Here is a 144,179-nt window from a genome sequence, read left to right as displayed (position 1 = left end):
TGTTAAGGAAAGTTTAGTAAGCAGCGGTAAGGAAAGTTTTGTAAACAGTGGTAAGGAAACTTTAGTAAACAGCAGTAAGGAAACTTTAGTAAGCAGTGGTAAGGAAATTTAGGTAAGTGGACAGTTTAGAACCTCTTTAGTTAAACTGTAAGAGTCTGTGGCTACCTCTAAATTCTGTGTTATTATCTAAACAATACTGAGAACATATCACTGCCTAAAGACTTTTTTATTATTTGGAATTTTAACTTACAAAAATTATTCCACTCTGTCAGAGGCACATGCCAATCTTAAATGTTCCCTGTTAATTAATTTTCTCTTAAGTTTTTTGTTGTGTTTAGTTCTGTTTGATACTTGAAAATGAGAGATCAGAGTGATGCTATCTTGTAAAGGGCAAAGGAAAATGCAGTTTCCAAATGGATGGCATTCAGATTTCAGTAGACAAGTCAAATAGATAGGGTGGGTGTATGAAGGTCAGACAGGAGAGGCAGAGCAGAGAGAGCAGAGGCAAATGTCCAAAGTGATCTAAATATAGACCAGGCAGCTTTACATTTTAAAAATGGGACTTGGATAGATAGTCCGGACAGGTAACCACAGAGACTTGAGACAGGACTACTATAGACTGAGACCATTAAGTCAGTAGCAAAATACTTGCAAAAGACAGGAGTACAGTTGGGAACCAATGCAGAACAGCCATTTCACAGTGACCACTGAACCTGTGCTTCAGTTATTTAAAAGTATCTGTAAGGAGGGAGCTACAGTGCCTGGCAGACATATGGCCTGTGGAAATGGCTAAAGGATGTAGGTAGACAAATCACCAAACCCAGCAAGGAATTATAATTAAATCACCAGAAGGTGGTTGAAAAAGTAAACTTATTCTGCTAGAGAGCGCAACACCTTGGTGGAAGGTTGGTGTATCTAAGCTCAGTTTCTTTTTGGAGAGGTTTGAAGTGATTGTCTCTCTTCATGAAGGAGAAAATCAGAAAGGTTCCCGGGAAAAAAGGGATGAAACATTAACGTTCTTAGGTATAGAGATGAAGGTAAGGTTCCCGGGGAAAAAAGGGACGAAGCATTAAGGTTCTCAGGAATAGAGATGAAGGAATTTCAGCAAGAATTTAAGAAAGCATAGGCCTGATAGGTTCCCCGGAGAAAAGGGGACAGAGCACTAAGGATATAGATATAGAGATGGATGAAATTTAAATGATATTGGTTCAACTGTGACTAAAATGAAAGTAAAAATGTTAGCCATCTGGAACTTGGTCAGGGCATGCTTGAGGGATGCCAGTGGAAAGTACAATGTTGAAATAGAGGAAGGAGCAGCGGCGCTTGAGGAGGCGAAGGAGATTGCTTCTCAGGCTAGCCGACAAAAACCCAAACAGCTTAGACAACAAACCAAAGATAAGAAAGAGAAGAAGGAACCTAGCTCTGAAGGGTCTACTAGTGACAGCGACGGGACTGATAGTGACAGTGACGCCTGTAGTCAGATGTCCCACTTGAGGTTGAGATGAAGTAGGCCACCCGAACCATCAGCCCCTCTGTTGCCTTCTCCTTTCCCTTATAAAGATGAGGGAGACAAAAGGGGAAAGTGTAGTCTTCAAGCATATGTCTGGAAAAATGTGCCCACCGTTGTGGGGGCCTTCCCAGTATTTCAGGACCAACAGGGGCAACAGTATCATGAACCCCTGGAGTGGAAGGTTGTACAAAGATTGAAGGAGTCAGTTTCGACTTATGGGGTCCAGGCTGCCTTTATAAAATCTCAAACACGCATTTAAACTATGATAAACGCAGTAAGAGTTAAGGTTAGGTACCTTTTGAGCAATTTCCTCAAAGATAAAACATTGCAACCTGCAGGAAAGCTCCTGAAGACTCAGTAGTAGAAACTTGAGCCATTAAAGGAGAATGCTTTAAATGAAAGAAAAAGAGAAAAGGTGGTTTATATAGTGGATGGGAGGACTAGCCAATAGTTTTAGAAGGAAAACAACACTATGAAAGGGACCATTATTTTGTGTAATATAAAAACACTTAAAGTTCTTAGGTATACATATGTATGCTCTATGTAAATATGTTACAAATTTATGTCTATAAAATCTGTATTTCAGTAAGCATTGAAAAGATATGGAAAAGACATTTAGGGAACAGGCAGGGAACAGAAGGTCGTGTGGTATGGGGGTATAGAACAGAATATAGCCAAGTTTGAATAAAATGTTTTTCTTTATGTTCTTCTGTGTTTTGAAAGTAATAAGGTGTTCACAGAAATAAGATCATGGTTTCCTCCCCCAGAGGGGTGTCTGCCATTTCCCCTAGAGATAGAATTGCTCAAATTTTGCTTTTGCCTAGTCACCATGCTAGCTTCCCTTCAAGGGGACTGAAAAAAATGAAATTGGGGCTTTGGCTCCACTGGAATACAAATTTGAAAACTGGTATCCTTATGGTTAACCAAAGAGTGGATTGGTTGCGGGAACAGATGAATATTTTGGAGCAGTTAGTATTTGCTTCATGCATTACTCATATGGCAGGAATGTGTGTAACCTCTGTTCAGTATCAGAATTTTTCCAGAGCTGCAGATCTGTCGTGTGCAATTTATCTGATGTGGCTAGGAAATTGGAACCATGATCTCGACACAAAGATGAAGGAATTGCGAGCATTGATTGTTGCCGTGAACAACACCCATGTGGAGATTACAACTGCAAAGCAATGGCTGGAGATCATCCAAGGAACTGTGGAATTCTTAAAAAAATGGGGAGGGATGGACTTTTGAGTGCTCCTGCTGACTGTTGTGTGTAGAGGAATGCTTTGGTGGATGGCATGTATGTGAAGGCAGCACAGGGCTGATAAATGAGCCTTAGTGCAGGCTATGGCAGCCTTGGAAGCAAGAACATCCCCCCCCCCATGTTGGCTCAGCATGCTGGATCAGTAATCAATGACAGGTAAGACCCTCGCGTGCACAAACCGACCTAAGACAGGATGGCAAAGTGAGTTTGTCACTCCCATGATGGGTAAGGATGTGGCAGGGATGGGGGCAACCTAAGACAGATGTTGATCCCAGAGCTACTAATAAAACAAAAGGAGGGAGATGCAGAAAGCGTGTGCGGCCCTATGGGCCTACATGGTTCCCTGGCCCATTGCCAGACTCCGTGAAACTCACATGTTTACTGCCTTGACCCAGCATGCGCAGTGAGGCTGCATGCGTGGGCTACCTGTCAGGCTGGACTGTTTCTCATGATCCAGACCTGTCAGCCTATTGGTAACCCCCTGAGCTCGTGCCTGGAGCGTTTGTGAATTCCGATTGGATGAGGTGGGGTGGAGCTAGATGAGGTAAGTCGGAGTGATTATAGGTGGTTTGTTGTTGTTGCCCTTGCCTAAGTGGAGAGAGATTGTAAGAAAAGCTGCAAGAAGCAGTAAAAGAAGAAGGTGTTGCGTGAACCCGACTTGGTGTCTGTGTCATTCTTTTCTCCACGGGAAGAAAGGACTGTGGACAATTATACATACAGACATAGCTATTAAATAAATGATAATGAAGGTACAAAGGAGATTGATACATAGAAATGTTCTAGTGAGTGACACATGGATTTCATAGAAGGGGAAAAGAGATTAGCTATGCTGAATGGATTAGGGGGTGGGTTGGAAGAGGACATAAGGTTGAAAGAGGGGATGTGGCGAAATAAGGCATATGAGAGATGTTATGAAAACCTATGGCAGTGGAAATTTCTAACATATATGAAAGTGATCCTACTGAAATTTTCTAATAACTGAGGGTACAGACTGACCACCTCTTTTCAACTAAGGGGTCTTCAAGTAGAGGGACTGTAGTGCATTCAACTGAGTTTTTGGCCAAAGATGTCCCATGGAAATGCCTACCAAACCCAGGCTGGGGCTGGAGAGATGGCTTAATGGTTAAGAGCACTGGCTGCTTGCTCTTCCAGAGGTCCTGAGTTCAATTACCTGCAACCACCTGGTGCCTCACAACCATATGTAATGGGATCTGATGTTCTCTTCTGGTGTGTATGAAGACAGCTACAGAGTACACATATAAATTAAATTAATAAATCTTTTTTTTTAAAAAAAAACTAGGCTGATGTTAAGACAATGGTTTGATCTCCACAAACTGACAGTAGGATACCCTTACCTAGGACAACGCCCATACACTCCTTCAGCATGGAGAAGTTGACCTGATACCTACATCAAGCCTACACTCCTATATCTAGTGTCTTTGGTCGGGAAAAGTAGTCTGCAGGCTACCAAAAGAGACACATAAACACCAAGCCAGCAACAAATCTTTTGTCCTACAATCTGCCCCGCACACAAGTTATGTTAATGCAAAGGTGGCATGGAACTTGTGGGAGTATCCCACCAATGTCTAATTTGTCATATACAGAACACATACACAGCACTGTCAGGTGACCAAGAACCAGAAATTAGTCAACATACCTACAGTAAGACCAAATACTACCTCTCTAAAATAAATAAATAAGTAAACAAACAAACAAACAAAAAATAAAACATTGATAAAATGACTTCTATTGGTATTTTGTCATATTCATAGTTCAGTGTGTTATTTGCTGTTGTGTTAATCATCAGAGAAGATTCCTCCTTTGGCAGACAGAAACAGATTCAGAGACTCACAGCCTGGCATCATGTGGAAAGAGATTCCACAGAACACACAGCTCTAAATGGGATGTCTCCATCAAATCTCATCTCTCATAGCTCAGGGAAATTTCAAGAAGTGGCGTCAAGAAAGAGTGTAAGAGCCATGGGGATGAAGGACACCAGGAGAACTGGACTCACTAAATCAACAGAGCAAAGTACATACGCCCCCCAAATTATATGCCCCAATACAAGGGAATGCCAGGGCCATTATGCAGGAGTGGATAGGTTGGGGAGCAGGGCAGAGGGAGGGTATAAGGGACTTTCAGGATAGCATTTGAATTGTAAGTGAAAAAAATATCTAATACAAAATTGTTTGAAAAATGAATCCTGAGAGAAGGCTTAGCAATCAGTGACCCATTCATTCTCACACTTAGGTGTTAGATAAAAATACTAAGCTGAAAGCTTTTATATATGCAGGTAATCTGATGCAAACTCTTGTAGGCCCATGCTTGATGTTTCAGTCTCTGTGTATTCATATTCACTTTTCTCAGTTGATTTAGTGCGTCTAGTTCTCCTGGTGTCCTTCATTCCCATGGCTCTTACACTCTTTCTGGACTCCTCTTCTTCAGAGTTCCCTGAGCTCTGAGAGGTAAGATTTGCTAGAGACATCCCATTTAGAGCTGTGTGTTCTGAGGACTCTCTTTCCACATGATGCCAGGCTGTGAGTCTCTGAATCTGTTTCTGTCTGCCGTAGGAGGAACCTTCTCTGATGATAACTGAATAGGACACTGATCTATGAATATAGCAAAATACCATTACAAATCATTCTGTCAATGATTTTATTTTATTTCTTAGACAGGTAATATTTGGTCTTACGATAGGTATGTTGACTATCTAACTCCTGGTACTTGGTCTCCTGACAGTGCTGTGTATGGGCTCTGTCTATAACAAATCAGAAATCGGTTGGCTTTTCCCACAAGTTCCATGCCACCATTGCATTAACATATCTTGTGTGCAGGGAGGAATTTAGGCCAAAAGTTTTGTGGCTGAGTTTTTGTTTATGTGTCTCTTTTGGAAGCCTGAAGAGTACTTTTCTATACCAAAGACACTAGCTATAGGAGTGAAGGTTCCATGTAGGTATTAGCTCAACTTCTCCATATTGAGGGGGGTTTATGGGTGTTGTCCTAGGTAAGGGTATACCACTGTCAGTTTGTGGAGAGCAAACAACTAACGTTAGCCCGGGTGGTTTTTAAATAAAGATTTATTAATGTAATTTATATGTGTACACTGTAGCTGTCTTCAGACACACCAGAAGAGAGCATCAGATCCCATTACAGATGCTTCTGAGCCACCATATGGTTGCTGGGAATAGAACTTATATCCTCTGGAAGAGCAAGCAGCCTAGGTTTGGTAGGCATTTCCATGGGACATCTTTGGCCAACAACTCAGTTGAATGCACTACAGTCCCTGTACTTGAAGACCCCTTAGTTGAAAAGAGGTGGTCAGTTGGGACTCCATACCCTCCGTTTTTAGAAAATTTCAGTAGGATCACTTTCATATATGTTAGCAAATTTCCACTGCCATAGGTTTTCATAACATCTCTCATATCCCCCCCAATTCCAGCTCTTTCTCTTAATTCCATCTCTCAACCTTATGATTCCCTGCACTTCTGGTCCCTTTCCAACTCATCCCCCTAGTCCACTCAGAAGAGTCAATCTCTTTCCCCCTTTCATGAAATCCTTGTGTCCCTCACTAGAACATTTCTATGTATCAATCTCCTTTTAACTTATCATTAATGTAATGGCTAGTAACTATGTATAAGTGATGGTGATTGATAATAACGATGCCTGTGATGGTGATGATGCTGAAAAATGTGATACTGGTGGTGATGGCAATGGTGGTTATGGTAATGGTGATCAGGATGGCAATATGGGAATGGTGAGATGCTGCTGCTGGTGGTGATCATGATATCGATGCTGGTGGTTGTGATGAGAGTGATTATCTCAGGTTTTCTCTGTATAGCTTCGGCTGTCTTGGAACTCACTCTGTAGACCAGGCTGGCCTCAAGCTCAGAAATCTGCCTGTCCCTTCCTCCCAAGTGCTGGGATTAAAGGCGTGCACCACCACTGCCCGGGTTACATTTTGTTAAATAAAAACATTTTATTTTCATCATAATACCACTATAATACATTTACTTTGTTATGAGCAAGTTTGTGTGTGTGTGTGTTTGTGAGTGTGTGTAATTTATCTTTACACTCTAGTAAGAAAATAATGTTCCTTTGATTTGGAAACCATCTTCACATAAAGTCTTTTTTAAGTACAGTGTGGTGGTCCTTGGCTATCATTCTGGCTACTCTGAAAGCTAAGTAAAAACTCTCAAGTTCAAAGCCACATCACTCCAATCTCTGCCTCTGTGGTTATATGGCTGTCTTCCCTCTGCATGCATTTGCTGCTTCTTATAAGGACACAGTCTCTCCTAAAGTTTTTATTCTACTTGTGGCTTTCATTTGCAAAGGTTCTATTTCCAAATAGGTCATTCACATGCATCACGGACCAGGACTTTAAATAGCAGAATTACAGGTCAACCCATAGCAGGCAATGATACCTTTCCCTTCATTCCCCCTCTCTGACCAGATGCCCTTCATAGGCCCGTAACATGGCCCTTGTGTCTGTTGATTATCGAATTGCAGAGCTTCTCACAGAGCTCCATCAGCTGATCAAGCAAACCCAGGTTAGAGCAAAGTTTGTATAAGTGAATTCATACCATATTTATCTTTCTGGGTCTGGGTTAAAATTTCACTCAGGATGAAATTTTTTTCTATCTACAGCGATTCTCCTACAAGCATCATGATGCCTGTTCTTAAACAGCTGTGTAATGCTCCATTGTGCTAATGTGCCATAATTTTTATCCTTTCTTTTGTTGACACTTCTTGGTTGATAACAGATTCATTCATATTGTGAATGAATAGAGCAGCAAAAATCATGGTTGAGCACATGTCCTTGTGGTAGGATGAAGTGCCCTTCAGGTATATATCCAAGAGTGGTGAGATAGAACTATTGCCTACTTTTTGTTGAATCTCAATTCTTATTCCCAAGGTGACTGTACAAGTTCTTACTTTCACCAGCAATGGATGAGCAATTCCCTTATTGCACATCCTTGCCAGCATGAGCAGTCACATGTGTTGTTGATCTTGGACATTTTAATAGGTGTTAGAATCCCAATGTAGTTTTCATTTCCTTTTTCCTGATGTCCAAATACTGCCAAGGGTCATGAAGTAGGAATGACCAATGGCTTTAGAACTCAGGGAATGTGGTCACCCAACTGATTAACACAGTCACATGGGTGAGTCTTGGTGTGGCATGGCCCCAAGAACTTCATGCTGTTATGGAGTTCTGCTCTGCTTGCAGTCCTCACATCCCACTTAATCTAAGAAAGATGTAGCATTAAGAGGTCTAGACACATTTTCCTCTCTAACTTTTTTCTATACTACTTGGTGTTAATGGTTGGAAGGTATTGGATTGAAAAAAAGGGTTGGGCGGGTGGTAGATAATAGAACTCAAAAAAGTGTCCCAAAATAATGCTTAGAAGTAAGGGGATACACAGATTAACAGGCAGAGATCAGTGTTATAGGATACACTGAACTGATTAAACTGAACTTAGAAAATACACTCTTTTTTCTTTTCGGTGTGGGGGCATATTCAAGTACAGATTTGAGGAAGGCAGAGTACAATTGTAGGAGTTTGTTCTCTCCACTATGTAGGACTTGGGATAATCATTTCTAAGCGGTGAGTGCTTTAGCTGCTGAGCTGTCTTGCTGATTCTTATTATGGCCAGTGTTAGGATCAAGACTTGGTGCTGTGGGATTGTCAGTTGTATTGTAGGTACAGGTCTGTGAAAGGGTACATGAAGAGTCTGAGTATTAATTTTGTAAGTCAGTGTGAATCTATTCCTCAATATAGAACATACAAACTGTTGATGCCTATTCTATTATTTCAAGCTCTTTCAATATAGATGATATTAAGATTTCCTACTCCCCCACATTGGAAGTGAAGAGTTAAGTGTGTTGGATAAATTTCTCAGTGTGGGCCTCGAGTGATGGCACAGCAGGTTAAAACCCTGGCCACGTTTACATTGGATCAGAGCTCGATTCTGAGAAACTATAGTTGTAGGCTTACATCAGTTTGTAACTCCAGCTCTAGGGGTATGACACCTATTCTCCTTAAGAGGAAGGAATCCGCACAAATACATACACACCCAACACACATCTAAAGTTTTCTTTGTTCACAGGTGTAAGTACCACAAGTCAGATTATAAGTTTCATCACACTGACAGCTATAACCACTCCTGGTATTTATCTTGTGGTCTTCACTGCCTTGGTCATTCTCACGCAGCTGAAATGGTTAAATTCTTGAATTTAATCTTCTGAGAAAATAATTTTGTGACTGGCAAGCCACTGACAAACAGAGTGATAACACTGCCACCTCATTTTTCAATGTGTCTTGTCTCCTGTCTGATTGGCAGGTGTTTGTGATGATTGGAAAAACAATTTCACCATAGCCCAGAGTGAAGTCTTTACCAAGGTCTTTCAGGAGAAGATCTCCAGTGTGGATTCTGGATTCCTCCCTTGTCCTCTTAAGGCTTCTGAGCGTGATCTGTTTTCGCCTCTTTTCTTATTTACTCTTGATATGATCAGCAGATTGTACTGCTCTAGAGAGCACAAAGGTATGATGTTCAGTGCTTGACTCTCACCTGAGTAGGGCTCAAATAGCAAAGCATAGATCTCCTAACTAAAATGGAATGACATGCAATATATTTACTATTTATATAAATTTCATCCTTGAAAATACTTAGTCATAACAATGTATCCTCATTTGTTCAGATAGAGAAATATAGAGAGGGGTTCTGTCCTTATCTAAAATGTAAAGTATTAGCTAAGAAGAAGGGAGAGTGTCAGTTTGATCAAGACCATTTACACATTAAACTGTTTATTGAAAATTGATTGCATCAGTTTCAGTCCAGCCTGCAGCAGAATGCAGTTATATACAGGAGAACAGATGATGGTGCATAACTCACTTACCATGTCAGTCAGGTTCCAACCAGAAATCATTTCACATCAACAAATGAGTATAGCCTTATTCTTTTAAAATTATAGCAGTGAGCACCACATCTTGTTCATACAAAATGTTGGAAACATATTTATGGAATAAAGTACTTAATGGTGTTAGTAAAGCTGTCTCCTGTATTAGGCATTTTTCAGTGACTCTGGTTTTCAACATTTGAAGAGCACAGAACAGGGATCTTTAGGATCTCTGAAGATCAACAGTAAGGGAGAGATACTGGGGAAGACTGCAGTTAAAATCTCACTGACAAGCCTTATGAAGAGACGAGAATGCATATAAAAGGCATGAAAGATGACACAAATACAATTTAGAAGATAAAAGCTAACAAATGTGACCACCAGCATCAGGATAGTATGGGTTGCTCTGGTCTCAGCTTGGCCTCTGGGGTCCTGATTGGGAGTGAGGATGTGCTGCATTCGCTGGCGATGTCTATGAAGGAGAAGTATCATGGAGACACTGGTCCAGATCATGATGCTCATGAATGTGGCATCATGGGCAAACTGCAAGACAATACCTACAGTGAATCCAGAAGTGGAACAGAACAACTTGCTTTTAGAGTCAGTGTTATTGTCTGTTATCTGTGGACCAGTGAAATTAATTGGAATGTGGATGTTAGTTAAGACACTGAAAAACCAACAACTGTAACAAGAATAACTCGCCAAATTTTGGACACTTGCTCTGAGTACAAGTTTACCTTTACCTCTATTAACAGGAACAAGAGTGACAAACTGATGGACACTCAGGACACAGGTGGAACACAAGTTTGTGCTTCTTGCCACCATGTGACTGAAGGATTCTAATTTACATTTGAGTTCAGTTGGAGAAGTTTTAGGAGCAAAAGCCATCATGTTGTTTGGAAATATAGTGAGGAATAGAGTCAAGGCATTGGCCACAGCAATGTGGCTTAAAATCACCTGTCTGGGTCTCTGTTTAGAACCAGTCAAAACTGGAGAGAAATTATGGACAAACAGAAAGACATTGGCCACAGTTCCAACCCCAAACTGGCAAAGCAAGAGGATCTGAAGAACTACTTCCTCAGTGGTTTCCAGGGATTTACCATGATCAGACATGGAGAGGGCTTTACAGGACCCTGGAGTGATGATTAGGTAGGACACTACTCTCTTCAGGTCTCTGTTTTATTCTCCACACTTACCAATTGATTTGAGTCAATTTCTTCACTTGATAAGTGAGACACTATTCTATCATACTACAAGTAAATTGCCTGGAAATCAATGTATATATAATAACTCAAATAAAATTTTATCCTGATTTTATTACTCCAGCCTCGAGATAAATTTTGTATTGCAACTACATCTTTATTGGTCCTGTAGCTCAAGAACACAATAACACACATTTTAACACACAATGGTCTTTGCTTATGAATACTGACAGGAAAGAGTGTAGTTTGAACATGTGATTCCATCATCAGAATTCAATACAATTAGGAGGGAGGGGAGACTTCAATTGGGATGTAACTAAATCATTAAAATAAAACAATATATAAATGTAGCATAAAAATAATTAACTGAATTTCCTTATGTTATAGTAACATGTTAAAAATAATGTGTATCAGAATAACATGTAAGATGGCACATAATAATAAAATTGTGTAATTGAATTCAGGTGTAGAAAATTAAGTTGTTGGCTTTTGAGAAAAATTTATACTACACACACACACACACACACACACACACACACACACAAACCCACCACATATTTCTAATAAAGCCAGCTGTCTTCTGATCACACTGATGAACATAGACTTACATATGTGTCCTCCATGAAAAAAAAAATCCAACTTGCTAAGACATTTCATCTACTCATATTTTTCTTGATCTTAATTTTTGTCCTAAAATGTCAGGTGCCAGAGCCTTAGCTGTGTCACCTGCAGCTTCCCTCCAAAATTATTAACACAATCCTTATTACTAATAATTAATCCAAATTACACCCTTTGCAAGCTGATGCTTAGTCTGCATTTTACTGTTTATATATTTTCTGTAGGAACATGAGGGCCCCCATCCACCAGAGAAAATTCAACATCTCACATACATGTTCCACTGAATGCTGTTTTCTCCTGAGTACTAATCTAGGACAGAGACATTTCTTTGAGATAAAAGCAAAATATTAACCTATTTAAGTTTACTTGCTGACTCCCAATAGAAATAATGTTTCATGTTGACTTCAGAAGACAGTTTTCACTGAAGAAAGGAGAAGAGAATTTTAAGCAGAAGTCTATGGTTGGAAGAATCCCACCTTCTGAGCCTCAGTTAGGATGAAGATGCTCATCTGAAGGCCAGCTGCAGAGCACAGCTCCTAGTGCCTGGGTTGAGGAACTTCTCCGTGTCACTCTTAGTCTTAGAAAGAAAGCAATGAAATACAGAATGGTTTCTTATTCTCCATGCAATGCTGTGAAGGTAACCTAACAAAGCCCAAGTTTCCAGTCTCATAAAATAATAGGGCACCAGGACATGACATCCTTCAGAGAGTATATTATTGTGTCATCTGTGGCGTCCGCACATTTGTCTGCATGGTGTCTTTGGGATACCTCCCATGAAGGAAAAATCATTTATCCCCAGAGCAAACCTCCATTCCTTTCTGATGCTTACTGATGATGTTTAGGAGTTTGTTAGGTGTTAATGAGTACCTGGGCAGAAGTTAGGGAAGGGTTTTCATGTTTCCTTTGGGAGAATCTAAGTTCTGCATTGATCTCATAGTCAGATGTGAATTGGGGCGCTCCAGGTTAGAACAAGGGACTCATTATGTGAGTTTCTACAGAGTACTCTCCTCCCTACTATTTCACTTCTGCAAAATTATTCTGAGACCAAGTCCTTCTAGAAAACTGGCAATGTGTCAGTCAGAAACTGTAATTTCCCTGGAAGTGGCTTCATTCCAACTTTTCCCATGTTTGACCCAGGACACTTATAAATGGCAAATTTATTGAAGCTGGTCTTTCCCACCTGAATCCTGGAGTTATTCCAATATCCACTTGTTTTCAGGTCATCATGTCTTTTTTTCTGATATACTCATGAATTCTTATCACAGTTCTAATATACTTTGGTAGTACCTAGAGAATCTCATTTGTAATTAAGTAATCCTGGACATACAAGCAAAGATATGGATTGAGCAATCATTAAGAAATAGATAGCTCCAAGTCATTTATGCTCTAGGTATAATAAAAAACTAGGGACTTAGTTTTGATTTTCAATGACGAAAAGTAAGAATTCAGGTTATAAATCTAAGAATTGTATGTTCTAAACATTTATTGATACTTAAGCCTGCAGCAATATCATCTCTGGCACAATGAACTTATACTTTCCTGTGTGAGAATTAAGATATCACTGTACAATATTTTTACAAATGAAAATACCAGCATTTAGAATGGGATATATGTGGAAATAGGACCAAAAGAAAGTAACTTATCTTTAATTGCTCAGATACCTTATGTTTGTCTAGTACAAGCACATGTTCTTGATTTCATCTGTAAAATTTATATCGGCTAATTGACATTTACACATGGCTTATTAGCCTGATACATAACTATATTGGAATAACCTTCCAAGCCAAGAATTTGTTAGAGTCATAGCATGTTGAAAAAATGAGGAGGTAAAATACAGTCTTCTAAAGAATGAAAAGGTGATAATGGAAGATGAAGAGGTAGATTTGGGTGTGTAGGAGGAAAAGTAGATGAGGAAATATGGAGAGGAATAACTAACACTAAGTTTCTTTTGCAAATATGTACAGAAACATTGTACTGTGAGGCTTCCTGTAATATGTTCACACGCATATTTCAAAAGAGTTTTAAAAACCAGCACTATATTAGTTGGACAGTTTCTCACATAGATGTCTCATGTTGGATAATGTAAAGTTCTTTTCTTTTCTTTTTTTGTAATTTCTTTTTTTCAGGTATTAATAAATTCTTATTGGATATTTTCTTCATTTTCATTTCAAATGTTATGCCCCCGGAAACCCTCTATACCATCCCCTCTCCCCCTGCTTCTATGAGGGTGTTCCTCCACACACCCACCCACTACCACCTCTCTGTCCTCAGTTCCTTCCCCTACACTGGGGCATGTATTGAGCCTTCATGGGACCAAGAACCACTCCTCCCACTGATGCATGACAAGGCCACCCTCTGCAAGTTATGCAGCTGGAGCTTTGTGTACTCCTTAGTTGATGGCTTAGTCCCTGGGGGTTCTTGGGAGACTGGTTGATGGATATTGTTCTTCCTGTGGGGTTGAAATCCCCTTCACTTCCTTTGGTCCTTTCTCTAACTCCTCTATTGTGGACCCCATGCTCAGTTCAATGATTGGTTTGAGCATCTGTCCCTGTATTTGTAAGGCTCTGGCAGGGTCACTCAGGAGACAGCCATACCAGCCTCTTTTTGGATGCACTTCTTGGCATCCACAAAGGTATCTGGGTTTGGTAACTGTATATGGGATGAATCTTCAGTTGGAACAGTCTCTGGATGGCCTTTCCTTCAGTCTCTGCTCTACTCTTTATCTCCATTTTTGCTCCTGTGAGTATTTTGTTCTCCTTCTAAGAAGGACTGAAGCACCCACACTTTTGTCTCCCTTCTTCTTGAGCTTCCTATGGTTTGTGAATTCTATCTTGTTTATATATAGCTTTTGGGCTAATATCCACTAATCAGTGAGTGCATACCCTGCGTGCTATTTTGCCATTGGGTTACCTCACTCAGGATGATATTTTCTAGTTCTATACATTTGGCGAAGAAGTTCATGAATTCATCACTTTTATTTATTTATTTTATTAGATATTTTCTCTATTTACACTTCAAATGGTATCCCTTTTCCTAGTTTCTCCCCTGAAAATCCCCTATCCTCTACCCCCTCCTTGGGCTCACCAATCCACCCTCTTCTGATTCCTGGCCTAGGCATTTTCCTATACTGGGGCTTAAAACCTTCCCAGTCAAAGGGCCTCGCCTCCCATTGATGACCGACTAGGCCATCCACTGCTACTTATGCAGCTAGAGCCACGATTTCCATAATGTGTTTTCTTTGATTAGTGGTTTAGTCCCAGGTAGCTCTGGGGTTACTGGTTAGTTCATATTGTTGTTCCTCCTATGGGGCTGCAAACCCCTGCAGCTGAAAGGGTACTTTCTCTAGCTTCTTCAATGGGGGCTTTGTGCTGTATCTAATGGATGACTGTGATCATCCACTTCTCTATCAGTCAGGTACTGACAGAGCCTCTCAGTAGATAATTATACCAGAACAAGGCCACACCTAATCCAACAAGGCCACACCTCCAAATATGTGCAAGAATATACAAACCATCACAGTTGGCTTTCTCTTATTTATGTTGTTATTGAAGATTAGCCTTAGTCCCTGGAGATCTGATAGAATGCATGGGATAAGTTCAATATTTTTGTATCTGTTGAGGTCTGTTTTGTGACCAATTATATAGTCAGTTTTGGACAAGGTACCATGAGGTGCTGAGAAGAAGGTATATCCTTTTGTTTTAAAATAAAATGTTCTGTAGATATCTGTTAAATCCATTTGGTTCATAACTTCTGTTAGTTTCAATGTGTCTCCGTATTCTGCTGTTGATGCTTGCATCTATGGTTTCTGATTTCTTTCCTAGGATTTCTATCTCCAGAGTTGTCTTCTTTTGGGCTTTCTTCATTGTTTCTACTTCCATTTTTAGATCTTGGATGGTTTTGTTCAATTCTATCACCTGTTTGGTTGTGTTTTCCTATAATTCTTTAAGGGATTTTTGTGTTTCCTTTTTAAGGTCTTCTACCTGTTTTGCAGTGTTCTCTTTGATTTCTTTAAGTGAGCTATTAATGCCCTTCTTAAAATCCTCTACCAGCATCATGAGATGTGATTTTAGATCCTAATCTTGCTTTTCGGGTGTGTTGGGGTATCTAGGTGGTGTGCATACTGTGGTTCTGATGATGCCCAGTGTTCTTGGTTTCTGTTAGCAAGATTCTTTTGTTTGCCTTTTGCCATCTGGTAATCTCTGGTGTTAGATGTTCTAGCTGTCTCTGGCTGGAGCTTGTTCCTCCTGTGATTCTTTAGCCTCTGTTAGCACTCCTGGGAAACCAACTCTCTCCTGCATCCCAGTGGTCAGAATACTCTCTGCAGGTAAGCTCTCCTCTTGCAGGGAAGGTTCACAAAAGTCTGGAGCTCAGATCCACCTCCTGATTCCTGGGGTCAGAGCCCCCCCTCCTGAGGCAGACTCTCCTCTGGCAGGGAAGGTGTCCAGGGTTCTGGGTCTCAGCTCTGTCTCCTGACTGAGGATGAAGGCAGAAAGGACCCTGTCCAAGAAGTTCTATTACTTATGGTGCCAAAATGGTCTCCTGCATAAAATGGTCTCAGTGATCCCAAGATTCTGGGTGTGCTAGGGCCTCCCTTTGTCCTTTGATGCTGGTCCTGCTAGGTCAAGACCCTCTAGGATTTTTGGAACTGATGTTGCGTTTAACTCACCAGTGATCTCAAGGTCCTGGGTATGCTAGGGTGCCTGAAGCATGGAGAGTCTTCTGGGGACCTTGGGGCCTTCCACCGATATCACTCTGAAGATAGTGTGAGAATGGTATCGACCAGAACGAACCCAGCCACTGGTCGGGCATGTGTCCTTTGTCCCTGTTCCTGCTAGCACAAGACTCTTTGAGATTATCACTTTTATCTCTTGTATTTTGTTTGTTATGCTTGCATCAATGTCACCTGACATCTTTCCTAGGTGTTCTTTTTTTTTAATTTATTTTTTAATTAGGTATTTTGTTTTCTTTTTTATATAAATATTTTTATTAGGTATTTTCTTCATTTACATTTCCAATGCTATCCAAAAAGTCCCCCATACCCTACTCCGGACACTCCCCTACCCACTCACTCCCATTTCTTGGCCCTGGCATTCCCCTGTACTGAGGCATATAAAGTTCACACGACCAATGGGCCTCTCTTTCCACTGATGGTTTTGTATTTTCTTTGATTGTTGTGCCGATGTTCTCAATGGAAACAGGGACACAGTGAAACTAACAGAAGTGATGAAACAAATGGACTTAACAGATATCTACAGAACATTTTATCCTAAAACAAAAGGATATACCTTCTTCTCAGCACCTCACGGGACCTTCTCCAAAATTGACCATATGATTGGTCACAAAACAGGCCTCAACAGATACAAAAATATTGAAATTGTCCCATGCATCCTATCAGACCACCATGGACTAAGGCTGATCTTCAAATAACAACATAAATAATGGAAAGCCAACATTCACGTGGAAACTGAACAGCACATTTCTCAATGATACCTTGGTCAAGGAAGGAATAAAGAAAGAAATTAAAGACGTTTTAGAGTTTAATGAAAATGAAGCCACAACATACCCAAACTTATGGGACACAATGAAAGCATTTCTAAGAGGGAAACTCATAGCTCTGAGTGCCTCCAAAAAGAAACTAGAGAAAGCACACATTAGCAGCTTGACAACACACCTAAAAGCTCTAGAACAAAAGGAAGCAAATTCACCCAAGAGGAGTAGATGGCAGGAAATAATCAAACTTGGGGTGAAATCAACCAAGTGGAAACAAGAAGAACTATTCAAAGAATCAACCAAATGAGGAGTTGGTTTTTGAGAAAATCAACATGATAGATAAACCCTTAGCTAGACTCACTAGAGGGCACAGGGACAGCATCCTAATTAACAAAATCAGAAATGAAAAGGGAGACATAACAACAGATCCTGAAGATATCCAAAACACCATCAGATCCTTCTACAAAAGGCTCTACTCAACAAAACTGGACAATCTGGATGAAATGGACAAATTTCTAGACTGATACCAGGAACCAAAGTTAAATCAGGATTAGGTTAACGATCTAAATAGTCCCATATCCCCCAAAGAAATAGAAGCAGTCATTAATAGTCTCGCAACCAAAAAAAGCCCAGGACCAGATGGGTTTAGTGCAGAGTTCCTTCAGACCTTCAAAGATAATCTAATTCCAGTTCTGCACAAACTATTCCACAAAATAGATGTAGAAGGTACTCTACCCAACTCATTCTATGAAGCCACAATTACTCTGATACCTAAACCACAGAAAGATTCCACAAAGATAGAGAACTTCAAACCAATTTCCCTTATGAATATCGATACAAAAATACTCAATAAAATTCTCGCTAACTGAATCCAAGAACACATGAAAACAATCATCCATCCTGAGCAATTAGGCTTTATTCCAGGGATGCATGGATGGTTTAATATATGGAAATCCATCAACGTAATCCATTATATAAACAAACTCAAAGACAAAAACCACATGATCATCTTGTTAGACGCAGAGAAAGCATTCGATAAGATCCAACACACATTCATAATAAAAGTCTTGGCCAGATCAGGAATTCAAGGCCCATACCTAAACATGATAAAAACAATCTACAGCAAACCAGTAGCCAACGTCAAAGTAAATGGTGAGAAGCTGGAAGCAATCCCACTAAAATCAGGGACTAGACAAGGCTGCCCACTTTCTCCCTACCTATTCAACATTGTACCGGAAGTCGTAGCCAGAACAATTCGACAACAAAAGGACATCAAGGGGATACAAATTGGAAAAGAAGAAGTCAAAATATCACTTTTTGCAGATGATATGATAGTATAAATAAGGGACCCTAAAAATTTCACCAGAGAACTCCTAAACTTGATAAACAGCATCAATGAAGTACCTGGATATAATATTAATTCAAACAAGTCAATGGCCTTTCTCTACACAAAGAATAAACAGACTGAGAAAGAAATTAGGGAAACAACACCCTTCTCAATAGTCACAAATAATATAAAATACCTTGGCGTGACTCTAACTAAGGAAGTGAAAAATCTGTATGATAAGAACTTCAAGTGTCTGAAGAAAGAAATTAAGGAAGATCTCAGAAGATGGAAAGATCTCCCATGCTCATGGATTGGCAGGATCAACATTGTAAAAATAGCCATCTTGCCAAAAGTAATCTACAGATTCAATGCAATCCCCATCATAATTCCAACTCAATTCTTCAACGAATTAGAAAGAGCAATCTGCAATTTCATCTGGAATAACAAAAACCTAGGATAGCAAAAACTCTTCTAAAGGATAAAAGAACCTCTGGTGGAATCACCATGCCTGACCTAAAGCTTTACTACAGAGAAGTTGTGATAAAAACTGCATGGTGCTGGTATAGTGACAGAACTATGGTCACTTGATCTTTGAAAAGGGAGCTAAAACCACCTATTGGAAAAAAGACAGCATTTTCAACAAATGGTGCTGGCACAACTGGTGGTTATCATGTAGAAAAATGTGAATTGATCCATTCCTATCTCCTTGTACTAAGGTCAAATCTAAGTGGATCAAGGAACTCCACATAAAACCAGAGACACCTAAACTTATATAGGAGAAAGTGGGGAGAAGCCTCGAATATATTGGAACAGGGGGAAAATTCCTGAATAGAACAGCAATGGCTTGTGCTGTAAGATCGAGAATTGAAAAATAGGATGTCATGAAACTGCAAAGCTTCTGTAAAGTAAAAGACACCATCAATAATACAAAAAGGCCACCAAAAGGTTGGGAAAGGATCTTTACCTATCCTAAATCAGATAAGGGACTAATATCCAATATATATATGGAACTCAAGAAGGTGGACTCCAGAAAATCAAATAACCCCATTAAAAAATGGGGCTCAGAACTGAACAAAGAATTCTCACCTGAGGAATACCAAATGGCAGAGAAGCACCTGAAAAAAATGATCCTTAATCATCAGGGAAATGCAAATCAAAACAACCCTGAGATTCCATCTCACATCAGTCAGAATGACTAAGATCAAAAATTCAGGTGACAGCAGATGCTGGTGAGGATGCTGGTGAGGTGCTGGTGAGGAAAGAGGAACACTCCTCCATTATTGGTGGGATTGCAAGCTTGTATAAACACTCTGGAAATCAGTCTGGTGGTTCCTCAGAAAATTGGACATAGTACTACTGGAGGACCCTGCAATACCTCTCCTGTGCATATATACAGAAGATGTTTCAACTGGTAAGAAGGACACATGCATGCTCCACTATGTTCATAGCAGCCTTATTTATAATAGCCAGAAGCTGGAAAGAACCCAGATGCCCCTCAACAGAGGAATGGATACCAAAAAAAGTGGTACATTTACACAATGGAGTACTACTCAGCTATTAAAAAGAATGAATTCATGAAATTCGTAGGCAAATGTTTGGACCTGGAGGGCATCATCCTGAGTGAGGTAACACATTCAGAAAAGAACTCAAACGATATGTACTCACTGATAAGTGGATATTAGCCCAGAAACTTAGTATGCCGGAGATATAAAATACAATTTGCATAACACATGAAACTGAAGAAGAATGAAGATGAAAGTGTGGACACTTTGCTCCTTCTTAGAATTGGGAATAAAACACCCATAGAAGGAGTTACAGAGACAAAGTTTGGAGCTGAGACAAAAGGATGGACCATCTAGAGACTGCCATATCCAGGGATCTATCCCATAATCAGCCTCCAAATGATGTCACCATTGCATACACTAGCAAGAGTTTGCTGAAAGGACTCTGATATAGCTGTCTCTTGTGAGGCTATGCCTGGGCCTAGCAAACACATAAATGGATGCTCACAGCCAGATATTTGATGGATCACAGGCCCCCCAATGGAGGAGCTAGAGAAAGTATCCAAGGAGCTAAAGGCATCTGCAATTCTATAGGTGCAACAACATTATGAACTAACCAGTACCCCAGAACTCTTGACTCTAGCTGCATATGTATCAAAAGATGGCCTAATCGGCCATCACTGGTAAGAGAGGCCCATTGGACATGCAAACTTTATATGCCCCAGTACAGGGAAATGCCAGGGCCAAAAAGGGGGAGTGGGTGTGTAAGGGAGTGGGGCCGCAGAGGTTATGGGGGACTTTTGGAATAGCATTGGAAATGTAATTGAGGAAAATACCTAATAAAAATATTTTTAAAATACAAAAAAAAAAAAAAAGACATTGAAGAAGATCTCATAAGATGGTAAGATCTCCCATGGTCATGGATTGGCAGGATTAATATAGTAAAAATGGCTATCCTGCCGAAAGCAATCTACAGATTCAATGCAATCCCCATCAAAATTCCAACTCAATTCTTCACTGAGTTAGAAAGGGCAATTTGCAAATTCATCTGGAATAACAAAAAACCTAGGATAGCAAAAAATATTCTCAACAATAAAAGAATCTCTGGGGGAATCACCATGCCTGACCTCAAGCTGTACTACCAAGCAATTGTGTTGAAAACTGCATGGTACTGGTACAGCGACAGACAAGTAGATCAATGAAATAGAAGTGAAGATCCAGAAATGAATCTACACTCCTATGGTCACTTGATTTTTGACAAGGGAGCCAAAACCATCCAGTGGAAAAAAGACAGCATTTTCAACAAATGGTGCTGGCACAACTGTACGTTATCATATAGAAGAATGCAAATTGATCCATTCTTATCGCCTTGTATAAAGCTCAAGTCTAATTGGATCAAAGACCTCCACACAAAGCAGAGACACTGAAACTTATAGAAGAGGAAGTGGAGAAAAGCCTTGAAGGTATGGGTACATGGGAAAAATTCCTGAGCCGAACAGCAATGGCTTGTGCTGTAAGATCAACAATAGACAGATGGGACCTCATAAAATTGTAAAGCTTCTGAAAGGTAAAATATACTGTCAATAAGAGAAAAAGGCCACCAACAGATTGGGAAAGGATCTTTACCTATCCTAAATCAGATAGGTAAATCCTAATATCCCCTATGCAAAGATCTCAAGAAGCTGGACTCCAGAAATTCAAATAACCCTCACCAGTCAGAATAGGTAGGGTAAAAATTCAGATGACAGCAGATGCTGGCGAGGATGTGGAGAAAGAGGAACACTCCTCCATTGTTGGTGGGATTGCAAGCTTGTATAACCACTCTGGAAATCAGTCAGGCGGTTCCTCAGAAAATTGAACATAGTATTACAGCAAGATCCAGAAATACCTCTCCTTGGCATATACCCAGAAAATGTCCCAACTTGTAATAATGACACATGCTCCACTATGTTCATAGCAGCCTTATTTATAATAGCCAGAAGCTGGAAAGAACCCAGATGTCACTCAACTGAGGAATGGATACAGAAAATGTCATACATTTACACAATGGAGTACTACTCAGCAATTAAAAACAAGGAATTTATGAAATTCTTGGGCAAGTGGATGTACCTGGAAGATATCATCCTGAGTGAGGCAACCCAATCACAAAAGTAGTCACTTGCTATGCACTCACTGATAAGTGGATATTATCCCAGAAACTTAAAATTCCCAAGTTACAACTAGCAAAACACAAAAATATCAAGAAGAAGGAAGACCAATGTTTGGATACTTCATTCCTCCTTAGTAGAGGGAATAAAATACCCATGGAAAGAGTTACAGAGACAAAGTTTCGAGCTAAGCCAAAATGATGGTCCAGAGACCACCCCACCGGGGATTTATCCCACAGTCAGCCACCAAACGCAGACACTATTTCATATGCCAGCAAGGTTTTGCTGAAAGGACCCTGATATAGCTGTCTCTTGTGAGGCTATGCCACTGCCTGGCAAATACAGAAGTGGATGCTCACAGTCATTTATTGGATGGAACACAGGGCCCCCAATGGAGAAGCTAGAGAAAGTACCCAAGGAGCTGAAGGGGTCTACAACCCTATAGGTGGAACAATATTATGAACTAACCAGTACCCCCCAGAGTTTGTGTCTCTAGCTGCATATGTAGCAGAAGATGGCCTAGTCGGCCATCACTGGGAAGTGAGGCACCTTGGTCTTGCAAACTTTATATGCCCCAGTACAGGGGAATGCCAAGGCCAAGAAGTGGGAGTGGGTGAGTAGAGGAGCAGGGCGTGGGGGGGGGGCATAGGGGACTTTGTGGATAGCAATTGAAATGCAAATGAAGAAAATACCTAATAAAAATTGAAAAAAAAAAGAAAAAAATTATTGGCCGATCTTGTAGAGGACCCAAGTTCAATTATCAGCATCCACATGACAACTCATGACTATCTGCAACTTCTAGGCAATAAGAGCTGTTTACTTCCCTCCGTAGAAACCAGGCACATGTGGCAAATATATCACACACACACACACACACACACACACACACACACACACACACAGATAGAAGACTCACACACATAAAAATAAGTTTATACTTTTAAAATAAAATTTAATTTAATTTCACATTTTCATTAATTTTATGTGAATGATTGGTCACCCGCATGCATCTTTGTGATGCTAGAGGTCAGAAAATTTCGTGGAATCCCCTGGGACTGCAGTTCCAGCTACTGCTGGGAGCTGGGAACATAATCTGCAGCACAGTCAGGTCTCTTAAAGGCTGAGCCATCTCTGCAGCTCAGAAGAATAAATGTTAAGAAACGCTGCTTTCAGCCATATGGTGGTAGTGGTGCATGCCTTTAATCCCAGCACTCCAGGGCCTGAAGTAGGAAACCCTCCAAGGTTGACAGTGGCATGGTCTACAGAGTGAGTTCCAGGCTAGTCAGCCTACACAGAGAAACCCTGACTCAAAACAAAACAAAACAAAACAAAACAACAGAAGAAAAAAGAAAAAGAAAAAGAAGTAAATACCTCCTACATCCTGTAGGTCTAGATTAACAGCCCTATATAGGATTGTGAGGGATTTAATTTGAGGAGAGGGTGATACAGCTCAGGCTGTCCTGGAATTTAATATGTAGCTGAGGCTGGCTCCACGATCTCATAGTGAAGCTGATTCTCCTGCCTCAGCTTCCTAACTACTGGAATTTCAAGCAGCAATACTAAGATCTACCGTTTTTGTTACATTATTCAAAATTTGAATTCAGGGGGCCAGAAAGACACGGGGGCAGTGAAGAGCAACTGGCTGCTCTTCCAGGGGACTGGGATTCAAGACCTACTCCCTACATAGTGGCTCACAACTGTCTGTATCTCTATCCCCGGAGAAGTTAAGGCCATCTTCTGGTCTCCACTATGAATCACACACATGTAGTGCAGAGACATATGCACGTAAACACCCATACACATAAATATGTAAGTAGGTAAGTAAGTAAGTAAATAAATAAATAAATGAAATATTCAAAGAGCCTTAAAAAGGGAGATATAGAGGCTGGAAAGGTAGTTCAGTGGTTAAGAGCACTGGCTGCTCTTCCAGTGGTCCTCAGTTCAATTACCAGCAACCACATGGTGGTTCACAACCATGTGTAATGGGATCACATTTTCTCTTCTGCTGCTCCTGAAAAGAACCACAGTGTACTCACATATGTGCAATAATTTTTTCTTAAAGATTCAAACAAGATTCTCTATGCCTATTTTTGTTTAAGAAACTTTCCTTTTCCTGGTTTTCTTCCTCAGTATGTTAATGTGTGTGCTTATTCCTGTGTGACTGGGTGTGTTTGGAGGTTTTAGTGGGTGGAGGCCAGAGGACAATGTTAATTGTTATTCATTTCATGCATGGCTTCCTTTTAAAAAGTGTTTTGCTTTTTTTTTTTTTTTTTTTTTTGTTTTTTGAAAGTAGGTTTCCCTTTGTGTAGCCCTGGGTGTCCTGGAACTCACTCTGTAGACCTGACTGGCCACAAACTCAGAGGGTTACCTGCCTCTACATCCTGAGTGCTGAAATTAAAGGTGTCACTGCTGTCTGGCTAAGACAGGGTTTCCCTGTGGAGACCTGGATGTCATAGAACTAGCTTTGTAAACCAGGCTGGCCTGGAACTCAGAAATCGACCTGCTTCTGCCTCTGGAGTTCTAGGATTAAAAGCAAGCACCACACTGCCTAGCCACCTAGCATTATCTTTTCTTTTCCTTTTTATTAATTTTTAAATTTATTTCCATTTTAAACAATATTTCCTTTCTTAGATTCCCCTTTGCAAACCACCCTTTCCGTTCCCCACTTTTTGGCTGTATGAGAATGCTCCTCCAACCACTTACGCATTCCTGCCTCACCAATCTAGCATCCCCCTACATTGAGGCACCAAGCTTCTGTAGGACCATCTCCTACAATTGATGCCAGATAAGGCCATTCTCTGCTACATATGTAGCTGGAACCATGGATTCCTCCATGTGTACTCTTTTGTTGCACACCTAGCATTTTCAATGTGTGTTCTGGGGTTCAAACTCAGCAAGGCAAGCCTGTCACTGACTGTCCACCTCCATCTTCTTTTCTTTCCTGCATTACTTTTGTCTTGAGACAGGGTCTCATATAGAGCAGCTGACCTTGAGCTTGCTTTATCTGTTGAAGGTCCTTTTGGAAATAAGGTAACAAATTCAAGAGACTAGTGATAACTAAGTAGCTTTAAATATACAACTCTGCAGAAAGGGAACTTTGGCATACAGAAAAGGCATGAATGGCTAAGGGGCTGATTTGGTAACATTTGAGAGTGCTTTTTTAAAACGTAGAGAGAAAAAGTCCAGTTCTCTTCTCCTGTAGGCCTATAGAGCTTGCATCTTGATCCCTATCTCATTGGCCTAGGATAAAAGCCTCAGGCAGTAAAAAAAATTGGGACTGGAGAGTGGCCCCCTCCGATTGCTGGCTTCCCTATATGACCCAGATAAGGGACTAGGCCTAACACTTACAACTTTCTAATACAAAGAGGGGCTAGCCCCTAGCCTGCGTGCCTGTAATTTGGATGGACTCTAGCTGACCTCATGCAACAAAGCAATCCATGCCTTACACTCCTTATTCTCCTCCAAGAGCTCCAGAGTTCTGAGAAGTCTTGTTTGAGATTATGAAGTGGTTTCTGAGGTGCATGAGACAGGTTACAGGATAAGGTTGCTGTCCACAGTTCCCAGCACGTCAAGGTGTCTTTTTACTTAAGATGGGTCTTGTTCATGAGATTGTTGTGATTTTCAGCCTTTCTTTTTTTTTTTTTTTTCAACTTTTATTTTTTTTTTAATATTTTTATTACATATTTTCCTCAATTACATTTCCAATACTATCCCAAAAGTCCCCTATAGCGCCCCCCACTTCCCTACCCACCCATTCCCATTCTTTTGGCCCTGGCATTCCCCTATATTGGGGCATATAAAGTTTGCAAGTCCAATGGGCCTCTCTTTCCATTGATGGCCGACTAGGCCATCTTTCGATACATATGCAGCTAGAGACAAGAGCTCCAGGGTTCTGGTTAGTACATCATGTTGTTCCAACAATAGGGTTGCAGATCCCTTTAGCTCCTTGGGTACTTTCTCTAGCTTCTCCATTGGGAGCCCTGTGATACATCCAATAGCTGACTGTGAACATCCACTCCTGTGTTTGCTAGGCCCCGGCATCGTCTCACATGAGACAGCTATATTTGGGTCCTTTCAGCAAAATCTTGCTAGTGTATGCAATGGTGTCAGCGTTTAGAAGCTGATTATGGGATGGATCCCTGGATACGGCAGTCTCTAAATGGTCCATCCTTTCATCACAGCTACGAACTTTGTCTCTGTAACTCCTTCCCTGGGTGTTTTGTTCCCAATTCTAAGAAGGGGCACAGTGTCCACACTTTGGTCTTCATTCTTCTTGAGTTTCATGCGTTTAGCAAATGGTATCTTATATCTTGGGTATACTAAGTTTTGGGCTAATATCCACTTATCAGTGAATACATATTGTGTGAGTTCTTTTGTGATTGTGTTACTTCACTCAAGATGATGCCCTCCAGGTCCATCCATTTGCCTAGGAATTTCATAAATTCATTCTTTTTAATAGCTGAGTAGTACTCCATTGTGTAAATGTACCATAATTTCTGTATCCATTCCTCTGTTGAGGGACATCTGGGTTCTTTCCAGCTTCTGGCTATTATAAATAAGGCTGCTATGAACATAGTGGAGCATGTGTCCTTCTTACCGGTTGGGACATCTTCTGGATATATGCCCAGGAGAGGTATTGCTGGATCCTCCGGTAGTACTATGTCCAATTTTCTGAGGAACCGCCAGACTGATTTCCAGAGTGGTTGTACAAGCTTGCAATCCCACCAACAATGGAGGAGTGTTCCTCTTTCTCCACATCCTCGCCAGCATCTGCTGTCACCTGAATTTTTCATCTTAGCCATTCTGACTGGTGTGAGGTGGAATCTCAGGGTTGTTTTGATTTGCATTTCCCTGATGATTAAGGATGTTGAACATTTTTTCAGGTGTTTCTCTGCCATTCGGTATTCCTCCGGTGAGAATTCTTTGTTCAGTTCTGAGCCCCATTTTTTAATGGGGTTATTTGACTTTCTGGAGTCCACCTTCTTGAGTTCTTTATATATATTGGATATTAGTCCCTTATCTGATTTAGGATAGGTGAAGATCCTTTCCCAATCTGTTGGTGGTTTTTTTGTCTTATTGATGGTGTCTTTAGCCTTGCAGAAGCTTTGTAGTTTCATGAGGTCCCACTTGTCAATTCTCGATCTTACAGCACAAGCCATTACTGTTCTATTCAGGAATTTTTCCCCTGTGCCCATATCTTCAAGGCTTTTCCCCACTTTCTCCTCTATAAGTTTCAGTGTCTCTGGTTTTATGTGAAGTTCCTTGATCCACTTAGACTTGACCTTAGTACAAGGAGATAGGAATGGATCGATTCGCATTCTTCTACATGTTAACAACCAGTTGTGCCAGCACCATTTGTTGAAAATGCTGTCTTTCTTCCACTGGATGTTTTTAGCTCCCTTGTCGAAGATCAAGTGACCATAGGTGTGTGGGTTCATTTCTGGGTCTTCAATTCTATTCCATTGGTCTATTTGTCTGTCACTATACCAGTACCATGCAGTTTTTATCACAATTGCTCTGTAGTAGAGCTTTAGGTCCAGCATGGTGATTCCACCAGAGGTTCTTTTATCCTTGAGAAGAGTTTTTGCTATCCTAGGTTTTTTGTTATTCCAGATGAATTTGCAGATTGCACTTTCTAATTCGTTGAAGAATTGAGTTGGAATTTTGATGGGGATTGCATTGAATCTGTAGATTGCTTTTGGCAAGATAGCCATTTTTACAATGTTGATCCTGCCAATCCATGAGCATGGGAGATCTTTCCATCTTCTGAGATCTTCTATAATTTCTTTCTTCAGAGACTTGAAGTTTTTATTATACAGATCTTTCACTTCCTTAGTTAGAGTCACGCCAAGATATTTTATATTATTTGTGACTATTGAGAAGGGTGTTGTTTCCCTAATTTCTTTCTCAGCCTGTTTATTCTTTGTGTAGAGAAAGGCCATTGATTTGTTTGAGTTAATTTTATATCCAGCTAATTCACCGAAGCTGTTTATCAGGCTTAGGAGTTCTCTGGTGGAATTTTTAGGGTCACTTATATATACTATCATATCATCTGCAAAAAGTGATATTTTGACTTCATCTTTTCCAATTTGTATCCCTTTGATCTCCTTTTGTTGTCGAATTGCTCTGGCTAGGACTTCAAGTACAATGTTGAATAGGTATGGAGAAAGTGGACAGCCTTGTCTAGTCCCTGATTTTAGAGGGATTGCTTCAAGCTTCTCACCATTTACTTTGATGTTGGCTACTGGTTTGCTGTAGATTGCTTTTATCATGTTTAGGTATGGGCCTTGAATTCCTGATCTTTCCAAGACTTTTATCATGAATGGGTGTTGGATCTTGTCAAATGCTTTTTCCGCATCTAACGAGATGACCATGTGGTTTTTGTCTTTGAGTTTGTTTATATACTGGATTACGTTGATGGATTTCCGTATATTGAACCATCCCTGCATCCCTGGGATGAAACCTACTTGGTCAGGATGGATGATTGTTTTGATGTGTTCTTGGATTCGGTTAGCAAGAATTTTATTGAGATTTTTGCATCAATATTCATAAGGGATATTGGTCTGAAGTTTTCTATCTTTGTTGGGTCTTTTTGTGGTTTATGTATCAGAGTAATTGTGGCTTCATAGAATGAGTTGGGTAGAGTACCTTCTGTTTCTATTTTGTGGAATAGTTTGTGAAGAACTGGGATTAGATCTTCTTTGAAGGTCTGATAGAACTCTGCACTAAACCCATCTGGTCCTGGGCTTTTTTTAGTTGGGAGACTATTAATGACTGCTTCTATTTCTTTGGGGGATATAGGGCTGTTTAGATCATTAACCTGATCTTGATTCAACTTTGGTACCTGGTATCTGTCTAGAAACTTCTCCATTTCATCCAGGTTCTCCAGTTTTGTTGAGTATAGCCTTTGGTAGAAGGATCTGATGGTGTTTTGGATGTCTTCAGGATCTGTTGTTATGTCTCCTTTTTCATTTCTGATTTTGTTAATTAGGATGCTTTCCCTGTGCCCTCTAGTGAGTCTGGCTAAGGGTTTATCTATCTTGTTGATTTTCTCAAAGAACCAGCTCCTTGATTGGTTGATTCTTTGAATAGTTTTTCTTGTTTCCACTTGGTTGATTTCACCCCTGAGTTTGATTATTTCCTGCCGTCTACTCCTCTTGGGTGAATTTGCTTCCTTTTGTTCTAGAGCTTTTAGGTGTGTTGTCAAGCTGCTAATGTGTGCTCTCTCTAGTTTCCTTTTGGAGGCACTCAGAGCTATGAGTTTTCCTCTTAGAAATGCTTTCATTGCATCCCATAAGTTTGGGTATGTTGTGGCTTCATTTTCATTGAACTCTAAAAAGTCCTTAATTTCTTTCTTTATTCCTTCCTTGACCAAGGTATCATTGAGAAGAGTGTTGTTCAGTTTCCACGTGAAGGTTGGCTTTCTATTATTTATTTTGTTATTGAAGATCAGCCTTAGTCCATGGTGATCTGATAGGATGCATGGGACAATTTCAATATTTTTGTATCTGTTGAGGCCTGCTTTGTGACCAATTATGTGGTCAATTTTGGAGAAGGTACCATGAGGTGCCGAGAAGAAGGTATATCCTTTTGTTTTAGGATAGAATGTTCTGTAGATATCTGCCAGATCCATTTGATTCATAATTTCTCTTAGTTTCACTGTGTCCCTGTTTAGTTTCTGTTTCCATGATCTGTCCATTGGTGAAAGTGGTGTGTTGAAGTTTCCCACTATTATTGTATGAGGTGCAATGTGTGTTTTGAGATTTACTAAAGTTTCTTTAATGAATGTTGCTGCCTTTATTTGGAGCATAGATATTCAGGATTGATAGTTCCTCTTGGAGGATTTTACCTTTGATGAGTATGAAGTGTCCCTCCCTGTCTTTTTTAATGACTTTGGGTTGGAAGTCAATCTTATCAGATATTAGAATGGCTACTCCAGCTTGTTTCTTCATGCCATTTGCTTGGAAAATTGTTTTCCAGCCTTTCATTCTGAGGTAGTGTCTATCCTTTTCTCTGAGATAAGTTTCCTGTAAGCAGCAAAATATTGGGTCTTGTTTGTGTAGCCAGTTTGTTAGTCTATGTCTTTTTATCGGGGAGTTGAGTCCATTGATATTAAGAGATATTAAGGAAAAGTAATTGTTGTTTCCTGTTATTTTTGTTGTTAAAGTTGGCATTTTGTTCTTGTGGCTGTCTTCTTTTAGGTTTGTTGAGGGATTACCTTCTTGTTGTTTCTAGGGCGTGGTTCCTGTCCTTGTATTGGTTTTTTTCTGTTATTATCCTTTGAAGGGCTGGATTCGTGGAGAGATAATGTGTGAATTTGGTTTTGTCGTGGAATACTTTGGTTTCTCCATCTATGTTAATTGAGAGTTTGGCTGGGTATAGTAGCCTGGGCTGGAATTTGTGTTCTTTTAGTGTCTGTATAACATCCGTCCAGGATCTTCTGGCTTTCATAGTCTCTGGTGAAAAATCTGGTGTAATTCTGATAGGCTTGCCTTTATATGTTACTTGGCCTTTTTCTCTTACTGCTTTTAGTATTCTATCTTTATTTAGAGCATTTGTTGTTCTGATTATAATGTGTCGGGAGGTATTTCTTTTCTGGTCCAGTCTATTTGGAGTTCTGTAGGCTTCTTGTATGTTCATGGGCATCTCTTTCTTTAGATTTGGGAAGTTTTCTTCTATAATTTTGTTGAAGATGTTTGCTGGTCCTTTGAGTTGAAAATCTTCATTCTCATCCACTCCTATTATCCGTAGGTTTGGTCTTCTCATTGTGTCCTGTATTTCTTGGATGTTTTGAGTTAGGATCTTTTTGCATTTTACATTTTCCTTGATTGTTGTGCCGATGTTCTCTATGGAATCTTCTGCACCTGAATTTCTCTCTTCCATCTCTTGTATTCTGTTGCTGATGCTGGTATCTATGATTCCAGATTTCTTTCCTAGGGTTTCTATCTCCAGTGTTGCCTCATTTTGGGTTTTCTTTATTGTGTCTACTTCCCTTTTTAGGTCTAGTATGGTTTTGTTCATTTCCATCATCTGTTTGGATGTGTTTTCCTGTTTTTCTGTAAGGACTTCTACCTGTTTGATTATGTTATCGTGTTTTTCTTTAAGGATTTGTAACTCTTTAGCAGTGTTCTCCTGCAATTCTTTAAGGGATTTTTGTGCTTCCTCTTTATTGTCTTCTGCCTGTTTAGCAGTGTTCTCCTGCATTTCTTTAAGTGTGTTATTAAAGTCCTTCTTGAAGTCCTCTATCATCATCAGGAGATATGCTTTTAAATCCGTGTCTAGCTTTTCCGGTGTGTTGGGGTGCCCTGGACTGGGCGAAGTGGGGGTGCTGGGTTCTGATGATGGTGAGTGGTCTTGGTTTCTGTTAGTAAGATTATTACGTTTACCTTTCGCCATCTGGTAATCTCTGGGGTTAGTTGTTATCGTTGTCACTGTTTAAAGATTGGAGCAGAAGCTGTGTTCCACTCACCAGCAGTCTCTAAATCCTGCGGCGGGGGTCGTGGGTAGCTGACGGTACCCCGGTGCTGGTCCAGCCGGAAGAGGCCTGTGGTCCTACTCAGGCCGTTTTTCTGCTTCCCTAACTAATGCAGTCTCTGGTCCCGCGTGCAATTGGATTGGAGCAGAAGCTGTGTTCCACTCTCCAGAAGTCTTAAGATCCTGTGGTGGGTGTTGTGGGTAGCTGGTGAGTGTCAGCCGACCCTGCTCTCCAGCTGCCCCGGTGCTTTTCTGACCAGAAGAGGGTTGTGGCCCTATGTAGGCCGGATTTCTCTCTCCCCAACCAGAGCAGTCTCAGGTCCCGCGTGATTGGACTGGAGCAGAAGCTGTGTTCCACTCACCAGCAGTCCCAAAATCCTGCGGCGGGGGTCGTGGGTAGCTGGCGGGTGTCAGGCAACCCTGCGCTCCCGCTACCCCGGCGCTGATCCAGCCGGATGAGGCCTGTGGTCCTACTCAGGCCGGTTTCTGCTTCCCTAACTAATGCAGTCTCAGGTCCCGTGCAATTGGATTGGAGCAGAAGCTGTGCTCCACTCACCAGAAGTCTTAAGATCCTGTGATTTTCAGCCTTTCTTATGGCCTGTGTGTCCTCTTCATTTATTTGTTTTGTCTGCCCAGCATCTCCTGGAAGAGCTGCTGTGCCCTTCCAGAGAAGGCTTCTGTTAATCAGAGTGCAAGGGACCACAAGCTCTACACAGGCAAGGACTTAATCCAAGGCAGTCACTGGTCACTTCCTGGTATGTCCCCTATGGATGAAGACAAACCAACCCCAGAGGAGGAAGCGGATTCTGGAACAGGGTAGAGATTAGGAACATGCGTCCCAGAAAAGAACTGATCTTGTGCAAGCAGCCCAAGGGGAACCTGGAAGCTCTGGGGGACTGGGATGTCCTGCTGAGCCAAGCCTCCTTGGCTATTGGTCACCCTTTTCACCCAACCCAAGTGGATGCTGGCCTGAATTTCTCTCTCCCAGGCCAAGGGGAGAGGTGCTGCCCCATGCCAGTTATGTAGATTCTTTTGTGGTTAAGTTCCAGGCCTGGAGGAAGTAGGCTGGGCTGCCTTGTGTGTGTGCTGAGGGGTGCCACCTGGGGTTTGGGGAAAGCCCTGGCCCCACGCTGGCCTGGTTGTTGTCTCCAGGTTCATTGCTCCTAAGTGCAAGCAGTGGCTCAGCGCTGCAGTAAGTGAAGACAGAGATGGCCAAGCAACCGCCTGGCCTGTGAGTGGTGTTTACAGCCCCCTATCTGGACTCTGAGGCCATTGGGCAGCAGTTGCTGTGCTCTGGGCATGAGCTCCCTAAGACTGAGCTGCTGTAGAGCCTCCTGCTCATCAACAATGCAGGTGAGACTCCTGTCCAGACCAGGACTGTGAGCTCTAACTTCAATGCCCTTTGTGTAGGTAGAGGGTCAGTCCTGAAAATTCCAAAGTCCAAGAGGAGAGAGAATGGACCAGTGTTACTATAGGCTTAGCCTTACCTGGTTGTCTAAGGGGAGGAACTGTGGAAAGGGGAGGGAAGGAAAAGAGCACCCTTCTGCTGTGCCATTTTTTTTTCCATCATGTTTATTGTTTGTTTTGTTTTGTTTTTCAGGAACTAATAGGGATGTTTCCAAAGGCTTCCTGAATGTGAAGGACCTAGCTAAGGTGAACAACAACTTGACTCTGAACCTGACCTCTATATGCTGCTTGACTTGGGTACCCCGAATGCCTTTCCAGATAGCCCTGGCCTCAGTAAGACTGTGGTTACCAACTCATCTCTGTGTGCATGGCAGCCTTTCAAGGGCTGGAGGCTGTACTGACATGAATTTCTGCCTGAGACATGGTGTACCAGGTCCTGGCTATTGAGGAACCCAGTGACACGGTGCTGAGCTATTCCCAGTGTAGATGGCTCAGACTGACATTGCTATGACCTAGCTAGTACCTCTCTGGAAGCTGAGCAAGGAGGAAAGTTTGATCTGTTTTCATTAAGGAATCCAAAGACTATAGTGCCCCTGCCTCTGGTCAGGATTCCTCACTTTGCAAGAACATTACAGAATCCCAAGAAGTTGGAGCAGTCAGGGGCAGAGCCACTCAGCCTTGGAAGTTGCCTAATTAGCAGGTGGGATAAAACATTTATACAAATAAAAATGATAAAGAGTTAAATATTAAAAACAAAACTCCTTTTCTTTGTTAATGGTGGCAGCAGCACAGATTTCAGAGACAGTTCATGGTTATCTTCCTTATTTCCTTCCAATGGTGTCACCAGATACAAGGGGAAGTGCTGCAGATGAACCTCACTTGGGTCCTCGATCCAAGGGTGAACCTCTGAGTTCCAGTTATAGGTGGTCAAGGAGTTGGCATGGATGACAAACAAATACGAACACAAGGGAGTATGGTATCTGTAATTTGTCAAATTGAGTACCAGACTTAAATAGGGAAATTAGGTGACACATTGGCAAGGTACAATGAGGTTACCGGATGCTTAATGACTCTTATACAGAACAGAGGAATGCAAACATGAAGACTGGCAGGAACTGGGCAATAAAACAATTGAGACAAAGTCAGCTCTATCTAAGGTCAGCTATATTCTTAGAAGCCAGGTGTGAGGTCTTTACACTCCCGGGGCAAGGGCTTTCACACCCAAGTCATGGGTCTAATTAGGGAGTTCTACTCTAGCTAACCTTCTCATCAATAATGCAATACTCTAAAACCACAGCCCAATCTACTTCCTAAACCATTGTAAATTCCTGTATATGGGAACAGCTTGGCTTTTATTCTAAGTGATAGTATGGGGGGACTTTCTACTAATAAGTAATGTAGTATGCCATACATAACTATAATAAGAATTCTAAATTTACATTGCTAAGCTTGCCCTGAGATTTCTAACTCTATGTAGTAGATAGTAATGCCTGATTTCTTTCACTATCTCTCTTACAATACTAGAGGCAATTCTGAATGTCACTGAATAGGCAACATTTTTACTGAATTCCAAGCCCAGGGTCAGCTCAAGACTAGGGCATTGTTGAAAGCCAGGGAGCAAAGTTCGATTTTGCTTAGATATTGAGCAAGTCATTGCTTGGAGGCACCTATAATAAAACAATACTGAAAGAAAGCACACAGATCCATTCGGAGTTTGGAGCATTTGTTATATGGGATGCTATGGTTCCAGGAGACTAAGTTTCCGTGAAACTCTTTGCCTCAGGACTGCTTCCAGGTTTCTAAGCCTGTCAAGTGAGTCACTACTAGAGTGGATGTAGCAGGGAAGCTCCACCTCCATCTTGAGGCTGGCCACCAATAATGGGTTCTTCTCGAATGACAGCAACTTTCTGATGGACAGCCTCTTCTTGTTTGATGGCCTCTTCCTGGGTGAGGTTCTTTTCTTCCATGAGGGTCTCTTTCTCCAAGATATCCCCAGAGGAGGATCCTGGAACACCTACGCTCTTAGGTGGCTGCAGGGATCCACAAAGCTCCTCTTGGGGACTGCAGGAGGACATATTCCTGTCAGGCTTGTATGTGGTGACTCTCATGGTCCTGACAATGCTGGGGCTTGGGGTGCCTGGGAAAATCTGTGTGGAAGTAGGTGGTAAACATGCCTCACTGTCCCTGATCATGGGGTGCCTCATGATTTGGTGGATGGTGGGCCTCCTGCTGGGATCGATCATCAGCAGTTCAGTGATGACATTGAAAATATCAATGGAAACATGGGAAGGGATGCTGAAGTTTGCAGAGATGATCTCCCACTTCAAGTCCACAAAAGACCTGCCTTGGAAAGGCAAGTTCCCAGATGCCATGAGGAATAGGAGGACCCCTAAACTCCAGATATCTACCGGGAAGCCCTCATATTTCTCTGCTTGCAAGAGTTCCGGGGCACAGTAGGGCAGTGTGCCACAGAAACCTGCCAGCTTCTGTCCAGGAATCACTTCAACAGCAAAGCCAAAATCACACAGCTTGGCATTTCCCCTGCAGTCGATCAAAATGTTGCTGGCCTTTATGTCTCTATGGACAATGTGATGGTCATGGCAGTACTGCACCGCATGTACTATCTGGGCAAACATCCTTCGAGTCTCGCTCTCCTCTAAAGACCCCACTTTGCTGATGTGACCTAGTAGCTCTCCCCCTGAGGCATACTCCATCACCAGGTAGGTAGTCTCTCTTCTCTGGACCACGTGAAACAGCTTGATCATGTTAGGATGGCTAAGTGATTTCATAATCCTGGCTTCCCTGCAGATGGGTGAGGTGTACTCCTTGGTGTTTTGGAGAATTTTTACAGCCACAGAGGTACTTGTGGGGACATGGAAGGCCCGTTTCACCACTGAAAATTTTCCTTCACCCAGTGTGTACAGCATCTTGTAGTTAGTGTCGAAGTTCTCTTCAGTTGAGTAGCAGGCCTTCAGATCCTGCTCCATCATCAGGCCCTCTATGACTTGGCTAGAACCGAACTTGCAATGAGAAAGGAAAAAAAAAAAAAAAAAAAAAAAAGGAACAAAACAAAAACAAACCATTTAAAATCAGGCTGAAGAGAATTTTTACAGTTAAAACTTCTTACCTCCAAAAGACAAGAAAAAGGTCAGAAACATGTCAGACAACCTAATCAGGTACTTGGAATGCTTGGGAAGAGAAGAGCAAAGCACCTTCTAAAGCAGTAGACAAAAACTATGACATAGATCAGGTTGACAGCAACCAAGTGCAAACTGATAGAACAAAACAAAGGATCACAGACAGTAAGAGCTGCTCATTGGAAAGAACAACCATCCTTTCCCCTGGTCTCAGCACACACTGAGAGCCAGTGCACCAAGAAAATCAGGATCTGAGCATTGCCTTTGCTCCTTGCATGGAGTCATGATGTTTGAACTTCCAGGAAGATCAGAAGATAGTCAGCCAGGAGGAATCTTTCTGCTAGAGCACAGAGACACAGTGGTGCCCTTGCTTAAGAGACCATCTAATCCTGTCTGTCAGTCCTCTGAACAGGAGGACTTGATGTGATGTGGCCTCTACTTGGAAAGTAAGGGTGTGAACAAAACAGGGAAACACTGAGGGACTTGGATGGGGCAGGCATAAGAAAGTGTGATGGGGAGGAGAATGTGATCAATGTTCTTCATGTACATGTATGGAAATATCACTGAGAATGAGCATGTTGTGTAGTTAACATAAACTAATGTTCCAAAATAGTGAAAGGAATATAGCCATGTAAAATAGGACATTTTAAAACAAAGTCAAAAAAAACTAAAGAACAAAAAAGATATAATTTCTCCCAATCATACTTCGAATCAACAAAGGACTGGAAGAGAGAGTTAATACAAAAGCAGAAAACAGAAACTTCGGGATGATAAGATGACTCATCGGGTAAGAGGACTCTTCTGAAGGGCCTGAGTTCAAATCCTAGCAATCACATGGTGACTCACAACCCCCTGTAATGATATCTGATGCCCTCTTCTGGTGCATCTGAAGTCAGCTACACTGTACTTATGTATAATAATAAATAAATCCTTGGACCAGTATGAGCAGGGATGAGTGTGTGGGGCTGACCAGAGTGAGCAGAGGTCCTAAAAATTCAATTCCCAACAACCACATGAAGGCTCGCAACCATTTTTACAGCTACAGTGCACTCACAAACATAAAATAAATACATCTTTAAAAAACAAACAAACAAACAACCCAGTAACCTCTAAACTGAAACTGAATTTAAAAGAAAACTCACTATGTTCAGATTCAACAATATATGAAGATCCAAGTGCAGTGGCTCAACAGCCTAGAAATCCAAATGCTCTCCACCAACCAACAGCTACTTCAGTCACTGTAAGAACAGGAGGCAGCCTTAGCCAGAGCTTAAGTGGGCAGGTCAATGACCTCCCAGTGGCTCCTTTTGAGGTCAGTGGTAAAATGGACCAATGATGGTAGGGCACAGCTCACTGGTTTCTTTCACATTCTGTCCTCAGGACAGGAAAGGCTGGTAGTGGGGCAGTAGAAACCTGAAGAATGTTACACCTAGTTATCAGTCCCTAGATCTCTTATTGTGAGGAATTTGACCATGAAAGTTAGCCTGGCCCTCAGTTGGGCTAAGGCTAGAAGCCCAGAGACCTTGAAGGAATGGTAGGAACTTTGCCTGCAGCAGGCACCTGGCCCTTGTCACTAGATGCAGCCCCTTATATATTTGTGTCTATCAGTAAAGTAAGGGCAATGCCCAAAGTCCTTCCACATGTAGCCTGAACATCTCAGACCAAGACAATAGGAAAAGAGACATTGACCTGTGGTCACTTAGACTCAAGACAGATCTCCATTCTAATGAGGTACCTAGAGGCCTTGAGTTCTTAGCCAATAAGCTTTCCTTCTCAGACATTCCTCCCTGCAAATGGTATTTAATTTCAGGCCCGTCCTGAGAAGTGGGGTATGGTTTTACTCATTCAATTTCTGCCATGACAATAAATACCTTAAAACCATGGACTGCCTCTTTTCATTGGAATCCACTGTGGGGAGTCACAGAGATGGCCATTGCCTATAAAGCCACTGTCTAATTTCCTGTAGAAGATCTATTTGCATTCTCAACCACAACTGCCACCAAGCCAAATTGGACTCTCTCAAGCCAAGGACTCTCCTCAAGGGACCAGCCAGAGCTCTCCCTTTCCCACCCACAGCCCAGGGCTAGCTCCATCCCACAGGCCCAGATTCTGTTCTCAGATCTTCCACTACTTGCAGAGGTGCTGGAGTGTCCAAGAATTTGGGAACTCCATGGCCCTAGCCTCTTCCCAGGCCCAGGGACCTTCAAGCCAGCTGTGACTGCCCCGCACCTCAGACTGTAGTTTCCCACAGCCCAATACCCACCCAGCAATGGCATGGGACTAGCACAAACTCCCTTTGTCCTGCCTCCTCAAGCAGCCCAGCCCTGTGTTGGAGTGGCACAGGACTCACAACTCTACCCCCTATGACCAACTCTATCTGCCAGGCTATATTTTCCAGATTTTTGGCAACTGGACCACATGCTAGGGATCAATGTTCAAACTCCTGACACTTTCTTGGATAGTTGAAATCTGTATTGCTTGGGGATCTCTAGCATTCCAGAACAAATGGAATGTCTTTCTATATTGAAGTAATTCATTATGGTAACTTACAGTCTGTAGTCCAACTTCCCAACAATGGTCAGCTGTGAATGGGAAGTCCAAGAATCTAGTAGTTGCTCAGTCCCACGAGGCTAGTTGTTTCAGCTGGTTTTCTGTAGAAGTAGCTTCCAACAGGTATGCTGGCAAGGAAATGCAAGTGGTTAAAAAGAGTGACTCTTTCTTCTTCCAATGTCCTTAAGTAGGTCTCCCTCAGAAGGTGTGGCCAAGATTAAAGGTGTGTACTGACCTTGAACTCAGAGATCTCTTTGCTTTAGTCTCCTGGGGTTAAAGGTGTGTACTATCTTGCCTTAGGATCTTTTCATAGCCACTTTTCCTCAAGATCTCTATGCCAAGACTTAGGTCAGAAACTTGTGGTCTTCCAGCCTCAAGATCTGGATCACAGGTGAGCCCTCCAATTCTGGATTTTGGTTTATTCCAGATATAGTCAACTTGACAACTTGACAACCAGGAATAGCCATTACAATATCCAAACTCCAATAAAGACCCTTTCCACTTTCATAACACTAAGTGAAGTCATCTGAATCACAACAGGCTGCAGACTGCTATCCTTCTCTGAGTGTGCACACTGTATTAGTGTGCTTTATCTTGCTGGGATTCAAAATACCACAAAGAAATGCCACTTGGGGAAGAAAGGGTTGATTTGGCTTTCACTTCCCAATCATAGCCTACATGAGTGGAAGTCAGGGCAGGAACTCAGGATAGGACTCTTGAGGCCAGAGCTGAGGCAGATGCCATGGAGTAAAGCTGCTTACTTTGACTGAGCCTGCATATATATACATATATACAGCCATGACCTTGTACCCAGGGACAAAAAGTGGCTATGAAAAGATCCTAAGGCAAGATAGTACACACCTTTAATCCCAGGAGACTGAAGCAAAGAGATCTCTGAGTTCAAGGTCAGTACCTTGTGCTCCCCCATAGAATTACCTACAAGCCAATTAGGTTCCTTCTTCTTCCCCCCCATATTTCTCTAGCTGGTGTCAAGTTTCCCAAAACTAATTGGCACACACTAACATTCATATATTAGTGCATGGATAACATGGTTCTCTTTTTACTTGGACACAAACATTCTGTAATAAGTGTTGGCTTATAGAACCTGTCTAACTCATACTCAAAAACATCAGTTCTTTTATTTTTAGATTCAGAGTAATAAGAATAAAATGGTAGCTTGTGACGGAAACTGGGATGCTGTGACTCAATGCTCTGTTTCCCAGGACACTCCAGGGTGACTACCATCTATGGGGCTCAGAGGAAGAGACTTTGTCACATCTTCACCAAAAATCGTTTATCCAGTTTCTCACCACAGAGAAAGTTGGAGTCCAGAAGTGTTAAGCTAGGCCCTTCATGCTATGGAAACAAACAAACAAAGATATGTTCCTAAGGAATTCCCCTATCCCTAAGTCCAGATTGGTGGAATAACTTGGTATAGATGTTTGTGGATTTTAGCCATTAAAAACCCTGTAGGGCTGGGCATGGTGGTGCACACCTTTAATCCCAGCACTCGGGAGGCAGAGACAGGTGGATTTCTGAGTTCGAGGCCAGCCTGGTCTACAAAGTGAGTTCCAGGACAGCCAGAGCTATACAGAGAAACCCTGTCTCAAAAACACATTAAATAAAAAAAGTGTCATTGTGACAAAGGTAATAAAAAACAAAAAACAAAAACCAAAAACCTCCTGCATGGGATAACCCATTCAGATAAATGTTACATGTTCCAGTATATGTGGATATTACCTGTTGAATCAATGTTAAACTAGCTACAATCAATAGAACCACAGAAATTGGATACAGAGTAAGAGACAATGGGAGTACATGTAGATCTTGTTAGGAAAGAGAAATAGAATAGCTATCATTGAAGGGGGACTGGAATGGGAAGATCAAGTGGGGAAGTGGAGGGGAGAGACAGCTGACATAAGGGCCATGTGAGGGGTAGGATGGAGACCTGTACAATAGAAGCTTCCTAAAATATATACACATATAAGTGTGTTCTAAATGGAATTATCAAATAATGGGAGAGAGAGAGCCTCAATTGCCATCTCTTCTCACTAAATGAAGTTTCCAGTCCTGGGATTAGGTTATAGCTAATTGACTTGTTCAGAGCTGTCCTGTGAGTAGCCCCAAGTAACCCAGGCTATTTCCAGGACTATAGCTTGCAGACAGCTAAGACCATTTCTGAAAAGAACTAAGCAACTCAATGAACATGGAGAAGCTAAGCTGATATGCCTACATAGACCCTTTAGCCCTATGTTCTATTGCCTTTAGTACAGGAAGATCCCGTGCATGCTACCAAAAGAACAACATAAACACCAAGTCAGCCACAAACCCTCCAATCTACAATGATGCCTTGCCTGCAAAGATACACTAGTGAAATAGTGTCACAAAGTTTGTAGGAGTAACCAATCAGTATCTGATTTGACCTAAGGCTCACTCTGGAAGGAACTCATACCCAACTCCGATACCTGAGACGGGATAACCAAGGAACCTAGCATAAAACAAAATAATACTAGTCCAAAAGAAAGAAGTAGCAATAAAATTAATCCTAATGACATTTTGCTATACTCACAGATCAGGACTTTGCTCAACCAATACCAAAGAAAATTGCTCCTGCAGCAGATGCGAAAAATACAGAGATCTGAAGCCAGATGTAATGAAGAGTGAGAGAGCTTGAAACACTCAGCCTAAATCGATTGTCTTTGTTAAATCCCTCCCTGAGGGCTCAGGGAAGCCAGTGGAAATAAAGGTATAAAGAGTGTAATAGCCAGCAGGTATTGAAGGACACGAAGAAAACAAAGCCCTCTTAATCACCAGGAGCAAAGACCATATGAACTCACAGACACTGAAACAGCAAGCACGGGGCCCACGTGGGTTTGCACCAGGTCCTCTGCATATACATTATGACTTCCAATTTAGGTTTTTTATGGGATTCCTGAGTCTGTGAATGAGTGTGTCTCTTATTTTATGCCTTCTTTTGGGCACTTTTCCTTATTTATTTGTTTATTTATTTATTTTTGGTTTTTCGATTCAGGGTTTCTCTGTGTAGCCCTGGCTGTCCTGGAACTCACTTTGTAGACCAGGCTGGCCTCGAACTCAGAAATCCACCTGCCTCTGCCTCCTGAGTGCTGGGATTAAAGGCGTGCGCCACCACACCCGGCTTCCTTATCTTTGTTTATCTTGTCCAACTCCAATATGATAGGTTTTTATTTTAATCATATTACATTTCATGTTGTCATACCTTACTATTACCTCTTAGAAGTCTGTGGATTCGGGTGGAGGAGGAGGAAGGGAGAGAATGGGAGGATTAGAGGGAAGGAAGACCTTGATCAGGATGTTATGTGAAGAAACAAAACCAAAAATCTCTTCTGTTTTTGCAGAGGGCTAGGGTTCAGCTCTCAAAATCTATCTCAGGTCCCTCACAACTATCTGTAACAGCAGATCCAGAGGATTCAATTCTTCTAGCCTCTGCAGGCACCCACATGAGAGTGTTCAAACACACCCCATACATACATACATACATACATACATACATACATACATACACACACACACACACACACACACACACGCACAAAATATTTAAAACTCTGGGAGACTTCAGTGAAGAGACACATGAGTTGGTCCTCAAGAGTATTCTACAGTGAGCTATGAGTTGGGAATTGATGGATGTGGATCCCATCCATGTCTACATGATGCCCCATGTGTCAGGATGCTCTTGGGGCTCACTTCTGTGATTGTGCACCTAGACTTCTTGGAAACCACTGTGAACTCAACTTTGATGAATGTGCCAGTCAGCCACATCTCCAAGGGATCTGTGTGAGGATGGAGAAACAGCTACTACTGTGACTGCACGGGGAGTAGATTCACAGGGCCACATTGTGAGGCTTTGATACCTCATTGTTAGTCAAAGCCTTGTCACAATGATAGAACATATGAAGACACTGTTGACAGCTATATTTGTCATTGCGGGCCTGGATAAATAGGTACCCCGTGTGAGACTGACATAAATGAATGCAGAAGCAACCCCTGCAGTTTAGGGTGGGGCGGTGTGCTGAGCTGTCCTCAGAGGTTCAATGAGACACATTGTAGGCCTGCCTTCTTATCTTGGAGTCTCAGGTTGTTTGTATCTGTCAGCATGGATTCACAGTCACAACCCTAGAATAATTGTCCTCTGAGGGGCTCCACCCAGCAGCTGACTGAAACAGACGTAAAGACCCATAGCCAAACATGAGACCAAGCCCAGGAAGTCTTCCGGAAGAGTTGGGGGAAGGATTGGGGAACCTGGAGGGGACAGGGACTCCACAGAAGACCATCAGAGTCAACTATCCTATACCCTTGGGAGTTCTGAGAAATGAGCCATCAACCAAAGAGCATACAAGGGCTGGACCTAGGCCCCTACACATATGTAGCAGATGTGCAGCTTTGTCTTATGGGGGCTTAGTCTGACTCTGCTGCCTGCCGGTGGAACCTGTTACTCTAACTGGTCTGCTTTGTCTGGCCTCAGTGGGAGAGGATGTGCCTAGTGCTATAGTAACTTGAGGTGCCTGGGTGGGTTGGTACCCAGGAGGGACTTCCATTTTTTTCAGAGGTGAAAGAGAGGAGTATAGGGGACTGGGAGGAAAGGGGGGCAGTTGGAGGGGGGTTTCAATTGGGATAAAGTGAATAAATAAATAAATAAATAAATAGACAAAATTGAAAATCCAGGAGACATGTCTCCATAGTTAAGAGTGCTTGCTGTTCTAGGAGAGAAACAAGATTCGATTCCTAGCACTCATATGGCAGCTCACAACTATATGTCTCCCCAATCCCAGGGGATCAACCACTCTTTACTGATCTCTGCAGACTCTGAATTCATGTAGTACATAGACATATAGGCAGGCAAAACATCCAGTCACATAAAATTTTAAAAACTGAAAAAGTTTTTAAGAGACACTAAAAAAAAAAAAAAAAAAAATCAGGGGAGAAGCAATGAAGGAGAAGGTAAGGCAGTATGGGAGAAAATATGTTTAATGTAGTCTATACTTGCATACTCTAGTAGTCAGGGTTATCTAGAGTCACAGAATGTATGGAATGTCTCTCTATATTGAGGGAACTTATTGTAATGACTTACAATTTGTAGTCCAATTTTCCAACGATGGTCAGCTGTTAATTGGAAGTCCAAGAATCTAGTAGTTGCTCAGTCCCACGAGGCTAGTTGTTTCAGCTGGTTTTCAGTAGAAGTAGATTCCAACACATGGGTTGGCAAGTAAATGCAAGTGGTAACAAAGAGTGAATCTTCCTTCTTCCAATGTCCTTATATAGGTCTCCCTCAGGAGGCGTGGCCCAGATTAAAGGTGTGTACTTCCATGTCTGGATCTGGGACTTGTCCCAGGCTGACCTTGAACTCAGAGATCTCCTGGCTTTAGTCTCTTGGGATTAAAGGTGTGTACTATCTTGCCTTGGCCTAATCTTTTCATAGTCATTTTGCCTCAAGATCTCCATGCCAAGATCCAGGTCAGAAACTTGTGTCTTCTAGCCTCAAGATCTGGATCACAGGTGAGCCCTCCAATTCTGGATTTTGGTTCATTCCAGATATAGTCAACTTGACAACCAGGAATAGCCATTACACATACAAATGTCCCTTAGTAACACAGCCATGTACAATGGATGTACAAATGAAAATTATTTTAATAATCAAAAAATATAAGTGAGTAAAAAAACAAAGAGAAAGAAATATTAATAGTGAGTAAGTAAAATAAAAACTGAGGAGTTGGGGTGCAGCTTGGTAGAGTGCTTTCCCAGTATGCAAGAGGTCCTGAATTCAAGCTCCAAGTGTTGCATAAATCAGGAACAGTGGTGTACATCCTCTGCAATCCCAGGGATGGTGCTGTACACCTGCAAGCCCAGCACTTAATGAGAGGAAGGGGAATCAGGAGTTCAAAGTCATCTTCAGCTCTGCAGAAACCTCAAGACCAACCTGAGCCACATGAGAGACTTTCTTGAATCAATTTTTAAGTAAATAAAATTGGAAATGAACAAACATAAACCCAAAATATTTTAAAAGATCAACATAATACATCTAGCTAAACTGAAATGAAGGGAAAATATGGAAATATGGAAAGTAAAGAAAGGAAGACAGAGGTTACATGGACTCTGGGGCATTAGTAAAGGAGCATGGCTAGACATTGTATATACATCAAAAAATTAGGAGAAATGGGTTAGGAGTTAAGAGCACTGATATTCTTCCAGAAAACCTGGATTCAATTCCCAGCACCCCCAGAGCAGCTCACACCTGCCTGGAACTCCAGTTCTGGGTGACTGGATGCCCTCTCACAGACATACATATAAGCAAAATACCAATGCACACAAAATAAAACCAAGAAATCATCTTTAAACATCAAAGAATTAGAGTTAAAGAGTGGAGTTAAGTTTCTATTGAAGACCCAGGGTCATCCTACAGCCATGACCCCTTTAGCCAGAGTCATTTGATTTTAAGAATTCTGATTCCGGGGTTCAGAGAGGGGCTCCTACTTCTCAGATGAGGAGAGGGGAAAATGGGGAAAGAAGCTGTGTGAGGGTGGGTGAGGGTGGGGGACTGGGAGGAGGGAGGACTGATATTGGGATGTAAGTGAATACATTTTAGGAAAAGTATTCTGGTCTTATGTAAACATTATGTTTACAAGCTGATATTCTGGATTTTTCCCTTTCCCTTTGGACTCTATTAGCCTGTATATGAAAGTACTATCTTCATTTGTTTTTCTACTCAGGGTTCCTAGCTTGATAATCATTTGGATGAAATTCTCATAATATCAGAAAGTTTCCAGACTGTATTCATTTTTTAATTTTAATTTTGTGTTTGTACATGTATTTGTGTGTGTGTGTGTGTGTGTAGTGTGTTAAGTTCACAATTTTGTAATGGGTCACATTCACAGCTATCCCTAAATGCAAGTGGTCTTTAGGCCACAGGCTAGACACACCTCCATGGCCACAGTCACTCCTTACAGAGAACAGAATAAAAAAAGAACACTGTCACACCTGTGCATTTCTGAACTAGATTGGGCACCTCAGAAGTCTTTCTCATTGTAGGTTTTCACAACATCTCCTGATTGAAAAATGGTCTACACCGGCTGTAATATCAGAACTCCTGGAGCATCAGGCAAGAACCTCGCAGCAAGTGATCTATAGGGCACAAGGAATGTCCACAACCAATCTCAATTTCACATAGCTAGAGATGCCATAAACTGACATCAGCTATGTCATCACCCGATGAGGTTCTATGTAAATCTGAGATGTCACAAATCCTTGTGGAGGGCCACCAAGATGGTTCCTTTGGTGTTTGCCATCAAGCCTGATGACCTGAATTCAATTCCTGAGACCAACACATGGAAGAGAGCACTGACTCCTGAAAATTACTATCTCTTACACACTGAATAAAGAAATAAAAGAATAAAAGAAATAAAAGTTTTCTTAAAGTAAATAAATATTTGTGGAATGTGTGGGATCAGAGCAGCGGAGCAGGTGTAGTCATACTTCCTAGACCTGTGTTAACTTGTGGGTCTTGACCCCTTGGGGAGGTTGAATGACCTATCCACAGGGGTCAGATATCAAATATCCAGCCCATCAGATACTTACAGGATAATTAATGACAGTAGTAAAGTTGCAGTTATGAAGTAGGAATGAGAGAAAAGCACCGGGGTAGCTAGGGCGCAGAGTCAGATGACACTCGCCAGCTACCCTCAACACCCGCCACAGGATCTTATAACTTCTGGTGAGTGGAACACAGCTTCTGCTCCAATCCAATTGTGCCCGGGACCTGAGACTGCATTAGTTAGGGAAGCAGAAACCGGCCTGAGTAGGGCCACAGGCCTCATCCGGCCGGAACAGCACCCGTATAGCTAGAGCGCAGGGTCGGCTGACACCCGCCAGCTACCCACGACACCCGCCACAGGATTTGGAGAGGGCTGGTGAGTGGAACACAGCTTCTGCTCCAGTCCAATCACGCGGGACCTGAGACTGCTCTGGTTGGGGAGGCAGAAATCCGGCCTACGTAGGGCCACAAGCCTCTTCTGGTCAGAAAAGCACCGGGGTAGCTAGGGCGCAGAGTCAGCTGACACTCGCCAGCTACCCACAACACCCGCCACAGGATCTTAAGACTTCTGGTGAGTGGAACACAGCTTCTGCTCCAATCCAATTGCGCGTGGGACCTGAGACTGCATTAGTTAGGGAAGCAGAAACCGGCCTGAGTAGGGCCACAGGCCTCATCCGGCCAGAACAGCACCGGTATAGCTAGAGCGCAGGGTCGGCTGACACCCGCCAGCTAACCACGACCCCTGCCACAGGATTTTGATACTGCTGGTGAGTGGAACACAGCTTCTGCTCCAATCTTTAAACAGTGGCAACGACAACAACTAACCCCAGAGATACCAGATGGCGAAAGGTAAACGTAATAATCTTACTAACAAAAACCAAGACCACTCACCATCATGAGAACCCAGCACTCCCACTTCGCCCAGTCCAGGGCACCCCAACACACCGGAAAAGCTAGACACGGATCTAAAAGCATATCTCCTGATGATGATAGAGGACTTCAAGAAGGACTTTAATAACACACTTAAAGAAATACAAAGGAACACTGGTAAACAGGTAGAAGACAATAAAGAGGAAGCACAAAAATCCTTTAAAGAATTGCAGGAGAACACTGCTAAAGAGTTACAAATCCTTAAAGAAAAACAGGATAACCTAATCAAACAGGTAGAAGTCCTTAATGAAAAACAGGAAAACACATCCAAACAGATGATGGAAATGAACAAAACCATACTAGACCTAAAAAGGGAAGTAGACACAATAAAGAAAACCCAAAATGAGGCAACAGTGGAGATAGAAACCCTAGGAAAGAAATCTGGAACCATAGATACCAGCATCAGCAACAGAATACAAGAGATGGAAGAGAGAATCTCAGGTGCAGAAGATTCCATAGAGAACATCGGCACAACAATCAAGGAAAATGTAAAATGCAAAAAGATCCTAACTCAAAACATCCAAGAAATACAGGACACAATGAGAAGACCAAACCTACAGATAATAGGAGTGGATGAGAATGAAGATTTTCAACTCAAAGGACCAGCAAACATCTTCAACAAAATTATAGAAGAAAACTTCCCAAATCTAAAGAAAGAGATGCCCATGAACATACAAGAAGCCTACAGAACTCCAAATAGACTGGACCAGAAAAGAAATACCTCCCGACACATAATAATCAGAACAACAAATGCTCTAAATAAAGATAGAATACTAAAAGCAGTAAGAGAAAAAGGCCAAGTAACATATAAAGGCAAGCCTATCAGAATTACACCAGATTTTTCACCAGAGACTATGAAAGCCAGAAGATCCTGGACAGATGTTATACAGACACTAAAAGAACACAAATTCCAGCCCAGGCTACTATACCCAGCCAAACTCTCAATTAACATAGATGGAGAAACCAAAGTATTCCACGACAAAACCAAATTCACACATTATCTCTCCACGAATCCAGCCCTTCAAAGGATAATAACAGAAAAAAAACCAATACAAGGACAGGAACCACGCCCTAGAAACTACAAGAAGGTAATCCCTCAACAAACCTAAAAGAAGACAGCCACAAGAACAGAATGCCAACTTTAAAAACAAAAATAACAGGAAACAACAATTACTTTTCCTTAATATCTCTTAATATCAATGGACTCAACTCCCCGATAAAAAGACATAGACTAACAAACTGGCTACACAAACAAGACCCAACATTTTGCTGCTTACAGGAAACTCATCTCAGAGAAAAAGATAGACACTACCTCAGAATGAAAGGCTGGAAAACAATTTTCCAAGCAAATGGTATGAAGAAACAAGCTGGAGTAGCCATTCTAATATCTGATAAGATTGACTTCCAACCCAAAGTCATTAAAAAAGACAGGGAGGGACACTTCATACTCATCAAAGGTAATATCCTCCAAGAGGAACTATCAATACTGAATATCTATGCTCCAAATACAAAGGCAGCCACATTCATTAAAGAAACTTTAGTAAATCTCAAAGCACACATTGCACCTCATACAATGATAGTGGGAGACTTCAACACACCACTTTCACCAATGGACAGATCGTGGAAACAGAAACTAAACAGGGACACAGTGAAACTAACAGAAGTTATGAATCAAATGGATCTGGCAGATATCTACAGAACATTCTATCCTAAAACAAAAGGATATACCTTCTTCTCAGCACCTCATGGTACTTTCTCCAAAATTGACCACATAATTGGTCAAAAAACAGGCCTCAACAGATACAAAAATATTGAAATTGTCCCATGCATCCTATCAGATCACCATGGACTAAGGCTGATCTTCAATAACAAAATAAATAATAGAAAGCCAACCTTCACGTGGAAACTGAACAACACTCTTCTCAATGATACCTCGGTCAAGGAAGGAATAAAGAAAGAAATTAAGGACTTTTTAGAGTTCAATGAAAATGAAGCCACAACATACCCAAACTTATGGGACGCAATGAAAGCATTTCTAAGAGGAAAACTCATAGCTCTGAGTGCCTCCAAAAGGAAACTAGAGAGAGCACACATTAGCAGCTTGACAACATACCTAAAAGCACTAGAACAAAAGGAAGCAAATTCACCCAAGAGGAGTAGACAGCAGGAAATAATCAAACTCAGGGGCGAAATCAACCAAGTGGAAACAAGAAGAACTATTCAAAGAATCAACCAATCAAGGAGCTGGTTCTTTGAGAAAATCAACAAGATAGATAAACCCTTAGCCAGACTCACTAGAGGGCACAGGGAAAGCATCCTAATTAACAAAATCAGAAATGAAAAAGGAGACATAACAACAGATCCTGAAGACATCCAAAATACCATCAGATCCTTCTACCAAAGGCTATACTCAACAAAACTGGAGAACCTGGATGAAATGGAGAAGTTCCTAGACAGATACCAGGTACCAAAGTTGAATCAAGATCAGGTTAATGATCTAAACAGCCCTATATCCCCCAAAGAAATAGAAGCAGTCATTAATAGTCTCCCAACTAAAAAAAGCCCAGGACCAGATGGGTTTAGTGCAGAGTTCTATCAGACCTTCAAAGAAGATCTAATCCCAGTTCTTCACAAACTATTCCACAAAATAGAAACAGAAGGTACTCTACCCAACTCATTCTATGAAGCCACAATTACTCTGATACCTAAACCACAAAAAGACCCAACAAAGATAGAAAACTTCAGACCAATATCCCTTATGAATATTGATGCAAAAATCCTCAATAAAGTTCTTGCTAACCGAATCCAAGAACACATCAAAACAATCATCCATCCTGACCAAGTAGGTTTCATCCCAGGGATGCAGGGATGGTTCAATATACGGAAATCCATCAACGTAATCCAGTATATAAACAAACTCAAAGACAAAAAACACATGGTCATCTCGTTAGATGGGGAAAAAGCATTTGACAAGATCCAACACCCATTCATGATAAAAGTCTTGGAAAGATCAGGAATTCAAGGCCCATACCTAAACATGATAAAAGCAATCTACAGCAAACCAGTAGCCAACATCAAAGTAAATGGTCAGAAGCTTGAAGCAATCCCTCTAAAATCAGGGACTAGACAAGGCTGTCCACTTTCTCCATACCTATTCAACATTGTACTTGAAGTCCTAGCCAGAGCAATTCGACAACAAAAGGAGATCAAAGGGATACAAATTGGAAAAGATGAAGTCAAAATATCACTTTTTGCAGATGATATGATAGTATATCTAAGTGACCCTAAAAATTCCACCAGAGAACTCCTAAGCCTGATAAACAGCTTCGGTGAAGTAGCTGGATATAAAATTAACTCAAACAAATCAATGGCCTTTCTCTACACAAAGAATAAACAGGCTGAGAAAGAAATTAGGGAAACAACACCCTTCTCAATAGTCACAAATAATATAAAATATCTTGGCGTGACTCTAACTAAGGAAGTGAAAGATCTGTATAATAAAAACTTCAAGTCTCTGAAGAAAGAAATTATAGAAGATCTCAGAAGATGGAAAGATCTCCCATGCTCATGGATTGGCAGGATCAACATTGTAAAAATGGCTATCTTGCCAAAAGCAATCTACAGATTCAATGCAATCCCCATCAAAATTCCAACTCAATTCTTCAACGAATTAGAAAGTGCAATCTGCAAATTCATCTGGAATAACAAAAAACCTAGGATAGCAAAAACTCTTCTCAAGGATAAAAGAACCTCTGGTGGAATCACCATGCCGGACCTAAAGCTTTACTACAGAGCAATTGTGATAAAAACTGCATGGTACTGGTATAGTGACAGACAAATAGACCAATGGAATAGAATTGAAGACCCAGAAATGAACCCACACACCTACGGTCACTTGATCTTCGACAAGGGAGCTAAAAACATCCAGTGGAAGAAAGACAGCATTTTCAACAAATGGTGCTGGCACAACTGGTTGTTAACATGTAGAAGAATGCGAATCGATCCATTCCTATCTCCTTGTACTAAGGTCAAGTCTAAGTGGATCAAGGAACTTCACATAAAACCAGAGACACTGAAACTTATAGAGGAGAAAGTGGGGAAAAGCCTTGAAGATATGGGCACAGGGGAAAAATTCCTGAATAGAACAGTAATGGCTTGTGCTGTAAGATCGAGAATTGACAAGTGGGACCTCATGAAACTGCAAAGCTTCTGCAAGGCTAAAGACACCATCAATAAGACAAAAAAACCACCAACAGATTGGGAAAGGATCTTCACCTATCCTAAATCAGATAAGGGACTAATATCCAATATATATAAAGAACTCAAGAAGGTGGACTCCAGAAAGTCAAATAACCCCATTAAAAAATGGGGCTCAGAACTGAACAAAGAATTCTCACCTGAGGAATACCGAATGGCAGAGAAGCACCTGAAAAAATGTTCAACATCCTTAATCATCAGGGAAATGCAAATCAAAACAACCCTGAGATTCTACCTCACACCAGTCAGAATGGCTAAGATCAAGAATTCAGGTGACAGCAGATGCTGGCGAGGATGTGGAGAAATAGGAACACTCCTCCATTGTTGGTGGGATTGCAAGCTTGTACAACCACTCTGGAAATCAGTCTGGCGGTTCCTCAGAAAATTGGACATAGTACTACCGGAGGATCCAGCAATACCTCTCCTGGGCATATATCCAGAAGATGTCCCAACCGGTAAAAAGGACACATGCTCCACTATGTTCATAGCAGCCCTATTTATAATAGCCAGAAGCTGGAAAGAACCCAGATGTCCCTCAACAGAGAAATGGATACAGAAATTATGGTACATTTACACAATGGAGTACTACTCAGCTATTAAAAAGAATGAATTTATGAAATTCATAGCCAAATGGATGGACCTGGAGGGCATCATCTTGAGTGAAGTAACACAATCACAAAAGAACTCACACAATATGTATTCATTGATAAGTGGATATTAGCCCAAAACTTAGGATACCCAAGATATAAGATACAATTTGCTAAACGCATGAAACTCAAGAAGATTGAAGACCAAAGTGTGGACACTGTGCCCCTTCTTAGAATTGGGAACAAAACACCCAGGGAAGGAGTTACAGAGACAAAGTTCGTAGCTGTGATGAAAGGATGGACCATTTAGAGACTGCAGTATCCAGGGATCCATCCCATAAGCAGCTTCTAAACGCTGACACCATTGCATACACTAGCAAGATTTTGCTGAAAGGACCCAAATATAGCTGTCTCTTGTGAGACGATGCCGGGGCCTAGCAAACACAGGAGTGGATGTTCACAGTCAGCTATTGGATGTATCACAGGGCTCCCAATGGAGAAGCTAGAGAAAGTACCCAAGGAGCTAAAGGGATCTGCAACCCTATTGTTGGAACAACATGATGTACTAACCAGAACCCCGGAGCTCTTGTCTCTAGCTGCATATGTATCGAAAGATGGTCTAGTCGGCCATCAATGGAAAGAGAGGCCCATTGGACTTGCAAACTTTATATGCCCCAATATAGGGGAATGCCAGGGCCAAAAGAATGGGAATGGGTGGGTAGGGAAGTGGGGGGCGCTATGGGGGACTTTTGGGATAACATTGGAAATGTAATTGAGGAAAATATGTAATAAAAATATTAAAAATTAAAAAAAAAGAAGTAAAAAAAATGAAGTAGGAATGAAAATCATGTTATGGTTGGGGGTCACCATGAGAGGACAGCAGCATCACTAAGGTTGAGAACACTAATCTAGATTCTTAACCAAGGTTTCAGCATTCTAGAATCACCTGGCATCTGTAACCATCACTGAGGACCTGTTCCCACCTGCAGCTGTCCACTGACATCAGCCAAGGGTTCGGAGTACCCTCGGTGACTGCGACTCCTGATGGTCTGCTCAGTAGACTCAAAGGAGAAAAACAGAAAAGATGTAACATCTCTCTGTACTCCCAGGTTTTTGTACTCCTAAGTCTTTGTAAACTAGAAAATGACTCAATAAAGAGAGGTCCAAAAGCAAAGCACCAAAAACCTCATGCTGAAGAAGAGATCATTTAAAATGATACCTTTTCTGTTTTGTGTACGCGTGTGCATGCGTGCATGTGTGTGTGTGTGCATCCCCATGTCTATGTGTGGCAGTCAGAGGACAGCTTAGGAGAATCAGTGAGTCCCCAGAGTCAGACTCAGGCTCTCAGACTTTGCAGCAATGTTTTCTTTGGGGGACAACAATGACATCACTGGACCAGACTGGACAGGGCACAGGGTGGAGTTCTAGCTTCATGATGGAGCAGTTGAGTGAGATGCTCAAGGACCATGCTAATAGTGTTCCACACCCAGCCAGCTATGCTTTAAAAATTTTTATAAAGTTGATATAAAAACCTGACCATCTTCCCATAATATGTATAAATATTAAATATCTATCCATCTATATTTACATTGATCTTCCATGAACATCTTGAAGCTGCCCAATGGATGGGTAAGACTCAGATAAGACAGACCCCTGTATAGTTTTCCCATATTTCTACAGTAGTTTAATCTGTTCATTAGGTATAACAGATTATTATTAATAGTAACTTATAATAAATTAGAGCAACATTAACTACACAAGTAAAGGTCAATTAATACTACTGAGTTATTTTTTTAAAGATTTATTTATTTATTTTATGTATATGGGTGCACTGTAGCTGTACAGATGGTTGTGAGCCTTCATGTGGTTGTTGGGAATTGAATTTTTAAGACCTCTGCTCACTCCAATCAGCCCCACTCGCTCTGGTCAACTCTGCTCTCTCAGGCACACTGTAGCTGTTTTCAGACTCGCCAGAAGAGGGAGTCAGTTCTCATTATGGATGGTTGTGAGCCACCATGTGGTTGCTGGGACTTGAACTCAGGACCTTTGGAAGAGCAGTCAGTGCTCTTGCCCACTGAGTCATCTCGCCAGCCCCACTATTGGGTTCTTTATTTCTGGGATTTACCACTAATTTTAAAAATTTATTACATTTATTTATTCATCTATAAATTGTGTGTGAGCGGACAACTTGCAGGAGTAAGTCTTTTCCTTCCACCATGTGGGTATTAGGGATTGAACTCGGGTCTTCAAGGCTTGATGTCAAGTACAAACAGCTGAGCCTTCTCACTGATGGCCCCTCCCCCACTTAGTATTTTCAAATATTGCCAAATTTTGACAGTGGGCAGCCTAAGCCAGGAAAAAGAAAGCCTTGGTAATCATAGTTAGAGCTTGAAATTTTGCCACAAGTGAACACACCTGTAGTCCTAGTACTCAGAAGGCTGAGGCAGGAAGAGCCCGAGTTCAAGGCCAGCCTGAACTTTACAGTGGGGACAAGCAGAGATAAAGAAACTGCCTACCCTCATTTATATGCTCCTCTTAAATGCTAGATAGTGATGGAACAAATAAAATAACATTAAAGAGGATGAAGGGATTTGAGCTTCCCATCCATCTCTTCAGGAAGATGCTGGAGGGATTCCTACAGTCAGAAACCTCGGAGTCCCCTATCCGGAGTGCATCCTGAATCCTACACCAAGATTCACTGCAATATCTGCTATCTGTAGAATACCAGGAACTGAGGGCTCAAAGCCACACCCAGCCTGCGACATCAATCACATCCTTCTTCTGGCCAACCCCCCCCTCCCCCGCCCCCCAGACCAATGAGAGGAAGTGACGCATTGGTCAATCACATGGCACCATAGACCTTTCTGCCCAGTTCCAGCTGCCATGTATTAAGGACTAATTGGGAGGCCCTGGGCGGTGAGTCAGCAAATCTTAGGCTTTTCCCTCTTGTATGCATTTATTTTCTTTATTATTTGAGGAGGTTGTATGTGCACTTCATTTTGCTTCCCTTTTTCCTCCCTCATGCCTTGACACACCAGAACCAGTTTGTATCCTGTGTTATGGCTATTTGGATGACTCTTTTTAGCAGGGTAGCCTAGACACTTTGCGGTACTTATATTTAACTATTTAACCTTTTTTTTTTTTTAAAGGAAAACAAAAATTACTACTAGACTGAATCCTCTAACGCTTGCTCTGGCTGATCCACAGACAATCCTTGCTGACTTTATCTGGCTTTTTCCTACTTCGAAGTAAGTAGAGGGACCACAAGAGATTGTTAGCTGGAGACCTCAGAGGAGCGGGTGCTCGTGAGGCCTTGCAGATACAAAGAGAAAATAAATAACGTGTAGGCATCGTGAGGGTTGGATACCTGGGAATATAGAGGGTAGAGATATATTTATGTATTTATATTCATGTTTGTGAGGCCGAGAATCAGGAGAAACCACAGAGAAGCAGGCAGATGTGGACACACCGAGTATTTATGTCTAAGCCCAAGCCTTTCGTGTGAGTTCACCACCTAGGCCAGAGAGATCTTGATATTCCATTTCCAGGGTATAATCCTTTGAAGACTCGCCTGTTTTCTTTCTTTCTTAATATTTTTTTTCTTGGCTGTTAGGTAAATGCATGGGCAAAGACTGCCCTTACATATCAATAAAAGGGGTCTTTACTGTTGGCTGGAGTGTGGAGTTGTATAGCCTGGGGTTAAACAAATATATGAAAGTCCTGACCTGTAATACCTCAAAAGGTGGCAAGAAGAGATTGATGTAGATTTAATTTAGTCGTTCTAAGGGTAACCCTGTGGAGACCAAAACAAGGGAAGAATGATATGATAATCAAGGCAGATATTGGAGTTAAATAGCTACAAGGAAAAGACAAGATTTTCAGCAAATCTGGGGCTTCGAAGGGGCAGGCCAGGGGTTCCCTGATGGAGGGTGTGAAGCCACTGATCCCCTACCTCAGAAAGTGTGAGGCAATTCAATTCTTAGAGGTTTTGGTGTTTTTGGAGTTGGCTGGTTTTTTGAGACAGTGTCTCAAGGACTGTAAACTAGCTGAAAAATCATTGTGTAGCCAAGGGTGACCTTGAACTTCTAATCCTCTTGCTTTCTCCTCCCAGGTTCTGGTATTACAGGTGTGCACCACCACATCTGATTTTCTGTGTTGCTAGGATGGAACCCACAGCTCTGTACACGCTAAGCTGGCACGCTGCCAGTCAACCCACATCCCTAATGGAAGTTCTGTAGTTTTAAACCACTTAGTTTATGTCATTTTGTAACAGGGACCCCTGCAAATTTATCTGTAATATTTTACCAAAACTAACTCAGGGTTTATGTTCTGGAAATATAAATGATGTTTTTCAGAACCACAGTATATCAAAGCCAGGGAATTAGCAGTAGCAGGATACTGTTGACCAACATAAAAACTTTAATATTTACCCTGGTGTGATGTCGCATGCCCTTGATCCCAGCACCCAAACCAGGTAAAATAATAATGAATGATAAAAAGAGAGTCAAAGTCAGTAGATTGCTTTGAGAGGTCCCAAAAGGTCTAATTAAAAAAATATATAAATTATATATATATATATAAACAAGCAAATAAATAAGAAGGTAGTCATGGTATCACAGGATGAATACCATTTCAGAATTCAGGAGGCAGAGGCAGGCTCTATCAGTTCAAGGCCAGCCTGGTCAACATAGCAAGTTCCAGGACAGCCAGGGCTACACAGAGAAACCCTGTCTCAAAACAAAACAAACAAACAAAAAGCTAAAGAAGCCTGGGAGTGGTGGGACGAGCTTAACCCCAGTACTCAGGAGGAGAAGACAGTGGGATCTCTGAGTTCCAGGCCAGCCTGCTCCATAGAGTGAGTTACAGAACATCAGGGTTACACAGAGAAACCCTGTCTCATAAACTAAAAACAGCAGCAGCCGCAGCAGCAACAACAACAACAACAAAAACTACTTAATGTTCCTAGTGTATTGTTTTTAAGTGGTTGGGTGTGAACATTTGTTAACACTTCCAGCATGCAGCCTGTGCCTCAAACAATTGGGGTTCTGGGACAAGTTTGTGAGCTTGCTCATCCTCCCAGCCTCCGACCCCTGTGAGAGGTGTGTGTGTGTGTGTGTGTAAGTGTGTTTAAGTGTGTAAATAATTTCTGGAGCAACAATCTTTTGACCCAAGTTACTGGTGAAGATGTTGGAAACTCAAGTCTTGGGGAGGAATTTGTTTCACCCTGTAAAGTTAGCCTTCAGCCTTTCCCTTAGGGCTGGAGGTAAGCTTGGTGGTAAGCACGCTTGCCTAACCTGTCAAAGCTGGAACCAAAAGCCCTTCAAATAAGCAGAAATGGAAAGCGAGGGATGTCATTTTAAAGAGATATGTGAACTAAACCATCAGTTTGATTGGGTTGAGAGTTGTGACTGTCCCTGCTTTTAGTGCCTGCAGGGTATGTGGTGAGGTTTCTGGATGCTAACTAATGCTTCTTATTCGTTTGTTATTCTCTTTTCCATAGTTTGTTTGTTTGGTTGATTGATTGTTTTGCTTTTGTCGTTGTTGTTTGGTTGTTTTTTTGTTTGGTTTGTTTTTGTTTTGTAGCCCTGGCCTGCTTCAAATTCTCAGAGCTACACCTCCCTCTGCCACCTGGGTGCTAGGATTAAAGGCCTGCATCACCTGGTGGCTTTTTTGTTATTGTTTTTCAAGACAGGGAGTCTCCCTGTAGCTCTGGCTGTTCTGTAAGTAAGAGTGAGCTCTGTAGAACAGGCTGGCCTTGAACTCAGAGATTCCCTTGTCTCTGCCTCCTGAGTGCTGGGATCAATGGTGTGTGTCACCATCACCTGGCTTATTTTTTTAATTAAACCTGTTAGGGGTTCTCAAAGAATCTACTGAACTGATTTTAAGTCTCTCCCTCTCTCTCTCTCTTTCTCATTGATTACTATTTTCTTCTGATTTGGGTTGATGTCTTTGTTGTTTCTCATGTAAAGTACATGATTTGCTCATGAAATTTCAAGCTAAATATAGTCCCGTTAGTGCTCCCCATACATGCACAAATGTGGGGTCACTCACATGAACACTGGCAACTACCAGGGGTGTGTCCTCCTCATGGAAGACTGGTTCTCCTTCTCAGTAGCTATCAAGTACCATTAGCTCCTCAGTTAGGAGTGGGACCTTACACCCCCTCTTCCATCAATGCAAGAATGTTGACTGGCTTGATCTTGCTCAGGCAATCCCAGCCACTGTGAGTTTGTGTGTGCAACAACTGCCTCATGTTCCAGAGACAGCTTTTTACAGTTCTTCTTCCTGTAGTCTGGCATTTAAATGCTTTCTCAAATTCCACCATCAAATTACAGGAAGCAAAGTCTCATCTAGGGAATATTCATGGTTGAGGCAGACCCTTTTCTGTTTTTCAGCTTCAGACACAAGGAAGACTGCCTGTAACTTTGCAGTTCTGCAAACTGCTGGCCACCAATTAGAGGAGATTGGGGCGGGGGTTGGGCCTCCTGGTTCCAATATGTGCTTCTTTGATCTCTGAGTTCAGAGCACACTGAAAATGGACCACAGCAATTTATTTCTAACAGTGACCATGAGAGATGAGGGGTTGCTGCAGGTATGTTGGCCTGAGCAGAAGTCTGGTTTGGGTTCTTCTACTTTTCCTCTTCCTGCAGTGTCTGATCTAGTTGGGTTGTCACTAACGATAGGAAAACAGACCCACACCACAGTGGCGGCTGCCTGGGGAATTATTTTTAGACCCCCCTGCCCACACACACACACTCAGGCAAAACCAGGATTTGTGGATTCAACAAAGAAATTAATTTCAGAGCAAACCAGATGTGAGGGCAAGTTGAATTCTTTAAAGAAAGTAAAAAAGAAAAAAAAAGAAAAGAAAAGTACTTCAGGAGAGAGAGAGAGAAAGAGAATGAGAATAGGAAATGGGCTTTTCAAGGGAGACTCACAGTTTCTTGGCAGTGGATAGACATAGGATCTTAATGGCTCTCAAGTTACACTTCTAAGGTTGCTAAGAAACACACACACACACACACACACACACACACTTACACACACTTTGTGGTGCAATTTGTGGTGCTGGAGAGACAGCTCAGTGATTAAAAATGTTTGCTGCTCTTCTAGAGAACCCACATTTGGTTCTGACATGAGTGACTCTCCGCTGCCTGTAAACGCCAGTTTCAGTGTACTGATAATCACCTTCTGGCCTCTGCGCACATATCACACACACACACACACACACACACACACACACACACACGGGGGGGGATTTCAAAATACTTTTAAAAGAATGTTATTTTGTAATGTTAAAAATTAAAGGCGTTGAGGCTTGGGCGAGCGCTGCAGGTGGACTGCAGAGTTGAGGCAGACCAAGCCTTGGACTTCTGCGGCTTATGGCTTTCTTTTTCCGCACCACTTGCTGGGTCCCTGTTTCCAGGGTGCACAGTGGAGAAGGACCAGGTAGTGCCATGGAGCTGGTGCCCTCTTCCGGTATGCTGCGGAGCTGCAGTCCCTGCTCTGAGCCAGTGTCTCCAAGGCCTTTCCCAGCTCCTTCCCCAGTGGTCTGCGGGTCTCCAACATGTATCTTCCTTTGCCCTGGCCTTTGCCATCACTGCGCACTACTTGGCTGTGCACACCCTGGGACTATTGGGCAGCGTGTTTGTTTAGCATCATCCTGCTGAAGCCACCGTGTTGAGTTTGCATCCTGAGGTTCCACAAGGTCGATTGGACTGTCGCTGCTGCTGTTGATTTTAGGTCTTATGTCCCTGTTTTGGAGAAAAACATAATTACCACCTCTGTTTAGTTGAAATCAAATTAGCTCTTGGATAAATGAGTGAAGATTTCACTCCACCTGCAAGGCTGACTTACTTTAGGTTCAGGGCAAAGAAGAGCAGGTCCAGGTGTCCTTCCAGGGACCTGGATGGGGGGCAGATGAGGGAGGAGGAAAGAGTGATAAAGAAAGAAGAGATGCCCTGATTTGAGCCTTTGTGCCTGTGGCTCCTTACTTCTGAAGATTAGAGTATCTTAATACCTTCAACTGGTACCCATCAATAAATACCATTTAAATACCTTAAAAAATATGTAAAGGCTTTTTCTCAACACACAAAGTTTAAGGTGCCTTTATGAGGGGTATTGTCTAGGACAGGAAAAAATCGAGCTAGAGAACTGCCATACGTTATGTTAGCCCAGTGGTTCTCTACCTTCCTAATGCCGTGTCCCTTTAATAGAGTTCCTCATGTTGTGGTTACCACCAACCATAAGATTTTTTTACATTGCTACTTAATAGCTGTAATTTTACCACTGTTATGAATCACAATGTAAATATCTGATATTCAGGATATCTGATTTGTGACCCCAGTGAAAGGGACACTCAATCCTTAAGGGGTCACAAGCACAGACTGAGAACCTCTGTTTTAGCCAGAAATAAACACAGCCTAATTCCTTATATATTTTGTTATACTTGGTGGGGATGTCTTCAGGAAGACATCCTGGCCCTAAGTGATGATAGTTTATTTATGCTCTTAGACAAGATGTCCTTTGAAGAACATGTACAGTGTCAGTGGGCCTTCAGGTCCTTGTCAGTGGGGTCTGACCTCTGGACACCAGGTCTCTAGAGCATAACATCCGCCCTCCCCAAGCCTCTCTCTCCCCCACATCACTACAATGCAGTATCTTCCTAGCCTGCCTCAGGCTGTCTGACAGAGACATGCCTACCATCCAGGTGCCCTACCGAGTTTTCTGGAATTGTGCCTATATTTTTCTGTCTCGATTTTTTAGTTTCCCTGCAAAGAGTCTAGATGTTGGGTAATGTCTCCCTTTGGGCTTCTTGATATAGTAGCTTGATGACTTGGATAAGCCTGTTTGCTAAAGACTGTAGATGTGCTAGGTTAAGATTTTCATGTTTTCTGGATGATTTCTATTGTTTCTGCATCTGATATCTGGGGAGGGTCCTTCTTTCTGTGTTTTTGTCATAAAGAGTTAAAATTCTTGGACATCATAATTTTGTTAAGCCTTCCTTTGGATAGTTTTGGCACATCCATTTTTTTTGTGTGTTTTTTTTTCAGTACTGAAGACTAAATCTGGTACAGCGGAAAAAGTTCCCCAAGCGCTAATCCATCCATCAGCCTTCTTCTTATTTTTTGTTCTTATATACTTCAAAAATTACATCTCATTTATTTTTAAAATTTTAATTAATATTACATATTATTTATTATGTATTTTGTTTTGTCTGTGCATCTCATGCATGCCTGGTGGCCAGGGAGGCCAGAAGGAGGTTTCAGGTGCCCTTGGTTATGAGTCATCGGATATAATCACTGGTAACTGAACTCAGGTCCTCTGCAAGATCAGCAGGTACTCTTAACCCCTGAGGTGCACCCTACTGTCATAGAAAACCACCATGTGGATGCTGGGAGATTAACCCAGATTCTCTGGAAGAACATCCAGAGCTCCTACCCACTCAGCCATCTCTGCAGCCCCATTTTTTTCTTTGAGACAAGGTTTCACTAAGGTGCCCAGGCTTGCCTTGACTTCACTATGTTTGTAGGCAGACCCTGAATTTGAAATCCTCCAGCCTTAGCCTCTGAAGTAGCTGGGATCCCAGGTCTGTGCCACTGGACCCAGCTACCTGATAATATTTACAGCTGTATTATGCCAGAAGTGTATCCTGTCCCATAATACTGTTATGATAATAGCATCATAAGTATTGTCCTGTATTAGCATTCTACCTGGTATCATAGAAGTAGAGGTACCAGTATTCTTTTAACATGTATGGGTATGTGTGTGCCTGAGTGTATGTAGGAGCATCACATGTGTGTCCTGCCTGCAGAGTCCATAAGAGGGTGTCAGATCCCCTGGAGCTAAACTTATACACAGCTGGGAGATCCCTAGTGTAAATGGTACAAACCAAATGTGGGTCTTCTGCAAGAGAACCAAATGTTCTTAATTGCTGAGCCATCACCCCAGCCCAATCAGTAATTCTTTAGAGTAATAAATCTCACCTTGCTGTTTTCCAAGTGATGTAGCAGTGGTTCTCAACCTGCGGGTCAGTGTTTGAGGGGTCAGTGACTATTTCACAGGAGTTACCCAGGACCTTAGGAAAATAGATATGTACATTGGTATTCATAAAGTCTCAAAATTACAGAACTAGCAAAATTAACATTATAGTTGGAGGTCACCAAAAACTTGAGAAACTGTATGGAATGGTTTCATCTTTGAGACCATTGAGAACCACTGTTGTTTTAGTGATGCTTCCAATGGGATGAGAGTTACAATGAGACCATACTGTAAACCTCTCTGCCCTATTTATCACATACAATGAACAGTGCAGTATGTGATGAGTTAGTGACTACAAGTATGTGTGGAGATGGGGACTGGGGTGTTTGTGTGGAAGCCAGATACTGACATCAAGTGTCTTCCTCAATTACTCTCTACCTGATTGTTGACACAGGATCTCTCAGTAAACCTGGAGCTCAGCAAATCTGGCTAAATAAAGCTGGCCGGCAGGCTTCAGGGATCCTCCTGTGTCTGCCTTCCCAGTGCTGGGATCGCAAGACTGGGCCATCACACTCTTTTTTTCCCTTAACATATATTCTACCCCAACCACAGTTTCCCCTAATTCCTCTTCTCCCAGTCCCCCTCGCATACACTTCCCTGTCCCCTAGATCCACTTCTACTTCATTTCCCTTTAAAATAAGAGTAAGCCTCCCAGGGATGTCCGTTAAACACTGCAAAGCAAATATAGTAAGCCTGGGCACAAACCCTGATATCAAAGCTGGATGAGGCAACCCGGTAGGAAGAAAAGGGTTTCAAGTGCAGGCAGACAAGTTAGGGACACTCTCCACTTCTGCTGTTGGGGGGGGGGGAGGTCCCAGGAAATCAACAAGCTGCACAATCATAACATCTATGCAGAGGACCTAGTGCAGACCCATGCAGGCTCTGCGATGGTCTCTTTAAGTCTCCATGAGCCTCAGTGAGCCCTGCTTAGTTGATTCTGTGTGATGTGTTCTCATGGTGTCCTTGACCCCTCTGGCTTCTACAGCCCTTCCTCCCCTTCTGTGGGGTTCTCCTGACTTCGCCTAGTGTTTGGCTGTGGGTCCCTGCATCTGCTCCTCTCTGTTGCTGGACATTGCCTCTGATGATAATCAAGCTAGGCACTGATGTACGAATATAGCAGAAAAATAATTTCATTAACTTCTTTTTTTTTGCCAGTTGTGTTTGGTTCCATCTTTGATCTCTGTGCTGAGCAGCCTCTGGTTCCTGGCCATCAACATAGTCTCAGACATGGGCTCCCTCTCATGGTGTGGGCCTCAAGTTGTACCAGTCACTGGTTGGCCAGTCTCAAAAGTTCTAGATCATCATTAACCTAGCACATCTTGCAGGCAAGACATCTAGTAGGTTGAAGGTTCTGTGGCTGCACACCCTGCTTGTTACATAAATGCTGAGGACACAGCTTATGTTCCTACACTTGTGCAGCAAACACTTTACCAGCTCTACCACTTCCCTGCTCCTCTCCCCTTTTTTGCTTTGTGCTTAACTCAGCTGCTTGCCTGATTTTCCCACAGATCCCATCTGTTTCTTATTCCTTGTATTCACCTCTCCGAAGACGCATCTCTCTTCCTTAACACACGATGGCGTCATTTTTTTCTGATTTTGGCCTTATGTGGTACTTGGAAGAGCTAAACAAGAAAGAATTCATGAAGTTTAAGGAATTACTCCAACAGGAGATTTTGCAGTTGGGGCCGAAACAGATTTCTTGGACAGAAGTGAAGAAGGCATCTCGTGAAGACCTTGCCAAATTACTGTTGAAACATTATGAGGAGAAGCAAGCCTGGGATATGACCTTCAAAATCTTCCAGAAGATGAATAGGAAGGATCTCATGGAGAAGGCAGGAAGAGAGATTGCTGGTGAGTTGGTCAAAGCTGCTTTACAGTGGGTGAGGATCATGCCATAGTTTTGATAACTGTTCTTCATGCCCATATACCCTAGGGCATTGGGTGTCATGGGATATTCTTCTGCTTGAGAAAGGAGGCAGCTTAATGTAGACACATTAGGTCTAGTCTGTGTATCAAATGTATGAGGGTAGCATGCCCTAACCTATTCAGTTAAACTTCCACCCAGGACATTAATAATGTTCCCCTGAATCTAAACTGGAGCCTTAACTCTATAGTGAAATGGTAATACTGAGAATTTAGGGTAGTAGCAACAGAACACACCAGCAATAAATCATATTTATAGGGTCTAGGAATATGGCTTTGTCTGCTTGCTATGTAAACATGACCGTCTGACTTTGGATCTCAGCAACCACATAAAAGCAAGGCATTGTAGCAAGTGGTCAGTCAGTTTGGCAAGTTTTAAGCCAACTTAAAAAAAATTGTCTCAAAAAAAAAAATGAGATAGAGCCAGGCAGTGGTGGCGCATGCCTTTAATCCCAGCACTCAGGAGGCAGAGGAGGTGAATTTCTGAGTTCGAGACCAGCCTGGTCTACAGAGTGAGTTCCAGGACAGCCAGGACTATACAGAGAATCCCTGTCTTGAAAAAGAAATGAGATTGGGTGCCTACAGAGAACCATGGCTCTGTTTTCAGAACCTGCCTGGTGCTTCACAACCATCCATAACTCCAGTTCCAGGGTATTCAGTGCCTTCTTCTGTCCTCTGAGAGCAGTGCACAATGCCGGTGTGCATGCATTCATGCAGACAAAAGCATCTATTCACCCAAATTGAAAACAAATCAATCTTTTAAAAAGCAGAGAGTATTTGAAGAAGATACCAGTGTCAACCTGTGCCCACCCCCTCACCCTCCCACATACATATCACATATGTATTTGAAACAGCTATGTACTACAGTGTGAAGCAGATTTCTCAGTCTATGTTGTGACTGTGGATGTTTTGATTTTAACAAGCAAAATCTTATATAAAAAAATCCATGTTTTGTGAACATTGTGATATAAGAGTCAGACATGTCTTTATTCTGGTATAAGATAGTATGGCTGCTTTAAGGCTCCATTCATGTCTTTGTCCTTGTGGCTCCATGATAAGCCTGGATGTAGGTTTTTTTTTTTTTTTTTTTTTTCTAAGCCCAGCCTTCTTGGGATTCACTAGTTGTCTTAGATCTGTAGCTATATGATATTCTTTACTCTTCAGTCTATATTTGTTTAAAGATTGTCTCTGTGCTGTTCTTTATATCCCACCTTCTTCTGGGATTCTAGTTGAGCATATTTAAATCTTCAATTTATAATCAAAATACATAAGAACAGTTAGAAATTATATTATGTACATATGAGAGTAGCTGCATATATGTTTGTGCCCCATGTATGGACAGTGCCCTTGAAAGCTAGAAATGGACATCAGATCTGGTACTGGACCTAAAGAATGTGGATGATGTCATGTGAATGCTTGGAATTGAACCCAGGTCCTCTTGGTGCTTTTAACCACTCAGCTCTCTTGAATGCCATCATATATATCTTTATACAATAACTTGTATATATCTCCTTTTCTTTTTTTATTAGATATTTTCTTTATTTACATTTCAAATGTTATCCCCTTTCCTAGTTTCCCCTCTGAAAACCCCCTATCCCATATCCCTTTCCTCTGATCCCCAACTCACCCACTTCCATTCCTGGTCCTGGCATTCCGCTATACTGGGGCATAGAACCTTCACAGGACCAAGGGCTTATCCTCCCATTGATGACCAACTAGGCCATCCTCTGCTACATATATAGCTAGAGCCACAAGTTCCACCATGTGTTTTCTTTGATTGGTGAAGGAGCTCTGGGGAGTACAGGTTAGTTCATATTGTTCCTTCTATGGGTCTTCAGTCCCCTTCAGCTCCCTGGGTATTTCTCTAGCTCCTTCATTGGGGACCTTGTGCTCCGTCCAATGGATGACTGTGAGCATCCACTTCTGTATTTGCCAGGCACTGGCAGAGCCTCACAAGAGACAGCTATATCAGGCTCCTGTCAGCAGGCTCTTCTTGATATCTGCCTAGTGTCTGGGTTTGGTGGTTGTTAATGGGGTGGATCCCCAAGTGGGGCAGTCTCTGGATGGTCACTCCTTCAGGCTCTGCTCCAAACATTGTCTCTGTAACTCCTTCCATGGGTATTATGTTCCCCATTCTAAGAAGGAACAAAGTATCCACACTTTGGTCTTCCTTCTTCTTGAGTTTCATGTGTTTTGCAAATTGTATCTTAGGTATTCTAAGTTTCTGGGCTAATATCCACTTATCAGTAAGTGCATATCATGTGTGTTCTTTTGTGATTGGGTTACCTCACTCAGGATGATATCCTCCAGATATATCCATTTGCCTAAGAATTTCATAAATTCATTGTTTTTAAACTGCTGAGTAGTAATCCATTGTGTAAATGTACCACATTTTCTGTATCCATTTTTCTGTTGAGGGACATCTGGGTTCTTTCCAGCTTCTGGCTATTATAAGTAAAGCTGCTATGAACATAGTGGAGCACGTGTTCTTATTACAAGTTAGAACATCTTCTGGGTATATGCCCAGTAGAGGTATTGCTGGATCTTCCGGTAATACTATGTCCAATTTTCTGCAAACCTGATTTCCAGAGTGGTTGTACATGCTTGCAATCCCACCAACAATGGAGGAGTGTTCCTCTTTCTCCATATCCTTGCCAGCATCTGCTGTCACATGAATTTTTGATCTTAGCCATTCTGACTGGCGTGAGGTGGAATCTCATGGTTGTTTTGATTTGCATTCCCCTGATGATTAAGGATGTTGAACATTTTTTCAGGTACCTCTCAGCCCTTCGGTATTTCAATTGAGAATTCTTTGTTTAGCTCTGTACCCCATTTTTTAAATAGGGTTATTTGATTTTCTGGAGTCCAACTTCTTGAGATCTTTGTATATATTGGATATTATTCCCCTATCAGATTTAGGATTGGTAAAGATCCTTTCCCAATCTGTTGGTGGCCTTTTTGTCTTATTGACAGTGTTTTTTGCCTTACAGAAGCTTTGGAATTTTATGAGCTACCGTTTGTCAATTCTTGATCTTACTGCACAAGACATTGCTCTTCTGTTCAGGAAATTTTCCCCTGTGTCCATATATCTTTGAGGCTTTTCTCCACTTTCTCCTCTATAAGTTTCAGAGTCTCTGGTTTTATGTGGAGTTCCTTGATCCACTTAGACTTGAGCTTTGTAAAAGGAGATAAGAATGGATCAATTCTCATTCTTCTACATGACAACCACCAGTTGTGCCAGCACCATTTGTTAATAAAGCTGTCTTTTTTCCACTGGATGGTTTTAGCTCCCTTGTCAAAGATCAAGTGACCATAGGTGTGTGGGTTCATTTCTGGGTCTTCAATTCCATTCCATTGATCTACCTGTTTGTCTCTGTACCAGTACTATGCAGTTTTTATCACAATTGCTCTGTAGTACAGCTTGATGTCCGGCATGGTGATTCCCCCAGAGGTTCTTTTATTGTTGAGAATATTTTTTGCTATCCAAGTTTTTTTGTTATTCCAGATGAATTTGCAAATTGCCCTTTCTAATTCATTGGAGAATTGAGTTGGACTATTGATGGGGATTGCATTGAATCTGTAGATAGCTTTTGGCAAGATAGCCATTTTTACTATATTGATCCTGCCAATCCATGAGTATGGGGGATCTCTCCATCTTCTGAGATCTTTGATTTCTTTCTTCAGAGACTTGAAGTTCTTATCATACAGATTTTTCACTTTCTTAGTTATAGTCACACCCAGGTATTTTATATTATTTGTGATTATTGTGAAGGGTGGTGTTTTCCTAATTTCTTTCTCAGCCTATTTATCCTTTGTGTAGAGAAAGGCCACTGATTTGTTTGAGTTAGTTTTATATCCAGCTTCTGCGCTGAAGCTGTTTATCAGGTTTAGGAGTTCTCTGGTGGAATTTTTAGGGTCACGTATATATACTATCATATCATCTGCAAATAGTGATATTTTTGACATCTTCCTTTCCAATTTGTATCCCCTTGATCTCCTTTTGTTATCGAACTGCTCTGGCTAGGACTTCAAGTACTAAATTGAATAGGTAGGGAGAAAGTGGGCAGCCTTGTCTAGTCCCTGATTTTAGTGGGACTGCTTCAAGTTTCTCTCCATTTAGTTTGATGTTGGCTACTGGTTTGCTGTATATTGCTTTTATTGTGTTTCAGAATGGGCCTTGAATTCCTGATCTTTCCAAGACTTTTAACATGAATGCGCGTTGGATTTTGTCAAATGCTTTTTCATCATCTAAGGAGATGATCATGTGGTTTTTGTCTTTGAGTTTGTTTATATAGTGGATTACATTGATGGATTTCCGTATATTAAACCATCCCTGAATCCCTGGCATGAAGCCTACTTAGTCATGACGGATGATCTTTTTGATGTGTTCTTGGATTCGGTTTGCGAGGATTTTATTGAGTATTTTTGAATCAATATTCATAAGGGAAATTGTTTTAAAGTTCTCTTTCTTTGTTGGGTCTTTGTGTGGTTTAGGTACCAGAGTAATTGTGGCTTCATAGCATGAATTGGGTGGAGTACCTTCTGTTTCTATTTTGTGAAATAGTTTGAGGAGAATGGGAATTAGGTCTTCTTTGAAGGTCTGATAGAACTCTGCACTAAACCCATCTGGTCCTGGGCTTTTTTGGTTTTGAGACTATTAATGACTATTATATTTCTTTAGGGGATATGGGACTGTTCAGATCATTAATCTGACCTGGGTTTAACTTTCGTACCTGGTATCTGTCTAGTAAATTCTCCATTTCATCCAGGTTATCCACTCTTGTTGAGTATAGCCTTTTGTAGTAGGATATGATGATTCTTTGGATTTCCTCAGGATCTGTTGTTATGTCTCCCTTTTCATTTCTGATTTTTTTAAATTAGGATACTATCCCTGTGCCCTCTAGTAAGTCTGGCTAAGTGTTTATCTATCTTGTTGATTTTCTCAAAGAACCAGCACCTGGTTTGGTTGATTCTTTGAATAGTTCTCTTTGTTTCCACTTGGTTGATATCAGCCCTGGGTTTGCTTATTTCCTGCCATCTACTACTCTTGGGTGATTTTGCTTCCTTTTGTTCTAGAGCTTTTAGGTGTACTGTCAAGCTGCTAGCGTATGCTCTCTCTAGTTTCTTTTTGGAGGCACTCAGAGTTATGAGTTTTCCTTTTAAGAACTGCTTTCACTGTGTCCCATAAGTTTGGGTATGTTGTGGTTTCATTTTCAGTAAACTCTAAAAAGTCTTTAATTTCTTTATTTCTTCCTTGACCAAGTTATCATTGAGTAGAGTGTTGTTTAGCTTCCTTGTCAATGTTGGCTTTCTATTATTCATGTTGTTATTGAAGATCTGCCTTAGTCTCTGGTGATCTGATAGGATGCATGGGACAATTTCAAAATTTTTTAACTGTTGAGGCCTGTTTTATGACCAATTATTTGGTCAATTTTAGAGACGGTACCATGAGGTACTGTGAAGAAGATAGATCCTTTTGTTTTAGGGTACAATGTTCTCTAGATATCTGTTAAATCCACGTGTTTCATAATTTCTGTTAGTTTCACTGTGTCTTTGTTTAGTTTCTGTTTCCAGGGTCTGTCTGTTGATGAGAGTGGGTTGCTAAAGTCTCCCACTACTATTCTATGCTTTAAAAATGTGTGCTTTGAGCTTCACTAAAGTTTCTTTAATGAATATGGATTCCCCTGCATTTGTAGCATAGATATTCAGAATTGAGAATTCAGTGTGGAAGATTTTACCTTTGATGAGCATGAAGTGCCTCTTCTTGTCTTTTATGATAACTTTGGGATCAAAGTCGATTTTATTAGGTATTAGAATGGCTACTCCAGCTTGTTTCTTCAGACCAGTGCTTGGAAAATTGTTTTCCAGCCTTTTACTCTGAGGCAGTGTCTGTCTTTGTCTCTGAGGTGGGTTTCCTGTATGCAACAAAATGTTGGGTCTCATTTATGTAGCCAGTCTGTTAGTCTATGTCTTTTTACTGGGGAATTGAGTCCATTGATATTAAGAGATTTTAAGGAAAATAATTGTTACTTCCTGTTATTTTTGTTGTTAGAGTTGGGATTCTGTTCTTTCGGCTATCTTCTTTTAGGTTTGTTGAAGGATTACTTTCTTGCTTTTTCTAGGATGTCATTTCCCTTCTTGTGTTGGAGTTTTCCTGTTATTATCCTTTGAAGGGCTGGATTCGTGGAAAGTTATTGTGTGATTTTGGTTTTGTCATGGAATACTTTGGTTTCTCCATCTATGCTAATTGAAAGTTTTGGTATGTATAGTACCCTGGGCTGGCATTTGTGTTCTCTTAGGGTCTGTATAACATCTGTCCAGGATCTTATGGCTTGTATAGTCTCTGGTGAGAAATCTCGTGTAATTCTGATAGTTCTCCCTTTATATGTTACTTGATCTTTTTCCCTTAATGCTTTTAATATTCTATCCTTATTTAGTGGATTTGTTGTTCTGATTATTATGTGTCGGGAGGAATTTCTTTTCTGGCCCAGTCCATTTGGAGTTCTGTAGGCTTCTTGTATGTTCATGGGCATCTCTTTCTTTAGGTTAGGGAAGTTTTTTTCTATAATTTTATTGAAGATATTTACTGGCCCTTTAAGTTGAAAATCTTCATTCTCTTCTATATCAATTATCCTTAGGTTTGGTTTTCTCATTGTGTTCTGGATTTCTTGGATGTTTTGAGTTAGGATCTTTTTTCATTTTGCATTTTCTTTGATTGTTGTGTCCATGTTTTCTATGGAATCTTCTGCACCTGAGATTCTCTCTTCCATCTCTTGAATTCTGTTCCTGATCTATGGTTCTTGATTTCTTTCCTAGGATTTCTATCTACAGAATTGTCTCCCCTTGTGATTTCTTTATTGTTTCTACTTCCATTTTTAGTTCCTGTTTGGTAGTGTTTTCCTATACTCTTTAAGCGATTTTTGCGTTTCCTCTTTAAGGGCTTCTAGCTGTTTACATGTATTTTCCTTTATTTCTTTAAGGGAGTTATTTATTTCCTCCTTAAAGTCCTCCATCATCATCATGAGAAGTGACTTTAGATCTATATCTTGCTTTTCTGGAGTGATGGTGTATCCAGGACTTGCTGTGGTGGGAGAGTTTGGTTCTGATTATGCCAAGTAACCTTGGTTTCTGTCGTTTCTGTTGCTTGCCTCCTGCCATCTGATTATCTCAAGTGCTTGCTGCCCTCAATATATCTGGTTGGAGCCTGTCCTTCCTATAATGCCAGGTGATTCAGGACTCTTCAGAGTCCAGCTTTCTCTGTGATCCTGTGTTTCCAGGCTTCTGTGAATCTGAGATTCTGTGTGTGTCAGAGTTCTTGGCAGTCAAGTTTCCTCTGAGACCCTGAGATCCTGGTGTGACCAAGCTCCTGTTATCCTGAGATCCTGGAATCCTAAGAGCCTGGGCATGTTACAGCACCTGGAAGTGGTGTCTTTTCTGGGGACTGTGGGGCTGTCTGGTGTGTTCAAAACCAAGGTGTACCAGCACAGATCAGAAGGAACCCAAGCTGCTGGTCAGGCGGAGCTCCCGTGTCCTTGCTCCTGCTGTCACAGGCTTGTCACAGTTGGTTTGGAACAGATGTTGTGTTCCACTCACCTGTGATCCTAAGATGTGTGGAGAGTCCTCTGGGGACCATGGGACCATCTGCTGAGTTTGTGTCCAAGGTGACCTGGAGCTGGCGCTGACCAGAGGGCCTCCTTTTCTTTTCAAAAAGTCTATACTTTAGTTTGGCTTTTGTTTCTCACGGTCCTTAGGCCCTTCATTCCCTGTCCATATATTTCTTTATTATTTTTACTTATTCACTTTATATACTGCTCACTGCCCCCTCCCAGTCACCCTCTCCCACAATCCTTCCCTATCACCCTTTTTTTCTTCTCCTCTCTTTGAGTTGGGGACAGGTTCAGAGGTTCAGTCCAGTATCTTCAAGGCAGGAAGCATGGCAGTGACCAGGCATACGTGGGACTGGAGGAGCAGAGAGTTCCATCTCTTATCCCAAGGGCAGCTAGCAGAAAACTCACTTCCAGGCAACTAGGACAAGGGTATTAAGGCCCATACCCACAGTAACACACGTACTCCAACAAGGCTACACTTCCTAATTGTGCCACTATGTAGGCCAAGCATATACAAACCATCACATCTGTAGACATGATAAATTTTGGGTTAAAAATTTTGTGGGTGGGTTGGTGTCTCTATTGCTTTACTGAAGTTCCTGTCTGGATATAGGAAGTAGCCTACCTATATCCAGGTTCCATGTCCCCAATGTAGTGATCACAGCTAAGATCACCCCCATTGATTCTTGTGCATCTCCCTTGTCCCAGGCTGTGTCTAGTCCTGGAGATGCCCTCCACCTCCTCACCCCCATCAGTTGCAGATTTCCATTCATTTTCATGGCCATATGGCCATATCTCCTGTCCTCCCCCTGAACCCCCCATTTCCCTCCCCATCTCCCTTCCCTCCAGTTCTCTCCCTGCATCTGCCTCTCATGACTATTTCATTATCCCTTCTAAGTGAAATTCAAGCTTCTGTGCTTAGGCCTTCCTTCTTGTTTAGCTTCTTTGGTTCTGTGGAGTGTACCATGGTACCTGTATTTTATGGCTGTATTTTATCCACTTTTAAGTGAGTACATATGATGATGCCCTTTGGGAACTGGACTATCTTACTCAACATAATATTCTCAAGTTCCACCTATTTGCCTGAATAATTCATGATGTCTTGGTTTTTAATAGCTGAATAGTATTCCATTGTGTAGATGTACCACATTTTCTGTATCCATTCTTTAGTTGCAGGACAGCTAGGTTGGTTTCCAGTTTCTGGCTATTATGAATTCTCTTCCTGTTGCAGAATTAGGGTCAGCCCATTCTCAGATAAGAATGTTCCTGACACTCAGAGCAATGCTACTGTGCTCCAGGGTCAGTGAAAGTCTTCTCATATTAACTAGCGTTGTTCTGGGTCTACAGCTTACCAACTTCTAAAAACACACATCATAAGGGGGCTGAAGAAATGACTCCGTGACTAGGAGCATATCCCACTCTTGCAGAGGACCTGAGTGTGTGTCTGTTGGGGGGCGGTGCCAGGCTGTTGGGATGCACAGAGACACTGCTTCATGGGGTGGGAAAGCCAGAGCTGGTTTGTGGGTCCCCAAGCCTTCAGTAAGGCCACAGGGTTCTCTTACTCTTGGGCATCTAGGCGCCACTGGGAGTCTTGAAAGAGCAGAGAATGGAGTCAGGTCAGAGGGCTGAGAGCAGCATCTAGCCTGGGACAGGGGTGGAGGATGTAAGGGGGAACTCTGGTTTATCCCTGTGGGGTGATTGTCCTCAGCTTGGCAGAGGCAGGCTTAGTGGCTGTTGTGGCTGGGAGCACAGAGGTCTTCTATGGGAGAATTAAGTTGTGGCTCTGTAGTCAAATGCCTTCTTCATGGCTCCCCACTGCAGATCTTGATGAAAGAGACACTCCGTGGTTCTAATCAGCTTATTGGTTGTTCATGGTGGAAAATGGATGCATAATGTGCCATACCTACTTCTCAGTGTAGACCTGAGAATTAAATATCTTATGCAAGGAGAAATGTCTGGAAAGGGAAGCCTATTGGCTCAACCCTCTGGGCCTAGGTACCTCATTAGCATGGAGAACTCTGTTTTGGGCCTACATGACCATAGGACACATTTCTTTTATATAAGGAGTGTGGTCCATGTTCCAAGTCAAGAGTCTGCCAGGGGACAGGGAGTCACCTAAGCCTCAGGTGTGTGCCCACTGAGTCTTTGGGTCTCAACCCGCTCTATCTTACCAAATTTCCTGGCATGGTTTTACTATCCAACATATGAGTTCAATCCCCAGCACCTATGGGGAGCTGCTCATGGACTGTTGTGAATCCAGCTAGGGGAGGAGAGAGTGGGTTTAACACTTCTGACCTCCACAGGAATCCACCAACATACACATAGTTAAAAATAAATACTTTTGCTGAGCGGTGGTGGTGCACGCCTTTAATCCCAGCACTCAGGAGGCAGAGGCAGGCAGATTTCTGAGTTCGAGGCCAGCCTGGTCTACAAAGTGAGTTCCAGAACAGCCATGGCTATACAGAGAAACCCTGTCTCAAAACAACAACAACAACAACAAACAAACAAACAAAACAATAAACAAATAAATACTTTTAAAGAATACATTCTGAGAATTAAAATGTCTAGGTCAGACTCTGTGTGGATGAATGTTTAACTTAACGTTGATATGTTGTGGACTTTTTTTCCCTTGTGCTCACTGACTCAGGACACTCAAAGTTATATCAAGCTCATTTGAAGAAGAAGCTGACCCATGATTATGCCAGAAAGTTTAACATCAAAGATAAAGATTCCCTTAAGCAGAAATTTACCCAGGATGACTGTGATCATTTTGAGAACCTTCTCATATCAAAGATGACTGGAAAGAAGCCACACATGGTGTTCCTGCAAGGAGTGGCAGGAATTGGCAAGTCACTGATGTTGACAAAGTTAATGCTTGCCTGGTCAGAAGGCATGGTGTTTCAGAACAAATTCTCCTATATCTTCTACTTCTGCTGTCAAGATGTGAAGAAGATGAAGAGAGCAAGCCTGGCAGAATTGATCTCCAAAGAGTGGCCCAACGCCTCAGCTCCCATAGAGGAGATCCTATCCCAACCAGAGAAACTCTTATTTGTCATCGACAGCTTGGAAGTGATGGAATGTGATATGTCTGAATGGGAGTCGGAGCTGTGTGATGACTGCATGGAGAAGCAGCCAGTGAATATACTGATGAGCAGTTTGCTCAGGAGGAAGATGCTCCCCGAATCCTCTTTCCTCATCTCTGCTACCCCAGAGACTTTTGAGAAAATAGAGGACAGGATTGAGTGCACAAATGTAAAAATGATGGCAGGATTCAATGAGAGCAATATTAAGATGTATTTCTACAGCTTGTTCCAAGATAGGAACAGAACCCAGGAAATCTTCAGTTTGGTGAGAGAAAATGAGCAGCTGTTCTCTGTATGTCAAGTCCCTGTGCTCTGCTGGATGGTGTCTACTTGTCTAAAAAAAGAGATAGAGAAGGGAAGAGACCCAGTCTCAATCTGCCGACGTACCACCTCCCTGTATACCACTTACATCTTCAATTTGTTCATTCCCCAAAGTGCCCAATATCCAAGTAAGAAAATCCAAGAGCAGCTGCAGGGCTTGTGTTCTCTGGCCGCTGAGGGCATGTGGACTGACACATTTGTGTTTGGTGAGGAGGCTCTCAGGAGAAATGGGATCATGGACTCTGATATCTCCACACTGCTGGATGTAAGGATCCTTGAAAAGAGCAAGGAATCTGAAAAATCTTACATTTTCCTCCACCCATCTATCCAGGAGGTCTGTGCTGCCATCTTTCATCTGCTCAAGGGCCATGTGGACCACCCTAGCCAGGATGTTAAAAGTATAGAGGCACTCATATTTACATTTCTAAAGAAAGTCAAAGTACAGTGGATTTTTTTTGGCTCTTTCATCTTTGGCCTTTTACATGAATCAGAACAAAAAAAGCTAGAGGCATTTTTTGGCCGCCAGTTGTCCCAGGAAATAAAGCATCAGTTGTATCAGTGCCTGGAAACTATAAGTGGCAATGAAGAGCTTCAAGAACAGATAGATGGCATGAAGCTGTTTTACTGTCTGTTTGAGATGGACGATGAAGCCTTCTTAGCACAAGTTATGAACTGTATGAAACAGATTAAATTTGTGGCTAAGGATTATTCTGATGTTATTGTTGCTGCCCACTGCTTACAACACTGTTCTACACTGAAGAAACTATCCTTTTCAACCCAGAATGTCCTGAGTGAAGGTCAAGAACACAGCTATACGTGAGTCCATTCACTTATCTTTCCTTTCTGTCCCCTTTTCAGAATCTGACCCTGTGTATCAGTGATTTATACAGACAGATTCAAAACTCACCCATACTAACTAATAGTGAGTGGTGGGCCTACAAACCGCACACACACACAACAACAACAACAACAAAAACCTCAACAGGTTGTGTGTGTGTGTGTGTGTATGCATGTACATATAAAAATGATAAAAAGGTTGTCACCTTGAGAGGTGAGAGTGTACCACAAGGACAGGGGAGGGAAAGGGATGTAATTCTATTTCAATTAAACATTTTAAAAAATAAATTTAAAAACAAAGTAGAGCTTTTAAAGGGGGAAAATAACAAATTCACCTTTTTGGTCAATAGCTTCCATTTTTTTTTTTTTTCCAGAGCTGAGGACCAAACCCAGGGCCTTGCGCTTGCTAGGCAAGCGCTCTACCACTGAGCTAAATCCCCATTGATTTTAAGATTCATTTTTATTTTATGTGTATGTGGCTGCATGTTAGTATGCACACATGTGGAGATGGCCTCAGTGGCATCCGATCCCCTGGAACTATAGCTAACTGCCAGATGTGGGTTCTGGGATCCAAATTCTTATTCTCTGAAGAAAGATGAACACTCTTAACACTTGAACTGTCTCCAGTCCAACAGGTTCCATTTTGAGCCCTGGATTGACTCTTTGAAAGATATACTATTTGATCTTATTAATATTTATTTTTTCATAATTGTTTTGAGACAGGATCTCACTATGTAGCTGTGGCAAGTCTGGAACTCTGATATCCACCTGCCTGTCTGCAGAGTCCTGGAACTAAAGGCATGTGCCTCCATGCCTGAGAATGTTTCTTAATTATTAGTTGTGCATATATATGGAGTAGCAGTATCACATCAGTTCATATGTACAGGGGCCCAGGAAGTAGTTCAGTTCGCAGAGTATTGCCTGCTATACTGCACATGTCCAGGATTTGTTCCCCAGCATCATATAACTGAGTATAGTGGTGCATGTCTGTAATCCAAGTTCTCAGATAGTGGAGCCAGGTCAGAAACTCAGGGTCATCATTGCTTATATATAGCAAGTGCAGGAGAGGCCTATAATACATAACACAGTGTATATAAGGAGTACAAAATATTAATTAAACTGAGTCAGGGAAGGGGGGGTCTCATGCTTGTAACCCCAGCATTCAGGGAACTGAGGCAAGAAGTTCTCTGAGCATCTTAAACTAGTCTGGGCCACATACAAAGTGGGTTCCAGGTGCATCTGGTCTAAAGAGTGAGATTCTGTCTCCAAAAACAAAACCCACAAGCAAACAAACAACAAAAAATACATGTGTATAATTTATGATCTCTTGACACATTTTTCCATCCTGAGAATAGAGCCCATGTCATCATATATACTAGGCTAGCACTTCACCAGGAATTTCAGCCCCAATTCATTTTTTTTTTTTGAGATGTGGTTTAGCTTTCTAGTCATTCTGTAATCAAAGATGGCCTTGAACTTCTGATCTTTCTACAGCAATAGAATACCCTAAGTTGACTGTTTTAGGAGCCCTGGAATCTATCCTTAAGACTTTCCTTTTCTTAGTTATAGTGGTCTTGTTATCAAAGCAGCAATGATGTTAGCCCACTATACTGTGAGCATGGAGTGGGATGGTGTATGTCCTGTGTGTGTTTCTGCCCTTCTGAGATATGAGCATCCCACTCAGACTCTCTCTCAGCCTCCTAGTTGCAAACTTCCTTGTAAACATTAAGTGTTGTGGGGAATATGGGGATGGCTCAGTTGCTGCACAAGTATGAGAACTTCAGTTTCATCCCCTGGATCCACATTTATTTTAAAAACGCTGTGCCTAGCAGCATGCACCTACAATCCCAACAGTAAAGAGGTAGAGTCATGGCTTCCATATGCAGGCACATACATGCACACACATGCATAAGTGCATGTATTCACAAACATATACACACAAAAACATGTACTAAATTGACTCATTTCATACTCAGAAACATGTAAGGTGAGCTGCCAAGATGGCTCAGTGGATAAAAGGTGCCTCACCTCTGATGACCTAAGTTCTATTCCTTAGACCACAGAGTAGGAAAACTGATTCCTGCAAGTTGTCCTTTGACCTTCACACACGTGATATGGCACGCAAGCACAGTAAGAAATGTGACAAGGCAAATTTGATTATTCTGCTAGACCCGAGGAAAGTAGGCAGAGAGGTCACATATATTATCCAAGATACGTACTGAGTAAACAGTGGTATCTGAAGCTTGAGCCAGGAGATCCTTGCTCAGGTTTGACTCAGGGACTCTGGAACCCTGCCTCATGTTTCATTCTAAAACTACCAAGGTTAACTGTAAGGCAGGATTTCTCAAGTTCAACACTGCCAAGTGCTCTGCATTTGTTGCCTATTCCCTGGACAGCTCTCTACCTGACCTTACCTGTTCTTGGGGATTTTGGGTGAGTTGGCACAGAGTCACTGACACAGACTCTGGAAGCAGTTGAGAAATGCTGCAGCAAGCTCATCTGAGCACTGCTGCAAACTCCTTTAATACCCTCCACCCAAGCCCCCATTGGTCTCAAGTATCTGTTCTAAACAGCAGTTCCCATCTGGCTGGCACTGCTTGCACCAGCAATCCTTGCTCTCTCATACAGTCCTCAATTTGGTCCTCCTGCATGCAGATGCATGGCCCCCAGTGTTGATAGTTTCCTGCAGTTCCTGCTATATATCCACCATATCCACCCTTTTGTTTTTAGCCTAGTGGGAGCCTGGGTGCCACTGCCTTGACATTGTTGACCCTGCTCAGAGGATTCCCAGGATACTGGACTGTGCCTGTCTTAAGTTGTCCTGTCTTCTAGGATCTTACCCATCACTGACTACCAGCCCTAAAAGAGGCATGCCACACTTTGGAGGCATGTCACACAAGGGGGAGATGAGGAAAAGCCTACATGGCGGTTTCACAGATCTCTGCCATCCGTGCTTTGATCACTTCCTTGGGGGGTGGCGGGTGCAATCAGGATTTTTTAGAGTCATCAGCACCTGGAGGATTGCCTTATTTATGGAACACCGCATGGAGATATGCTGTGAGAGACATTTAAATAAAATAATTATTAGTATGAAAATTCTTCTCATCATAGCATTAGTGGCTATCCACAAGGTGTCAAACAGCCTCTTAATATTGTCCCATTAAAGAGACAGCCTCCCTTTAGGAGAGTAAGGGGCATAAATTAAGACAATTAGAGGTACCACACAAATTCCAATTGCTCATAGTGGGGTCATATTAGAATCTAATGGGATCCCTGTTAACATAAGGAGTAATATTGGAAGCATCATGTGAGGTAAATGTCCACATACCAAGTGTGAGGTTAGATGACCATATTGGGTAGTCCCTTGTGAATTTTATACCTAGTGCAGGCTGGCAGTGCTCCCAAGGGATAGGAAGTCCTACGAAAGTGGGCATTTGAGGGACCCTTGGACAGCGAGGCAGGGGTGGGCGTGATATGCTTGGGGGATCCTTTGGGGATTTATAATCAGTAAGGGGAATGTGAAGTTCCATGCCTAACATGGTGCCATAGGTTAGATTACCATGAAAGTTCCTCATGGTCATATTGTGTAGTTGGATACAAGAACCGACTTGAGGAGACATTAGGTGGTAAAGTAGAGAATTTCCTCTGTGGGCCAAGTGCCTTCTAATTGTTGTGTAGTAGTGACTGAGTCCATGAAGGACAAACCCAAACTCATGTTGGAAGAGAGAAGAACAGGATAGGCTGGGGAGTTAGCTGCCACAGGCAAAAGAATGGGGGCAAGGGCATCAAAACTCAAAGCTCATCGGCCCTCCCAGGCTGAAGAAAACTAATAAACACAGTATGTACATTATGTCTCCATATCCTGGTCTTCTTCTGGCTCCTTCATTGCCCCCGCTCCATAGCCAGGCCAACATTACTTGAGGGTACCCATATTGGCACAGTTGTGTCCTGGGGGAAACACAAGCATAACCTTGCCCCCTTGTCAGAAGTGGAGCAGACAGTTGCCATTGACAGGTTATTGGGTCCCTCCATCTAACTAATGGGAGGGGAGCATCCCTCGGCTGCAAAAATGCCCAATGTTTGTAAGCTAGCAGGACTCATCCCTTTCTCATCTAAGGAGAGAAAGTTCACATGGAACAGGAACTCCACCAAGGCTAGGTGCGAATCTCTTTTGGATTCTGAGGAGGTAGCCCTAGCAAATGTTCCCTTCAAGGAACGATTTGCTCTTTCTGTGCTTGCCTGGCCTTGAGGATTATAGGGTATCCCAAAGGAGTGACTGATCCTTCATGAGGATAGGAAGGTGCTGAACTGCTGAGATGAGTAAGCAGGTCATTGTCAGTCTTGAGTGCCCAAGGTGCTCCCATTACCCATTACCCATTGTTGATTTCATGGCCTTAATAACATGAGAGGCCTTTTCACCTGCCATGGCCACAGTGTCTACAAAGGCTGAGCAAGTATCTACCACAATATGTACATAACTAAGATTACCAAAGGCTGGGTAATGAGTGACACCCATTTACCAGGTTGCGCTGGGGAGTAGACCTCTAGGGTTAAGTCCTGTTCTGCCAAGGGGACCCAGTGGTGAAGAGGTGTGCAAGTTGCACAGGACCTTGCAAGATGTTTACATTGGGACATAGGCAATTCGAGCAAGGGCTTATGTAAATTCTGAGGAGAAAGGTGAAATTGCTGGTGTAACATTCTGGCTTGTTCTAGCAATTCTTTTTTTTTTGTATTTTTTTTGATTTTTAATATTTTTATTACATATTTTCCTCAATTACATTTCCAATGCTATCCCAAAAGTCCCCCATAGCGCCCCCCACTTCCCTACCCACCCATTCCCATTCTTTTGGCCCTGGCATTCCCCTATATTGGGGCATGTAAAGTTTGCAAGTCCAATGGGCCTCTCTTTCCATTGATGGCCGACTAGGCCATCTTTCGATACATATGCAGCTAGAGACAAGAGCTCTGGGGTTCTGGTTAGTACATCATGTTGTTCCAACAATAGGGTTGCAGATCCCTTTAGCTCCTTGGGTACTTTCTCTAGCTTCTCCATTGGGAGCCCTGTGATACATCCAATAGCTGACTGTGAACATCCACTCCTGTGTTTGCTAGGCCCCGGCATCGTCTCACAAGAGACAGCTATATTTGGGTCCTTTCAGCAAAATCTTGCTAGTGTATGCAATGGTGTCAGCGTTTAGAAGCTGATTATGGGATGGATCCCTGGATATGGCAGTCTTTAAATGGTCCATCCTTTCATCACAGCTACGAACTTTGTCTCTGTAACTCCTTCCCTGGGTGTTTTGTTCCCAATTCTAAGAAGGGGCACAGTGTCCACACTTTGGTCTTCATTCTTCTTGAGTTTCATGCGTTTAGCAAATTGTATCTTATATCTTGGGTATCCTAAGTTTTGGGCTAATATCCACTTATCAGTGAATACATATTGTGTGAGTTCTTTTGTGATTGTGTTACTTCACTCAAGATGATGCCCTCCAGGTCCATCCATTTGCCTAGGAATTTCATAAATTCATTCTTTTTAATAGCTGAGTAGTACTCCATTGTGTAAATGTACCATAATTTCTGTATCCATTCCTCTGTTGAGGGACATCTGGGTTCTTTCCAGCTTCTGGCTATTATAAATAGGGCTGCTATGAACATAGTGGAGCATGTGTCCTTTTTACCGGTTGGGACATCTTCTGGATATATGCCCAGGAGAGGTATTGCTGGATCCTCCGGTAGTACTATGTCCAATTTTCTGAGGATCTGCCAGACTGATTTCCAGAGTGGTTGTACAAGCTTGCAATCCCACCAACAATGGAGGAGTGTTCCTCTTTCTCCACATCCTCGCCAGCATCTGCTGTCACCTGAATTTTTGATCTTAGCCATTCTGACTGGTGTGAGGTGGAATCTCAGGGTTGTTTTGATTTGCATTTCCCTGATGATTAAGGATGTTGAACATTTTTTCAGGTGTTTCTCTGCCATTCGGTATTCCTCAGGTGAGAATTCTTTGTTCAGTTCTGAGCCCCATTTTTTAATGGGGTTATTTGACTTTCTGGAGTCCACCTTCTTGAGTTCTTTATATATATTGGATATTAGTCCCTTGTCTGATTTAGGATAGGTGAAGATCCTTTCCCAATCTGTTGGTGGTTTTTTTGTCTTATTGATGGTGTCTTTAGCCTTGCAGAAGCTTTGTAGTTTCATGAGGTCCCACTTGTCAATTCTCGATCTTACAGCACAAGCCATTACTGTTCTATTCAGGAATTTTTCCCCTGTGCCCATATCTTCAAGGCTTTTCCCCACTTTCTCCTCTATAAGTTTCAGTGTCTCTGGTTTTATGTGAAGTTCCTTGATCCACTTAGACTTGACCTTAGTACAAGGAGATAGGAATGGATCGATTCGCATTCTTCTACATGTTAACAACCAGTTGTGCCAGCACCATTTGTTGAAAATGCTGTCTTTCTTCCACTGGATGTTTTTAGCTCCCTTGTCGAAGATCAAGTGACCGTAGGTGTGTGGGTTCATTTCTGGGTCTTCAATTCTATTCCATTGGTCTATTTGTCTGTCACTATACCAGTACCACGCAGTTTTTATCACAATTGCTCTGTAGTAGAGCTTTAGGTCCGGCATGGTGATTCCACCAGAGGTTCTTTTATCCTTGAGAAGAGTTTTTGCTATCCTAGGTTTTTTGTTATTCCAGATGAATTTGCAGATTGCACTTTCTAATTCGTTGAAGAATTGATTTGGAATTTTGATGGGGATTGCATTGAATCTGTAGATTGCTTTTGGCAAGATAGCCATTTTTACAATGTTGATCCTGCCAATCCATGAGCATGGGAGATCTTTCCATCTTCTGAGATCTTCTAGAATTTCTTTCTTCAGAGACTTGAAGTTTTTATTATACAGATCTTTCACTTCCTTAGTTAGAGTCACGCCAAGATATTTTATATTATTTGTGACTATTGAGAAGGGTGTTGTTTCCCTAATTTCTTTCTCAGCCTGTTTATTCTTTGTGTAGAGAAAGGCCATTGATTTGTTTGAGTTAATTTTATATCCAGCTACTTCACCGAAGCTGTTTATCAGGCTTAGGAGTTCTCTGGTGGAATTTTTAGGGTCACTTATATATACTATCATATCATCTGCAAAAAGTGATATTTTGACTTCATCTTTTCCAATTTGTATCCCTTTGATCTCCTTTTGTTGTCGAATTGCTCTGGCTAGGACTTCAAGTACAATGTTGAATAGGTATGGAGAAAGTGGACAGCCTTGTCTAGTCCCTGATTTTAGAGGGATTGCTTCAAGCTTCTGACCATTTACTTTGATGTTGGCTACTGGTTTGCTGTAGATTGCTTTTATCATGTTTAGGTATGGGCCTTGAATTCCTGATCTTTCCAAGACTTTTATCATGAATGGGTGTTGGATCTTGTCAAATGCTTTTTCCGCATCTAACGAGATGACCATGTGGTTTTTGTCTTTGAGTTTGTTTATATACTGGATTACGTTGATGGATTTCCGTATATTGAACCATCCCTGCATCCCTGGAATGAAACCTACTTGGGCAGGATGGATGATTGTTTTGATGTGTTCTTGGATTCGGTTAGCAAGAACTTTATTGAGGATTTTTGCATCAATATTCATAAGGGATATTGGTCTGAAGTTTTCTATCTTTGTTGGGTCTTTTTGTGGTTTAGGTATCAGAGTAATTGTGGCTTCATAGAATGAGTTGGGTAGAGTACCTTCTGTTTCTATTTTGTGGAATAGTTTGTGAAGAACTCGGATTAGATCTTCTTTGAAGGTCTGATAGAACTCTGCACTCAACCCATCTGGTCCTGGGCTTTTTTTAGTTGGGAGACTATTAATGACTGCTTCTATTTCTTTGGGGGATATAGGGCTGTTTAGATCATTAACCTGATCTTGATTCAACTTTGGTACCTGGTATCTGTCTAGGAACTTCTCCATTTCATCCAGGTTCTCCAGTTTTGTTGAGTATAGCCTTTGGTAGAAGGATCTGATGGTGTTTAAAGATTGGAGCAGAAGCTGTGTTCCACTCACCAGCAGTCTCAAAATCCTATGGCGGTGGTCGTGGGTAGCTGGCAGTACCCCGGTGCTGGTCCAGCCGGAAGAGGTCTGTGGTCCTACTCAGGCCGGTTTTCTGCTTCCCTAACTAATGCAGTCTCTGGTCCCGCGTGCAATTGGATTGGAGCAGAAGCTGTGTTCCACTCACCAGAAGTCTTAAGATCCTGTGGCGGGTGTTGTGGGTAGCTGGCGAGTGTCAGCCGACCCTGCGCCCCAGCTGCCCTGGTGCTTTTCTGACCGGAAGAGGCTTGTGGCCCTATGTAGGCCGGATTTCTCTCTCCCCAACCAGAGCAGTCTCAGGTCCCGCGTGATTGGACTGGAGCAGAAGCTGTGTTCCACTCACCAGCAGTCCCAAAATCCTGCGGCGGGGGTCGTGGGTAGCTGGCGGGTGTCAGGCAACTCTGCGCTCCAGCTACCCCGGCACTGATCCGGCCGAATGAGGCCTGTGGCCCTACTCAGGCCGGTTTCTGCTTCCCTCACTAATGCAGTCTCAGGTCCCACGCAATTGGATTGGAGCAGAAGCTGTGTTCCACTCACCAGAAGTCTTAAGATCCTGTGGCGGGTGTTGTGGGTAGCTGGCGAGTGTCAGCCGACCCTGCGCTCCAGCTGCCCCTGTGCTTTTTCTGTTCTAGCAATTCTATGTCTACAGCCATAATCAGGGCATCAGTTCTCTCATTTCCTTCTGCTAGTATGCCAGGCAGTTTAGAATGTGATCTTATGTGTGAGATGAACTAGGGATGTGCCCTACTCTCAAGAGCATCCTGGATAGATTGCATGCAGACATGTATATAGGGTTATGTTGGTCAACTCTATGTCACTACTGTGTTTGTATGCAGTCTCCTCCTCTCTATATTGTTCCTTAAAGTTAGATGCATTATCTTACCCTGTTGTGGGAGTGGGGAGGGTAGGTGATAACCCCAAACAAGTCTGGTCCCCAATGTATAGGATTCTCAGAATTCTCTGGCCTTTTCCCAATAGACATTAACTGCATCTCTACCCTCAAGCTATAACATCAGAATCCCACTGACCTTGCCACATGTCTGTCTAAGAACTGCAAACATGAAATGACCTTAGATGGCTACCCTTAATCTGTTCGGGGAGTCAGTTTGCCACATTTATGTGCTGTGAATGGCTTGACTTAACTTTTTGTAAATGAGTAGAACCAAAAGTGCTGGCAGGTTTTATCGTTTGTTTATTTTTATTTTATGTGTACAAATGTCTTGCCTAGCTATGTGCATGTATAACATGTGCATACAGCACCCATGGTGGCCAGAGAGTGTGTCAGATAACCTTGGCATTGGAGTTAAGATGGTTGTGAGCCACCATGTTGGTGATAGAAACTGAACTCGGATCCTCTGTGAGAACAGCAAATTCTCTTAACCACTGAGCAATCGCCCTAGTGCCTTGGATTCACTTTCTAACAGTGGAATGTATTTCTTTGTCCTCTGTTACAGGGAAAAGCTACTCATCTGTTGGCATCATGTGTGCTCTGTGCTCAGAAGCAGTAAGGATATCCACGTACTCCAAGTGAAAGACACTAATTTCAATGAAAGAGCCTTTTTGGTCTTGTATAGTCATCTGAAGTACTCCAGCTGCATCCTTAAAGTACTTGAGTAAGTAAGAGGTCAATTTTGATGTAGTTATATCATGGAAGTTATAGACTTGCTTTCCCACCATCTCTCAGCTAACTGCATAAATGAAGGCTTATACAGTTCAAAGCAGAATCTCACTGCCTTTGTACCACTAACGTGTGTGGCTGACCATTCTTCATTGAGGGCTGTCCCATGAATTGTACAATGATGAAAGCATATGCAGGGTTTCCTTTATGTGACAGTCAACCTTGTCTCCAAACTTTTCTCAGAGTTCCACATAGAAGAGAAAAATCACCTAGTGAGCTGTGTCACTGGGTTACAGAATTTAGAGTTATGCTGTCATTATGGGATATAGGATCTTGCCAAAGATGAGAGCTTAGTGGAAACTGATGGATCCCTCTCTTTGTTCTACAGGGTAAATAATGTGACTCTACTATGTGATAACCGCCTGTTATTTGAGTTGTTTCAGAACCAACGTTTGCAGCACTTGAACCTCAGCCTCACATTCCTGTCCCACAATGATGTGAAACTGTTGTGTGATGTCTTGAGCCAGGCAGAGTGCAACATAGAAAAGCTGATGTAAGTCTGTGTGTTCTCCTAGCTCACTGACTCCCCTTAAAGGAGAAATCTTTGTTTTGATCCATTTACTGTGACAAAATGCCCTGACCTAAGCAATGGCAGAGGAAAAAAAAAAAAGTGTACTGGATTCAGAATTTCAGCTTTTAGAACATTGCTGTGGGAAGGCAGGGCAGCAAAAATCTCGAAGCATAGTCACATCTCATGCACAATCAAGAGTAGACTAACGCACACATGCTAGTGATCAACTGACTTCCTCCACTCCTATACAGGTCAAGATCCTGCTTCCTGAGGAATGGTGAGGAATGGTCCACCCACAGTGGATGGGGTCTTACTGCCTCAGTTGGCTTCATCAAGAAATCATGCACAAACATGGTCACAGAATGTCCCTATCTAGAGAAGCTCTCATTGAGACTCCCTTTCTAGGTGATTTTAGACTGTGTCAAGTTGGCATTAAAACTATCACAGTACAACAGTTTTTCATTTGTGCACTTGTGTCCTATTTTTCTATTATTCATGTGTAGACTTCCTCACTTTAAGAACTGATCACTGCTGGTCAATGAGATGGATCAGTGGATTAAGGCACTTGTTACCAACCCTACAACCTGAGTTCTATCCCAGGACCCACATGGAGAAAAGGAAGTAAAGAACCAACTTCTACAAGTTGTTCTCTTTTGTTTGACATTCTCTCACATGCCCCTTTTGCATGCTGTAGAATGTGTGCTTGGGCATACACACACATGCAAATAAATAAATTAATGTAATTTATAATAATGTAAAACAGTGGGTGGCTGGGAGCTATTATTGCTCTTCCAGAGACCAGAGTTCAATCCTTGGCACCCATGTGGTGGTTCACTACCATCTGTAACTCTAATTCCACAGGATCTTATACCTTCTGACATCTGCAGGCATCTGGTACATGGACACATGCAGGCAAAACACTCACATGTGAAGTTTAAAAATGAGTAAGTCTAATTTTTAAAAAATTGAGCTGATTGTGGAATATGAGAGTTAATTTCTACATGGGTGTATCCACTTTGGAAAGCATTGCTTCTGTTCAGATTTCACAGCTTCTGACACCATAGAACTCAGCACTCTTCTGCTAAGCACATGTTCTATCTATGCTAAGCACATGCTCTATCTATGCTGAGCTTGTGTTCTATCTATGCTGAGCACATGTTCTATCTATGCTAAGCACATGCTCTATCTATGCTAAGCACATGCTCTGTCTATGCTGAGCTTGTGTTCTATCTATGCTAAGCACATGTTCTATCTATGCTAAGCACATGTTCTATCTATGCTAAGCACATGTTCTGTCTATGCTAAGCATATGTTCTATCTATGCTAAGCATATGTTCTATCTATGCTGAGCTTGTGTTCTATCTATGCTAAGCACATGTTCTATCATCTATGCTAAGCACATGTTCTATCTATGCTGAGCACATGTTCTATCTATGTTACATGACTCGATGTGCTTCCTGAACAGGTGTTCATGGCAGGTGTTCATACCTGAAAAGTTGAAATTCTGACTGACCGTAAGCTTGGTGAAAATCCTGTAGCTACTGGTCATATCTAGATGGAACTTAGGGATTGTTGGTGGCATGAATTTGATTCAAAAGGATGTCATTTATAAACATATGTATGCGAACCTCACAATAAAAGTTCAAAGATGGTTAGGACTTAGAGGCAAGGATAATGGTTCCTGGTTTGTGGCTAGTGACAGAAAAGGAGGTGGGGATGAGTATGGAGAACTACAGTTCTTTTAAAAAAAAGATCTATTTATTTTATTTATATGAGTACACTATAGCTGTCTTCAGACACACCAGAAAAGGGCATCTAATCCCATTACAGATGGTTGTGAGCTACCATGTGGTTGCTGGGAACTGAACTCAGGACCTCTGGAAGAGCAGTCAGTGCTTTTAACTGCTGAGCGATCTCCAGCCCTACAGTTCTTGATATGTACACTTTTATTATATTTTTCTGCCATGGACATTGGTATTCTGTATGGTTCTATGATAGCTATGCTTTGGGTTTTGAATGACTGAGTTATGTAGCAAGAAAAACTAAAAAAGATTAAGTAGCAAGTAGCAGAAAGAAGCCACAGATAGCTAGCAAATTTGTATCTGACACATCATCAGAGGACATTAGGATAGCCCAATGAGAGAGAAAACTAAGGATGACATCATATACGAGAGTGCATACATCCAGCAGAAATTGACTGGGGACACCTCACTGAAGCAGTCAGAGGGAAATCTTCATCTCCTGTCCTGGGGGGAGAAGCAGGGTGTCTGTTTTGCGCCACCAAGTAAAAGAACAGATTACAGCAGATAGATATTGTCTGCAAATAACATGAGCAAGACAGGTGCTTGGGCTCATCCAGCAGAAATGACTGGGGAGGCCTTGACACAGCACTGCTGGAGTTCCCCATGGAGAGGTCCAGGCAGAGTAGAGCATTCTCTCCACCTGTGAGTTCCTGTTTTCTTCTCTTTCCCTCATAATAGCTGTAGGGCATTGTAGGTATAGATAATAGTTACTTTGGTTGGCACTGGCCATTCTAGCCATTCTCAGGAACACAGTGTTTTTACTCTTGGGCTATGTGACTGCTCTCCCCTCTCCCTATTGCAGACCCAGAGGGGCCAGCCCTTCCCTGGATACAAAGTATTACAAGACATTTGCAATAAACATGCTGGAGTCTGGGACAGGAAAGCCCTTCTTATTCTCAGAGTTCAATTTCAGCACGCTTAAACAGCACATCACGGTTATATCTGGTAACTCAAGGGCATCACACACACCACCACCACCGTGACCACCACCACCAAATGAATAAATAAATGTCATTTTTAAAAACTGGGCTTGAAAGATGGCTCGAGGGTTTAAGAGCACCTGTTGCTCATGCAGAGGACCCAGGTTTAAGCCTTGTCCCAGAACTCAAACTGAATGGCTTAGGACCACCTGTAACTCTAGTTCTGGAGGATCTGACACTCTCTTCCGGCCTCTATAGGCACCAGACAAACATGTGGTGTACATGTAAACATGTAGGCAAACACTCGTACTCATTAGAAATAAATGTTTTGTTTTGTTTTGTTTTTTTAATAAAAAACAGTGTCAAATTCTGAGATGTCTCAAACCTTCATGGGGATAGCAAGGAAAAATGTCATGAAAACATAGCAGTATGACGTTATCTTTTGCCTGCAGCGTAGCAGCCTGTAACCTTTCACCTGATGACTGCAAGGTCTTTGCCTCCGTCCTGATCAGCAGCAAGATGTTGAAGCATCTTAATTTGTCATCTAACAACTTGGACAAAGGGATATCCTCTCTGTCCAAGGCTTTGTGCCACCCAGACTGCGTTCTGAAGAACTTGGTGTAAGTGGCCTTGGGAGGTGGGGTGCACTGTAAGGACAGTGGAAATAGTTTGAATATAGACTCTGTTTACTAAAATCTGCCAGTTGTATGTCTGGGGAAATGGCTCCGTGGGTGGGAGTACTTTCTGTGCTGATATCAGCAGTAAATGATGTCTGCAATCCCAGAGCTGAGGAATGAAGATAGGTGGGTCTTAGAGCTCAAGGATCAGCCATATTGGTGAATCCCAGGCTCAGAACAAGGCAGAGAGCAACTAGGGAAGACGCCAGCCTCAGCCTCAGCCTGCATGCACAGGAGCACACATGCAACATACACACTGTTAGATCTCCAAGGCAACAGAGAGAGATAGGAGGCAGAAAAAAGACTAGAGCCTAATCTCAGCCGACTGGACTATTTATTCCAAAACAGCAAAAGACAGAGTGTTTCCTGTGGTAAAGGGGTGCTTGTGTCTCTTCATCGGGTGATATGAGGGTATTGTTTGCATTCATAATGGGCTAGGACAGTTACCCAGTCTCTCATTCCTTGGGCTTAGAATGTAGCTAAAGGGTGCTTGGGCAGTTTTGCATTCTTTCTTTCCTTGAGTTGTCACAGTTTCTGTGTTGACCTGCTGACTGGAGGAAGGCCGTCTACAGGAATCCTGTCCAGGGACCACAGCGTTCTCTCAGATACCACACAGACAAATTAATTAGATATAATATCTTCCCATTGATGCAGTCCCATAGCAGAAGTTTCAAAGCATAAACCTAAGAAACATAAACACAGTGGGCTGGAGAGATGGCTCAGTGGTTAAGAACACACACATTGCTCTTCCAGAGGTCCCGTTTGTTTCCTAGCACTTGCGTTAGGCAGCTTACATCCACTCTAGGTCTAAGAAATCAAGCATCCTCTTCTGGCCTTCACAGTCACCCTCTCTCACATGGACAGACCACATTTAGCACAGCACACATACACATAATTAAAAATAAAATCTTTAAAACATACTCAGGCACATCTGAGTTTTAACCCTGCCGGAGGCTGAGACAGGAGGATTTCAAGGTCAAGGTCAGACTTCAAAACAGCCCATTTAAAGGTGGAAGGAGAGAACCAACTCCACAAAGCTGCTCTCTGACCTTCACATGTGTATGTGTATATGATGTTCCTGCAAACATCATATTCACATATACACAATTGTAATCATTTAAATTTTTCAATTGGTTCTGAACTTAACATTTGTAGATTTTTTTTTGTTAACAGTTAGTTGGTGTTTAAATTGTATATTATAAGAAGACTGGAGGAGGTTGGAACTAGTATATGGGAGAGTAATGACAAGCTGGACACATGCTGAACCACTGTACATCCAGCTCTTGAGTACCTGCAGAGTTTTACACCCATAGTGACCCTGACCCCACATCCACACTTACCCCTGCTACCCATAGATATCAAGGGTTTCTTGTACTAAATTTCAAAAGCTGTTTGACTAGATTAAAGTGCCTGTAGCAGACACACAGGCTTGTGTCAGTAACTTGGTTTTGGCATGCAGAATGGGACAGTCACAGAGAATAATGCCCATGAACCCCTAAACTTCATCTCATACTGAATGAACCTCTCTTGTAATTGTGGATGGAATAAATGAGTAGGCTAATAAGAAAGAAAATTAAGGACTTTAGAACATGGGAGAGAGGTTTGGTGTTTTGGGTAGGACCAATGATGGTGATTTTTCATGTCATGTATTCCTATATATTTCATATTATGATGGATAGTGTTAGCTGTCACCCTAGAACAATGATACTCACCTGAGAAGTGAGTATCAATAAAGGAGTGTCTAGGTGGGCCCATGAGCATGTCTCTAAGAGATTGTCTTAATTATGCTAATTAGTCTGTGAAGACTCAGCCCTCAGTGGGCAGCACCATTACCCTGGGATTGAGTCCTGGATTATTGAAGAATTGAAAATATAGCCATGCACCTATGAATTCTATGTACCTTTGACTCTAGATGGGACCTGGCCAGCTGTTTGAAGTTTCTGCCCCCTTGACTTTACACAATGAAAGAGTGCAATCTACAATAGTGAGCTAAATTGGAACCTCTCTCCCCAAAATTTATTTTTATAAGGATATTTTTATCACAAGAACAGAAATGAAACTAAACCACGTAGACTTTATTTTAAAATATATTTTCATACTGTTTATTATACAAGACAACATTGCTATGGTTTTCTATGTTACAATAATCATATAACTATCATTGAGACATTGCTAATATAAAGGATTCAGATTAGAGTCAGGTAAGTTCTTCAAAACATTAGTACTGTCAGTGAATTTACTCAGTTTCAATGCTAGATATGATGTTAAATCAGATGAAGGGAAATATGTTTCACTAAGCCAGGAGTTCCTCATCATGCTTGAATATTTTGTTACTGATACTTATAAAATTGTGGAAATGTTCTATTTCCCCCCTTACATGCCTTTCTATCCCTGTGACAGGTTAGCCAAATGTTCCCTCAGTGAGGAATGTTGGCACTACCTTTCAGAAGTTCTTAGGCGGAACAAAACCTTGACCCACCTAGATATCAGCTTCAATGACCTAAAGGATGAAGGGCTGAAGGTTCTCTGTGGGGCTCTCACTCTCCCAGACAGTGTCCTGATATCACTGAGGTAGGTTTCTTTGAGCTTGGCCTTGGAGGCCCTGTTTAGGAATCTTTAATGTATATGCCTGAGAGTATGCAGGGTAGAGTCACTCACTGCAGGCATCTGAAGACCCTTAGGACAGATAGATCTGTGCTTTGGCCTCTGTGTCATGGTTTTGGTGTGTGGTGGGAAGCCTCTCAGAATAGGGACTGAGAGAAAGAGGGGAATTATGACTGGAGCCAAAGGGATGGTTAAGAAGTTTGGATGGGTGCTAGAAGATAAACAGATATCAACAGATGGAAAAGAGAGCTCAGATCCTAGAGAGAAGGGTGTATTTGTGAATTTCTCATCACTGTGACTGTGATGAAATATCTGACAGAAGCAACTTAAGGGATGCAGGGTAAATTCGAGTCATGGTATGGAATGGTCTCATCTCTCCTGTTGGGAAAAAAGCATGATGGAGAGGTCTCATAGTGGCAGCAGTGAGTATAAAAATTCTTCTCACTGTGCATCAGGAAGCAGAGTGTGGAACCAAAATCAGGGTCTAGAATATAATCCTTCAGCCCATACCAAGTGGCCCACATCTACCTGTTAGATCCCAATGTTCCAGAGGTTCTACAACTTCCATCTGGGAACTAAGTGTTTAAGCACAGGAACTTGTAGGAGACATTCTGTGTCCAAAGAAAGAGTAAGACGAGGAAGAGGGACCCCAGAAATGTGTGTGTGTGTGAATTAGTTATTGTGCATGAAAATTCTACCATGGAAAAATAAACAGCAGTGTAACAATAATGAGAAGATTTAAACAACAGAACTCTTGATTTCAAATTATGAAAGCAAGAGGTATTTGAGTGATTTAGCGTGGTAGTTGTTTTGATCATTCCAAGTGGATTAGTATTCCATGATCAAATGGCTTTTGGTGAGAAATCCAGATGTGTGGGACTTGGTAGAACACTGTTACCTAATCTGTTGTGAAATCTCAGAGTCACAACATTTTTGTCTTCTGTAGAAAGGGGTAAGGAAGAAAATGAATATGCTTGTATAGTGTGCTTTTTCCTCTTATAATGACTTTGTAAAGCCCACTAAGGTGTGTCATATAAGATATATATTTGAAAACATTAAAAGTATCCAAGATTCCCCAGCACTAAAAAGAAAGAAGAAAAGGTAGTTTAAAAGTATAAACCACTTGAGGTCTCTAAAAATACTGAATTTGTGTTTAAAAATCTGTTGGGAGAGGGAAAAATCTGTTTTCAATGAAATGACACTGAGTATATTGTCCACACTCCAGGGCATGCCCCATACTCAGGCATACTCATTTGTCAACACAAAATGTTTTGTGGGCTTCTGTTTTTTTTTTTTTTTTTTTTTTTTTCCAAACTGGGTGAGAATGAGATCCTACCTCAAGAAAACCAACCAAACAAAACAAAAACAAAACAAAAAACCCAAAACAAAACAAAAGTAAAAAGTATATGGTAATTACAAAAACCCTGCTCAGGTTCAGCTCCAGCCTAAGGAGGGTTCTGAGAAAGAGGCAGGAATGGGAACAGTGCGGATTCATTAATGACCCAGGGTCAGTAGTAGCTGCAAGCTGTCAGTTCAGGTGCTCTCTCTGTTCCCTGAAGATTCTCATCATTCTTTCTTCTCCTTTCTGGCCAGAGAACCTGAACCCAGCCTTTTATTTACTAAAGCTACATCATCAAGGCTTTGATCATTGTTAGTAATCTTCAAAATTCTTTTTAAAAAATATTCAATTTTATTTGTAATGCATTTTTATACTCCATATTCCATTCCCCGCCCCTCCCCATCCACCCTCCGACTGCTCCACATCCCACACCTCATCCCCACCCCACCCCACCCCACCCAATCTCCATGTGGATGCCCCCACCCCCACCCCATCTGACCTCTAAACTTCCTGGGGCCTCCTGTCTCTTGAGTGTTAGATGCATCTCTGAATGAACACAGACCTGGAAGTCCTCTACTGTGTGTGTGTTGGGGGCCTCATATCAGCTGGTGTATGCTGCCTGTTTAATTAAGACTGTTGGTCCTCCTACAGAATCACCCTTCTCCTCAGCTTCTTTCAACCTTCCCTAATTCAACAAGAGGGGTCAGCTGCTTCTGTCCATTGGTTGGGTGCAGATATCTGCATCTGACTCTCTCAGCTGCTTGTTGGATCTTTCTGAGGGCAGTCATGATTGATCCCTTTTTGTGAGCTCTCTATAGCCTCAGTAATAGTGTCAGGTCTTGGGACCTCCACTTGAGCTGGATCCCACTTTGGGCGTGTCACTAGACTTTCTTTTCCTCAGGCTCCTCTCCATTTCCATCCCTGTAATTCTTTCAGACAGAAACAGTTATGGGTCCAAGCTGTGACTGTGGGATGGCAGCCCCATCCCTCACTTGATGTTCTGTCTTCCTGCTGGAGGTGGGCTCTATAAGTTCCTTCTCCCTACTGTCAGGCATTTCGTCAAAGGTCCCTCCATATGAGTTCTGAGAGTCTGTCACTTTCTAGATATCTGGTACATTCTGGGGAGTCCTCCCAACATCCTATTTCCTGAGGTTGCCTGTTTATATTCTTTCTGCTGGCCCTCAGAGCTTCAGTCCTTTTCCCTCACCCAATACCAGATCAGGTTCCCCTCTTCCCCCACATTCCCCCAACCCTGTCCACTTTCCCTCCCAGGTCCCTCCCTCCCTCCACACTTGTGATTGCTTTTTTTCTCTCTCCCAAGTGGGACTGAGGTCTCCTCACTTAGGCATTTGAGCTTGTTGAGCCTTTTGAATTCTCTGGACTGTATCTTATGTATTCTGTATGGTTGTTTGTTTGTTTTTTTGGGGTTTTTTGTTTTGTTTTGTTTTTGTTTTTTGTTTTTTTTTTTTGCTAATATCCACTTATTAGTGAGTATATGCCATGCATGTCTTTTGGGTCTGAGTTACCTCACTCAGGATGATATTTTTCTAGTTCCATCCATTTGCCTGCAAAAGTCAGGATGTCCTCATTCTTAATATCTGAGTAGTATTCCATTGTGTAAATTAACCATATTTTCTGAATCCATTCTTCTGTCATGGGACAGAAGGTTGTTTCCAGCTTCTGGCTATCACAAATAAGGCTGCTATGAACATAGTGGAACACATGCCCCTGTGGTATGGTGGGACATCTTTTGGGTATATGCCCAAGAGTGGTATAGCAGAGTCTTTAGGTAGATCTTTTTCCAATTTTCTGAGGAACCTCCAGATTGATTTCCAGAGTGGTTGTACCAGTTTGCAATCCCACCAGAAATGGAGGATTGTTCTTATTTCTCCACATACTCTCCAACATGTGTTGTCACCTGAGGTTTTGATCTTAGCCATTCTGATTGGTGTAAGGTGGAATCTCAGGGTCCTTTTGATTTGCATTCCTCTGATCATTAAGGACTTTGAGCACTTCTTTAGGTGTTTCTCAGTCATTCGAGATTCCTCAGTTGTGAATTCTCAGTTTAGTTTTATACCCATTTTTTTTTTATTGGGTTGTTTGGTTTTTTTGGTGGTTAGCTTCTTGAGTTCTTTATATATATTGGATATTAGCCCTCTATCGGATGTGGGGTTAGTGAAGATTTTTTCCCAATCAGTAGGTTGCAATTTGTCTTATTGATTCTGTCCTTTGCTTTACAGAAGCTTTCCAGTTTTATGAGGTCCCATGTATCAATTCTTGATCTTGGAGCATGAGCCATTGGAGTTCTGTTTATTAAATTTCCCCCTGTGCCAATGGGTTCAAGGCTCTTTCCCACTTTCTCTTCTATTAGATTCAGTGTATCTGGTTTTATGTTGAGGTCCTTGATCCATGTGGACTTGAGCTTTGTACAAGGTGAATAATATGGGTTTATTTTCATTCTTCTGCGTACAGACAGCCAGTTAGACCAGCACCATTTAGAAGATGCTTCCTTTTTTCCATTGTATATTTTTGGCGTCGTTGTCAAAGATCAAGTGACAGTAACTGTGTGGTTTTATTTCTGGGACTTCAGTTCTATTTCATTGATCAACATGTCTGTCTTTGTACCAACACCATTCAGTTTTTATCACTATTGCTCTGTAGTAAGCTTGAGATCAGGGATGGTGATTACTCCAGCTGTTCATTTATTGTTAAGAATTGTTTTCACTATTCTGTTTTTTGTTTTGCCTTTCCAGACGAACTTGAGAATTGTTCTTTTCATGTCTTTGAGAATTGTTTTGGGATTTTGATGGGGATTGCATTGGATCTATAGATTGCCTTTGGAAGGATTGCCATTTTTACTATGGTAATTCTGCCAATCCATGAGCATGGGAGATCTCTCCATTTTCTGAGATCTTCTTTGATTTCTTTCTTGAGAGACTTGAAGTTATTGTCATATAGGTCTTTCACTTGTTTGATTAGAGTTACCCCAAGATACTTTATACTATTTGTGGCCATTGTGAAGGGAATTGTTTCCCTAATTTCTTTCTCAGCCTGTTTATCCTTTGTATAAAGGAAAGCTACTGATTTATTTGAGTTAATTTTATGTTTGGCCACTTTGCTGAAGTTGTTTATCAGCTGGAGAAGTTCTCTGATAGAATTTTTGGGGTCGCTTATGTATACTATCATATCATCTGCAAATAGTGATACCTTTATTTCTTCTTTATCAGTTTTTATCCCCTTGATCTCTTTTTGTTTTCTTATTGTTCTAGCTAACACTTTGAGTACCATATTGACTAGATATGGGGAGAGTGGGCAGCCTTGTCTTGTCGCTGATTTCAGTGGGATTGTTTCAAATATGTCTCCATTTAATTTGATATTGACTGTTGGTTTGCCATAAATTGCTTTTATTATGTTTAGGTATGGGCCTTGAATTCCTGATCTCTCCAATAATTTTAACATGAAGGGATGTTGTATTTTGTCAAATGCTTTCTCAGTATCTAATGAAATGATCATGTTTTTTTTTTCCTTTGAGTTTGTTTATATAGTGAATTACATTAATGGATTTTTGTATAATAAACCAAACTTGCATCCCTGGATGAAGCCTACTTGATCATGGTGAATGATGGCTTTGATATGTTCTTGGATTTGGTTTGCAAGAATTTTATTGAGTATTTTTGCATCAATGTTCATAAGTGAGAATGGTCTGAAGTTCTCTTTTCTTGGTTGGGTCCTTGTGTAGTTTAGGTATCAGAGTAATTGTGGCTTCATAAAGTGAGTTATGTATAATTCCTTCTGTTTCTATTTTATGGAATAGTTTGAGGAAAATTGGTATCAGGTCTTCTTTGAAGGTCTAGTAGAATTCTGCACTAAATCCATCTGGCCCTGGGTGTTTTTTGGTTGTGAGGATTTTAGTGACTTCTTATATTTCCTTGGGTGATATGGACATGTTTAGATAGTTTACCTGGTCTTGCTTTAACTTTGGTATGTGGCATCTGTCTAGAAAACCATCCATTTCATCTACATTTTCCAGTTTTGTTGATTTTCCAGTTTTGTTGAGTATAGGCTTTTATAGTAAGATCTGATGAATTTCCTCTGTTTCTGTTGTTAGGTCTCCCTTTTCATTTCTGATTTTATTAATTTGGATACTGCCTCTTGGCCCTTTAGTCAGTTTGGCTAGGGGTTTATCTAACTTGTTGATTCGTTCAAAGAACCAGCTTTTGGCTTTGCCGATTCTTTGTATTGTTTTCTTTGTTTCTATTTGGTTAATTTTTTTGGTTAATGTTTCTATTTGGTTTCTATTTTGGTTAATTTTGGCCTAATTAATTTGGTTAATAGTGAAAATAGTTTCACTATTTTCCTCCTTCTACACCTCTTGTGTGAGTTTGCTTTTTTTCATTCTAGGACTCTCAGGTGTGCTGTTAACTTGTTAGTGTAAGTTCTTTCCAGTTTCTTTAACAGGGCACTTAGTGCTATGAACTTTCCTCTTAGAACTGCTTTCATTGTGTTCCATAGGTTTGGGTATGATGTGTCAACATTTTCATTAAATTCCAGGAAGTCTTTAATTTCGTTCTTTATTTCCTCCCTGACCAAGTTAGCACTGAGTAAAGAGTTGTTCAGTTTCCCCGTGTATGTGGTATTTCTGTAGTTTTTGCTGTTACTGAAGACAAGCCTTAGGACATGGTGATCTGATAGGATGCATGGTATTATTTCAGTATTCTTGTATCTGTTGAGAGTTGTTTTGTGACCAGTTATATGGTCGATTTTGGAGAAGGTACCATGAGATGCTGAGAAGAAGGTGTATTCTTTTCTTTTAGAATGAAATACTCTGTAGATATCCATAGATATGTTAAATCCATTTGGTTAATAACCTCTCTTAGTTTCACTTTGTCTCTGTTTAGTTTCTGTTTCAATGACCTGTCCATTGCTGAGAGTGGGATGTTGAAATCTCCCACTATTATTGTGTGGGGTTCAATGTGAGTATAGAGTTTTAGTAAAGTTTATTTTATGAATTTGGGTGCTCTTGCATTTGGAACATAGATGTTCAGAATTGAGACTTTCTCTTGGTGGATTTTCCCCTTGATGAATATGAAGTATCCTTCTTCATCATGCTTGATAATTTGAAAGTCCATTTTATTGGATATTAGGATGGAAACTCCTACGAGTTTCCTTGGACCATTTGCTTGGAAGAGCTTTTTTCATCCCTTTATTCTGAGATAGTGCCTGTCTTTGTTGTTCAGGTGTGTTTCTTGTATGCAGCAAAATGCTGAACCTTGTTTGCATATCCAGTCTGTTAGCTTATGTCTTTTTATAGGTAAGTTGAATCCATTACTATCAGGAGATATTAAAGGGGGATGACTGTTGGTTCCTGATATGTTTGTTTTTGTATGTGGCTTTATGTGCTTATGGCTCTCTGCTTATGACTTTGTTGTGAGATGCTTAATATCTTGTCCTTTCTTTGGTGCAGGTATATTCCTTGTGTTGGAGTTTTCCTTCCAGGATCCTCTCTGTAAGGCTGGGTTTGTAGATAGATACTGTTTGAATTTGGTTTTGTCCTGGAATTTTTTGTTTTCTCTATTTATGTTGATTGAGAGTTTTGCTGGGTATAGTAGCCTGGGCTGGCATTTGTGTTTTCTTAGAATCTACATGACCTCTGACCTGGCCCTCTGGCTTTCATAGTCTCTGTTGAGAAGTCTGGTATAATTCTGATAGGTCTACCTTTATATGTTACTTGGACTTTTCCCCTTGCAGCTTTTAATATTCTTTCTTTACTCTGTGCATTTAGTGATTTGATAATTATGTGACAAGAAGATTTTCTTTTCTGGTCCTATTTATTTGATGTTCTATAGGCTTCTTGTACCTTTATGTCCATCTCTTTCTTTAGGTTGGGGAAGTTTTCTTCTATGATATTTTTTAAAGACATTTTCAGGTCGTTTGAGCTGGGAATCTTCATTCTCCTCTATTCTGATTATTTTTAGATTTGGTATTTTCATTGTGTTCTGAATTTCCTGGATGCTTTGGGTTAGGAGTTTTTTGTTTTGAATATTCTTTGACAGTTCTTTCATTCTCCTCTACTGTATCTTCTACACCTGAGATTCTCTCTTCTATCTCTTGTATTCTCTTGGTAATAATATATCTGTAATTCCTGACCTCTTTCCTAGGTTTTCCTTTTCCAGGTTTGCCTCCATCTGTGTGTCCTTTATAGTTTCTACTTCCACTTTTAGGTCTTGCATTACTTTATTCAATTCCTTCAACTGTTTGCCTGTGTGTGTGTGTGTGTGTGTGTGTGTGTGTGTGTTTCTTTCAGTGAATTATTTATATCCTCCTTAAAGGACCCTATTATTTCCATGAGATAGGATTTTAGGACAGATTCTTTGGTTTTCAGGTGTGTTGTTGTATTCAGGGCTTGCTGTGGTGGTAGAGCTGGGTTCTGGTGATGCCCACATGTTTTGGCTTCTGTTGCTTATGGTCTTGCACTTGCCATTCCCCTGGTGTTTGTTGATCTGGGTGACTGTATGGAATCTGCCTCTTTTGTCCCTGCGTTGCTTCGGGTTTCCTGGTATGCTTGTGGCCTTGGCTGTATCAGACCTGTGGGGCCTTCCAGGGCCAGAGAAGCTGCTGATCTGTTGCCCTGGCTGCAGTTGATCTCCTGGGAGGCCTTCAGACTATTGGATCTTCTGTGGAGCTGTCAAGCTGTTGTCCAACTGTGCTGAGCACAGCTGGTTCTCAACTGCTCTGGGTTCAGAAGGTCCTCAACTTTTCTGATTTCAGAGGGTCCTCTAGGATGTATCGGGATATGGAGTCTTCATGGGAGCAGACCAACTAGGAGTCTGCCCCAGCAGCAAGGGTCAGGTAGAAGGGGTGGGAGGGATGGAAGGAGGGGGAGTGGTATTCAGGAGGGCAGGGATTTTGGTAGGTGATGTGTCCCAAGTTCACCAGGCTTCCAGCAGCAGCCCCAGGACTCAGGGTAGTGTGGGAGGGGCGTTCTTACCAACTGCTCTTGAGTGCAGCGGGTCCTCTTGGATGGATTGGGATATGGAGTCTTCACCTCTTCAAAAATTCTTAAATTTACGTAAATTCTATGAATCCCCGATCAATAGTCCCAACCCCAATTTCCTTAAAGCAGAAACTAAACACAAAGCAAAAGCATATTTCCTTATAGGTTTATACATCTTGTTCTTCATGGGTAGCTGGGCACAGCTCTTGTGGTTTCTTAGTACAGCAGACAGCAGTCTTTAGTAACGATTTTCATGGAAAAACAGAAAGATGACAGACTCCTATAATTAAAATGATTCCTTACAAAGTTTTAAATTTATATAAGTAAAGTGGTTAGCTCTCTTTAATATCAAGATGTAGAACTGTTGGCTCTTTCAGTACCCAGGCTGCCATGCTTCCTGCCATGATGATAATGGACTGAACCTCTGAAACTGTAAGCCAGCCTCAGTTAAGTGTTTTCTTTTACTTTAAGAGTTGCCTGGGTCACATCTCTTCACAGCAATGAAACCCTAACTAAGACCCTTCTGTAACTCCAGTTCTGGGAAACCTGATCACCCCTTCTGGCCTTTGTAGGAAACTACTTTCATGTGGTAGGCACAATTTTTTTAAAGTAGTGTCAGATTCACACCAGAATTTGAGAAATCAGAAAGAGAATGGGCTCCTCAGAAACAAGCCCATCCACTGGTTTTCATATAATGCAAGTGATCCAGGATAGTTCAGGAAAAGAGCTGGTTCAACAAGCATTCCCAGTCAGCCACCATCCGTGAGGATACCTGAGTCTATGACACCATGCCATCTTTCTTCCCTTGATGTAAAGGATAAGCCTTGAAAGCTGTACAGTAGCCACCCCTACCCCTGTGTTATCCATGGTTTGGGTTACCCATAGTGCCCCACTCCATTTTCATACGGGTTACCTATGCTCAAAGTTACTCATGCTCAAAGGCATTACTTAACATAGTGTTGTTCTTAACCTTTAAAAAGATTGTTTTGCTTCATCTAATGTGTGTGTGTGTTTCTGAGTGTTTGTGTGTGCAAGTGCCTGAGGAGGCTGCAAGAGAGAATTGGATCCCCTGCAACTGGAGTTCCAGGTGGGTGTGAGCTGCCTAACATGGGTTCTGGCAAACAAACCCGTGTGTTCTGTGACCTCTGAGCCATTTCTCCAGCCCATGTTTTAACTTTCATTACAATGTATTGCAATTCATCTTCTACACCATTGTTAGTTATCCTAGTGTGCCTGATCTATTCCACTGTCGTCGATGGACTATTGAGGACATGGTGTTTTCTTTTCTTTTTTTCTTTTTTAAGATTTATTTATTTATTTCATGTATGTGAGTACACTGTTGATGTCTTCAGATACATCAGAAGAGAGGCCATCTGATCCCATTACCGATGGTTGTGAGCACCATATGGTTGCTGGGAATAGAACTCAGGACCTCTGGAAGAGCAGTCAGTGCTCTTAACCGCTGAGCATCTCTCCAGCCTGAGAACATGATATTTTCTGAATCTCTGAGTGCTGTCTGCAGTTACAGACATCACTGGGCCTTGTGAAATGCTTCCTTTTCAGATCAGGGAATAACCACAGTATTGTGATTTTTCTCTTACAGTGTGAGATATTGTCTCATCACCACTAGTGGTTGCCAGGACCTGGCTGAAGTCTTGAGAAACAACCAGAACCTGAGGAACCTACAGGTTTCAAACAATAAAATAGAAGATGCTGGTGTGAAGCTCCTGTGTGATGCTATAAAACATCCCAACTGCCACTTAGAGAATATTGAGTGGGTGTCACCATGGTCATAGCTGTGTCTTTGAGGGTGGTAAAAATGGGCAATTAATGTTTAGAAAAGTAAATTAAAAGTCCATAAGGAGGCTGGAGAGATGGCTCAGATGTTAAGAGCACAGTCTCTTCCAGAGGTCCTAAGTTCTATCCCTAGTGACCACATGGTGGCTCACAACCATCTGTAATGAAATCTGTTGCCCTCTTCTGGCCTGCAGGCATACATGCAGGCAGAATGCTGTATACATAATAAATAAATCTTAAAAAAAAAAAAAAAAAAGAATACCATAGGTGGGCTGGTGTGATGGTTCAGCAGTTAAAAGCACTGACTGCTCTTCTAGAGGACCCAAGTTCAATTCCCAGCACCCACATAGCACCTCAGAACTGTCTATGACTCCAGTTTCAGGGGACCTGACACACCCATACAGACATTGATACAGGCAAAATACCAGTGCACATAAAATAAAAATAAATAAAAATTTAAAAACTCCATAGGCAATCTAGGTAACATAGTAGTTAGCAGTAGTTTATTTAGTAACCTACTCCAAACCTTCAAGCCTGAAAGCAGAAAGCTTTTACTGCTGACTGATTGCTAATCTAGCCAGGTATGATTTATCTTTACTGGGCATACTTAGAGAATTGATCATTTAGGGGACTGTAATATGGGCCAGCCTAACTGTTGGGAATGGAGGCAGGAAAAGGAGATGGTGTATGGATAGATGGATGAATGGGGAGATTCCAAGTTGATGAAATGAATGCATGGTGGGAGGGTGATTGATGGTTGCATGCAATGAATAGATGTTTATTACAGATGGATGCATATTTAGTTGGGTGAGCCCATAGATGTTTGGATAGATCGATGCATTGGTGGGTGAGTGATTGATGGTTGTAAGTATAGATATATGCTTGTCTTTCCTGATGCAAGCCTGCATAGATATATAGCTCTTACTTGGAAAGGAGCATATATGGATACTGGATGGATGATTGGATAGGTGTAGGAATGGATGTCCACTGGAGATGACAGGAGTGACCAGACCACATCGCATTGACTTATTTGTGTGGACTGATATGGCAACTGCTTTGGCTGCCATGACAAAAATAGACTGACTGGCTCATACAGTAGGGATTTATTGATAAGCACAGTTGCAGAGGTTAGAAGTGAGATTACACATCACCTGGGATGGATCCTGAAGAGCACCAAACAAGGACTATGTTCCAGGCATTTTTCATTGACTTGAAAATGGTTGTCTTCTTCTTGAGTCTTCACAGCTATACAAGATTAGATCCAACTCTATTGTCCTCATTTTAATTTAATTCCCTCTGTAAAGACTGCCTGAAAATCCATACTCATAGGATACTGGAGATTAGGACTTCAACATAGGAATTTTGACAGCATATAGTTTAGTCCGTAGCAGAATGAATCTCAAGAGTTCAAATCAAAAATTATCAAGGTGCTTGAGGTATAAGCTCAGAGATCAGCAACCCTTGTCCCCTGCTTCGCTGTAGTACACAGTGTGAGGTCCAATTTTATCCCAGCTTCAAGGGCTGGGACAGCAGGCCATTAGTGGAACTATTAGTTCACCACAGACATGGATACTGAGAATGAGCAATTGTAGTCTCATCTGCCAATAAAGGGAAAATTTGGTATCAGGAACCCTGGGCTTTTAAGAACCTGTCCTCAGAAGCTATGGAGTGAGCATACTCTAGATCTAGACTGAGCCACCACCCACCCACATGCCTTCTCACCCTGACACAGAACTATTCTTGTTTGTTGCAGATTGGAAGCCTGCGCACTAACTGGTGCCTGCTGTGAGGACCTTGCTTCTTCTTTTGCCCACTGTAAGACCCTGTCGGGAATCAACCTGCAGGAGAACACCTTGAACCACAGTGGATTGGTTGCACTGTTTGAGGCTATGAAACAGCAACAGTGTACCGTGCATTTACGTGGGTGAGCTGGCCTCTGTTCTCTTTGGTGGGAAGAATCCTTAGGGATAAGAAGGGATAAATTGAGATCTGAAATGCACTGCTAACAATATGATAATTTTACATAGAAATCAGAGCTGGGGGCATGACTCAGGCCGTAGAGTCCTTGCCACACAAGTATAAGGGGCCAGGGTTTGATCCCCAGAAACTACATGGAAAAAGCCAGGCATAGAGTTTGTATTTATAATCTCAGTAATGGAGAGAAAGAGACAAGGAGAATCCTTATCTCCCTGGCCAGCCAGTCTAGTCAAACTGGTGAATTTCAGACCAAATGAGAGGAACTCCATCTCAAAAATCAAGGATGATACCTGAGGTTAGCCTCTGGCCTCTGCCTACTTATACACACACATGAAGATGCAAGTTAATTCAATAATAAGATGGTCACACCAATAATAATCCTGCCAATGCTACACCAGTAAGCATATCTTATCATGAAACCCCACCTCTCACTGAGGGGCTATAGGTAGGTGAATGGTGTTTGGGGGAGGGACACCATAAAATATTTTTAAATTCAAGTTAAAAATAAATTCAAGTTATGCTCTCTCTCATGGTGATGCTGTTACAGGAATATTAGATTAAGTATAAAGCCCTTCCTTGCCTTCTGACTGGTCAGAGCCTAAGTACTGGTGATACTTGGTACTGTTGTAAGGAGAATGTATAAATATGGTTGTAAATACAACTTTACTTATGCAGACAGTCCTGACTTAAGATTGTTTGGATCTACAATATGAAGGCATGTTCAATCATTCACTTTTTTCTCCAACACAGTAGTCATTAATTATATGAGATAACATTTTTAACATTTCAGTATTTTAATTAATATTGTCTTTATATTAGGCGATTTGATTTTTGCCCACCTGGAGCCTAATGTGAGTGCTCTGAGAAACTTTAAGATAGACTACGTGAGCTACGGTGGTCTGCTTGTAGATAAAGGTTTATATTGTGTTTTGTCATATAAATATGTGATTCGGAGTACTTATATAAGCACACGATATTTTATAAGAATGAGATACATAATATACTATTATTTTTATAATACTCAGCATTTATCTCTGTTGTTTGTTTTTCCCCCTATGGTCTTCAAACCCTTATGAGATCAAGGTGATGTTTGTGAAAATGTGAATTCAGGTGCACATGTGTGTATACATTATGTACATAAACATAGAGACCAGAGGAAAACCTCTAATGGCCATCCGTCATCGGGTGCCATCCACCTCAGTTGTTTTTGAGATGGGAACTCTCACTGGAAACTAAGAGTAACAAATTCTGTAAGGCTGGTTAGCCATCAAGTACTAGGAATCTGTCAGTCTCTGCTTCCTTGCTTCTTGGACCACAGTCATATGCCACTATTTACAGCTTGTTGTATGTGCTGGGAAGTAGCCTCAGGTCCTCATGTAGCAAACACTTCACTGGGAGAACCATCAGGGTCATTTTAGATAGTTATTTAAGCTACTCATTTCTAGGAAAGTGAAACCTTATAGAGTTGTCCAACCTTTTGCATTGCAATGTGGCACATACAGAGTTCACACTCAAAAACTGTTCAGTCTGTGTACCAAAAAAATTATTTTGAGTAAACTTAGACTTTTGTGCTAGCCCTTTTCATGGCTACCCTCATCTGCGTGTGGCTCATGGGTGACAGGGTGAATATGCCTATGAGATGTTGAGTTCAATTGTCTATAACTCTTCTCTCCTGGAAGGAAGACACAGGCTCACTTCCTTAAGATTTACTCTTACCAATTGCCTTGTCCCCTCCAAGTGTTGAGTGCCTGCGAGATTTCTTTCTTACTTGGTGTTGGCTGGAGGTTGACAGGGTACCAAGTGGGAGTGGATGCATAACAAAGCAGAAAGAAGTGAGTTATCTGTCATTTACTGAGTCACCCAGATCTGCATCTGATTACAATTCAGCCTTGTTTACCTGCACCCTGGGGCAAGGTCTCCATTCCTCTGATTTGATCTGCAAAGTAAGAGTTGTTCTTTAACATGAGAAATTCAAAACTATATAGGTGTCAGATAATGTGATAGGTATTATGAAACCAAGTAAGTTTCCTCTGACTCCACTATGGAAAGTCTCAGAAAGACATGTACTACAACTAATATAAGCCCTAGTACATGGTTCATTCCTACAGGAAAAACCTACTTAAAAATACACATAACATGATTGTTTGAATGAAAATGTCTTCTCCTATTTATTGGCTCAGATGTTTGGATATGTGGTCTGCAGTTGATATTGTTACTTCAGTAGGTTTTGGAGGTGTGACTTTGCTTGAGAAACTATGTCACTGGGACAGCCTCATACCATACCCAGTGAGTTTTCTCTGCTTCATGCTTGTATGTGGGCACTCAGCTTCCTGCTCCTGTAGCCACCCTTCCCTGCCATCATGGTGATAGACTTTTATCTCACTGGACCAGTAGGGGTTTTAGGCAAATAGACCTTTTCTTCTGGAAGCTGCCTTGGTCATGGTGTTGTATCACAATAATAGAAAAGTAATTCACATAGAATGAAAACAGACAGGAACCAGGATTTGAGAGAGGGGAGGGAGGAGGGAGAGAAAGAGAGAGGGGGGGACGGAAGTAGGGAGAGAGGGGGGGGAGGGAGGGAGGAGAGGGAAGGGATGTACATACATGAGAACAGCTACTGGTTGGAGCTTGAAAACACATCAAGTCTTTTCCAAGTCTTCTATGCAAAACCCTAAGAAGGAGTTGGTACTTGTAGGAAGCACTGGAAATGCCACCATTCTGAATGTTGAAACCAAATTGAAATAAACCTCAGTTAGAGTTCACAGCACAGAGATGGTCAGAGCAGAAGCTCCGAAGAGGATCAGTCAAGTAAAATACTTGCAGCAGAAGTCTGAGGACCTGAGGTCAGATCTTCACCGTCCACCTAATAAACTTGATTGTGGTCTCATATGTCTGTAGCCTTAGGGCCAGGGAGGAAGGTGGAGATAGGAGGCTCCCTGAAGCTCACTGGCCAGCCAGTCTATGAATGGCAGGTTCAGTGAGAGACCCTGTCTCACAAAGACAAGGTGGAAAACAATTGAAGACACCTGACATTGACCTCTGGCAGGCAGGCATGCATGCTCATATACACATACACGCATGGGCAGACCAACAAATTAGGTTTTTAAATTTCATTTTAAAAAAATTTATGTATGGGTATTTTACTTGCATGTATATTCTGGCTTGGAGGCCAGAAGTTGGTATCAGGTCCCCTGGAACTGAAGTTATAGATGGATGTAAGCTGCAGTGTGGGGAACTGAACCTGGGTCCTCTGCGGGAACAGCCACTGCTCTTAACCAATGAGCCATCTCTCCAGTCCCCAGATTAGTTTTTAAGGAAAAGTCTGAATGTTAAACATGTATCAGCACACCATATCATAGCATGTCTATGTCACCCCATTTAGAGGCAACAGCAGAGTCACCTGAACTTGGCCTTGGAAAAAATTATGGAGGGAAACTGTGATGTCGGATCTCAAAAGGGAAGGTGTGGAGAAATGGCTCCTCAGTTAAGCATTTGCTGCTCTTGCAGAGGACTCAGTCTCGGTTCCCAGCATCATCTGACATGGCAGCTCACAACTGCTCTCACCCTATTCCAGCAGGTCCAGTGACTTCTGACTCCCACAGGCACCTGCACACATGTGCTGCCCAGAGATCCACACAGGCATATGCACATACATAAATAATTTTAAAAAATTAAATCTTAAAAGAAGAGCGAATTAATTAAAGCTTTTTTTTTAATCTTTCTAGACTTCGAATTACTGACTTTGATAAGGAAACCCAGGAGTTCCTGATGGCCGAGAAAGAGAAAAACCCATACTTGAGCATCTAAGCAGTGTGTAAGGCAGAAGCAGAAACAAGGGTGGATGTTCTGGTGCAAGAAACATGGCTGTATTCTGACCTCAAACTGCCTCAAACTACTCCCAAAAGAAAGAGAGCAGGATCCTTAATTTGACCCATTGTATACTAAACTTACAGATCACTAACATTCCAGTGAGATACATACAGTTTCTTTACCCCTGTCCCCTCTACCCCCATTCAGATGTGTTTTGCAAGATAGATGTGGCTTTTTGTTTGCACTACAGATTAAAACAGGCCACTCAAAGACAATTAGTGTAAAATGAATGCCTTATAATGACAGTTTTCCCACACTGGTATCTTAAGCATCGAATAAAATCTTTAAATGAATCTTTGCTTTTAAAGAAAAAAATTATCTTTAAATGCTTTGGAAATCTCTCTTTTTCAATTGGATATTTTCTTCATTTACATTTCAAATGTTATCCTCTTTCCCAGTCTCCCCCCTCCCCAAAACCCCTATCCCATCCTCCCTCCCCCCTGCTTCTATGAGGGTGTTTCTCCACCCACCCACATACTCCCACCTCTCTGTTCTCAGTTGCCCTACACTGGGGCATCTATCAAACCTTCATAGGACCAAGGACTTCTCCTCCCATTGATGCATGACAAAGCCATCCTCTGCTACATATGCAGCTGGAGCCATTTGTACTCCTTGGTTGATGGCTTACTTCCTGGAAGCTCTTAGGGGACTGGTTGGTTGATACTGTTGTTCTTCCTGTGGGGTTGCAATCCCCTTCAACTCCTTTGGTCCTTTCTCTAATTCTCCTAATGGGGACCCCACACTCAGTCCAATGGTTGGCTGCAAGCATCCATCTCTGTATTTGTAAGGCTCTGGCAGGACCTCTCAGGAGATAGCCATATCAAGTTCCTTTTAGCAGGCACTTCTTGGCATCCACAATAGTGTCTTGAGTTTGGTAACTGTATATGGGATGAATCCTTAGATGGGAGAGTCTCTGGATGGCCTTTCCTTTAGTCTCTGCTCTATACTTTAACTCCATATTTGCTCCTGTGAGTATTTTGTTTTCCTTCTAAGAAGGACCAAAGCACCCACACTTTGGTCTTGAGCTTCATGTGATCTGTGAATTCTATCTTGGTTTTTTGGAGCTTTTGGGCTAATATCCATTTATCATATTATGCATAACATGTGTGTTCTTTTGCCATTGGGTTACCTCACTCAGGATGATATTTTCTAGTTCTGTCCATTTGCCTAAAAATTTCATGAATTCATTGTTTTTAATAGCTGAGTAGTACTCCATTGTGTAATTGTACCACCATTTCTTTAAAATGCTGTCTTCTTTCCACTGGTTGGTTTTAGCTCCTTTTTCAAAGATCAAATGACCATATATGTGTGGGTTCATTTCTTGGTCTTTAATTTCATTGATCTTCTTGCCTGTCTCTGTACCAATACCATATAGTTTTTAATCACAGTTGCACTGTAATACAGCTTGAGGTCAGGGATAGTGATTCCCCCGAAGTTCTTTTATTGTAGAGAATAGTTTTCGATATCCTGTTTTGTTTTTTGTTTTTGTTTTTGTTATTTCAAACAAATTTGCAAATTGCTCTTTCTAGCTCTGTGAAGAATTGAGTTGGAACTTTGATGGGGATTGCATTGACTTTGTACTTTGCTTTCAGCAGAATGTCCACTTTTACTATATTAATCCTGACAATCCATGAGCATGGGAGATCTTTCCATCTTCTGAGATTTTCTTTAATTTCTTTCTTCAGAGACTTGAAGTTCTTATAGATTTTTCACTTGCTTAGTTAGAGTCACACCAAGATATGTAATATTATTTGTGACTATTGTGAAGGGTGTTGTTTCCCTAATTTCTTTCTCAGCCTGTTTATCCTTTGTGTAGAGAAAGGATACTGATTTGTTTGAATTAATTTTATATACAGCCACTTTGCTGAAGTTGTTTATCAGGTTTAGTTCTCTGGTGAAATTTTTGAGGTCGCTTAAGTATACTATCATATCATCTGCAAATAGTGATATATTTACTTCTTCCTTTCCAATCGGTATCCCTTTGACCTCCCTTTGTGGTCTAATTGCTCTAGCTAGAACTTTGAGTACTATATTGAATAGATAGGGTGAGAGTGGGCAGCCTTGTCTAGTCCCTGATTTTAGTGGGATTGCTTCAAATTTCTCTGCATTTAGTTTGATGTTGGCTACTGTTTTACTGTATATTGCTTTTACTATGTTTATGTATGGGCCTTGAGTTCCTGATCTTTCAGTGACTTAACATGAAGGGATGCTGAATTTGTCAAATGCCTTTTCAGCATCTAATGAAATGATCATGTGATTTTTTTTTTCTTTGAGTTTTTTTATGTAGTGGATTACGTTTATGGATTTCCATATACTGAACCATCCCTGCATCCCTGGGATGAAGCCTACTTGGTCATGGTGAATGATTGTTTTGATGTGTTCTTGGATTCAGTTGGCAAGAATTTTATTGAGTATATTTGCATCAATGTTCATAAGGAATATTGCTCTGAAGTTCTTTCTTTGTTGGGCCTTTGTATGGTTTAGGTATAGGCATAATTGTGGCTTCATAGAATGAATTGGGTAGTGTTCCTTCTGTTTCTATTTTATGGAATTGTTTGAAGAGTATTGGAATTAGGTCTTCTTTAAAAGTCTGATACAATTTGCCCCTAAACCCATCTGGTCCTGGGCTTTTTTTTTTTTTTTTTTTTTGGTTGGGAGACTATTAATGACTGCTTCTATTTCTTTAGGGGTTATGGGTCTGCTTAGATGGTTTATCTGAACCTGCTTTAACTTTGGCACCTGGTATGTGTCTAAAAAATTGTCTATTTCATCCAGATTTTCTAATTTAGTTGAGTATAAACTTTTGTAATAGGATCTGATGGGTTTTTTTTTTTGTTTCCATGGTTTCTGTTATTATGTCTCCCTTTTCATTTCTGATTTTATTAATTTGGATACTGTCTCTGTGCTCTCTGGTTAGTCTGGCTATGAGTTTATTTATCTTGTTGATTTTCTCAAAGAAGCAGCTCCTGGGTTTTTTGATTCTTTGTATAGTTCTCTTTGTTTCTATTTGGTTGATTTCAACCCTGAGTTTGATTATTTCCTGCCATCACTTCTCTTCGGTGTATTTGCTTTCTTTTGTTCTAGAGCTTTTAGGTGTGCTGTCAAGCTGCTAGTGTAAGCTCTCTCCCATTTCTTTTTGGAGGCACTCAGAGCTATGAGTTTTCCTTTTACTACTGCTTTCATTGTGTCCCATAGGTTTTGGTATGATGTGTCTTCATTTTCATTAAATTTTAAAATGTCTTTAATTTCTTCCTTATTTTTTCTTTGACCAAGTTATCACTGGGTAGAGCATTGTTCAGCTTCCATGTGTATGTATGTCTTCTGTTGTTTTTGTTGGAATTTAAGACCATCCTTATTCTGTGGTGATCTGATAGGGTACATGGGATTATTTCAGTCTTCTTGTATCTCTTGAGTTCTGTTTTGTGACCGTTTATTTAATCAATTTTGGAGAAGGTACCAAGAGGTGCTGAGAAGAAGGTATATTCTTTTGCTTTAGGATGAAATGTTCTACAAATATCTGTTAGATCCATTTGGTTCATAACTTCCGCTAGTTTCACCTTGTCTCTGTTTAGTTTCTGTTACAATGTTCTGTCCATTGCTGAGAGTGGGGTGTTGAGGTCCCCCACTATTGTGTGGGGTACAATGTGGGCTTTGAGCTTTTGTAAAATTTCTTTTGTGAATGTGGGTGCCCTTGCATTTGGAGTGTAGATGTTCAGAATTGAGAGTTCATTTTGGTATATTTTTCCTTTGACCAGTATGCAGTGTCTTTCCTTATTCTTTCTGATAACTTTTGGTTGAATGTCAATTTTATTTGATATTAGAATGGCTACTCCAGCTTTTTTCTAGGGACCATTTGTTTGGAAAAAAATTTCCAACCTTTTACTCTGAGGTAGTGTCTGCCTTTGTCACTGAGGTGGGTTTCCTGTATGCAGCAAAATGTTGGGTCCTGCTTAAGTATCCAGCCTGTTAGTATAAATCTTTTTATGGGGGAATTGAGTCCATTGATGCTAAGAGATATTAAGGAAAAGTGATCGTTAATTCCTGTTATTTTTGTTTTTAGAGGTTGAATTATGTTTATATGGCTATCATCTTTCTGTGTTGTTAAAAGGAGATTATTTTCTTGCTTTTTCTATGGTGTAATTTTCCCTCCTTGTGTTAGTTTTATCTATTATCCTTTGTAGGGCTGGAATTGTGGAAATTTGGTTTTGTCCTGGACTATCTTAGTTTCTCCATCTATGGTAATTGAGAGTCATGCTGGGTATAGTAACCTCGGCTGGTATTTATGTTCTCTTAGGGTCTGGATGACATCTACCCAGGATCTTCTAGCTTTCATAGTCTCTGGTGAGAAGTCTGGTGTAATTCTGATAGGTCTGCCTTTATATGTTACTTGACCTTTTCCTGTTACTGGTTTTAGTATTCTTTCTTTGTTTAATGCATTTGGTGTTTTGATTATTATGTGATGGTATGGATTTCTTTTCTGATTCAGTCTATTTGGAGTTTTGTATGCTTTGTATATGTTCATGGGCATCTCTTTAAGTTAGGGAAGTTTTCTTCTATAATTTTGTTGAAGATATTTATTGGCCCTTTAAGTTGGGAATCTTCTCTCTCTTGTATACCTGTTATCCTTAGGTTTGGTCTTCTCATTGTGTCCTGGATTTCCTGGATATTTGGGTTAGGAGCTTTTTGCATTTTGCATTTTCTCTGACTGTTGTGTCAATGTTTTCTATGGTATCTTCTGTCCCAAAGATTCTTTCATGTATCTCTTGTATTCTGTTGGTGATGCTTGCATGTATGACTTCTGATCTCTTTCCTAGATTTTCTAACTCCAGGCTTGTCTCCCTTTGTGATTTCTTTATTGTTTCTATTTCCATTTTTAGCTTCTTGGTGGTTTTGTTCATTTCCTTTGCCTGTTTGTGTTTTCCTGTAATTCTTTTTTTTTCTTTTTTTCTTTTCTTTTCTTTCTTTCTTTTCTTTTTCTTTTTTCTTTTTTTCCTCTTTCTTTTTTTCTTTCTTTCTTTCTTTCTTTCTTTCTTTCTTTCTTTCTTTCTTTCTTTCTTTCTTTCTTTCTTTCTTTCTTTCTTTCTTTCTTTTTTTGAGACAGGCTTTCTCTGTATAGCCCTGTCTGTCCTGGAACTCACTTTATAGAACAGGCTGACCTCGAACTCAGAAATCCACCTGCCTCTGCTTCCTGAGTGCTGGGATTAAAGATGTGCACCACCACACCCAGCTTTCTGTAATTCTTTAAGGGATTTTTGTATTTCCACTTTAAGAGCTTCTAGCTGTTTATCTGTGTTCTCCTGTATTTCTTTAAAGGAGTTATTTATGTCCTTTTTAAAGTCCTTTATCACCATCAAGAGAAGTGACTTTAGATCTGAATCTTGCTTTTCTGGTGTGATGGTGTATCCAGGACTTGCTATGGTGGGAGAATTGGGTTCTGATTATGACAAGTAATCTTGGTTTCTCTTGGTTATGCTCTTAACACTTGCTTCCCTCCATTTGAATATCTCTAGTGCTACCTGCCCTAGCAATCTGACTGGAGCCTGTCCTTCCTGTAATTCTGGTTGTATCAGAACTCCTCATAGTTTGATTCTCTCTGTGATCTTGTGATTCTGTGATCCTTTGATCCTGAGATTCTGGATGTGTCAGAGTTCCTGGGAGTCAAGATGCCTCTGGGACCCTGAGATCCTGGTGTTTCAGGGATCCTGAGATCCTGTGATCCTGCGATCCTGGCTGCGTTAGAGTGCCTGGGAGTGGCACCTCCTCTGGGTGCTGTGGGACTGACTGTAGAGTTTGTGCCCAAGGTAAACTGGCGCAGATGGGTAGGAACCTCTGGAAATCTCTTAAGATAAGATTTGCCTGTTGGTGGATTACCGGACCTATAGTGTTGGTCCAGGCAATAATGGTGCCCTAGAAAGTTGTTGGGAAAATGGATAGTGGTTGGGGAAGTGATAATGGAAACTGTTGCTGTTTTGTGGGTTTTTTTATTATTAAATAATAATTTAGGCATGTCCTAAATCTACTGACTTCTAATTTCAATAGTTAATGCATACGTAGTTGTACGATTGCACGAGTGCATTTGTGTGTGTGTGTGTGTGTGTGTGTGTGTGTGTGTGTATCAGGTCCCTTGGAGCTGGAATTACAGGCAGTTATGAGCTGTTTGTCACAGGTATTGTGAACTAACTCATGTCCTGCAAGAGCAGTATGTGAGCTTAACTGCTCGGCCATCTCTTAATCTCTCATCTATTTGGAATTAGGAAGATAATGGCAATACCGAGATCCTGAGAAAGGCTGATCTGACTTGATTCTTACTCCTTTTAGCAATCCAATTAGCATTTTTTCTCTTCTCTTTCTGGATGAAGGAGTTTTAAAAGCAAATTTTTTATAATTTTATTAGATCTATGAGAATTTTATACAATATGTTTTTAGCATATTCTCCCACCTCCCCTCTTTTCCCAGATCCATCCTCCTTCTCTTTCCACCCAACTTTGTGTCTTCCTTCACACTCCCATCAATGCCAATATGTGTTCTCCAAGCCTTCTTGGATAAGTGGTCTTTTACTGGAGTGTGGCCAGGGACTGCACTTAAAGAAAAGTGACCCTTTCTTTCAGCAGCTAATAGTTACAGCTCCTCAGCTAGGGGTGGAACTTCATGCCCAACTCCACTCTGCATGCTGAGTCTTTATTTGGGCTTACCTAGGCCTCGTGCCTGTGAAAACCACATGCTTACAGGAATCATTCACTCCTTCTGCCTATACTTAGCCTTACAAATAGGGGCAAATGCCCTTTTTAATCACACCCTATCTTATTCTCCTCTCCCTAAATCCCACAAGTAACCCTTGTTTGACTAGAACCCCTGCTTGCCCCATACAAGCTGAGAAACTCCAACTTCCCCTCCTTCCCCAAACCCTCATGCTCATAGAAAACTTTATGCTAACCTGTCATAGGTCCTTGTCTCTGCCTTTCCAGGAACCAACCCAAGAGTGCCCTCCAAGGGGCTCAGGTTCTGACCATGTATGGACACAGTACCAGCTTTTTGCTGGCACGTCATCACTCCTCACCTAAGCTCTAAACAGCCTCCCACCCTGCCCCACCCTCCCTGAGAGCTGCCTCCTAATGAACCTGCCTTTATCTACTTTTAATCTGGTCTGATCTGGCCTGTATCTGAATCACTGAGGGAGAGAATAAGCCTGTTAACCCTGTCATAAGACAAATGAATGATCTTATATCATCACTCATATATACTTAAGCAAGTCTTTCAATGACATAAAATATTGAAGGTTTTTTTCTTTTCAGTTATGTAGAAGAAACCACATTTTCAAGTTGTCAATATTGTTAGTCTGGCCCTATAGCTACCTGTGCCTATCAGGACAGATAGTGAGTGGGAAAAAACTGTAGACAACATGCTTAAATGTGTCATGTCATATATATATATATATATATATATATATATATATATATCCATATATATATATATATCCATATATATATACATGTATATGGATATATATATATATATACATGGATATATATATATATATATATATATATATATATATATATCCATCCATCCATCCCTGTGTTGCCAGACTAAAAGCAAAAGTAAATACAAAATGCATATGCACGAATAATACCATTTTTCAGTGATGTTACCAGGTATGGTGTCACACATCTGTGATCCCAGTACTCTGGAGAAAGAGGCACGCAGCTCAGGAGTTTAAGATTATTGTTGACTACATAAGGAGTTTAAGGCTAGCCTGGACTACATGAGACCCTATCTCAAGCAACATTCCAACATAGAGGAGGGAGGCATGAAATCCCAACTGGCAACTGGTATCAACCTCCTGAGAGAGAGTCGAAGTTCTTTAAAGGTGACCATACTCCAGTGGAAGGCCAAACATCCAAAAGTAAAGGGGAGACAGAAGAAATTGTACTTAAGGCTATTCAAAACCTGAATACAGTTTAGTGGCAAAGTGTTAGGTGGCACCATTCATATAGAGACATGAACTAGATCTATTCATCCCAGATAGGAACCAATGACAGAACAAAGAATGTGCCACCTGAGTCCAACATGAGCCAGTGAGTTTTATTGGGTTACTCAGAGGAGCAGAACTGATGCAAAGTCTGCTCCATCTCAAAGCCTACTGAAGCATGGGTGAGAACTTACATCACAAAGCTAGGAACCTGGATCACATTGCCCCATCTGCAGGCAGCTCTATGGGTTAGAGTGTCCTTTCCAAACAGGCAGCTGGTCTCTCTCTTCTAGGCAGTCATGCTGGTGTCTACATCTAAGCTGCTGGCATGGTCTCTGAAGCTTGGGGGTTGGGAGGCAGGGGCTGTACTCTGCATAGTCTTTACTGTTACTCTTCAGTGGGTGCAGGGGACACTATTGTATCTGGTCCTTCTGGAGCTATGTTGAGTGAGTTACTTTCTGTCTTAAGGAGCTCTGACTGGGTGGAGTGTTTCAGCTCCCCCCCAAAACACTCTCTTACACTCTCTTGTGTCACTTCCTTGTAAAAAATCCTGTCCTAAAAGATCCTCTTGTTCTCAGATCACTTTCACATCCTCTGTTTTATGGAGTTTCTCTCCAAGGTGGCAGAATTTTAATCAACTTTATTTTTTTTTTTAACTGATGAAAGGCTCTGGCCAGCTGGAACATGGTGAGCATGGCTCTGGCAGAGGCCTTGCCCTTCTTCACAATTCCTTTGTCCTTGCTAAACCCCCTTAGAATTCATTCCTAAAGTGAGCCATTCCTCTTGAGGCTGACTGCCAAGGTCCAGCTATCAAAGTGTAGACTTCCAGCAATCAAAAGCCCCCTTTGTTTCACCTAATTAGCATGCCCAATTAAAATTAAACACCTCATCCTAACTTGGGATTTCCCATTTACCTTTATAAAGCTCCATTTTCTGATGTGCCATGTTGTTGTACTTGCTACCCAGAGGGAGTCCTTTGTCCCCTTCTGGGACAAATACCCTTCCTCCCTTGTCATTTGTCTATCTCTGTCTCTTATTCCCTGATGGCAGATAAACAAATAATAGAAATAGATGACAGATACAGATGATCAATAATTAGATAAGTAGATATATATATAGTTAATGAGTCAATGATAAGTATATAAATAATGATAATGATGGGTAGGTAGATGATATGTAGATAAATATGCTTGATTTATGATAGGTAGATAGATAACATATATATACATTTGACAGATGAATGCTAGATGCTAGTTGGTAGACAATAGACAGAAGGTGGATAATTGATAGATAAATGACAGATGGATAGATAATAGATTATAGATAAGTATATGATCGATTGTGGATGATAAGTGATAGGTAAGCAGTTAGGTAGATAGATGATAGAGGCATGTAGAGCTATAGATAGCATGACTGGAGAAGGGGGACTGTTAGGGAGCAGGGTGTAACAGGAGAGGGCAATGGAAGAGATAAAAACTCCACAAACAGCACACATTTCCTCTCATATGTGGACCTAGATTTAAAGATATGCATGAAGCCAGGCATGATGGTATGTCACTATAATCCCAGCACTCTGAAGACTGAGACACAAGGACTGCTGTGAGTTTGAGGCAATCCAAAGTTCCATGTAAAAAGCCTCAAGAAAAAAAGATATGTATGTGGCACTAAAACAGGAAGAGGGTTATTGGAAGGGAGGAAGTGTATGGTCAGAAAAAAGGTAGAGGGCAAGAGCAGGAGATTGGCCTCATAGAAGCTAAGAACGATGATAGACATATATGCAAAGATCATTATGAAGCCCAGTCTTTTGTGTGCCAAATAAAAATTAATAATGAAAATTTAAAATATACTCATACATGAAGGCAGAAAAGAGAATATTTGGAAGAATGTAGATGAGAGAAAATAATGAGGGGCCTAATAAGATCAGTGTAGGGGCAGGAGGGATAGCTCAGGGGTTAAGAGCACTGACTGCTCTTCCAAAGGTCTTGAATTCAGTTCCCATCAACCACATGGTGGCTCTCAATCATCTGTAGTGGGATCTGATGCCCTCTTGTCTGAAGACAGCTACAGTGTACACATATACATAAAATAAATATTTTTAAAAAATCAGTGTATTTGATACAAGCATCTGAAAAGTCATAATGAAATTGATTATTTTATATAATGAGTATTGTATATACAAAGTAAATAGAAAAGTGTTTTCTGAAAAGAATTTAACAGCATTCCTTTGTACAATTAAGAGTAAAAAATTAGGCTTTTCAGCCTGTGCCTTGCATAAGGGCAGATCATGAGCTTCTCTGCTCCTCTGAAGACCCCATCATCTAAAGGCTTCCCAGGAGATCTGCTGCACCCAGGGCAACAGACACCACTGTATGAAGGCCTCCCAGGGCAACAGAACCCACACTCTGAAGGCCTCCCAAGAGATCTGCTGCACCTAGGGCAACAGACTCCACTTTTTGAAGGCCTCTCAGAGATCTGTTTCAGCCAGGGCAACAGACCACACAGTCTGAAGGCCTCCCAGGAGATCTGCTACAGCGAGGCACACAGGCCTTCCAGGAGACCTGCAGCAACCCATAGACACAGGAGGCAGGCTCCAGACAGACACCCAGGCCAGTCAACACCAGAGATAACCAGATGGTGAGAGGCAAGTGCAAAACCATAAGCAACAGAAGCCAATATACTTTGGTACCATCAGAACCCATTTCTCCTACCACAGCAAGCCCTGGATACCCCCAGCACACCTGAAAACCAGGATGCTGACCTAAAGTCCTATCTCATGAAGATAATAGAGTCCTTTAAGGAGGATATAAATAACTCACTGAAAGAAATACATAAAAACACAGATAAACAGGTAGAAACCCTTAAGGAGGAAACAAATACATCCCTTAAAGAAAACACAATCAAACAGGTGAGGGAATTGAACAAAGTGGTCCAAGACCTAAAAATGGAAGTAGAAAGAATAAGGAAAACACAAATGGAGGCAACCCTGGAAATGGAAAACCTAGGAAAGAGATCAGGAGTTACAGATACAAGCATGTAAAACAGAATACAAGGGAGAAGAAAGAATTTCGGGTCTGGAAGATATCTTAGAGATTGTCAAAGAAGATTCAAAACATAAAAACTCCTAACCCAAAACATCCATGAAATCCAGGACAAAATGAAAAGACCAAGTCTAATAATAATAGGAATAAACTCTTTTGTGAAGGACAAGGCTCTTCCTTCCTTCCTTCCTTCCTTCCTTCCTTCCTTCCTTCCTTCCTTCCTTCCCCCCTCTCTCTGTCTCTTTCTCTCTTTCTCCTCCTCCTCCTCCTCCTCCTCCTCCTCTAATCTCTGGCAACTTCTTACATGGGATTAAAATACTTTAATCCCATGCCTTAGCAGTTCTTCTCCTAGATATTTACATAAACATACAAAAACATATCTACAAAAACTTGTATAGGAATGTTTTAGAAGTTTGAATCCCAAAATAGCTCAAAATTTGAACAGGCTAAAAGTTCGTTAAGAAGTGAAATGATGCAGAATTGTAGTATGTTTAGACCACACACTGCTAGCTAGAAAAGAAAGGAATCATCTAAAAAAAAAAGAAAAAGAAGAATAGGAATAGAAGAGAGTGAAGATTCCCAACTCAAAGGATCAGTGAACATCTTCAACATAATTATAGAAGAAAACCACTCTAACCTAAAGAAAGAAAAGCCTATGAACAGACAAGAAGCCAACAGAACACCAAACAAATTGGACCAGAAAAGAAATTCTTCCTGTCACATAATATAACACCAAATACAGAGAACAAGGAAAGAATATTGAAAGCTGTAAGGGAAAAATGGTCAAGTGACATATAAAGGCAGACCTATCAGAATCACACCAGACATCTCAACAGAGACTCTAAAAGCCAGAAAACCTTGGGCACATGTGACACAGACCCTAAGAGAACAAAAATGCCAGCCCAGGCTGATATACTCAGCAGAACTCTCAATTACTACAGATGGAGAAACCAAGGTATTCCATCACTAAACCAAATTTAAACAATATCTATCTACCAGTCGAGTTCTACAGAGGATTCTAAAAGGAAAACTCCAAAAAAGGAGAGTATCTACACCAAAGAAAAAACAAGAAATGAATCATCTCACAACAAAGCCAAAAGGAGAGAATCACATACACATAATATCACCTACAACAACAAACATAACAGGAACTAACAATCATCTGTAATGTTTCTCAATATCAATGGACTCAATTCACCAATAAAAAGACACAAGCTAACAAACCAGATATGCAAGCAGGATCCAGCATTTTGCATTTTGCTGCATACAAAGACAGACACCATCTCAGAGTAAAAGGCTAGAAAATGTCTTCTAAGCAAATGGTCCCAGGAAACAAGAAGGACTTGCCATTCTAATATCCAATAAAATAGACTTTCAACCAAAAATAATCAAGCAAGATGAGGAAGGACACTTCATATTCATCAAAGGAAAAATCCACCAAGAGAAAGTCTCAATTTGGAACATCTATGCCCCAAATGCAAGAGCACCCACATTCATAAAAGCATCTTTACTAAAGCCCAAAACACACACTGAATCCTACACAACAATAATGGGAGATTTCAATACCCCACTGTCACAAATGTACAGGTCGTTGAAACAGAAACTAAACAGAGACACAGTGAAACTAACACAAGTTATGAACCAAATGGATCTAACATGTGTGTGTGTGTGTGTGTGTGTGTGTGTGTGTGTGTATGTTTATATCACACAAAACATTTCACCCTAAAACAAAAGAACGTATGTACCTTCTTCTCAGCACCTCATGGTACCTTCTCCAAATTGATCAGTCACAAAACAAGTCTCAAGAGATACAAGAAGACTGAAACAATCCCATGCATCCTATCAGATAGCCACAGACTAAGGCTGGTCTTCAATAACAACAAAAAACAACTGAAAGCCCACATACACATGGAAGCTGAACAATGCTCAGCTCAATGATAACTTGGTCAGGAAAGAAATAAAGAAAAAAGATTCCTGGAATTCAATGAAAATGATGACACAGCATACCCAAACTTATGGCACACATGAAAGCAGTGCTCAGAGAAAAATTCATAGCACTAAGGGCTCTCATAAAGAAATTGAAGAGATCCTACACTAGCAAATTAACAGCACACATGAAAGCCCTAGAAACAAAAAGAAGCAAACACAACCAAGTGGAATAGACAGCAGGAAATAGTCAAACTCAGGGTTGAAATCTACCAAATAAAAACAAAGAGAACCAGCCGGGCATGGTGGCACATGCCTTTAATCCTAGCACTTGGGAGACAGAGGCAGGCTGATTTCTGAGTTCAAGGCCAGCCTGGTCTACAAAGAGTTCCAGGACAGCCAGGGCTACACAGAGAAACCCTGTCTCAAAAAACCCAAAACAAACAAACAAACAAACAAACAAACCCAAAGAGAACCATACAAAGAATCAACAAAACCAAAAGCTGGTTTTTAAGAAAATCTATAAGATAGATAAACTCCTAGCCAAACTAACTAAATGGCCCAGAGACAGTATCGAAATTAAAAAATTAATAAATGAAAATGGAGACATAACAGAAATGAAGGAAATTAAAAAAAAGAAAAGCAGATTCTATTACAAAAGCCTATACTCAAAAAGACTAGAAAATCTGGACGAAATGGACAATTTTCTAGACAGATACCAGGTACCAAAGTTAAGATCAGATAAATCACCTAAACAGGCCAATATCCTCCAAAAGAAATAGAAGAATCATTAAAAACATCCCAACCAAAAAGTCCAGGGCCAATCTTGGGTCCCAGATCCCTCAGAGACTAGTCTGCATAGGCTAGTGTGGACTACAGAAGCGACACAGCTTCTGGGACAGACCCCTTTTTGGGCTCCAGATATCTGAGCACCTTCCCTGCCAGAGGAGAGGTGTCTGCCCAGGAGGGCTCTGCAGGAGCACTTAGGGGAGCCATGTTGGGTCCTGGATCCCTCAGAGACTAGTCTGCACAGATGAGAGTGTGGACTACAGAAGCTACACAGCTTCTGGGACAGGCCCTGTTTCAGGCCTTCACCTTCAGCCAGGAGGCAGGTCCGAACGCCAAATATCTGTGCACCTTCCCTGCAAGAGGAGAGCTTGCCTGCAGAGAGTACTCTGACCACTGAGACTCAGGAGAGAGCTAGACTGCCAGGTCTGCTGACAGAGGCTAACAGAATCACGGGAGGAACAAGCTCCAACCAGAGACAACTATAACAACTAACTCCAGAGATTACCAGATGGTGAAAGACAAACATAAGAATCTTACTAACAGAAACCAAGACCACTCACCATCATCAGAGCCCAGCACTCCTACCTCAGTCAGTCCTGGATACCCCAACACACCCGAAAAGCAAGACTCAGATTTAAAATCATATCTCATGATGCTGGTAGAGGACATCAAGAAGAACTTTAATAACTCACTTAAAGAAATACAGGAGAACACTGCTAAAGAGGTAGAGGTCCTTAAAGAAATACAGGAAAATACAACCAAACAGGTGATGGAATTGAACAAAACCATCCAAGACCTAAAAAGGGAAGTAGAAACAATAAAGAAAACCTAAAGTGAGACAATGCTGTAGAAAGAAACCCTAGGAAAGAAATCTGGAACCCTAGATACGAGCATCAGCAACAGAATACAAGAGATGGAAGAGAGAATCTCAGGTGCAGAAGATTCCATAGAGAACATGGACACAACAATCAAAGAAAATGGAAAATGCAAAAAGATCCTAACTCAAAACATCCAGGAAATCCAGAACACCAAATGAGAAGACCAAACCTACGGATAATAGGAATAGATGAGAATGAAGATTTTCAACTTCAAGGGCCAGCAAATATCTTCAACAAAATTGTAGAAGAAAATTTCCCACACCTAAAGAAAGAGATGCCCACGAACATACAAGAAGCCTACAGAACTTCAAATAGACTGGACCAGAAGACAAATTCCTCCCGACACATAATAATCAGAACAACAAATGCACTAAATAAAGATAGACTATTAAAAGCAGTAAGAGAAAAAGGTCAAGTAACATAAAGGCAGGCCTATTAGAATTACACCAGAATTCTCACCAGAGACTATACAAGCCAGAAGATCCTGGACAGATGTTATGCAGACCCTAAGAGAACACAAATGCCAGCCCAGGCTACTATACTCAACAAAACTCTCAATTACCATAGATGGAGAAACCAAAGTATTCCATGATAAAACCAAATTCACACAATATCTTTCCACGAATCCAGCCCTTCAAAGGATAATAAAGGGAAGACACCAACACAAGGATGGAAACTATACCTTAGAAAAAGCAAGAAATTAATCCTTCAACAAACCTAAAAGAAGACAGCCACAAGAACAGAATCCCAACTTTAACAACAAAAATAACAGGGAGTAACAATTACTTTTCTTTAATTTCTCTTAACATCAATGTACTCAATTCCCCAATAAAAAGATATAGACTAAAACACTGGCTACACAAACAGGACCCAACATTTTGTTGCTTACAGGAAGCCCACCTCAGGGAAAAGGACAGACACTACCTCAGAGTGAAAGGCTGGAAAAAAATTTCCAAGAAAACGGTCCAAAGAAGAAAGCTGGAGTAGCCATTCTAATATCGAATAAAATTGACCTCCAACCCAAAGTTATCAAAAAAGACAAGGAGAGGCACTTCATACTTATCAAAGGTAAAATCTACCAAGATGAACTCTCAATTCTGAATATCTATGCTCCAAATACAAAGGCTACCACATTCATTAAAGAAACTTTAATAAAGCTCAAAGCACACATTGCACCTCACACAATAATAGTTGGAGACTTCATCACACCACTCTCACCAATGGACAGATCCTGGAAACAGAAGAGACACATGGACACTAACAGAAGTTATGAAACAAATGGATTTAGTTGATATCTACAGAACATTTTATCCTAAAAGAAAAGGATATACCTTCTTCTCAGCGCCACATGGTACCTCCTCCAAAATATAATTGGTCACAAAACAGGCCTCAACAGATACAAAAATATTGAAATTATCCCATGTATCCTACCTGATCACCATGGACTAAGGCTGATCTTCAATAACAGCATAAACATTAGAAAGCCAATATTCACATGGAAACTGAACAACACTCAATGATTCCTTGGTCAAGGATGAAATAAAGAAACAAATTAAAGACTTTTTAGAGTTTAATGAAAATGAAGCCACAACATACCCAAACTTATGGGACACAAATGAAGGCAGCCCTAAGAGGAAAAAATCATAGCCCTTGAGTGCCTCCAAAAAGAAACTAGAGAGAGCATACACTAGCAGCCTGACAGCACACCTAGAAGCTCTAGAAGTAAAGGAAGCAAATTCACCCAAGAGGAGTAGACTGCAGGAAATAATCAAACTCAGGGCTGAAATCAACCAAGTGGAAACAAAAAGAACTATTCAAAGAATCAACCAAACCAGGAGCTGTTTCTTTGAGAAAATCAACAAGATCGATAAACCCTTAGCCAGACTAACTAGAGGGCACAGGAACAGTATCCTAATTAACAAAATCAGAAATGAAAAAAGGAGACATAACAGAACCTGAGAAAATCCAAAACATCATCAGATCCTACTACAAAAGGCTATACTCAACAAAACTAGAAAACCTGGTTGAAATGGACAAATTTCCAGACATATACCAGGTACCAAAGTTAAATCAGGATCAGATTAATAATTTAAACAGTCCCATTTCCCCTAAAGAAATAGCAGCAGTCATCAGTAGTCTCCCACCAAAAAAAGCCCAGGACCAGATGGGTTTAGTGCAGAGTTCTATCAGACCTTCAAAGAAGACCTAATTCCAACTCTTCTCAAACTATTCCACAAAATAGAAACAGAAGGTACTCTACCCAATTCATTCTATGAAGCCACAATTACTCTGATACCTAAACCACACAAAGATCCAACAAAGAAAGAGAACTTCAGACCAATTTTCCTTATGAACATCGATGCAAAAATACTCAATAAAATCCTTACAAACCGAATCCAAGAACACATCAAAATGATCATCCATCATGACCAAATAGGCTTCATCTCAGGGATGCAGGGATGGTTTAATATACGGAAATCCATCAATGTAATCCACTATATAAACAACCTCAAAGAAAAAAAAATCACATAATTACCTCAGGTGCTGAGCAAGCCTTTGACAAAATACAACACACCTTCATGTTAAAAGTAATGGACAGATCAGGAATTCAAGACCCGTACCTAAATATAGTAAAAGCAGTATATAGCAAACCAAAAGGCAATATCGAACTAAATGGAGAGATACTTAAAACAATCCCACTAAAATCAGGGATAAGCCAAGGTTGCCCACTCTCTCCCTATCTATTCAATATAGTACTCAGCGTCTTAGCTTGAGCAATAAGACAACAAAAGGAGACCAGGAGATGCAAATTGCAAAGGAGAAGTCTAGGTATTAGTATTTTCAGATGCTAGGATAGTATACATAAGCAACCCCAAATATTTTACCAGAGAACTTTTGCAGCTGATAAACAACTTCAGCAAAGTGGCTGGATATAAAATTAACTCAAACAAACCAGTAGCATTCCTTTATATAAATGATAAGCATGCTGAGAAAGAAATTAGGGAAACAATACTCTTCACAATAGTCACAAATAATATATAATATATTGGGGTAACTCTAATCAAACAAGTGAAAGATCTATATGACAAGAACATCAAGTCTCTCAAGAAAGAAATTAAAGACCCCAGAAAATGGAGAAATCTCCCATGCTCATGCAATCCCCACCAAAACTCCAACACAATTTTTCAAAGCCATGAAAAAAACAATTTCATATGGAAAAACAAAAAATCCAGGATATCGAAAACTATTCTTAACAATAAAAGAACTTCTGGGAGAATCACCATCCCTGACCTCAAGGTGTAGTGCAATGCAATAGTGATAAAAAAAACAAACAACAAAACACCACATGATATTTGTACAGAGACAGACAGGTGTTTCAGTGGAATAGAATTTTATACCCAGACATAAACCCACACACTTATGGACACTTGATCTTTGACGAAGAAGCAAAACATATACATTGGAAAAAAGCAGGCATCTTTAATAAATGGTGCTGATCTAATTGGCAATCAGTATGTAGAAAAATTAAAATTGATCCATATTTGTTACTATGCACAAAGTTCAAGTTCAAGTGGATCAAGGGCGTCCACTTAAAACCAGATACACTGAGTCTAATAGAAGAGAAATTGGGAAAGATCTTCAAACTTATGGGCACGTGGTGGTTGGGAAGTTTCCTAAATAGAACTCAAATGGCTCAGGCTGTAAGATTAAGAATTGATAAATGGCACCTCATGAAACTGAAAAGCTTCTGAAAGGCAAGGGACACAGTAGAACAAATAAAGCAACCTACAGATTGGAGAAAAAAAATCTTCACTAATCCCACATCCAATATAGGGCTAATACCCAAATTTATAAAGAACTCAAGAAGCTAACCTCCAAAACAAAACAAAACAAAACAAACAAACAAACAAACTAACAAACAAATAAAGCAACCATCCAACCCATGTTCCAAGTCCTTAGTGATTAGGGAAATACAAATCAAAATGACCCTGAGATTTTTACCTTACACCAATCAGAATGGCTAAGATCAAAACCTCAAAACCTCAGGTGACAGGACATGTTGGTGAGGATGTGGAGAAAGAGGAAAACTCCTCCATTGCTGGTGGGATTGCAAACTGGTGCAACCACTCTGGAAATCAATCTGGTAGTTCCTCAGAAAATTGCAAACATTTCCACCTGATGAGCCAGCTATATCACACCTAGACATATACTCAAAAGATGCCCCAACATATCACAGGGATACGTGATCGACTATGTTCATAGCAGCCTAATTTCTAATAGCCGGAAGCTGAAAACAACCCAGATAATCCTCAACCGAAGAATGGATACAGAAAATTTACACAGTGAATACTATTCATTTATTAAAAGCCAGGATATCATGAAATTTTGCAGGCAAATGGATAGAACTAGAAAATATCATCCTGAGTGAAGTAACTCAGACCCCAAAGGACATGCATAGTATATACTCACCAATAAGTGGAGATTAGCTTAAAAAGTACAGAATACGCAGGATACCATCCACAGAACTCAAGAAGGTTAACCAGCCAAAGGGCCCAAGTGAGGATACTTCACTCCCACTTGGAAGGAGAAGAAGGTAATCATAGCAAGCAGAGGGAAGGAAGGACCTGGGTGGGAGAGGAGAGGGGAGAATAGGGGAACATGATCAGGTATTGGAGGGGGAACAGGAGAGAAGTTCTGAAGTTCTGCCCAATGAATGGAGACATGCAACCTCTGGGGGTGGGAGGTGGGAGGTAGAGGGACCCTGTAGAATGTATCAGAGATCTGGGAGGTGAGAGACTCTTAGGACTCAAAGGGAGGACCTTAGGTGAAATGTGCAACAATGGGGAGAGGGAACTTGTAGAGTCCACCTTCAATAGAAAGATAGGGCATCAAGTGGAGTGATGGGGTTGCCGTCTCACTGTCAAAAACTGACCCAGAATTGTTTCTGTCTAAAAGAATTGCAGGTACAAAAATGGAGAAGAGATGAAGGGAAAGGAGTTTTAGTGACGGACTCAACTTGGGATCCATCTCAAGGGGAGGCTCCAAGGCCTGACACTATTACTGATACTATGGTGTGCTTATAGACAGGAGCCTAGCATGGCTGTCCTCTGAGAGGACAACAAGCAGCTAACTGAGACAGAGGCATATACTTACACCCAGCCAATGGACAGAAGCTGGGGATCCCTATGGTTGAATCAGATAAAGGCTGGAAAAAGCTGAGGAGGAGGGTAACCCCTTAGGAGGACCAGCAGTCTCAACTAAAACAGACCCCTGAGATCTCTCAGATACTGAGCCCCCAACCAGCATACACTAGCTGGTCTGAGGCCCCCTACACATATACAGCAGAGGACTGCCTGGCCTGGCCTCAGTGAGGGAAGACACAGGCACCTAACCCTCAAGAGACTTGAGGACCCAGGGGATGGGAAGGCCTGGCTGGGGGGAGGGGTGTCCTCTTGGAGACATGGGGGTGGAGGAATAGGATGAGGAACTATGGGAGGGCAGAATGACTGGACTGTAAAATCATAAAAATTATGTATATATGTATATGTAATATGCTGTAAAGATGGCCCAGTGGTTAAGTACTCACTGTTCTTGCAGAGGACCTGGGTTTAGTTCCCATTACCCACGTGGTAACTCACACAACCATCGATGGCTCCAGTCCCAGGGGATTTTAAAGTCTTCTGGCTTCCATGGCTACCATGCACACACATGGTACACAGACACACATGCAGGCAGAATACGTTCATACATATAAAATAAAAACAAATTCTTTTAAAAAAATAAATAAGAAATGGGCATGGTGGACCCTGCCTTTAGTTTCAGCATTCGGAAGGCACAGGCAGGCTGAACTCTGAGTTCCAGAAAAACCTGGTCTACAGAGTGAGTTCTACGACAGCCAGGGCTACACAGAGAAACCCTGTCTCAAAAAACAAATGAACAAAAACAATAAGGTGAACACATACACACACACACACACACACACACACACACACACACACAAATTATATTTCAACTCAGGACTCCAGAGGCTGGCAGATCTCTGAGTTGAAGACCATCCAGATCTAAGGAGTTAGTTCCAGGACAGCCAGGGCTACCTTCCCAACTCCCAACCCCCAAAAGATTTTAAAATTTTCTAAATATCAAATTCTCCCCCAAAACATTTAAAATGATATGTAGCTTAACATAGTCATTCCACAGTGAATATATTTAATTTCTTTTTTTGGAAGCCATACATACATAGAATTATAATGGGTCAGCTTGTAGTAAAAATTCTTTTAAAAATTAAATGCCAACGACTACTTCCTGGCTAAACTTTTAAAATGTAAGGACCCTGAATCTATATCAGCAACACCAGGTGGGAGATGTGCTAGGTCCTACTACACCTGACAGAAAGTAGGGTCTATTGGCTAGAAAGACGGCTCACTGGTTATGAGCACAGAGTCTAGCAGAGGACTAAGCACCCGTATTAGGTAGCTCACAAGAGCCTGATGCAACTTCAAGCGATCCCATGCCCTCTCCTGGCTTACATACACACATAATTTTAATTTTTCTAATCTAAAATATATTAAGAATACAATCTAATTAAGGGGAGGGGCGGTAAGAGAGGATGAACCTCCCCTGTGCAGCTGCAGGTCGAGTGGCTGGTTGCCAGTATTGGGCGCAGCTGTTTCCAGTCTACCGGGGAAGGGCTACTCAGAACTTGCAGCCAATGGGCACTAAGCTCGTGCTAGCTGAGAGTCCTCAAAAGCTATCAGCCGCGTGTGGGGTAGAGACAGAATTGGCTCTCTTTTTGCGGTGGTCACCGGTTTGCAGAAAGTAGGATCTGCACTTAGAGGTGAGCTCCTGGGTAATTTCTGTCTTATTCCCACCTGGATTTCTTGGTTGCCTTCTCTTCACTAGCTACAACCTCTTTTTCAGGCCAGTTAATATGCACGAAAATTCCACCACCCTTCCCTCCCCAACCCCTTTCTCTTTAGACCAGTGAGAGCTAAGGAGGCAAAGATTCTCGTGGAAAAAAATAGTCACCCCTATCTTATTTTTAAAATAAGCGAATCTGAGAAAGTATGTATTCAGGGTCATTTAGGAAGGTCCCTCACCTTTCCCAGACTTGGATGTTAGCGTTAGACAGGGAGCAGAGGACACAATGATAGAAACCTAGGGTGCGCCGATGTCTAGGCCACATTTTGTGGGAGTGTGGATATTGCTGTGTTACTTGGGTGGCTCATAAATTACTGACTGTGGTCGGTGAGATGCTATATGAGCTGCAAGATTGTGAGTCGCAGTTGCCAAATGAGGAAACTGAGTCAGGGGTCATTTATTTACCTACAGAAGCAAGCGGCAGATTGCTTCTACCAGTTTGAAAGAGGGTGAGATTTGAAGCTCTGCTTTTTCTCTGTGTGCAGGTTCCGGTATGGCACCTTGGGGAGGTCAGGGGACAGCATGCAAGAGATGCTTCTCCCCTTCCACAAAGTGGGTTCTGGGGATCAAACTTGGGTCCTCGGGCTTGGTGGCAGGTCTTTTTACCCATTAGGCCCTGCAGTCTTGGCTGTTTCTATCAAATCATTCTGCTTCTAAGAGTGGGAGCAAGGGCTGTCTCTGTTGCCTGCCTTTGGGATTCCTTTCCCCTTAACTGGGCAGCTTTGTCTAGCTTCCATAGGAGATGCATCTGGTCCTACTTTAACTTGATATCCTAGGGCAGCTTAGTATCCATGGGAGGCTTCCCATTCTCTAAGGAGAAAAGCAGAGGGACATAGGGATGGGGACTGGGAGAAGAGAAGGGAGAGCAAGCTCAGATCGGGATGTAAAGTAAATAAATAATGAAAAAAATCATATGCTTGGGAATATGACACTTGAGGATAAACGGTGTGTGAGACGGGGATGGTGGGGAGCAGGAATGAGAGTGGAAAGATAGGCAAAATTGCTGGGGGGGTTGTTTGCACTTTGCTTTTTCTTTCTTTTTTTTTTTTGTACACTGATTTTCAAAAATCAGTCCTCAGCTGCTTGCACTTCCCTGACCCCCTCCTACCCTCAGATTTACTCAACAGCTCTCAGCTGAATCCCTCTTGAGTCTTGGTTTGGGGGAGTTGATGCTTCCATTCTGATACATTAGAGAGTCGGGAATGTTCTAAAGTGCTTTAGCCCAAGACAGTTTTTGACTTCCCTGAACATCAACTTTGGGACCTGAATAAAAGGACCAAATTCCAGTTTTTCAAGTGGTTAATGTGAAATTAAATGAGATCCTGTAAACACTCCTCCAAAACAAAAGAAAACCCCAGCAAACACTCTCCTCTCTGGGAGATTTTGTTGATTATTTTCTTTAAAAAAGAAGGAAAAAAAAAAACCCAAAAACAACTTGCCTTCCACACTGATAATGTATTTACCCAAGAGCTTAGTCTCTTGGTTCTCCAGTTTCTTCAACCCTTCAGAGGAATTGCCCAGGGCAAGATGCAAACATATCTAACTCAAATCCTGGGAATATAGCAACGTTTAGATTTCACAGTAAGAATTTTGTCCTTTCACCACGTGGTTGGGAGATTTGTTTTCCTGTTTAGCTTTTTCCATCTCCATATTTACTTTCTAGGAAGTTCTAACCCTTTAAATTGTGCTCATCTTTTGTTTTGCCTTTTTTTTTTTTTTTTTTTTCAGTTCTTTCTAGCCCCACTAGCCTGGAACTAAGATCCACCAGCCTCTGCCTCCCAGGTGCTGAGATTAAAGGCTTGCCGCCACCATATCCAGCTATATATATATATATATTTTTTTTTTGTTTTGTTTTTTTGTTTTTTTTTGTTTTTTTTTTGTTTTTTTTTGTTTTTTGTTTTCTCCGTAGTTAAATTTTTTCTACAGAGTGATGCATGGGAAAAAGTTTACTTCTTCTAGCCTTCCGGGGGTCGTTAGGTTTCACTTTGGTTCTTGTTTGGTCTCATCTGTTTTGGCTTTTACAGACAAGGTGGTGTGTGAAACACAGAACCCACCCTGCCCCTCCCTGGGTCAGGGGATTACAGGTGTGAGCTACTGCCCACATCTGACCTTCAGCTCTGACTAGCCAGCATCAGTGTTGGATGGTCAAGATGATCAGTGGATTGCTCCTTCACATATAAGCATGGATAAACCGCCTTGGTGAAAAGTGTTTATTTCTAGTAGTATCTACTAAAATGGTGGTTAAAATTAGTTTTCAGAACACATCCTATCTTGGGCTTGTTTTTCCCTATGCCCTCTACCAGGTGTATGTAGCCCAGGGGTGCTCTGCTCACCTGCATTTGGTTATTTAGCTTCTGACGCCAGAGGTTCCTCTTTCTGTTAATTGCTGTGTGTTGCAAGGGTGCAGAGCCTCTTCAGGGTTGAGTGAACTCAGGTGTCACTGATCAAGTCCTAAATAGTGTTTGCTGTTTTCAGCAAGGCTGGTTGTCACATTTGCATTTATAAGACTTAAGTATTGCCCGGCTCCCTAAGGGAGTGATACTGTTTCCCTTTCCAGTGAAATAGTGGCTCCTCTTCACAGGGGGCCACAGCAGCTTTGTCTAATGCAGCATCAAAGATACTCTCAGCTTGGTATGTCAAAAAAATCTCCAGGATCCTCAAATTCAGTTGGAAGCCACAGATAGTTGTTCAGGCGGCTCAATCCTCTGCTTATTTTAAGAAGTTGAACTGTTGGCCATTTTTATGGATTAGTTCAAAGTGTGAAGGTATTCTTTATCCTATGTCTCAAATTTACTAGCTCCAATTCATTGTTTTAAAAAGTTTGTTTTTGTTAGGGGGTGTATTGGGGGGATGCAGAGCCATCTCACCAGCCTGCACACTTCTGTTTATTCCCCCGAGGGAGCTTTTAAAGTTCAGTGACCTTTAATTCATATTTTTAGAATGAAGGGAGTGAGTTGAATTCCTGTAAGTTGTCTTGTTCGAACTATTAGATGGAGATGCTGGACTGGTGATACAATTGAGAGTTTGTCTTGAGCCTCTACCTTGTAATTAAGCAGTAGGATCAGAAGGTCAAATATAATCTTAGCTCCATATCATGTGCAAGCCCAGCTTTCGATACATGAGGTCCTGTTTAGAGAAAGAAAATTTCTGATGTTAATGTTGTATTCCATCTGAGTAGTTTTGGGTTTAGATATAAAGAAATTTTTGCATGCAAACATTTTAAACTCGAGTGCAGCAGTTCTCAACCTGTGGGTTGTGACCCCTTTGGAAGCCAACACTTTCACAGGGGTCACCTAAGGCCATTGGAAAACACAGATATTTACATTAGGATTCAGAACAGTAGCAAGATTATAGTTATGAAGAAGCAACAAAAATTTTATGGTTGGGGGCCACCATAAAATGAGCTCTGTTAAAGGGTCTCGGCAATAGGAAGGTTGAGGGCTGCTGCTTTAGTTCATCTGCTGTCTTCAACTTTAAAAGTACAGCCACTCTTTAATGATTTTATTCTTTGAATATTTTACATATGTCTGCTGTGTGTTTTGATCCTATTTACCCCCTACTACCTCTCTCCGTGTCTCAAGGCTCTGCAATCTGTCTCCCTTTCAACTTGATATATATATATATATATATATATATATATATATATATATATATATATATATTTTAAAACAACTAGTTTTGTTTTGATTTTTCTCTGGTTGTTCTGAAACTAGTTGTGTAGTCCAGCTGACTTCAAACTCTCAGAGGCAGTCCACCTGCCTCTGCCTCCTGAGTGCTGGGATTGAAAGGTATGCAGCACCACACCTGGCCCATCAGAACCTTGACTCCTGCTACTCAAAAGTGACACCTGCTCCTTGGCTGATCTTGTTTTTCCTCTCTGCCCAGGAATGGTATTTCTAGGCTTTGAGATTGGTTGATTCCAATTTTCTGAGAAATGGCCATATTGATTTCCACAGTAGCTGTACCAGTTTACAGTCCACCAGCAATGGAAGTGTGTCGTCCTCGTTCCACATCTCACCAGCATGAGCTGTCACTAGTGTTTATCTTTGCTATTCTGACAGGTGTAAGATGGAATGTCGGTCATTTTGATTTGCATTTCCCTTATGACTTAAGATGACGAACATTTCTTTAAGACTTTTTGGGCCATGTGAGATTCCTCTGTTGTGAATTCTGTTTAGATCTCCACATCATTTTTAATTGAATTACTTGGTTTGTTAATGTCTAGTTGAGTTATTTTATATTTTGGAAATTAGCCCTCTTTCAGATGGGGAGTTGGTAAAACTTGCCATTCTACAGATTGCCATTTTGTTCTATTGATAGTGTCCTAGGTCTTACCAAAGGTTTTCAGTTTCATGAGGTTCCATTTATTAATTTTATTGCGTGTGCTATTTATTAGTGTTCTGTTCAGGAAGTTGTCTCCTGTGCCAACGTGTTTGGGGCTATTCCCCACGTTATCTGGTTTAGCATATTGTGTTGAGAACTTTGATCCACTCAGACTTGAGTTTTGTGCAGGGTGATAAATATGGATCTGCATTCTTCTTTGCATTTTTACGTCTGGGTCTTCAGTTTGATCCCATTGATCAACCTATGAGTTTTTATGCCAATACCATGTGCCTTTTATTACTATAGCTCTGTAGTAAAGCTTGAAATAAGGGAAGGATGACACCTCCAGAATTACATTTATTGTAAAGGATTGTTATAGCTATCCTAGGTTTGTTTTTCCATATGAAACGGAATACTATTCTTTCAAGGTCTGTAAAGAAGTGTTGGAATTTTTGAGTATTGCATTGAATCAGTAGATTGCTTTTGGTAAGATGGCCATTATTACTATATTAATCCTACTAATCCATGAGCAGGGGAGATCTTTCCATCTTCTTATATCTTTAGTTTTTTTCTTCAAAGACTTGAAGTTCTTGTCATACAGGTTTTTCACTTGCTTGGTTAGAACTACACCAAAATATTTTATATTTCTTGTAGCTATTGTGAAAGGTGGTGTTTCCATGATCTTTCTCAATCCATATATTGTTTGTATATAAGAGGGCTACTGATTCTTTCGTTAATCTTGTATCCAGCCACTGTGCTGGAAGCATTTATCAGCTGTAGGAGTTCCCTGATAGATTTTGGGGTTGCTTATGTATACTATCATATCATTTGCAAACAATGATATTTTAGCTGCTTCCTTTCCAACTTCTTGTTGCTCTAGCTAGAACTTCAAGGAAAATATTGAATAGATATGAAGAAAGTAGAAACTCTTCTTGTCCCTGAGTTTGGTAAAATTGTTTTGAGTTTCTCTCCATTTAATTTGATGTCGGCTTACTGTATATTGCTTTCATGGTATTTAGGTATGTCCCTTGTATCCCTTATCTTTAAGTCTTTTTTTTTTAATTGGATATTTTCTTTATTCATTTCAAATGTTATCCCTTTCCTGGTTTCCCCTCTGAACCCCTCCATCAGTTCCCCCCTCCTCCAGCTCACCAACCTACCCACTCCCACTTTCTGACCCTGGCATTCCCCACACTGGGGCATATAGCCTTCATAGGACAAAGGGTCTCTCCTACCATTGATGTCTGACTAGGCCACCCTGTGCTGCATATGCAGCTGAAGCCATGAGTCCCACCATGTGTGCTCTTTGGTTGGTAGTTTAGTCCCTGGGAGCTCTGGCAGTACTGGCTAGTTCATCTTGTTCCTCCTATAGGGCTACAGACTCCTTCAGCTCCTTGGGTTCTTTCTCTAGCTCCTTAATTAAGGACCCTGTGCTCAGTCCAATGGACAGCTGTGAGCATCCACGTCTGTATTTGTGAGGCACTGGCAGAGCCTCTCAGAGAGCTATATCAGGCTCCTGTCAGCAAGCACTTGTTGGCGTCCATAACAGTGTCTGGGTTTGGTGATTGTAAACGGGATGGATCCCCAGGTGAGTCAGTCTCTAGGTGGTTATTTCTTTAGTCTCTACTCCACACTTTGTTCCCCCCTTCTAAGATGGATCGAAGTATCCACACTTTGTTCTTCCTTATTCTTGAGTTTCATGTGGTTTGTGAATTGTATTGTGGGCATTCCAGGCTTCTGGACTAATATCCACATATCAGTGAGTGCATAACATGTGTGTTCTTTTATGACTGGGTTACCTCACTCAGAATGATATACTCAAGATCCATCCATTTGCCTATGAATTTTACAAATTTATTGTTTTTAAATAGCTGAGTATTATTCCATTGTGTAAATGTACTACATTTTTTGTATCCATTTCTCTGTTGAGGGACATCTGGGTTCTTGCCAGCTCCTGGCTATTATAAATAAGACTGCTATGAACATAGTGGAGCATGTGTCCTTATTGCATGTTGGAGCATCTTCTGCGTATAGGCCCAGGAGTGGTATAGCTGGGTCCTCAGATAATACTATGTCCAATTTTCTGAGGAACCAACAAACTGATATACAGTTGTACTAGCTTGCATTCCCACCAGCAATGGAGGAGTGTTCCTCTTTCTCCACATCCTCCCCAGCATCTGCTGTCACCTGAGTTTTTTATCTTAGCCATTCTGACTGTGTGGTGGAATCTCAGGGTTGTTTTGACTTGCATTTCCCTGATGACTAAGTATGTTGAACATTTTTTAGGTGCTTCTCAGCCATTTGGTATTCCTCAGTTGAGAATTCTTTGCTTAACTCTCTGCCCCATTTTTTGATAGGGTAATTTGTTTCTCTGGAGTCTTAACCTCTTGAGTTCTTTGTATATATTGGCTATTAGGCCTCTGTTGGATGTAGGATTGGTGAAGATCTTTCCCAATCTCTTGGTGGCCTTTTTGTCCTTTGCGTTACAGAACCTTTGCAATTTTATGAGGTCCCATTTGTTGATTCTTGATCTTGCATTCCAAACCATTGGTACTCTATTCAGGAAAATTTCCCCTGTGCCCATATGTTTGAGGCACTTCCCCACTTTCTCTTTAAGTTTTTCTATAAGTTTCAGTGTATATGGCTTTATGTGAAGGTCCTTGATCCACTTGGACTTGAGCTTTGGACAAGGAGATAAGAATGGGTCCATATACATTTTTCTACATGCTAACTGCCATTTGAGCCAGTACCATTTGCTGAAAATGCTGCCTTTTTTTCCACTGCATGGTTTTAGCTCCTTTGTCAATGATCAAGTAATTATAGGTGTGTGAGAATATTTCTGGGTCTTAAATTCCATTCCATTGATCTACCTGCCTGCCACTGTACCAATACCAATACAGTTTTTTATTACAATTGCTCTCTAGTACAGCTTGAGGTCAGGTATGGTGATTCCCCCAGAAGTTCTTTTATTGTTGAGAATAGTTTTTGCTATCCTGTTTTTTTTGTTATTCCAGATGAGTTTGGAAATTACTCTTTTTAACTCTTGAAGAATTGAGTTGGAAATTTGGGGATTGCATTGAATCCCCAAAAAATGGCCATCTTGCTTTTGGCAAGATGGCCATTTTTACTATCTTAATCCTGCCAATCCATGACCATGGGAGATCTTTCCATCTTCTGAGATCATCTTTGATTTCTTTTATCAGAGATTTGAAGTTTTTATCATACACATCTTTAAGTTACTTAGTTAGATTCACACCAAGGTATTTTATATTGTGACTATTGTGAAGGGTGTTGTTTCCCAAATTTTTTTTCTCATCCTGTTTATCCTTTGTGTAGAGAAAGGCCACTGGTTTGTTTGAGTTAATTTTATATCCAGCTACTGCACTGAAGCTGTTTATCAGGTTTAGGAGTTCTCTGGTGGAATTTTTAGGGTCACTTATATATACTATCATATCATCTCCAAATAGTGATATTTTGACTTCTTCCTTTCCAATTTGTATCCCTTGATCTCCTTTTGTTATCTAATTGCTCTGGCTAGGACTTCAAGTACTATATTGAATAGGTAGGGAGGAAGTGGGCAGCCTTGTCTAGTCCCTGATTTTAGTGAGATTACTTCAAGTTTCTCTCCATTTAGATTGATGTTGGCTACTGGTTTGCAGTATATTGCTTTTATTATGTTTAGATATGGGGCTTGAATTCCTGAAATTTTCAAGTCTTTTATCATGAAGGGGTATTGGATTTTGTCAAATGCTTTCTCAGCATCTAATGAGATGATCATGTGGTTTTTGTGTTTGAACTTGCTTATATAGTGGATTACATTGATGGATTTCCATATATTAAACCATCCCTGCATCCCTGGGATGAAGCCTACTTGATCATGAAGGATGATTGCTTTAATGTGTTCTTAGATTTGGCTTGGGAGAATTTTTGCACTGTGAGTAATTTTCCATTGATATTTATGAGGGAAATTGATCCGAAGTTCTCTTTGTTTTTTGGGTCTTTGTGTGGTTTAGGTATCAGAGTAATCATGGTTTCATAGAACAAATTGCGTAGAGAACCGTCTGTTTCCATTTTGTGGAATAGTTTGAGGAGAATTGGAATTAAGTCTTCTTTGAAAGTCTGATAGAACTGTGCACTAAACCGATCTGGTCCTGGACTTTTTGGTTGGGAGACTATTAATGACAGTATCTATTTCTTTAGGGGATATGGCACTGTTTAGATCATTAGTCTGATCCTGATTTAATATTGGTACCTGGAGTCTGTCTAGAAAATTGTTCATTTCATCCAGGTTTTCCAGTTTTGTTGAGTATAGGCTTTTGTAGTAGGATCTGATTTCTTGGAATTTCCTCAAATTCTCTTGATAACGTCTCCCTTTTCATTTCTGATTTTCTTAATTAGAATGCTGTCTTTGTGCCCTCTAGTTAGTCTGGCTAAGGGTTTATTCATTTTGGTGATTTTTCTTGAAGAACTAGCTCCTGGTTTGGTTGATTCTTTGAAAAGTTTTTTGTTTCTACTTGGTTGATTTCAGCCCTGAGTTTGATTATTTCCTGCCATCTACTCCTCTTGGGTGAATTTGCTTCTTTTTGTTCTAGAACTTTTAGGTGTGTTGTCAAGCTGCTAGTGTATCCTCTCTCTAGTTTCTTTTTGGAGGCACTCAGAGCTATGAGTTTTCCTCTTAGGACTGCTTTCATTGTGTTCCATAAGTTAGGGTGTATTGTGGCTTCATTGTCATTAAACTCTAGAAATTGTTTAATTTCTTTATTTCTTCCTTGACCAAGTTATCATTGAGTAGAGTGTTGTTCAGCTTCCATGTGTATGTGGACTATTTTTTAAAAATGTATTTATTTTTTATTTTTTTAATTAGGTATTTTCTTCATTTACATTTCAAATGCTATCCCAAAAGTGTCCCATACCCGCCCCCCCCCCCCACTCCCGCTACCTATCCACTCCCACTTCTTGGCCCTGGTGTTCCCCCGTACTGAGGCATATAAAGTTTGCAAGACCAAGGGGCCTCTCTTCCCAATGATGGCTGACTAGGCCATCTTCTGATACATATGCAGCTAGAGACACGAGCTCCGGGGGTACTGGTAAGTTCATATTGTTGTTCCACCTATAGGGTTGCAGACCCCTTTAGCTCCTTGGGTACTTTCTCTAGCTCCTCCATTGGAGGCCCTGTGTTCCATCCAATAGCTGACTGTGAGCATCCACTTCTGTGTTTGCCAGGCCCTGGCATAGCCTCACAAGAGACAGCTATATCAGGGTTCTTTCAGCAAAATCTTGTTGGTGTATGCAATGGTGTCAGCGTTTGGAAGCTGATTATGGGATGGATCCCCAGATATGGCAGTCTCTAGATGGTCCATCCTTTTGTCTCAGCTCCAAACTTTGTCTCTGTAACTCCTTCCATGGGTGTTTTGTTCCCAAATCTAAGAAGGGGCAAAGTGTCCACACTTTGGTCTTCGTTCTTCTTGAGTTTCATGTGTTTTGCAAATTGTATCTTGTATCTTGGGTATTCTAAGTCTCTGGGCTAATATCCACATATCAGTGAGTGCATACCAAGTGACTTCTTTTGTGATTGGGTTACCTCAGGATGATGCCCTCCAGGTCCATCCATTTGCCTAGGAATTTCATAAGTTCATTGTTTTTAATAGCTGAGTAGTACTCCTTGTGTAAATGTACCGCATTTTCTGTATCCATTCCTCTTTTGAAGGGCATCTGGGTTCTTTCCAGCTTCTGGCTATTATAAATAAGGCTGCTATGAACATAGTGGAACATGTGTCCTTATTACCAGTTGGAACGTCTTCTGGATATGCCCAGGAGAGGTATTGCTGGATCTTCCAGTAGTACTATGTCCAATTTTCTGAGGAACTGCCAGGCTGATTTCCAGAGTGGTTGTACAAGCTTGCAATCATATGTGGGCTATTTTTTTTTTATGTTATTGAAGATCAGCCTTAGTCCGTGTTGATCTGATAGGATGCATGGGATTATTTCAATTTTCTTGTGTCTGTTGATGCCTGTTTTGTGACTGATTATATGGTCAGTTTTGGAGAAGGTACCATGAGGTGCTGAGAAGAAGGTATATCCTTTTCTTTTAGGATAGAATGTTCTATAGATGTCTGTTAAATACTTTTGTTTTATAATTTCTGTTAGTTTCACAGTCTCTTTTCAGTTTCTGTTTCCATGATCTGTCCACTGATGAGAGTGGGGTGTTGACATCTCCCATTATTATTGTGTGTGTTGCTATGTGTGCTTTGAGCTCTAGTAAAGTTTCTTAAATGAATATGGATTCCCTTCCATTGGGAGCATAGATATTCATAATTGAGAGTTCATCTTGGTAAATTTTACCTTTGAGTATTAAGTGTGTGTCCTTTTTTGATAATTTTCGGTTGAAAGTTGATTTTATTCCATATTAGAATGGCTACCCCATCTTGTTTCTTGGGACCATTTGCTCAGAGAATTGTTTTCCAGCCTTTTACTCTGAGTTAGTGTCTGTCTTTGTCACTGAGGTGGCTCTCCTGTATGCAGCAACATGTTGGGTCCTGTTTATGTAACCAGTCTGTTAGTCTATGCTTTTTTATTGTTGAATTGAGTCCATTGATATTAAGAGATATCAAGGCCAAGTCATTGTTGCTTCCTGTTATTTTTGTTGTTAGAGTTGGAATTCTGTTCATGTAGCTATCTTCTTTTTAGGTTTGTTGAAAGATTACTTTCTTGCTTTTTCTAGGGCATAGTTTTCCTCCTTGTGTTGTAGTTTTCCCTTTATTATCCTTTGAATAGCTGGATTTGTGGAAAGGTATTGTGTAAATTTGGTTTTTGTCATGGAATTCCTTGTTTTCTCCATCTATGGTAATTGAGTGTTTTGCTGGGTTATAGTAGCCTGGGCTGGCATTTGTGTTCTCCTGGGTCTGTATGATATATGCCTAGGATCTTCTGGCTTTCATAATTTCTGGTGAGAAGTCTGGTGTAATTCTGATAGGTCTGCCTTTATATGTTACTTAACCTTTTTCCCTTACTGCTTTTAATATTCTTTCTTTGTTTTGTGCATTTGGTGTTTTGATTATTATGTGACAGGAGGAATTTCTTTTCTGGTCCAAACTACTTGGAGTTTTGTAGGCTTCTTGTTATATGTTCATAGGCATCTCTTTCTTTAGGTTGGGGAAGTTTTCTTCTACAGTTTTGAAGATATTTACTGGCCCTTTAAGTTGGAAATCTTCCTTGTCTATACTTATTATCCTTAGATTTGTTCTTATTGTATCCTGAATTTCCTGAATGTTTTGGGTTTGAATATTTTTGCATTTTGATTGTTGTGTCAATGTTTTCTATGGTATCTTGTGCACCTGAGATTCTCTCTTCTTTTTTATTCTCTTGGTGATGCTTGCATCTATGGCTTCTGAATTCTTTCCTAGGTTTTCTATTTCCAGAGTTGTCTCCCTTTGTGATTTCTTTATTGTTTCTACTTCCATCTTTAGATCCTGGATGGTTTTATTCAATTCTTTCTCTTGTTTAGATGTGCTTTCCTGTAACTCTTTAAGGGATTTTTGTGTTTCTTCTTTAAGGGGTTCTACTTGTTTACCTGTGTTCTCCTTTATTTCTTTAAGTGTTATTTATGTCCTTATAGTCCTCTATCATCATCATGAAAAATGACTTTAGATCCATATCTTTCTTTTCTAGTATGATATAGATCCATATCTTTCTTTTCTAGTATGATGATATAGATCCATATCTTTTCTAGTATGATATAGATCCATATCTTTCTTTTCTAGTATGATGATATAGATCCATATCTTTCTTTTCTAGTATGATGATATATCCAGGAGTTGCTACGGTGGGAGAGTTGTGTTCTGATGATACCAAGTAATTTTGGTTTCTGTTGCTTTTTTTTCTTATGCTTGTCTCCCACAATCTGATTATCTGAAGTACTCCCTGCCCTTGCTATATCTGATTGGAACCTGTCCTTCTGTAATCCTGGTTGAGTCAGAACTCCTCAGAGTCCAGCTTTCTCTGTGATCCTGTGATTCCAGGTTCCTGTGATTCTGAGATTCTGGGTGTGTCAGAGTTCTTGGCAGTCAAGCTTCCTCTTAGACCCGGAGATACTTGTGTGACCAAGCTCCCGGGATCCTGGGCATGTTAGAGCGCCTGGGAGTGGTACCTCCTCTGGGGCTGTCTGCTGAATTCGAAACCAAGGTAGATCAGCACCTACTGGAGGGAACCCAAGCCACTGGTCAGTCAGGGCTCCAGTGTCCCTGCTCCTGCTGGTCCCAGACACTCCCAGTTGTGTTGGAACAGATGTTGTGTCCACTCACCAGTGATCCTAAGATCCTGGGCATGCTAGGGCACCTGGTGAGTGGAGAGTCCTCTGGGGGACTGTCATCTTCAACTTTTTTTTTTTTTTTTATCATGAAGGGTGTGTTGGCTTTTTGTTAAAGGACTTTTCAGCATATAATGAGGTAATCATGTTTTTCCCCCAATTCATTTATCTGGTAGATCACACTAATAAATTTTTGTATATTGAACCATCCCTGGACCTCATGTCATGATGGATGATTTTTTTTTGTTGTTGTTGTTATGTGTTCTTATATTCAATTTGAGTATTTTCTTTTTAAGATGGGGTCTCACTATGCAGTCCTGACTGGCCTGGAATTCTCTATGTAGACTAGACTGGACTTGAGTTTACAGAGATCTGCCTGCCTCTGCTGGGATTAAAGCTTTATATAAAGAGAAAATGTATTTTTTTTCAATCATGCAATAGATTATTTGGGACTATGTTTAATGAATGAATGAAGAAGACTGTAAATTAAATCTGCCCTCTTGTGGTCTCAGCAGGCATAGCCTACACAGGTTACAGAGACATGTATACAGGCAAAGCATAATTTAAAAAAAAATTATTTAATCTTATTTTTTATACTCCAGATTTTATCCCCCTCCCAGTCCTCTGACTGTTTCACATCTCATACCTCCTTCCTGCTTTGTCTTCACTGGAATGGCTCCACCTCCCTATCCCCGACCCCACCATACCTTCCCACTCCCTGAGGCCTCCAGGTTCCTAAGGGTTAGGTGCATCTTCTCTGACTGAACCCAGACCCAGTAGTCCTCTGCTGTGTATGTGTTGGGGGCCTCATATCAGCTGATGTATGCTGCTTGGCTGGTGGCCCAGTGTTGAGAGATCTCAGGGGTCCAGGTTAGTTGAGACTGTTGGTTCTTCTACAGGGTCCTCCTGCTCTTCCTCCTCCCCCTCCTCTTGCTCCCCCTCCTCTTGCTCCCCCTCCTCTTGCTCCCCCTCCTCTCGCTCCCCCTTCCTCTCGCTCCCCCCTCCTCTCGCTCCCCCCTCCTCTCGCTCCCCCCTCCTCTCGCTCCCCCCTCCTCTCGCTCCCCCCTCCTCTCGCTCCCCCCTCCTCTCGCTCCCCCCTCGCCCCTCCTCCCTTCTCCCCCCTCCTCCTCCCCCTCTTCCTCTTCCTCCTCAGCTTCTTCCAGCTTTTTCCTAATTCAACCAGGAGTCAGCAGCTTCTGTCCATGGGTTGGATGTAAATATCTGCATCTGACTCTCTCAGCTGCTTGTTGGGTCTTTTGGAGTGCAGTCATGATAAGTCTCTCTTTGTGAGCGCTCTATAGCCTTAGTAATATTGTCAGGCCTTGGAGCCTCCATTTGAGCTAGATCCCACTTTGTGCCTGTCACTGGACCTTCTTTTCCTCTGGCTCCTCTTCTCCATTTCATTCCTGCAGTTCTTTCAGATAGGAACAATTATGGGTCAGAGTTTCTGACTATGGGATGGCAATCCCCTCTCTCATTTGATGCCCTTCTTTGTGCTGGAGGTGAGCTTTACAAGTTCTCCCTCTGTAGGGCATTTCATCTAAGATTCCCTCCCTTTGATTGCTGAGAGTCTCTTACCTCCCAGGTCTCTAGTACATTCTGGAGGGTCCCTCTACCTCCTACCTGCTGAGGTTGCCTCTTTCCATTCTTTCTGTTGGCCCTCAGGGCTTCAGTCCTTTTCCCTGATCTAATACCTGATTATGTTCCCCTCTTCTGCTCTTAGTTCCCTTTTCCACCCAGTTCCCTCCATCCCTCCCCCCTACTGTGATTGCTTTCTTCTCCCTCCCAACTGGGATTGAGGCATCCTTACTTGGGCCCTTCAGCTTGTTAACATTCTTGAGTTCTGTGGATTCTTGAGTTCTGTGGATTCTATCTCAGATATGCTGTACTTTTTTCCTTTGGTTAATATCCACTTACTAGTGAGTACATACCATGCATGTCCTTTTGAATCTGAGTTACCTCCCTCAGGATGATATTTTCTAGTTCCATCCATTTCCCTGGGAAACCCAGCATGTCATGGTTCTTAATAGCTGAGTAGTATTTCATTGTGTAAATGAATCACATTTTCTGTATCCATTCTTCTGTTGTGGGACATCTGGGTTGTTTCCAGCTTCTGGTTATTGGA

The 144,179-nt window shown here is 41.3% G+C and overlaps 2 protein-coding genes and 2 pseudogenes across 3 annotated transcripts; 2 read left to right on the top strand and 2 right to left on the bottom strand.

Annotated features, from left to right (window-relative positions):
* Positions 1 to 9,837: 9,837 nt before the first annotated feature.
* Positions 9,838 to 12,007, bottom strand: LOC147003436 (vomeronasal type-1 receptor 4-like). Its single transcript, XM_085842067.1, has one exon. It carries the CDS (start codon positions 10,773 to 10,775, stop codon positions 9,855 to 9,857), a length of 921 nt encoding a protein of 306 aa, XP_085698193.1. The 5' UTR covers positions 10,776 to 12,007; the 3' UTR covers positions 9,838 to 9,854.
* A 20,181-nt stretch (positions 12,008 to 32,188) lies between these two features.
* LOC147003435 (sepiapterin reductase-like) lies at positions 32,189 to 33,340 on the top strand (annotated as a pseudogene).
* Positions 33,341 to 34,652: 1,312 nt separating this feature from the next.
* On the bottom strand, positions 34,653 to 35,861 carry LOC147003434 (sperm motility kinase X pseudogene; annotated as a pseudogene).
* Positions 35,862 to 63,472: 27,611 nt separating this feature from the next.
* LOC147003433 (NACHT, LRR and PYD domains-containing protein 4E) lies at positions 63,473 to 107,845 on the top strand. 2 transcript variants are annotated; one of them, XM_085841007.1, is made up of 9 exons: positions 63,473 to 63,749; positions 74,076 to 75,648; positions 85,194 to 85,352; positions 85,746 to 85,910; positions 89,103 to 89,270; positions 91,728 to 91,898; positions 101,868 to 102,038; positions 103,815 to 103,985; positions 107,764 to 107,845. In XM_085841007.1, the coding sequence occupies exons 1-9, from the start codon at positions 63,473 to 63,475 to the stop codon at positions 107,843 to 107,845; spliced, it is 2,937 nt and encodes a 978-aa protein (XP_085697133.1). The 2 variants fall into 2 exon arrangements, with proteins under 2 accessions (XP_085697133.1, XP_085697134.1); XM_085841008.1 differs by lacking the exons at positions 89,103 to 89,270; positions 91,728 to 91,898; positions 101,868 to 102,038; positions 103,815 to 103,985; positions 107,764 to 107,845 and having other exon boundaries at positions 74,037 to 75,648; positions 85,746 to 85,914.
* The last annotated feature ends 36,334 nt before the right edge of the window (positions 107,846 to 144,179 follow it).

The sequence above is a fragment of the Mus caroli genome, unplaced genomic scaffold, assembly GCF_978045245.1.
Source record: "Mus caroli unplaced genomic scaffold, Mus_caroli_1 scaffold_8, whole genome shotgun sequence".
NCBI lineage: Eukaryota > Metazoa > Chordata > Mammalia > Rodentia > Muridae > Mus > Mus caroli.
Note: the sequence above shows the minus strand (reverse complement) of the source record. Positions and strands in the feature narration are given on the sequence as shown.

What these genes read in the sequence shown, in the direction of transcription:
- LOC147003436 (XM_085842067.1), bottom strand. Translation starts at nt 10,775, where the DNA reads ATGTCTGATCATGGTAAATCCCTGGAAACCACTGAGGAAGTAGTTCTT.
- LOC147003433 (XM_085841007.1), top strand. Translation starts at nt 63,473, where the DNA reads ATGGCGTCATTTTTTTCTGATTTTGGCCTTATGTGGTACTTGGAAGAG. An exon ending in GGTCAAGAACACAGCTATAC is followed by an intron (nt 75,649 to 85,193) that starts GTGAGTCCATTC and finishes CCTCTGTTACAG; the next exon opens with GGAAAAGCTACTCATCTGTT. An exon ending in TGTACCGTGCATTTACGTGG is followed by an intron (nt 103,986 to 107,763) that starts GTGAGCTGGCCT and finishes TAATCTTTCTAG; the next exon opens with ACTTCGAATTACTGACTTTG.